At 26.3% G+C, this 144,179-nt stretch overlaps 6 protein-coding genes and 1 pseudogene across 9 annotated transcripts in view; 4 read left to right on the top strand and 3 right to left on the bottom strand.

The window, feature by feature from the left end:
- The window catches only part of LOC145839425 (eukaryotic translation elongation factor 2-like), an 11,898-nt gene extending 8,008 nt beyond the window's left edge, over window positions 1-3,890 (bottom strand). The window contains exon 1 of the mRNA XM_082946998.1: window positions 3,762-3,890. Within this exon, the coding sequence (XP_082803124.1) occupies window positions 3,762-3,764 (3 nt within the window). The 5' untranslated portion in view covers window positions 3,765-3,890. The remainder of the gene's footprint in view (window positions 1-3,761) is intronic.
- Window positions 3,891-10,254: 6,364 nt separating this feature from the next.
- On the bottom strand, window positions 10,255-22,784 carry LOC145838392 (uncharacterized). Of its 3 annotated transcripts, XM_082945973.1 has the most exons (17): window positions 22,667-22,784; window positions 22,170-22,188; window positions 21,414-21,464; window positions 20,506-20,612; window positions 19,959-19,992; window positions 16,661-16,711; window positions 16,270-16,332; window positions 15,861-15,905; window positions 15,733-15,779; window positions 14,351-14,412; window positions 14,027-14,043; window positions 13,678-13,773; window positions 12,440-12,568; window positions 11,695-11,757; window positions 11,452-11,534; window positions 10,913-11,071; window positions 10,255-10,377 (listed from the first exon to the last, which is right to left on the bottom strand). In XM_082945973.1, the coding sequence occupies exons 1-17, from the start codon at window positions 22,766-22,768 to the stop codon at window positions 10,267-10,269; spliced, it is 1,239 nt and encodes a 412-aa protein (XP_082802099.1). In that variant the 5' UTR covers window positions 22,769-22,784; the 3' UTR covers window positions 10,255-10,266. The 3 variants fall into 3 exon arrangements, with proteins under 3 accessions (XP_082802099.1, XP_082802100.1, XP_082802101.1); XM_082945974.1 differs by lacking the exon at window positions 11,695-11,757; XM_082945975.1 differs by lacking the exons at window positions 19,959-19,992; window positions 20,506-20,612; window positions 21,414-21,464; window positions 22,170-22,188; window positions 22,667-22,784 and adding an exon at window positions 17,168-17,405.
- Window positions 22,785-33,074: 10,290 nt separating this feature from the next.
- On the bottom strand, window positions 33,075-63,007 carry LOC145839475 (unconventional myosin-If-like). Of its 2 annotated transcripts, XM_082947048.1 has the most exons (27): window positions 62,937-63,007; window positions 61,872-62,007; window positions 61,223-61,312; window positions 60,079-60,234; window positions 57,468-57,584; window positions 55,399-55,558; window positions 53,899-54,021; window positions 52,697-52,816; window positions 50,327-50,471; window positions 47,735-47,867; window positions 46,369-46,539; window positions 46,004-46,137; window positions 45,640-45,759; window positions 45,164-45,275; window positions 43,522-43,691; window positions 42,373-42,517; window positions 41,798-41,920; window positions 41,130-41,291; window positions 40,524-40,669; window positions 40,056-40,248; window positions 39,342-39,456; window positions 38,590-38,931; window positions 37,629-37,787; window positions 36,082-36,208; window positions 35,395-35,509; window positions 34,916-34,994; window positions 33,075-34,140 (listed from the first exon to the last, which is right to left on the bottom strand). In XM_082947048.1, the coding sequence occupies exons 2-27, from the start codon at window positions 62,004-62,006 to the stop codon at window positions 34,064-34,066; spliced, it is 3,669 nt and encodes a 1,222-aa protein (XP_082803174.1). In that variant the 5' UTR covers window position 62,007; window positions 62,937-63,007; the 3' UTR covers window positions 33,075-34,063. The 2 variants fall into 2 exon arrangements, with proteins under 2 accessions (XP_082803174.1, XP_082803175.1); XM_082947049.1 differs by lacking the exon at window positions 37,629-37,787.
- A 21,497-nt stretch (window positions 63,008-84,504) lies between these two features.
- LOC145838544 (uncharacterized) lies at window positions 84,505-85,998 on the top strand. Its single transcript, XM_082946158.1, has one exon. The coding sequence runs from the start codon at window positions 84,508-84,510 to the stop codon at window positions 85,966-85,968; it is 1,461 nt and encodes a 486-aa protein (XP_082802284.1). The 5' UTR covers window positions 84,505-84,507; the 3' UTR covers window positions 85,969-85,998.
- Window positions 85,999-86,998: 1,000 nt separating this feature from the next.
- On the top strand, window positions 86,999-92,107 carry LOC145839520 (uncharacterized). The gene is made up of 3 exons (XM_082947118.1): window positions 86,999-88,657; window positions 89,410-89,621; window positions 91,156-92,107. Exons 1-3 carry the CDS (start codon window positions 87,029-87,031, stop codon window positions 91,448-91,450), a joined length of 2,136 nt encoding a protein of 711 aa, XP_082803244.1. The 5' UTR covers window positions 86,999-87,028; the 3' UTR covers window positions 91,451-92,107.
- A 5,684-nt stretch (window positions 92,108-97,791) lies between these two features.
- On the top strand, window positions 97,792-99,021 carry LOC145838714 (maleylacetoacetate isomerase pseudogene; annotated as a pseudogene).
- Window positions 99,022-117,583: 18,562 nt separating this feature from the next.
- On the top strand, window positions 117,584-142,196 carry LOC145839579 (uncharacterized). The gene is made up of 11 exons (XM_082947190.1): window positions 117,584-117,953; window positions 118,721-118,921; window positions 119,527-119,718; window positions 127,183-127,310; window positions 127,958-128,082; window positions 132,876-133,011; window positions 133,752-133,904; window positions 136,627-136,776; window positions 136,837-136,928; window positions 137,846-138,037; window positions 141,120-142,196. The coding sequence occupies exons 1-11, from the start codon at window positions 117,661-117,663 to the stop codon at window positions 141,522-141,524; spliced, it is 2,067 nt and encodes a 688-aa protein (XP_082803316.1). The 5' UTR covers window positions 117,584-117,660; the 3' UTR covers window positions 141,525-142,196.
- The last annotated feature ends 1,983 nt before the right edge of the window (window positions 142,197-144,179 follow it).

Genomic DNA, 144,179 nt, shown 5'->3' with positions numbered 1-144,179 from the left:
AAATTGCTTTCTACCGTTTTAAAATATTAAAATGATTTTTTTGAGATATGACAGGTCAAAGTTGGGTGGCATAATAGGTTCCCTATGGGAAAGGAAAACTAAAACAGCAAAAAAAGACTATTCCATCAAAAATCTGTCTCATAAATTCTTCAAGCAATCTTCTTCAAACTTCCAGTCTAATCTTTATGCAATAACAAAAAACGCTACTTAGGACTTGAAAAAAGATATTTGTATTTGTTATTATTTAATAGTTATTAAAATTCATAAGTAACATTTTTTCTTAATATCAAGTCATTTTCTGAAAATTTAAAGATAGCTTAAAAAATGAAGGAATAGATAGACTTTTAGTGATTTTTTAAACTTCAAAGAAAATTGACCTAAAAAAATTTGTGGTCAATGTCTGTATTGCAAATTTTTACAAAAATAAATATTTAGAAAGTCAAATGATATTTGTGATTTCTATAAAAACTGGCTTGTAGTTTGTACTTCAAGCTTTTGTATAAAAGTTTAAGTTTATTTTTAATAATAAAAAAAGTGTTGGACACCCCCATATGGCCTTAATTTAATCAAATATTGATGATAAGTTATTTTAAGTAGTTAAGCAACAAGTATTATCTTTTTATGATATGTACATACATCAAAGTATAACTAGTTATGATTAAGTTATACTTCTGATTTAATCAATTTGAATAACATTATTTAATTTCTTAGTTAACATAAATATATTTAACCATTTAAATTTGATGAAAGTTATAAAAGTATAACCTATTTATTCAACTATTTTTCAAGTAGTTCAAGAATTGATAAAGTGATAATCATAGTTAGAATACCTACTTATTTTCACAATACAGTAAACATCCAACTTCTTTTTATCAGTGTCAGTTTAAAAAGTCCAGTAAAGATAAACAGAATGATTTTGTTTAATATTTTGACAATTATGGATATAAATTGATAAATATTGAAGTTGTTTTAACAATAAATTTTTAAAGAGCTTCACAATTAAACTGGTGGGAAAATGTAGACATTTTACAAAATTTTATTTAAAGTCTAAATTTGCTAGATTTAAGTTTAATCTACCTTTGTTTTCATTATATAGTTTTGTTTTTATCGTTTGATTTTTGTTATGATTGTATTTACGTTAATTATAATTTATCTTGCTGAATATTACTAAAATTCAATTAGTTAACTAATCACCTAATCAACTAATTACTTATCTAAAACTATATAAAATGTTTGTCCGTTGCAACTTATTAGTTTGTTTACTTTTACTTGTGATCATCGCACTAGCGTGAAACAATTGTTAAGTAATAAACTTTTTAACAATTTAACTTTTGTCATAATTGTATAAATTGATAACAATAAAATAAAACTTACATTTTTTTCCTTATTATGTTATGCTTTATCAGGTGAGCCAGACTTATATTAGAGTTGTACTGTCTTTAAACTTAATTTATGTTTTTCATTTCACACTTAATTTGTTTTGATAGTGGACTCAAATTCTATTGATTAGTTTGTGTACTTCCAAGTTAAGTAAGAAGACAATAATTCAAGTACAAGTCAACCAGAACCATTTATATCAATGATAAGTGTTTTTTTTTTCTTCTGTTTATTTGTTTTGAGAAAAACATTGTTCATCACCAAACAATTATACATTAGCACATTTTAGCTTCTGACTTTTAAAAACTATGAAAAGCTTTGAAATGATAGCAATTTTTAAATGATTTACTTGAAATTATCTTTCTATGCTTAATTGAAGTCATTAGATTTTGTGTTAAATAAATCTTTTTGGTTTATTTAAAAAAATTTAAAGTTGTATTCATGTTTTCATAAGGTAAGTATAATTTAAATTGGTTGAACTAAGTTAAGAACATTAAGCATTTGTTTTTTTAGTTTCAGATATTAAGTTAATAATTAAGTTTGCTATCAATGTAATTAAAAATTCCATTGGTTGAAAATTAATCAGATTAATGAGAACTTTTTAAGTATTTAGATTTTGGTTTTATTTTAAGATATATTTTAAGCTATATTCATGTTTTGATAAAGTTAGTATAAAACAAGTCTGTTGATTTAAGTAAGCTCAGAGCATTACATATTTTACTTTATTTCAGTTTTAGATATTTGGTTAATAAGTAGTTTGCTATTATTGTTATTGTTCAATTCAATTAGTTGAAATTTAATCATTTTAAAGAAAACATAATATATATTTTTTATTTCTGAAGGAATATTATATTTATAATACCATAACTAATGTATTATTGTTATATTTTGTTTTTATAACTTATAGTGGCAGCAGTTGTGCAACAAAATTTTAACTTTTCAGAGGAACTTCTTGGTTGTCATATGCCATATGAATATATAATCCACTACTATATTTATTTGCATAAAAAATATGTTACATAATAATTTAAACCATAATTAATGTTCAATAATTAAATCTCATTAATATCACAGGAAATATAGTTGAAATTTAACTTAATTTGCAAAAAAATAACATATATTGAAACTATTTATTTCTTTTATTATAATGATACAAGTGATCCTGAATATTAATTATAGTTATAAATTTAATATTTTTGATTAGTAATCATTAAAAATTATTCATGATTCATTAATATTTAAGTTTTTTAATTTAAATAATCTTTATTTTATGAGCCAAAGAATTAATGAATAAACTTAATTAATTTAATCAGTTTCTTCTATGATATAATTTGTTATTGAGAAAAAAAGCATTTAAATTCATAATTAGTCAAACTTAAGGATGTTTATTTTTTTGTTTAATTTTGAAAATGATATTAATTGCATCATTAAAATTGATATCATTAATATTCAAGAAAATAATTCTTTACTTTGGCATTGGTTGACAAGAAAATAAGTGAGTGAAAAGCTAAAAAGTTCCTATGATAAGTTCAAAACATTTGTTGAACACTTACACTTAAACTACAGTAAGCTCTTATCCTATTGCATACTCATAGTACTATTTCATTTCATAAATGCTAGTTTGGTTTATAAAATCTTGTTTTAAAGTTAGGTTTTCTAACAGAACAAATTTTTAAATAATTGATACATTTATTTATATATATTATGTTAAATTTATTTCTACACTTTTTCTCTATAATTATAAAATTAAGCATGTCCACTAATTATATATATTGTAAAAATCTTAAGCCATAATGTTTTAATTAATAACATATGAAGTATATAACTTTTCTTGCTTTAATGATAGATAATTTAAATCTTTTTTTGTTAAATGGCATCTGGCTTGTTTAGAGTTAATAAATAAGATATAAAACTTAACAACTTATACAGACTAAACTACTTTGGAATTTGATTTTAATATTGTTTTGGATGAAATGTTGTATTATTTACATGTTTTAGTATTTTAGAGAAAAACTTTGCGAATGGGAAGGTAGGTTAAATAGATAATGATTCTGTTAACAGAGATAAATTAACAGAGAAGCAATGAAGCTTAAAAACTAATTAAATTAGTTTAGTTTATTTAATTTGTATAAAAATTAATTATTATTTCAAAAGAAATTATTGGCTTGACAGAGATTTTTTGAGTACACAATTAATTACAATTAGATTAAATAGACTTAGTCTTCTAGAACATGAAATGTAAACAAGAAGTTTTATTTTAAAGTTTTATTCATATCACTTAATTAGAGTAACATAAATTAAATTTCATTAAGAGTCTAATACTATTTTCGATATTAATTTGACATTCAAAATTTTTAATTTATTTATGATAATAAATTACAAACCATGTTTGTTTTTCAGATATTCTTCTATATTCAACAAAACTAGTCTTCTCAGTGGAAAGAGGTAAAAAATGTAATCTAAAATAAGTCCACGAATCTACCCTAAGCGTTAAAATTTATATTTCATTTACATTCAGCTAGCAGGGTTAAGTTCTGTAACAGCCAATTTGTTCACTATAATAATATCGATTTTGGCTGACCAGCATCAAATCTAAAACAAAAACTTATAAATTAAAATTAAACTAAAAACTTATTGTTATTAGTTTATTGAACGACAAAAAAACGCTCAAAATATTTGGTTCTAGACTTGATACACGAAGAACCATTTGGTTACTGAGTCGTACACCACAGATACCTTTTAACGGCTTGTCCAAGACAATTCGGTATATTTTATTCTACACTTTGTACAAACTTAAGAAAATAAGCTAATCCTATTTTTTATATATAAAATCTTTTGAATAACTAAAATATAAGTCAACTTTAAAGTAAACTTAGTACGTAGCAGTAGCATCGCGTGGTATATTTGTAAAAGGATGCGGAGAATTAAGAAGTCCCTATACTAAAAAAAATATTTTAAACTAATAAAGTCCTTTTTATATTAGAACTACATCAATTTTAAAATGTAACAAAGTGTTTTTTTCTATTAAATCAAAGCTACTATTAAGAAAAGTATATAATGCAAAAAAAATAATTTCTTAACAACTAAAACTTATCAAATAAATACCATTCGTGCTAAAGGTGCCCCAGCTCGAGTTGTTTCCTACTCGAGTTGCCTCTGCTCGAGTTGCCCCTGCTCAAGTTGTACTTGCTCGAGTTGTCCTAGCTCGAGTTGCTCCTGCTCGAGTTACTCCTGCTTGAGTTGTCCCTGCTCGAGATCTTGCTTGAGCTCAACTAATCTTTACCTGTCTTATTGCTCTCGCGTTGTAGTGACATTTCAACAACAATCATTATTTTTAGTTAACATGGTGCTCAAAGCTCATGAAGCTCCAGCTTTTAAGATGGTCAACAACTTTTTGTTTTAAAGTTTTGTCTACGTTTAAGATTCAGCTGACACAGTTTGAGCTTGCAGCACCAAATTTACGAAAACTTTGAATAACGAATAAAATGATGAAAATAACTTAGCAGGGAAACTAACGACGGTCATGTATACATTTGACTATATTTTGTACAGTTTCATAACTACACAACTTTCTTAATTTTTAAACTAACACAAGAAATTTTATATCATTTAAAGGCTCTATTCATTAGCTTTACAACTAAATTATTTTGATTTAGTTTAGTACAGTTAAAGCTGAGAACCATTTAAAGCAGTGTCTTTAAAAACTTTATTTCTAAAACTTTTTGTACACTTTCTTTTTTAATCTTTTTTATTATGTGGAGTAATAGTTCTAGCGTTTTACCCCACGCGACGCCCCTGGTATTAAGTTATATCAAAATAAAACTAAAATATGCCCATCTAAGATTTAAAACATTTAAAAACTCTAATAGCCTAGAACATTTCTTTACATTAATTAAAGCTAAAAAATATACTTGCCAGAACGAAATACTTTTAATTTGTTAAAGAATTTTATTCTAGCTAATTTTTAAAGCATGATCTACTCCGGGCTACTGGGGTCTTTAGCATCATGTGAAACCGTCTCTGTAACAGGTTCGGCAGTTTCGACAGGAGCCAGATTATCAGTAGCTTTGGAGCAATCTTTATCTTTAGTTGTTACCTCGGTCTGCGACTGAATGCAAAAGTGTGTAAGAGCTAATACCCTATTCATTTTACTTATAATATAAGTTTTAATATAGACTAACAAGTATCTATATGCTTTATTATACAATACAATCAAATGCACGATAAGAAAAGTTATTACTTGAGAAGGCTTCTTGCAGTTCACAATTCTAGTTGGGCTGTAACAAGTAGTTGCTCGTACAGTTTACAGGTTCAGAAAGTAGGGACTTATACTTCCTCGTTGACACCGGATGTAGAGCGCGCGAGATAAAAAGATACAAAATTCAAATAAAGAAAATTATAAATAAAAGTAATAAGTTTATGCCATCGAATGCGTGGGCTTATGCATGGAGTTCAATGTTCAAATTGATCCAAATTGGAAGACTGTTTGTCTTCTACAGTATGCGTAGGCTTATGAGTATGGCACGTTAAGAACTCAAATCGAGTTGTACGCCCAGTCGACGTTGCCAAAGTAGGTATACAAAATGTATATAGAACAAGATATAAAAACTACAAAGTTATGAATTTTAAGTACAAATTAAATGTTTCAGACAAACAAATAAATACTTTAATAAGAATGTTTTGCCGGGATCATCTAGCTTTTCCAAGATGGCGGCTTACGCTTTGGACTGGAAACTGGCGTAGTGGTGCTTCTTGTTAACGTCGAAATCCAAATGTTCTGCTTTCTCGTTTACTCGGCTGTTTACACACGTCTTTCTTACATAACAATTCCGTCTGGTCAAGGCATGGTTGCATAATGTAACATGCTGATTAAAGCATGAAACCCGACGTGATCGGTAGTTAATTCTACATGGCAAAAGTGCGTCAACTAGCGGTTGTTATTATTTGTTCTGTAATGAAACTAACATTTCATTTTAATATTTTAAAGCTCGTGAATAAATATGTAATTTTTTGTAACAGTAATAACATTTTTCATTATTCTCAAAACAAGCTTTTCCAAATTTATTTAAAAGCGGATGTTGTAAACTGTTTTACGCAGATTTGGTGACGTACTTCCAGTATTGAAAACAAAAACATTTTTTATTGTTAGGAGTTACATTCGTTTCAGTGCTTATAAAACGGAATTTGACTTGCATTTACTTGCAGTAGCAGTTTCGGCAGAGCATTCGGCAAGTGTGCTTTAAGTTAAGATGCATTTTAAGCACGTTAGATTTAAGAACTAATGTTTTCTTGTGTGTTTAACTTTAGTTCTCGTATAGAGTAATGTAATCGTATCTTTGTGTTGTTTAGTTTATGTAAATAAAATATAAGTGTTGTTTTGATTGTTGTACTAATCTACTTAACTAATCCCTATTACCCCCCTTATTAAAATCTCTGTATAGAGACAGTTCAAAACAATGTTTTTAAAAACCAAAGTGTATTTATCATTATAAGAAATATTAATAAAAGAAAAGGATTCAAAATTGAAATTGTTTATAAACTCGACTTTTGGACTATCGAAGCGCGAATAATAAAATTTTCACGTTGATGTCCAACAAGCAGATCTGTTATAAATCAAGTTCTATTAAAAAAAGCTGTTTGAAACTTCAATTTTGTTACTTAATTCGTCTAGTTTAAACGCTTGATGATCGAAATTTAAGAAAATGTAATAATTAAGACCGTTTGATTTACGCCATACTGAATTTTTAACCATTTGACTGACAAATATAACAGTTGATATTTTTTATTTTTTGCTTTATTTGATTAATGAAAAACTTTTGTTGAAAAACATTTAGTATAAAAAGATAATCTTTTTGTTTAGAATAAAAAATGTTCTCCTAGCTTTAACTTTAAAGACTTAAATTATAAAACTTTAATAACGAATATCAAAAACTTTTTAAAGGATATTGGATATCAAATATCGTAAGCAAAAACTATAAGTATAGTTAATATACCAAACTTAAAGTTTTTTATTAGTTTGCAAAATAAATTTTTGAAAGAATAAATATATTACTTCTCCTCCAGCAGTTGAGATCTCTCTATCTGTTTTCTTAAAACCAAAACATATAATACCAAACTTAAATAGTAAAACCAAGAAGTATTGACTGCTAAGTTTTTTTTAATTGTCCTTATCAGGTTTTTTTTTTGAAATAGCTTCCTTTTCAGATTTTTAATAGTGTATTAAATTTTATGTTTATTTAGAAACCTTAAATAGCAAAAAAATTATCAAATTATATATTTTTCATACTTTTTAATAAAAAAAGGTATACGAACATGCTTTAATGTAAAATTACAAGTTAAAGCTCAAGATTTATGATTTAATGTTTTTATTTTCATAATGTTTGCTTATTTATCCTAAATACAAACTAAAATTACAACAAAACTATTTATTTTTAGAAAATAGTCTTATAAAACAGTAGTTTTTAATGAATTAAAGCTTGAAAAGTTTATTTAATTCGTAGTAACAATTAGTAGTATTAAGTATATGAAACCAAGTAAAAAATATATATTTTTTAAACTAAAAATTCCGCTGCAGACCAGGTATCTCTAATCGTTCCAGGTCTGACACGAGGGTCGGGACTTCTGGCTTAAAGTAATGTTTTTGTCTTATTATTGACACTATATATGAAACTAGTAAAAATTGTTTGCAATACTAAAGTTTATTAAACGATAAAAAAATGCTTAATTTATTTGGTTCAGGACCTGGTGCACGAAGAACCTCACGATTATCGAGTCGCACACCACGGATACCTTTTATGTCCAGGATATTTATTTATTTAGAAATTTAATAGTAAATGCTTGTTTAAACTCTGTGTAATATTATTTGGAAAAACTATATAGTAAAAAACTTATGTATAAAAACATAAAGGTTTGATAAAGTACCACTTGAATCGTCAGACCACAAACTTTCGGTAGACTGAAACCCGGGTTTGGTTTTACTTGAACTCGTCAGCCAGCCGCAACGCAACTGAAAAAACGTGCAGTCGTCAACCTTCAAACAGTTTTACACGTTTTACCATGAATATACCATTTGAATTAAACTGAGTTTGTCTCACGGCATAGTGCAGTGCACACGAAAGTCCAGGCTCTGATGACTTTCGCCGGTGCTTTATTTATGTTTAAAAATAATAACTTTGTGGGTAGCAATTATAAGACTGTTTTTTATGAAAACAAATTTTATTTCACTGTTCTAAAAGTTTAAGAGAAAAACACTGTTCATTAGTTTTAAGTGTCTTTTCTTTCTTAAATTTGTTACGAAAAATTTCATTATAAGAAACTTTTAGAATTAATAAGTTTGATTTTTTTATGTTTTTGCAAACCAAAACTTTATAAAACAAATTTTTAAACTTTTTTAAACTTTTTTAAACAAGAAGTCTTTTTTTAAAGACAACTATACAAACAATGATAAGTTTGTTTAAATATTTAAAATAAATCTCAGTTACCATCTAAACATTTGTTTCATATATAAAGTTAAAGCTTTAAACATATATATTTAATATAAAGTTTTTTTAATGTTAAAAATATTAAAGTTCAAACATTCATTAAATTTGTCATTAGTATTAGTCAAAACCGTCAGAAAATAACTTTATTTATTATTTTAGTACAGTGCATCCGCATTTAACCGGCTGTGTTGGGCAAGCTTTTTTTTGTAAATAAGGCCGGTTTAGCCTTTGACCGGATAAAAATAAAATATTGTTTTTTTAATAATCTACCTAATTAGTATTATACAAATTAATTACATGCTAATTTTATTCATTATGTCCCTCTTCAACGAACCAAACAATTAAAATTCTCAGAAAAAAAAATACTTTGTAAATTTAACGAAAATAAATTACATCGTAAACAGTTTAACTAACATCGGAGCTCGGAAGGAAAGAATCGATGTTCTTTTGACATAACTTTTTTGTTTCTTGGCATAAAAATCACTGAACTAGAAAAATTGTGAAACACTTTCAGGTGTGGTTTCTGATTTTTGTTTTATACGGCCGGTTGTGTATTAATGCTAAGGTATGTCCTGGCAAAATTCTTAAATGCAACCCGTTACATCGCAATTGTTAAATTGATATTTGGAGTAGCCCTCGGTTAATATTCTTATACTTGTGTAACGAAAAAAATATAAATTGCAACATAAATTTTATTTTATAAACTATCTTTTTACTTTAAACTGCTTGCTTAGTTATTAAAAAAAAAAAAAACAGACATGTATTTATAATAAAGCAGCGATTTTAGCTGAATTTAATAAATCTACATCTCGACTAAAATTGGTTAGATAAGCAAGGAACCGGATAAGTGAGGACTGGATAAGTGAGGAAGCACTGTACTCGTAAAAATAGATTAATTTTTTTTGTGTTATTTTAATACAAAAAAGACTTTTTATAACTTTAATATTGAAAAGAAATGGTTTTTAGTCATAAAATCGGTAGAAACTTTTAAAAACCATGCTATCTTTTGAACAAAAGTTTTTTTTATTTATGATGTAAAAAAGTTTTTAAAAGTCTTTTAGAGTAAAGTTTAGTAAAAACATATTGTAATATAATTACTCTAAATACGCCCAATGAACATGCCAAAATTAATTTGGCTTTCACAAACCTTTATAAATTTAAAACAAAACTGTTTTTTTTTTAAATATTTTTTAAAGACAACTTTATGAAACACCATAATGAAGTTTAAACGGCAGCTTCAAAAGCCTTTTAACTGTTATAAAAAATAAAAGACAATAAATGAGAAAAAATCGATAGAAAAGACAACTGAATTTTAAACAAAGTTTTAATTTACAAACAACTTGATTTAAGTTAAATTAAACAGCAGAAATGAATTGTTTTTAAAAGTAACAAAAAACAACAGTTTCTTCTAAGAGAGGGGTTTGAGGAAAACTTCGCCGATGTTGTCTGCCAGCTTCAGTTTGTATGAAAAGTGGTGCTCGATCAGGTTTTTCGCCGATTCGTACGTCTGCTCGTTCTCCTGTTGCGTCATAATACGGTTATTGACTGTTTTTATGTTTTATAAAGTTTAGTTTTTTATTTCATGTTATTTAAGAGCGTAAATTTTTTCGTTGAATTTAGCACAACTTTGGTTTGTTTATAAGCTTATATGGAGTTTTCTATGCGCAGCTAACGTTAAAAAACAATAAACTGTTTTAGTTTTTTTTTTGTTGAACAAGTCTGATGTATTAATGAATTAAAATACAGTAGCTTTTTTAAGGTTATATTACTTACAATAGCCAACGCTTTTAGATTGAACTTTCAATTTAAAGGAAAATGTTAGTGTCTACTTCAGCATGAAATAGAGATAAAAAAGTTAATTTATCATTATAAATTAGTTTCTTTTAGGCTAAACATTAACAACTTTTTTCTACAAAAGTGTCGACACTTTTCCTAATCGTTTTTAAAAACGAGTTAGTAAGAGTAGTTTAATAAATTTACCTTTTATTTACTCTAGTTGCAAGTATGTTTTAATTGATTACATTTTAAAGATATGAACGCTTTAACGTAGTTACCTTTATGTAACCCAACGCGTACTTCCCATCTTCCGGCCTCTTCCTGATCTTCAGGTGCGACACCTTAATTGTCATGGCAACCCTGCTCACTATGGAAACGGAGTATGGGTGCTCGCCACTTTGGGTTGTGTTGCCGGGTCTTACTATGAAGTTTCCTATCTGTTAAATTATGTTTGCTTGTCATAATAAATTTTCAACATGATCAGATAGTAGGTTTTAAAATAAACTAGGATACTTATATAAATAATAAAATTGTTTCGGTTTTTATATATGGTTATTGTTTAAACATTTATAGTTAAAATTATTAAGTTAATTAAAGATTAAGTATAAGTTTTTATCGTCAAAATAGTGTTATATTGCACTTTGTTTTTCTCTACTTATAAGCTAAGTATATTAGTTTGAAAAATAAAATAAAAATTAGTAAAGAAAAAGTACCTACAGTTCAAAGTTTATGTCATCAAAAATTTGCTTTTAAAGAATACTGCTTATAAAATGAAAAGTAAAGTTTTCAATAAAAATATTTTTGCCAGAAAGCGTACCTGCGGGCTTTCAAGCCGCTTGAGCATTATTTCAGCTTGCTTTCTATCCATGTTTTTGAAGTATGTTTGCTCTTCCATATTGTCTGGGTAAATTGTTAAACAAAGATTTACATTGGGCTTTTTATGAGTGCATGTGTTTTAAAAGCTGCATACCAAGAACTTTAAAGTCTTTTTATAAAGTTATTACTCTTAATATTTTTAATTATTAAAGTACTTCTAAATTTAATAAAAAATCAATCATACTTTTTCTGATAGGAGAATTAAAAAACGGCTTTTTTGGGCTGGTTGGCTTCGGACTATTGGTAACTGTTTTATTAGCAATAAAGTAATTAAATTACAAAGTTAATTTTACAAGATAAGACTTAACTAATCACATGATAATACATACTTGCTAAGTAGAGATATAACAAAATATTTTTTAAATGTTTAAAAACTATTTTTCAAACTTTATAATAAAAACACACATATGCTATACTGCATTTTTGATTGAACCAATTATATATTCTTAAGATGCATTAAGTAAAATTTTAGTAAAAGCTAAAAATAAAATTTATGTATGATTTTACATTAGTTGTAGAAAAAATTACTTCTTATTCGTTTTCTATAAAAGTTGTTAAATGATTTTACATAATATCTGTCTATAACCGAAAAGTCAGTAGATTGGCTTATGTTGTTGTTAACACCGTTGACTTGTTATAAAAAAATAAAATAAAACTTTGATTTTTTCCAAAATTTTTTTTTTCAGACTTGATATTTTAAACTTTGGTACAATATTTATATCTTATGCTGCACAATGATAAGTTAGGCTAAGTGTTTTATAAGTATACGGAAGACGTCTCAAGTATATAGCTTTTTACAAAACATAGACAACTTGAGTATGTCCTTAGAATTAAAAAAAGCTTTTTTAGTAAAAGTGCATAAAATCTACTCAAACCAAGTGAAAAATTTTCAAAAAAAAAATTATCTAACAATCAACACAGTGAACAACCTTCTTGAGCGTTTTGGTATCTGTCAATATTGTTGAGCTTCGGAGAATTGAACATCAGAGGTGAAGCTTTTCTTTGAAACTTGTTCGCATTTTTATCCTCTGAATTTTGAGAACATGAATGCGAACAGTCTAAGAAAAAAATTGTCGTGTTGTAATTATGCTAGCTTCATAAGTTTAAAGTGTTTCTTAAAGACCAATAAAAATATACATTTTTCAAATTTATGATTCATAAGAATTTAATAGTTATGCTTTATGCTTCCTATCTTTATGTGTTTATGTAAAAAGCATATAACTGTGAAATAAAGTTTATAAGTCGATAATTTGAATAATTTCTTTAAACATTCATAACAAAACTTGGTTTATTAAGCTTTATTTAGTTGAGATAAAAAAAATTGTTGCAAAGTTTTTAAACTATTTTTTACAGTTTTTATCACAATGTTTAAAATGAGCTTTGATGAAAAACAATAAACCAAAATTACAAATTAATAAACTATAAGTTTTAGGTTTATTGAAACTATAAATGTCAAGTTTAAAAACTATTGCTAATATCTTTTTTTAATAAAAATAAAAACACTTTGAATTTTTTTACAGAAAAGCGTTTAGATTCATTATAGATTTTAAAACCTTGGAGAATTGTAGCAATCAAATTTCAGAACAGCATATGCGTCAAAAAATTACAAATAGGTTGTAGAATTCTGGCTGAATAAAACAGTCGTAAACGAAAACATATTACGCGATTCAATGTATGTAAAAAAAGTACCAGCATTTAATCGAGTTTTCTAGTTCAATGGGTTCAGTTAAGTTATTATGTTATGTTATTAACGAATTTAAAATTTTAAAGAGGAAATAAACGCACTAAAATAACTAACATTTAGTTATTTTAGTAAGTTAGGGTTATATAATCAGCACTTTAAAAAAGTTATTACAATTTTTTTTTCAATAAAATATGTACTGTAGGTTTTATTGACAAATTAATGATTATAAACGTTTCTTCAAAAAGAATACTATTCATCAAAATGTCTTCAAAATAAAATTATATCTATAAAAGGAATTTATCTTTTAAATACAACATTACATTTAAAAAAATATTACTAGTAACTAAAAGTTTAGTGTTTGTTTTTATAAACCTACAAAAACTTATACTTTTGTTTTAGAAAAGCTACTAAAGCCGAGTTTTATTTTGCTCTACATTTTCAGTAAATGTTTCAAGTTAATATTGAAGTTCGAACAATTTCAACCTGGACTCATCCAGCGGCTGTCCCCAGTCGACTTGTTGCTTTTCGTGCTGGAATTTCGCGAAGAAGGGGGAGAAAGGTGGACAGCTCCCATCAAAACTGAAATTAGATAAACAAGTTTTTGTGTGCAAATTATTAAGTTGATGAGCGAAAAAAAAGTTGTTCATTACAGCCAAAAAACAAAATTAAATATTTTTTTTTGATTTACTTTGAATATTGATTTTTTTTACTTACTATTTTAACAAACATTTTTGTACAAATTTCTACATGAAAAAAAAAATCATAGCATTTCTGTGAGTACACATAGACGATACAATTAAGTATTTTTTAATATTTTAAAAGTTAAACTCACAATGTCCAGAGTGTCGTCTGCAAAACCAAAATCAATAGTTTATGAAAAGCTAGTTAGTTATAAAAAAAAGTGTTTTAAAGTTGTGATTTTTTTTACAGAAACATTTTAAAATATAAACTCACGAACATAAATACATACCATTAAATGAAGAACGTTTTAAATTGAGTAAATATTCAAGCAGTATTTTTACACAATGTTAAGAGAGTAAATACTATAAACTACATAAAAAACTTATGATTGTAATGAAATTTTGTACATGTTATATATCTACCATGTTACGCAAAACATCAAATAATTTTTTTATAACTCAATTAACAAACGAACTTAGTAGCCGGGTTTGTGGGTGGTACGTATTCTGTAGGTTCCTCGTAAAGTTCCTCGGGTTCCTTGAAAAAGTTGTGTAATTATATAACAAAATAAATTTAGCAGTTATTATCAAGTCTGCTAAATATTAGAATACTTATTTATCGCAACTTATAGTATTAGTTTTAATTCAGTCGCAGTTTAAACAAAAGTAGTTCAGTAACTTAGACCGTAAACTATTTGTTTTCAGTTGCAAAAGTACTCGCACTGTTTTAAAATAAACGCAGAAAAAAAAAAGAGAAGCTTTTGTACGTGTGCAATTTACACAAATTAAAAATGTATACAAAGATAATTTACCACTATACGGAAGACGATGAGATAATAAGTTAAAAATATTATGAATTTTATTACAAGGTATGATTATAAGTTAAAACTAATAAAATAATTTTCATACTTTGTAACAAAGAAAATTTTCAAAGTTAAAAAAAATTCCAAAAATAAAAATTATTCAGAAATGCCATTTTACAATAGAAACTGAAAATCATGAGCAAAAACGATGAGTCATAAGAAAGTATGTTTTTTTTAGAAATTAAGATTCGTATTAAAACTTAATTTTTCTGCAAAATAAATGAAAACTTGTTTGCCGATAATACTTAAAAACGATACACGTGCTAGAAAAAAATACACTAAGTAACTAAAGATTTATACTTAAATTTTTGGAAAAAAATAAGAAGACTTTTTAGAAAATTTTTGTTAAAAATGGCTAGACAGTTCATTCTAAAAGCACATAAACGAACTTGATAAAAAAATTGAAGATAAAAACTTAAATTAACTTGAATATTCTGAAATGTTTTATAAAAATAATAATTTTACTAAATTAGCTTTAGCATAACACCAAACTATCTTCATGAGTCATCATCTATTATGCAACGCATTTGCCATAAAAGTTAAAGCGTTGATTCTTATTTTGAAATCAAACTTTAATTATACATTTAATTTTGTAGAATTATCATTTACGTACCTAACTCTGATTTGAAAACTTGTTAGCATTAATAAAATAATTTGGGCAATAAGCTTTTGAAACTAAAAGTTCACATTCTTACATCGTTCTATCACTTAATTGTTTTTTGTTCAGCAAAAGGTTATTTAGATTTGCGAAAGTTACTTATAGTCAGCGACCTACGACGCAATCAACTTGGTTTTGGATACATGACTGAAAAACAGCCACCGCCTAGCTTAGTAGTAAATCAAATAAAACAAACTTAACATTTTTCATTTATTTTAGGCTAAACTTTAGTAGAAAAAACAAAAAACGTTTTACATATAATTAAAGTTTTTGACAACTGAAAAACAAAATAGACCCCATAAAAATTTTAAATTATTAATTTTGTATTTAAACTCACAGTTGGGTGGTAGGAAAACGTTGGATGTCTACATGGAGGTCTTCTGCCTAGAAAAGTATTTTTAATTTTAACCAAAAGTAGAAAAATTATTAGTGGTAAGAAAAAAATAAGATTAAAAAACTACTTACTTTGATTCGTTTCTTGAGGAAAAACATTCGGCTGAATATAAGTTTCTGTTAAGTTTAAGTGTAAATAAAACTTATTGTTAATTGATATTAAATGTTATAAACAACAACATAATGTATTTTCATAAAACAATTAGTGTAGTTGTTTGTTATAAGTTACTCTAAAAAATATTAATAAACTTTAATTTAAAATAAAATAAGTTTAGAAACGTAAGAAAAACTTTAACTTTATTTGTTTATATAAAACTTTTTTAAAGCTTTGATTTGAAGTTTTTCAGCGTAAAAAAGTTTGCTTACTGATTATAAAGTTTTTTGATAAAAGAGTGAGTACTTTTTACGTGATACAAAAAGGTTTTTAATGCATAATTGTGGATAATAATTTAGCAGGGATAATGAGAAGTTTGCAGCTTACCATCTCCATCTAGTGGTGATCTTTTGAACTCGTTGGGTCGTCCTAAAGGAGGAGGCGGTAAAGCTGTACAAAATTCAAAAATCAAACTATGTTAGGAGACATACATGTTTGTTTTTTATTTAGCATGCTTAGAGCTAAATATTTAAAAAGTAATGTTCTTGTTATAGCTTTTCATGAACGTAGTAAATACGTGGTTTGAACGGACAAAACAAAAACTTAGGTTTACAAAAACTAAAAAAGAAATATTATTTGGATACGACCCAAATAAAATTTCAAATTTTATTAATAAAAGTTAATAACTAAAGATTATATTGAACTATGTTAAAGTTTAAGTTTGATGGCTATAAAACAACACTTAAAATAAGAGTTTAAATTTTTTTTTTGTAAATACCTGCTGGGTGAGAAAGTTTTCTTTGATGTGGAAAAGAGTTGCTGGTCTCAGCTGTTTATAATTTGTTTAAATGAATAACAAAACAAAAATTGTTCTATAGGTTCAGTAAAGATCTGTACCGTATTGAAAGCAACAAATTAGAAAAAAAAAAAACGAAATAAAATAAAAACGAAGCAAGACAAAAATAAACGAAATAGGGAACACACAAACATACAACTTAAGGGTGACGTAAGAAGAGGTCAAAATACTACGTATTTATCTGTTATGATGACAAGAAAGGACAAACAGTTAATAAAAAACTAAATTTTTTGATAAAAAAACGTTTATATTTTATTGATTTGAGGTTAACAGAGATACGAGTTTTAACAAAGCTGACTTTTTATAGAAAACATTTTTTATAGAAAAGTAACAAAAAGTTTTAAATGCCAGACCCAAACATTTATCTTTATTAACTTGGACACAAACTGCTTGCAGGGCTAAAAAATATGAGTAAGCCAACGTTCGTACTTTTTACAAACGGAACAGGGAACTTTCCCCTCGCAGAAACGTTTGAAGCGAGCGAGTGGGGTTTTGGAGGTCTCCTGGGAGGAAGAGCGTTGACGTAATTGTCTTCGCCGTTCATTGCGAGGTAGAAAGATTCACCGTCGTCGTCACAGCTGTCGAAGGTGTCGAAACTCTGCATTTTGTGTGGATGGTTTTGAAATTGTTTTTGGAAAAGTTTTCTTTAGTTTCAAGTTTATAATCACTGTCTGTAGAAATGTTGAAATACTTTCTATCAAAAACTAAATGTCGTAGAAAATTTTGATAAAGCTATTAAAAAACGAGGCTCAAACTAATAGAAAGCTGTGTGAAACTTGGATAAGTTATGAGGAATTTTGTTTTCAATTTAAAAAGTAGGCATAAAAAATAAAAATCTAAATAAAAATATAAATTTCTAAATTTTTTTAAGAGAAAAATATCTTTTACGTACCATAAAAAAAAGACCTCGACTTAAAGTATCTTTTAGATTAGTAGGTTGTCAATCAAAATAAAAACTACCTTTAGATGTAAACAGAACAAAATATTTAAGAAATACTTATCAAAAGACTTAAACAAAACAGTGCCATAATAATAAGTCTTTCTAAAATTAATTTTGGCATGTTTTAAGACGTTAGTAAATTATTATGTCGCAAAAATAATACTTTTTAAAGGATAACTGTATTACAAAAGTTTGAACAGCAAAACTGTTAACGAGAAAATTAAATTACTGAACTTAATAAGTATTTTCTTAGATTTGTATTTAAATCTAAACGTTTTTGAAGTTTTTTTTCAAAAAAATTATAGAATTTAAGTTATAAGTAACTTTTTTGAATTGGTACATATATACTTATTTAACTAGTTGCATAAAAAAACAAATGTAAAAAAACTTTGTTTAATTATACAACTAGATAAATATTCAGCTGAAAATTGTTTTTGAGCACAACTGACCAAAACTTTATAATAAAACTATAAACTAATTAAAATAAAGTAAAGTGTTATTTTAAAATATAATTTGCCTAATTCTTAAATTATGTAAGCGAAAATCAATAAACTTCTGATGAAAGGTAACTAGTACAAACAGATTACAAGACATCCTCAGTATAATCTTTAAAAACAAACATGTTTGCTTTAAACATTTTAACCTTGATCTTTATTATTGTTTGCCAAGTATTAAAAAAAAAGTTTCTGTTTCATAAATGCAAAATTGTACAAGCCTTTGTTAGATTGATAAAATAAAACTTTTTTTTTTCATTTAAACGCTTTTAATTTTTACAAATAAAGTTTAATAAGAAAACTGCCACAACTTTAGTTGTTTACTATAGCAGTACTTTAAACTAGAAAGTGCTTTTTATCATAACATAAAAGTATCAAGAAAAAAAGATTTGGCTTGTATTAGTGTAAGACTTTCGATTCAACAAAAAATATATTTTAAACTAACTAAGTTTTTACAGAATACTAAAGAAAACTTTGAACTCTATATCTTTGATTATCGTAAAAAGAATACGTTTTCAAACAAATTTACTGATGCTAGTAAATCAGAAAAAGTTAATACAAGTTGGATAACACTTTTCTATCAAAAACAAAACTTATGAATTTTAATAAAAGCTTCAATGTAAAATAGTAAAAAAATAAATACAAGGAATCGATAAAAACTAAAACACGTCATTAAAAAGCTTTCGGTTTAACCTTTTTTTAAATTTTGTCATGACATTAATAATCCAGTGCAAACTGATGCGTTTGATTGTTAACTATGAAAACGTTTAATACCAAGAAAAATGATTCTTAAGAATATAAATACTAGTTTATTAAAATTTCAATTTTCTTCTGACTAACTATTCACTTCACAAAGTCTTTAAGTTTTTTAAATAATAACGTTTACTTATTATAACCTGGAGTTGCATAATAGGTTTTTGTTTTTGCCTGTGCAAAAATAATATTACTTTTACTGTTACTATACATAGACTTAATTAAAAAATAAAACAAAGTTTTTTAAAAGAGAAAGCAGTTTAAAAAAGAATAGTTTTTATCAATAGAGAATGTATCATGACGTTACAACAAGGAAGGAAACTAAGAAAATGTTGAAATGAAAATTAATATAAAGTACTTACGATTTTTTGAAAATAAAGCTTTGAATTTAAAAAAATTTAAAACAAGCATTTTGACGTTATAAGACAAAAAAAAAACCTGTTATTTTAATCATGCTATGACTAACTAAACATCTTGCTTAATTATATAACTTGCTTAATCACCTCAGTTAATCATGCACAGAATTATTCACAAATGCTAGTCATAAGTTTAGTTAACTAATTTTGTCTTTGATCAGGTAAAAATTTATCAATCGACTGAGAAATATGAAATTCAATAAACAAATAAAAAATGTTAAATAAGTTAAGACTATCTTGTTATTTTTACAAACTAAAACTTTAGGTGAAAACTTTAGGTGAAAACTTTAGCTTTGTAAAATGAAACTGTTAATTAAAAATACTTAAGTTTTATTTTTGTCCCGTTAAATTTAAGTTATTTTAAAAGTATTTATCTACATTCTACAAAACAATAAATGCAATGTATGGAGTATTACGCTTAGACATGGTGTAAAAAAGGTGATAGTTTACTTTTCATGCTAAAAAATTGTTTTTTACTTCAAAATTAAAACGAGCTTGATAAATGTTACAATAAACACAGAATGATTTTGATTCAAGCATTTAAACTTATTCTAAATTTAAAATAAAGACGTAAAGTACGTGAATTAAAACATAGTATAACCAAAAAAAAAACTTACCTTGATTTATAGATCTAGTATCCCTTGGTAACGTCTAAAAAAGTTTTTTTTTTTGTAAATCAAACTGAACAGAACACAAAAAAGAATAACAAGTTTGCATAAATAACTAAGTTTGTAGTTATTTATAAGTTTTTATAACTAAAAAAAGTCTAATATAAAATCAGAAAAATATTTTTTTTTTGTTTTTTATAAATATGTAACTAAAAATAGAAAATAATATTTTAAACAAATTCTACTTTTTACATCTATGAAATTAAATACGAGAACAAAATCATTTTATTTGTTTTTCTTCTCCCAACGTCATCATTATCGTCTAAGTAATTACCTTGCTTTTACAATTTGGTTTAACTCAGAACTTAATTATCAAGAACAAATTATATATACCGTATAAAGTATTAATCTTTCCTACGATAAAAATTTCATGAACCGGTTGTGTGCGTAATATTAAAAAAACATTACCACTAAATATTTTTTCTATCAAAGTAAGAAGTATGTTCCTTTAAATTTGGTTAGTTTATTAGACAACTTTTAATCTACAAAAACTCACAAAAGAAACTTTCATGTTCAAATTTATTTCTTCGTATAAGCTTGAGTGTTCTTGCTTTACTGAAGATGATTTTCTTTGTTTAATTGGATTCATACCAACATAACTTTCTGTTAAAATTTTTTTGAATATCAAATAGTTTACTAACATAAAGTCTAGATTATTTTGTCTATTATCACCAATACAGTTAACTTATGATTATTTAGTTTTCTACAGTCCTCGACTAATTTTGATGTAGTGAATACTGTCTATACTACTTATATTGACTAAGAAAAATAAAAAAACTTATAAGATTACTAATTTATATACAGTATCAAAACTAATTAAAACATATCTGGCTATTATCAAGAGAACTTTTATATTTAAACTTGAAACACTTATTTTTTTTTTATGAAATTAAATTTTATTAAAGAAAGTGCACAAGTCAGAAATATGGTTTGATAAAACTCAACTAAAGTATTTGAATTTTTATTTGTACTTTTTGGTAGCAAATAGAATTTCTTTACAAATTAAATTCATATAGTACTATATTAAAAATTCATAAAATCCTACAGAAACAAAAAACTTTGATATTTTTTGATATTACTTTAAGGTAAGTACTTCAAAATAAAGTTTTTATTGATTATTTAAAAAAAAAAAATCTTACATTTATGTACTGATAATAAAGTCTATGGCTAGAATTAATACAAAACAATCAATTACGCATGCATTGAAAAGTGAATCTTTTTCTTAAAGTTATGTAATTTATTTAATTCTTACTTTTGTAATTAAATAACAAATGATCGAAAATATTCAAGCATGCTTTACAAATTACTAAGTAAATTTCTTGGTGCAAAATGTGTAAAAGCAAGTGAATAATATTTTACAGATTTATAAAGTTTAAAACGCTGAAAACTAATCAAGTTACTTACTTGCTTTTACATATTGACCAACATCTGCAACTAGATAAGGGTCTTCAGAATCTGCAATAGTACAATAGAAAATATGAAATACATGTATGTTTTTTAAGGATTATTAACACTTCAAATTAAAAAAAAATTGTAAACCTTTCAAATTCTCACTAAAAGTAAACAAAGTTACAAACCTACATATAAAAATAAATAAATATTTTCGTTCAAACTAATAGTGCAAAACCTTTTAATTAAGAATTTTCACAGTTTATTGTATTTAGTGAATTTTTAATGAGCTATGCACATAAGATCGTTAAAAAAGGTAAAAATATACAAAGTTTTAATAATGTGTTTGCTATGAATATGCTATGAATTTTTGTTACACATATTGTTTAAATATGTTAAGTACAACTAAAGTTTAATTCTTTATAAAAAAGTTACTAAAAACTTAAAATTACTAACAACCTGAAAATTTTGCAATAAATGCATTAATATATATAAAGAAAAAAACTTTAGTTGTACCTAACATATTTAAATAATATGTGTTACAAAAATTACTACAAGTTTCTGTGTTTTTCTTAAAACAATTTAATCAATAAAATGTTTAAAGACAAAACAACTTTTCATGCAAGCTTTGTATTGCAAAACAGGTTTCCTAACTAATATTTTTAGCTAAAAGTAATAAGTATATTGTAGTATATGATAACAAAACAAATTTGTTTTATGTAAACTAAGTATGTACAAGAAAACTAGAAAAAATCATCAAACATAACTTACCTGGACTCCACGGTATGTCCTGTAATTAAAAGTTAACTAGTTTTTAAATTTAAATGAAATTTTACTCAAATTAGTTTTGTTTGTAGTTGTAGTTTGTTAAATAAACAGCGTCTTCTTAAAACAATATAATATTTATTTAAAGTCTTAAGATTTTAATTGTAACAATAAAAAAAAGTAGAAAAAAAAAGTTGCCTAAGCTTTTACAGACAAATTTTTCGGAACAAAACTAAAATGGTTTTGTAGATTTATCTGTTATAAATATTCAAATAACATTTAGTGTTTACATTTTAAATGAAAAATACTGCTATAAATGAGTAAGTTATATAGAACGGAATGAAATTAGAAAAAAGGAGGCTATTCTTAAACCACGTTGATACTTACTTGAAACTATATAGTAGTACTAAAATAAAATGTAAAAACAGCCTAACTTCTAAAACATTCAGTAATAAAAAATATGAACTTAAGCTGACCATTGTCATTGTATTAACTAAACTAACCTGATTCAGCTCTAAATCCAAACTTGTTTCACCTTCGGGTAAAATGTCGACGTACAAACCACTTTCAGAAACTTGGTCATCTGACGTGCTAACTTGTGACATTGCCTCGTTAGCTTGTTGTTTTGTTATATAAGCCGGGTTAGTTTGGTGGCGGGGCGACCAAAACTGGACCGATCTTGAAGGAACGTTTTTAGTTCGTGGCCTTGTTTCAGGATTATTCTTATCGCTGAATATTCTAATTTTGTGCAGCCCTTTGAAAAAAAAGCTGTTTGTTTATTTTTTATTTTTGTCATTTTGCTACTTATTTTATTTGGACTCATGTTAACAAAGTAAGTTTACACACTAAAGTAAAGGTATATCTTAAAGTTAAGTTTATATATAAATTAGTTAACACAGCCCAATATCAAATATATTAAACTTGTTTTTATTATTATGTATAAAACAGTTCGATTATTAAATTAAAAAAAAGTAATAAACTGCCCTTTGTATGAATACAAATACACATTTGTATTATGGAACATATCAGCTGAATTTGTTTTTTGTACTTTAATAGTTATTAATAAATAATTAAAATAAAACTGTTGATATAAATTTAAATTAAATTAATGTGGTATAATAATGATTAAATGTTTAATTTTCTTTTAGAAAATACAACAAACATTTCTGAGAATGACGTTTATAGTTTAAAAAAGACAAATCTTTTAAAATAAAAATTTCAAAACTTTTAGAAATTTTAGTGGAATTTAGGATAGTTAAAAATATTTTTGACTTCATAAAAATCAATATTTTTGACGCAAACGGTATACTATCAAAATCCACCCGCGTTCAAAATCCATCCAATTTTTTTACATTTTCTTTATTTACTAATTTATTTTATATGTTTTTTGATTTTTTTAAACTCTATTTTTTTATTTGTCACTATCACTGTTACCCCTAACCCTTACCCTCGTTCGGTAAGCGGTTCTCGAATTTCATTGTGTGGATTTTGAACGCGGGTGAATTTTGATAGTATACCATTTGCGGTACCTTCCAAGTTTTAATATTGACTTTTATGAAGTCAAAAATATTTTTAACTAACACTTATTGTGGATTTTGAACGTGTCCCACCGCAAACTATGTGTGTTGTACTCCGTTAACTTAAAAATTTCCAAAATTAATAAAAAATGCATTTTTTGTCGTTACTGTTTCAAAACTTATGGTAAACAAAACGTATTTTTTCAGTAATTCGGTAAAGCAAGATCTTACAAACATACTTTGTGCGGTTCTGTCAACAGGGTTTGGATCTATGTACACGTCGTGTTCTGTATCTAATGAAATTTTTATTTATTATTTATTTTAATTAATTTTATTAATAGTTTAAGTTTATATAAAAATTTATTACTAAAAAAACTGGTGAAATGTTTTCTTAAAGAATTTAGTAGCGTACAAATAATTTAAAAGCAAGTTTTAAAAGTTTTATTAGCTTTTTATTTGTTAACGTTTAACAATAGCTTACATTTCAACTGGTTTATTTAAACAATTTAAGGAAAAAAAAAGTAACTCTTGAAATTAGGATAACACAATTTTTTTTTTCTCAGTTTGAAAAATCTAATCTAAAAACCTGAAGTAGAAGTGTTTCGATACATGTTTTGATCTTGCACTTGTTTGAGTGGACTCATTTTTGCGTATCCTTCTGTTTAAAATTGAGGTAAATACTAACAATGTTGTTTAACTATAATTTTTTTCTCTGGAAGAAACATGTAACATTTTAAGATACTACTTTAAAATAAAAAAAAGTTTATAAATCTAAAAGCAAAATTAAGACTGTGAGACTAGAAATTAATATAAAAGTTTGACGTAATACGAAATGAAAGGCAAAAGAACAAAAACAGCTGTAGTTTAATTAGGTATCTTTAGCAATATAAAGTACATAGTAATGCTATAAAATATGGACAAAACTTGGTAATTTTTTATTCATTAAAAAAATCCAAATTTGTTATTGAATTGTTAACAATTTATCAAATAAGTTATCAAACTTTTTTTCGAAGATTTTATTAAAAATACTTAAGCTATTTTTACTTATAATGATTAACAAAACTATCTTTGAAATAGGTTGTATTGATTAAGTAAAACTTTTATATCAAGTTAGTTGATCTAGCTTGTTAAAATACCATTTAAGAAATAAGGAACAATTAAAAAAAAAGTTTTTATTCAAGAGCTAGCAAAAGTCTGCTTCTTATTAAAGTATAAAAAACTTGTTACAACAAATGCTACATTTATTGAAACTTTTCAAAACGCTTTTAAGAAGAAAACAAGCATACAAAACTTTATGTTTGTGGGAAAGGTTGTAACACTAGAACAACTTGAACTAAAAAAGTTTAAAGCGTTTATTTGTTCTACTCTTAAATTAAGTATGTTACTTATCTGATACTTTGATTACTTTAAATTCTACTTTTAATGCTTATGTATTAGTTTTAAAATAATATAAGCAAAACTATTTTGTAATTTAAAAGCTCATTTATGTATCTTATATACTTAAAATGTATTTTATATTTTATGTATAAACAAGCTTCAAAAAAAAAGGTGGTTTCGTTACTATATGTAATTTTTATGAATCAAAATTGTTTAACATCATTATAAAGTTGTAAGTAACAAAGTTTTTAAATATTATAAGTATTTAAAAAAAAACTTTAACTTTTTAATAATAAAATCTAAAGCTTTAGAGTTATCATAACCTATCTTTTCAATATTTTTTTTTTCAAATTACTAAACTTAGAACTATAAAAGTGATAAATTTCTAAAAAGTTTTTGAAAGCTTTATTTGTTATCATAAAAAAAACTTATAGTTGCAACTAAAAACATTTAAACAACTTAGTTTCTAAGTTATGGAAATAATTACTCAGTAAATTATTGACAAGAAAATTCTTTGATGATAAATTAATGTATTGTGACAAAATTGCAAGAAAAACAATATGAATAACAAAAAAATTCTAAATGTACCTATAAAATTTTATTATATTGTTTTAACCAAAACTTGCCAAAGTTTCTAAAATAGTTTATTATATAAAATTTTAAAAGTATTGTCTGTAGAAAAAAAAAAAAACCCATAGAAATCAAAACTTAATAAGCAATCAAAAGTAGAAAAGTAAACCTTTTACTATGTATAATTTGTTTTTAACTAAATATTTCTCAAAGAATACTTTTTCAACTTGGAAAAAAAATCTTTATACTATCATTAGTATATGCTATAATCTTATTTATCATGTATCATTTAACTACTTTTTTCTTAAACGAATTTTTGTTTATGTAAACAAAAAAAAATACCTTAAAAAGAATCAACAAAATAAAAATAACAAACTTACTTTGTGAGTCTTTTCTTACTATTCCGAAAATTTCGTCTTCTTCAGGCGAGCTGTGCAAAAATTATAATTAAGACTCAATAATTTTTTTTCTCACTATATGAATATTGCCAATTGAACGATAAAAAACGCTTAAAAAGATTGGTCTAAGGACATGGCGTGCGAAAAACCTTTTGGTTATCCACAGTAAAGTAGTCTGGAAAAAATTGCTATATCAAAATATGGGCTAAAAAACATTATGTAATTACTTTAATGTTCTTTTTAGAAAGCAAAATAGCATTAAAAAAAAAACACTTAACAACTGATAAAAGTTTGAAAACATAGATAAAAAAATCTAGCTAGGTGTGAGTTATAAATAACTTATATTTTTTATAAAGTGACTATAGGTAATTACCTAGGTATATTTTAGAAAATTTTAGATATGTATTAAAAAGAAAAACTTAAATGATTTATATTTTGCTAGATCGATTTTTTGTTTAAGTAAGCTATACTTACTAATAACAGCATTTATTTCTTGTAAAAAAGATTGACGTGAAATTTACTTATTAAAGTAAACTAACTTATTAAAGTAAACTAACTTTGTACTCCACATTTTATTTGACTTTTTAAAATTATCAAACCTGCAAATTTTTTCAGTAAAGACACTAAAAAATACTTTTGTAAAATTTTAGAAAACAATTTTATATATTTACAATATTTGTATACTTTTTAAATAACTTCATAAATTCAAAAAAAATTAAAGCTCAAGTAAAAAAAGTTAAAGTTTTGTTTGGCCACGAGAAACAAAACTTTAGAAAAACTAAAAAACTGGTAATAAAAATTCAAGTTATACCTAAAATAAAAAGACATTCGTTTATGACTGCTATTTATAAAAGTAATAAATTAGTAGCTCTTTAATTTAATGCTGTATAAGGGTAGTTTTTTACGTAAATTAAGATGAATCATCAGCTTTAAATCAGGTAGTTAACGATAAGTTTATTAAAGTCTTAGTTTATCAAAAATAAAATTGTTTAAAAAATAAACACCTGCTACAAAATAAACAAAATATTCTATTTTAAATGACAAATATATCATTTCTTATTACCAGTTTCTTCTCAAAAATTCTTATCAATTTTATTGGACTTGCTTTCCAAGTTACTTCGTTTTTGTTTTTCTAATTTTGTCAAAAATAAACTATTGTTTCTCTTAAGAAAAAGAAATAAAGTTAAATGTTCTATTAACTTTTGTCTATAACTAATAAAACTTGGTGCAAATGACATTTTCCAGCAAAAGTTAAAAAAAAGATCCCTATTGTTTTTAAGTGTTTGTTAGTTTAAAATCATAATAAATTTTTTTTTTGTACTATTTTCATAGCTTTTTTACACGAGCTAAAGTTTTACTAATAGAAAAACTTTTTACGGTTTATAATATTATATTAAAACTACTATAATAAAGGAAAAAACATCTTATTTGTGCACACAGCAATGTGACGTCGATATTTTTTATTTCAACGTAAATGATGGTGTGAAACAATTTTTATATGGTATCAACGCAGTTTATACAAAGACAAAATTAAACATTTGTACTTCTGTACAAAACCTTTTTTATAAAAAAACATAGCTTTTATTAAAGTTTAGGCGTAAAACTGTTTTGCATTTGAATTTATGTGATTTCAGTTGGTTTATTTAGTTTTTTTTAAACTGAAAACTAAGTTATTCTTAAAAGTTTTTCAACTTAAAAAATAATTATTTTAAAAACTTTATAAGAACTAGGAATTGTACAAATAAAATACAAATTCTTAAAAAAAAAAGCCAATAAAGAGAGTTATTATTTTAATGAAACTTATACGCAATGGATAATCAGTTTTAAGATTAACGGTATTCTTCCTTTAAAGTACGCTTTTCTTAGGTATGCACTTTTAGTTAAATAAGCACCTTTTTACATAAAACACGTTGTGTTAAATTTCTATTTTAATTTAAAATTTTCAATAATAAATTTTTTTACCCTAAGTTTAAATGTTTTCGACAAAAATATTTTCCTCAACATATTTTTTATCGAACTTATTTGTTTACACTTATGTCTAAAAACAAAACGGTTATTTGCTTTTTTCCAAAAAGTTCAAATAGATATTAATTTAATTCAAACTGTGGTCTTAATAAATACCAATTGGTAATTTACTTTAAGCTAGTCTATTTGTTAAAAGCTATAGTTTCCTCTGAAACTGCATGGTCAAGTCGCCGGGGAGCAAAAACAGTTTGACTGCGGCTGTTCACTGTTGACCATTTGATGTTATAGGATAAACACTAAGCTAGAGCGGCAATGCGTCGTTGAAAAGGAGTTCATGATCAGCATTGCTGGAAGGTGTCGAGGTGCACTTGCTTCGAAACTTTGCGACACTAAACCTTTTTTGTGCCTCCTTCTTTGCTTATTCTTGCCGTCGAATAGGGCGGTCTTGGCTGCTGATTTTTTTTTTGCAAATTTGAATTAAAAAAAAAACCTTTTGAACTAACTTAAATGTAACAAATAGATTTCGCTTTATTTAAGACACATTACTAATAGTACGCGTAAAGATTACGTAACATAAACTTGAGTGTAGTTACAAACTATATGAGTAACTAACTGTTTTTTAAAGTTTAAATATATTTTAACAAACAGACATAAATAATTATATCAGTATACACAGACTATATAAAATAAGGTGAACTAGTTTTTTTTTCATGTTAACTACTAGCTAGTTACTGTAAACTAGTTGAAATAAGATTTCATAAGAGATTCTTAATATACTTGTAAAAAATATATTCAACCTTAAAGTTTTGTTGACATTTAAACTAGCTATATTGAAAGTTTTAAAATTGCAAAGTTTGCTTATATTTATTGTTTTATTTGAGTTTGTGTTTTTAGTTTAGTATAATCTAAAAAATTGCACAAAATATTTTAAAAATCAAAAATATAGTTTTATGGTTAAAGTAGTACCAAAAACTTAATATAACTTAAACAAATATAAAAGGAAATATAAAAGTTAAAAAATGTAAATTAAACAGTATTTATAAATAGTTTACGTTAGAATGGAACAAGTAGGTTTTATATTTTTGTTTAGTTTTCAATACATTATAGCCTAAAGTAATTTAACTGAAAAATAGTCATTTAAAACCTAGCTAAATATTAACGTAAAATATATACTGCTTTAGAACAATGGGAAAATAATATTTATCTCTATAGTAATTTGTAATTTTTTCTTTTTTTTTTAAGTTTGTTCTAAGCTTTTTACGCTTCTTTTTTAGGTAATAATAGTTTAATAGTTCTTTTGTCTAATTATTTATAAACATTTAAAGTTATTTTTCACTTTAAAGTTAACAGTAATTCTTTTGTCAACAATTTTTGGGCATAGTTTTAATTCTAATGTATTTAATTTTGAATGAGTGTTTATGACAACATGAAAAATTAAACATGTTATCAAACAACAAGCAGGTTAACTAATGTGTACGTTGAAAAATAATGTTCTCCTTAACTTGAACTTTGAGCAGTGATCTGAAGTTCAAGAAGCCAAATTTTCCCAAACAAAGTTCAACAAACCAATGGAGCGAAACATCGTGCACGTTCTGCAACGGCGGGAAACCGACAGCTCGGCTTGCAACAACAAAAACTTTCCCGCCAAAAACTACTTCAACGCGGCAATGATGACGAAAATGGAAATACGGAGGACGCTGCCCATCGGCCACCGCAACTTCGACGACGCGGTGAAGTACCTGAGCTGGAACAGCGCCGGGGAGATCTTGGCGTGCGGGCAGCCCAGCAGGGGGGTGAAGCTGCTGAAGCCGTTCGTGGAGGAGGCGGAGGCGTCGGGAGTGACGCTGGAGGAGAACGAGTTCGTGGCGGACACGGTGTTCATGCCGCGGTTTGAAAACTTGCTGGCGGTGGGCACCACCAAGTACTCGTTCAACTTACTGGCCACCAGCTTCACCGAGATCAGCTTCGCCAGCAAGGTGAAACTGTGGGACGTGAGAAAGGAGATGGCGACGATGACGCATCGGTTCGACGATTTGTTGCAGCAAGTGGTCACCTGCCCCGCGCTGCCCAACAACCTGTGGTTCAACCTGGACTCGGACGTGGTCAGCATCGCCGAGGCCGACGTCAGGACTAAAAGTTACGCGTCGCTGAGGCTCGACAGCTTCGCCAGCCGCGAGCTGACCTTCAAAAACTGCTTCGACGTTAATCCGGTGGACGGTGACACGATGGTGGTGGGCGGAAGGAACAAGGTGTGCTACTACGACCGGAGGATGCTGACCCCCGACCCCTACAAGGTCATCGATCTCAGGCCGCTCAGGGGCGTGGACCTGGTGGTGGCCAAGTTGAAGTACCACCCCGGCGGACGAAAGATCCTGATGACGCTCTCCTTGGGCTTCCAGCACTTGATGTCGGACGTGAGCGACGCGAGTACCGAGAACATGCGGTCCTTCCAACTGCGCGACCCGACCATGCTCGGCACCATACTGCGCAACCCGAGCTTCCTGGGAGCCGAGGGCAGGTACGTGATGTTCGATACTTTCTTCAACGACTTCGTGGTAATTTTCGACAGCCGGGATTTCAGCTACCTGGGCAAGATCAAACTGCAAGCGGGCTCCAACTCGAGCACGCAGAGCTGCCCTCACCCCCACTGTTGCGTCATAGCGCTCGCGCATCAGGCAGTGGTTCATTTCGTCTCGCCTACGTCATCGGCGTCCCAGCAAGTTTGATTTCAAAGACGTTGTGAAAACTGTTTTGAAACAAAAGGAGTTGATGAAATCATTTTACTAACTTTTTTAGTTTGTTAAAATTATGTCTGAGATCCTTTTTATGTTTTTTCAATAAATTTTTTTAAATTATTTATTTTCTTATTATAGTAAGAAAAACTCTGTAATGATAAATAACTTACAACCTGCTGGACGTTTTTTAAGGTTAATGCGCAGAAAATTCATCGTTTTTAAAAATATACTTGTGGTATAGTTTACACACTGTATGAGTTTATAAAATACACGAAATTTAACTACTAGCTCTTAAATATGTTTTTGGTACTTTTGTGTCAAGTGCGATTTAGTTTATTTTTTTCCATTAGCTGGAATTGGAAAAAGTAGTTAAAGTTATGCTTTCTTATAAAGTCAAAAAAATACATTTTTTCTAATTTTAGTTATAACAGAGTTTTTAAAACAATGACTACTGATAATTCGATTTCTTTATATTTAGTATTAAATGTTTTTAACCTTGTTGTTAATTAGATTGCTGTAGGTTTTTAATAAATCACAATTATTTGTTTTATTGTTGATTATATTACATAATCAACTATTCTGAATCATAACATTAAGAATTCTGAGTTTTCAAAAATGACTTTTATTAGAAAAATTAGACAAAAGTGTTTTTTGAACTACATCAAGTCATAAAAAACGATTTTATTCTATATACTTAAAAAAAGTTACAACCGTAGTATGAAAACAATCGCGATACCATGGTGTTATAGATATACTTTATTACTGACTAAATATTTAAAAAAAGAAATGAAAATTGTAAAAAAGACAAAATTATTTTTTTAACAATCAAAAAACAAGCAGCAAGTGTGTTAATTATCCTAGCTTCTTTTTAATTAAAGAAGTTGTTTTAATCTAATCTAAGTGTTTTATACAACTAGTTGTTTAAGTATAGTTTTTATAGTCAAAATATAAATATATTTCATGTTAAAACTTTTTATATAACAAAATTCTAAGTTCTTTAGACTAAATAAGTGTTTTATTGCTTGTTTTTAATCAAACATGACTGCTTCATAAAAGTTATTTTAATTAAAAAATTGTTTAAAAAGTTAAAACAATTATCATTAATAAAGCTTACAACCACATAGTAAAAAAAAGTGTTAAAGTAAAATGAATAATAAAGTATGTGATACCTTTTCAGATGCATGGTTTTTCTAATTGAAGTAAATAAACACAGCTACTGAAATTAAAAAAAAAAAAAAATTTAACATAAGTCTTAAGTTTTACATTTTAAATATGCTGAACTTAAATATTTATCTAAACATGGCTATTTTTAAACTTGTCGAAATTTTTGATACATCATGCGGAGTTGAAAAGACATTACAAAAATATTCAGAAAATTTTGTTAGTTTTCAATTGAAAATACTTTTTACAAGTTTGAGTTTAAGTTGCTTTCAAGCCTTTATTTTTTGTATACAACGAAAAGCTGGTAACAATATTTTAAAATGAGACCTGATTAGTTATTCATTTTCGCTGTAACGGTAGATTATTATTTATCAAACAGTTATACTTTAATAAATATTATTCAATTTAAATACTTTTTTTGCAGCATTTATATCTCCTTGCTGATTCCAGACTTTTAAGATAAGAGTGTATCTTTTTTACAAACATTTATGTTTGTTTAAAAATCAAAGTATTTAATTTAAAACGAAAGTAAATTTTGTAATTTATATTTGATATTGGGTAGAATTTTTATTAAATAAGGGTGCTACCTGATGTGTTTTCAACTTTAAGAACGCAGTAGTGTATAAACCTTTGCCTCGTGTTTTTAGTTTACACTTAAATATGTCTTTATCAGAGTTAATTAATTTTATATGGCATTAATAAGGGTATTTAAGTCAGTTTTTAAACTGTTAATACAACTTAGTCTTTAATTAGGTCAAAAAATTATACTATGTGAACGCATTAATTTGTTTGAGTGTTCAGATATCAATTACAAAAAAAAACAAGAAGTCTATAAAGTTTTTATGTTTTAAAGTTATTTATTTTTGTAACTCAATAGAATAGTTTAACTTCAAGTTGTTGGTTTAATATTTTTGTATTCTAAAAGATTTTTTATGTGTTAATTTTTACAATAATTTTTTAACTTTGACTTAGTCACCTGTCTCTGTAATTTTAACTACACAAACAGATAAGCAAACCTATTAAACAACACTTGGCAACTCGGTTAGATGAGTTAAAAAGACAAAATGTTTATGTTTACAAAGGACCTTTTTTTTACAGTGTGTTTAAATGTAATAAATAAAAAACTTTTGCTGCAGTCTAACTATTTTGATTTTATAGCTTAAATGAAAAAAGTAATATACCTGTATGTAATGTATATATAAAATTGTTTATTAACACTAGAAGTTTAAATAAAGTCATATAGAAAATTAAAATAAGTGTCAATTTACAGTTTGACTTTGAAAGAAGCTTTCACTTAAAAAGGGAATGAACAATAAATATATTTTTTTGTTCTTAATAGCTCTATTAAGGCAGAAATTACAACAGTTAAATACACTTCGTTCGTTTTTGGATGTTAAAAGTTGAAATAGAGCTGCAATATAAACAAGGTGTAAAAACTTTTCAGGATACGATTATACTTTAAAATAAGTTTCAAATAGAAAAAAAAGCTAGAATAAAATACTTTCCTTGACTTAAAGAAAATTATACTCTTGTTTTATCTTTTGCTTAAATACAAGATTTGGCCTTAAAAATTAAAATGGTAAGTCTAGAGGAAACATAATTTTTAAGTAAGCAGTTTTTATCTGAAAAAGATTTAGTTTGAAATTAAAGCCAAACAAAATTTTATGTATTCTTAAAAACTACTGAGATTCTAATAATTAAAATTCGCAGCAATCTTGGTCAAGTAACTAAATGATTGTAACACCGAATTGTTACTAAACTGCACTTAAAAAATAAATTAGTTTTTATAAATTAAAAAAATGTTTGCAAATATATATAAAGCACTTGAAAAAAGAGCAAGTTAGAAAATGGTACCGCAACCACCGAGCTGGTACCCACAGGTTGCATATCAAATATGGTACCCATTTAAAATAAAGAACTGTAAAAACTAAAACAAATTTTTTCATATATTTAAACTGTAACAAAACAACGGTGCGCACTAATATGAAAAATACTAAGAAAAACAACAAATAAAAGCTGTATGCTTTACTTTTACTGTTATCGCGTGTGCACTTAAATATGGTTTTCTTAAAAATGTGCTTTTAGTAAATGCTTCGAGATGAACTTTATAAAAGTCATCTGATTACATAACATTCAGCTTCGAATAGCTTCAAAACAAGGGCTTTATGACGTCACGATCACAGTTTTTCGACGTAGTTTCCGGGGAAAAGTCCTTCCTCCCCGTTCAGTCTTCCCTTCCACCATCCGGAGTCGTCTGTTGAAATATTCAATTTAAATAATTTTGTTTTATTTCGGTTTCCAAATTTTATTTGTTTTCAGTGTTATAAGTATTATGAAAATAATGAACTAATCGATTACTTTTATGCTGCTATATTTTATAAGAAACTAAAAGAAAAATATAGTTCCGTTAAATGTTTAAACATAAAAAGGAGTTAATTATTTTAAAAAGTAATTACAAAGAATAAAGGTCGGTACGAAAGCAATTAAAAATGTTTATTTTTCTACAAGTAGAATCATTTTGGTTAAAAGACTATTTAACTCAATGTTTTTTATTGAAATTAAGTAAAGATAAGGTATATTTTGTAGAAATTCATAGAGCTAACATAAAAGGTACAAGCTTTAATAGCTGAAAAAAAACAATAGTTGAGTAAAAGTTTTTATGACGTTAAAAGACTTCGTCTTCAGAACGAAAAAATACTAGTTTAGAATATGACTAACTAGATGATAGTAGTAATAAGTCCATTAAATAGGCTTATAAGTTAACTAAACAAAAAAAAAATGAACATAAAGATTCCTTAACCATTCTTGTTAGTAATGTTGCTTAAAACTTAGTTTAGTAATTGCAAGCTAAAAGTACTCATAATTACTTATGTATCTTATTGAACATCTTAAGGTTGTGAAACAAAAGTTTTACAGCTTGAAGTTTTCGTATAACCTCAATAACTTTTTCATAAAGCAATATTAGAACAAACTAGTAAAGTAACTAATAAAAATAGCAGTCTTTGTTAAAGTATAAATAAAAATCAAACCTTCTTTTAAAAGTTCAATAATGTCGTCTTCATTAAACGATAGCTCATCAGTATCTTGTTTTTCGTAATTGTAAAGAGCCTGTTAGAAATATGTTATATTTGCAGATGGTAAAAAGAATTTATGTAACAAAAATCTGAAAAGTGTTAAAAACCTTATTACAAAACTGTCTAAACACATATTATTTCTTATTACAACATAGTAAATGTTTAGATTAGATTTTGAAAAGCTAAAAAACTTTTTCAAAGATTTTATAACTATACCCTATGTTAAAAACACTTTTAATTAAATAAAATTAAAACTTATTTCTTCTTAATTTATAATGTAAAACTATTTACAATTTATTTGTTTAAAACTATTGTTTGCTGTTTCAAACTGTTTAAATAACAAATAAACTTTTAACAAGTTATTTTTAGGCATTAGGATACACCGAGAATACAACATAAAATAAATTTTATCAATGATCATATGCAATTTTTACCCTGCATTTTCTCAGGGGCTTGGGTTTCGGTTTGGGCTTTGGTCTGTTGTTGCCAGGCACTGGTCTCGGTCCGGGTCTACTCTGTCCTCGTTGCTGTGACAACTGGCGGTGCAACCTGCCATGACTACGTTTGTACAAAACATCGATGTTAGAAAATTGGATGAAAAGTATTATAAAAACATTTTACAATGATATGGGTTAACAGCTGTAAGAATAAATTTGTTATTAAAAAAACTGAGTCTAAAAGTCAAGGAAAATTTTTTACAAACATTTTTAATAAAAAAGTTTAAACATAACTGACTCATTTTTGAAAAAGGTTTATTTATTAATTTCGTTTAGCTCTCTTCAGAATAACATTGCTATTTAAAAGAGAGCTAAACGAAATTAATAAATAAACCTTTTTCAAAAATGAGTCAGTTATGTTTAAACTTTTTAATTAAAACCAGTACCAAAACCAAACTATTCTAATAAAAAAGTATTAAAAAAAAAAGTGAATATATGTTTTTTTGAATTTTAAGGTAGTACATCTTTTAAACAGATTTTCTAAAGAACGCTAATAATAAATGTAAGCTTTTTAGCAAAAAATTAGCCCTTTTGTTTATCAAACTTATTTTATTAAAAAAATATTGTTTAATTATTTTTTAACGTAATTTTATCGCACAAAATCTGTATATTAAAAAGTCTCACCCCGCCACACCAGCGTCCGGTGTCTTCATGAAGTCCATGTTTTCCAGGGGGGACTTTTGCGACGGGGCTCGGGCCCTTCTGGTCTGTCCGGTCTGCGGCAAAACTGGCGCCGGGCTCAACGGACCGCCTGATGTTAATTAAATTTATAAAGTTTAAACCAACTGTTACATTTCTACCTAATTATGAATAAATCAATTGTTATATTACATATATAAATATATTAATAATTAAAATATAATTATATATATATATATATATATATATATATATAACATTAAACATTCTCAGCAGTTATAGCTTTTACTGATACTTGTTTGCGGTATAACTGTCTAAAAATTAAAATTTTCAAAACTAAATTGTTGGTGGAGTTTATATTTTTAAGAACCTTAGTGTCGCGTCGACTAAAAGCAAACGTTTCAAATTTTTCAAGATAAATCGTTTGTCTCTATACTGTAAGTATACGTTAAAAGCAATTTAAATGTGTAATTTATGTATAGTTTGCACATTACCAATATCAGAAATTTCAAAATACAACTGAATTTACAAGTCAGTAAAAGTAAGAATATATCTCTAAACTTTAATTAGTTAGTTCAAACTTATTAAAAACTTTATTACGTACTTATTGAACAATAGTTATTAAACCTGTGTACAGCTAAAATCAAGCAAAACTTACTATATTAGCATGAAGTAAGTAAATTTAACAGTGTTTTTTGTTAAAGAGATTTCTAGTAACTTGATCAATATCAAAGTAGTTTTATATTTGAAAACTTATTAAAAAGTTGATTACATCATAAGGGAAAGTCTAAATGCAATTACTAAATGTATTGATTTATTAATGCATTGTTTTCCATGTAAAACTTCCTGGCGTCGATGACGAAACTTAATAAATTATTCAAATTTTGTCACAAAATAGGTCAGCCCCACAAATTATGAATCTTGTTTTTCTAGTTTAGTAAAAAACCAGATAAGATTTTTTTCAATTTCATACTGTAAATATATTAATTTTCCTCGGTTTGGTTTAAAATAGATAAGCCCAATAAAAAGCTATAATTTTTTTCTTCAGTAAAAGTGTTTGTTCAGTATACGAATCTAATAATGTTATATAGTAGCAAAAAACAGTTTAAATCACTCAACTACTTGAAAGAAAACTTTTAATTACTAAGCTATCGATTTATTAATCGTTTTCTTTTATAATTCGGTGACTGTTATACACAAATTTTGCTTTTTAAACATTAACGCATCAAAATTCAATAAAAGCTACTAAATTTTCGAATACAAAGATTTTTTTACTCACATGGCAAAAAGCTAAAATGTGTCTAGATTCTTATGTAAAACGTAAAAAATCCAAACCTTCAAAAATTAGTACTAAAAAAAGAGGACTAACGATTTTTTATTTTTAATTTATTTTTTATTAACTTTAAGCAAAAGGATACATGCCTAAAAAGTTACTTAAAGTTTCATGCATAAAACACCCCTTTATCTACCATTTAATAAAAAAAAACACCATTAAAAAAAAACATAATTTTATCAGCACCATTAAAACCAACCTCTACCAGCGAACAAGGGCAGGTTGCTAGGTGGTTGAACGTTACCATAGTAACCACCACCCCCGCTGTTGTTGCCATGGTGCTGGTTGTAAGAGGGGGGAGGGGGCCGCTGTTGGTTGTCAGGACGACGCTGTCCCTGATTGGATGCGACAGAGAAAACTAGCAAATAAAAAGTCATGCTGAGTAATTGCACCAGAATTAAATAAAATTAGGATTTTTATTATCACGTACAACTTGCAAAAAAAATTGCTCTTTTTCAGTTAAAAAAAGTTAAGATACATTGCAATATCCAATTAAATTTTATTTTTTAACCTATTACGAAATTCAAAAACTAAAGCAATGAAATTTGTTTATTGGAAGTATAAAAAAGCTAAAACTCAGTATCAACATTAAGACATCAACATTTTAAAAGGGTTTTTTAATTATTCTGAAAACAAAAATGATAACAATTATAAAATCTCTATTGCAAGCTAAGGACGCATTTGACATATAAATCTTAAGATTCAATGTCCATAATTTACATACTACTACAAACTATCAACCAGAATAATTTTCTTAAAAAAAGTATCGTACTTTTTGAGTCTTTATCAAAAGTCATAACTATAATAACCAACTGGAGATTTAAAAAAATCATTAGCGAACTTTTTTAATAACAAAGAATTTTCAGTTTACAACTGCAGTTTAAGTTGTTTTTACTCCCAAACTTTACATGTCATGAAACTAGATAAATTAGTAAGGCTGTTATAAAATTTATTTTTTTATTATCTTACATTTTTAAAAGAGTTTCCAAAAACGTTTTTTTCACATAAAATAAAAGTATTGTTTTAAATAAGAATATATCACAGATTAAACATATCATATTTAAGTTTAAATCTGAATAAACTAATGCATGAAACTATATCACCTAAAAATAAATACACCTAAACAACACCAAGTTTTTACCATGAACAAATCAACTTACCTCTTGCCCCGTTGTTAGAGTAGCCACTTTGCACTTTGGGGCTTCCCCCGTTTCCAAACTGATTACCCCTCTGCTGCTGGCCGTACATGGGAGGTCGTTGAGCGCCCACTTGCGGCTGAACCCTGCCGACTTGGGGCGCGGGTCTGCTGGGAGCCGATCTCTGCTGACCCATGGACATGTTGTGCATCTGCTGGGTGGGAGGGTTGCTGTGGTGATGGGGCGCAGGGGGCAACTGGCTGTTGGGCGCCCTCCTATCGGGTATTTGTGACGTCATATTGTTGTTGGGTCGCTGCCTGTTGTTGCGGCCCCTGGCAGGCTGCATCACGTTTCTCACTTCCGGTTCTGGTAAAAGTTTTTGGAAATCAGTAAACTTGTAGCTTGGTAAATTTTTTGTAGTATAAGCAAAATTTTTCAAGTTTAATTTTTTAAATAGTTGATCAAAACATACTAATCTAATTTAGTAATAAACAACTTTTTATGATTTTTTTATATCAATATAACTTAATTTATTTATTAAGTTTATTAAAGTTAAAAAATCAAAGCCTTAAAGCAGAAAAGTAGTACAACATGAACAAAAAAACTTTGTTTATGAACAATATTTGTTAGACGAAAAAGAAAATTACGTCAAATAATTAAAGTTAAGGTAATAATTCTATTTAGTATTAATATTAATAACACTTTTATACTTATAACTTTGATCCTTACAAATCGAAAAAACATAGAAATTTATACAAATACAAAAACTATCAAACTTGAGTTTTTAGGTAATCCGGATCCAACACTGATGACCAAAGCTTTTCCTTGAACTTTCATTTCAGGTACATCCCCTTGACCCATCACAAAACTGATCTGTCTGCTTCCAGCGCCCTAAATATTAATTTTTAAATAATTTATTGTTCAAAGTTACTGCAAGATACAAAAAAAGTACTTTTTGTATTGTATACTTATGCTATTTATGTTTATACCTGTATAAAGCATGTTTGAAACAAACACAAACTTATTCTTAGCTACAGAGATACTGAAGCTGTTTTGTTATAATAAATCTTATTAAAGCACTATTTTTGTTCAAATAAAGTTTGTATATTATTTATAAATATGAGCTAAATTCAGATAAATATAAACAGCTTATATACTAAATAAAAATAAACTTACTTAAATATTTGTTTAATAAAATAATTTCCAGTGGGATGATAATTGTTGAAAAGAAAAAGGTTAGAAAAGGCAACGCAAATATTTTATTTTTTTTCTAGTTTATATAAAGCTCAGTATAAAGTATAGAATATATAACAAAATTAAATTAAACTTATGCTAACTCAGCATAAAACTTAACACTTCCAAATATAAAAACAAACATAAACACAACTTTATTTAGCATAAACAAAACTAACAAACGTTATTCATCCTACCTAGCTACAAAACACATTAATGCACTAACTATATAAAAATACGATACTAAAAAAAAATACCTGCATAAATCCCTGTTTCTTCACATTGAATGTTATGCGGTCGCTAAAGTCGATCTGAATGGACTTTTTGGTTATTTTGGACAAGACGTGTAGGAACTCGGTCTTGAACAGGGACTCGAGCACCGAGTCGTAGCTGGTCGTCGGGTCGTTCGAAGGTCGCACGTGGACCACAAACATGTCGTCCTGCATCGTGCTGTTGTGACGTAATAGTTAAGTTATTCTTATGTAAAAGACTTAAATTTATCTGTTATTGTCCTACAAAAGCTAATTGCAGTTTTGAATCAAGCTGACTTTCTAGATATTGTCAGTTTGGTTAATTCTGTTTCTCTGTTAGATAGTTAGACTTAATACTTTAGTAATGGAATATAATTGTTCAGTACTACCTATCACAGTTTTCTGGACTCAAAAGTAGGTAGTTTATACAACAATAAAATAAATATACAAAGTTATAGAGTAAATTTTAATTACCTGACAGATACGCTCTTTATTTTATCAATTTCAATTTTCCTCTTCAAAACTTCCACAATGTTTCCCTTTTCCGGACCCTTTTTGATTAGTTCTCTTCCAATCAAGTATAAGTGTTTCGCTGATAACATCAAATCCAGTTTTGTTTTCTAATAATTTTGGGTTGTTAAAAAATTAAAATTGCAAAATAAATATTTTAAAGTTGTTTATCTTATAAAAACTAGGTTTACATGAAAAATCTTTAAACCAAAGCTTAAATTTATGTTATCATTATTTCTTTTACTTCTGGTATAAAATACCTCATGTGGGCAAAAATCAATGATGTAAAATTGGTAAAACTAATTATTTTTGTAAATTCGTTGTTTCCTAAATTAAAACTAACTGTCAGCTTAATTTGGGAACTACTTTTTAAAATAAATTTCTTTATTGAAAGAGTTTTTTTAAAGCTACCATTTAGCACTAATTTTAACATTAATATATTAACATTAAATGAGTTTTAACATTAATATTTTAAAGACGCACTGAGACTAACAAACAATCAAAAGTAATAAATCTTTATTGTAATAAATACTGAGTAAAAAAAAAGCACAAAGCTGCCAAGACACCAACCTTAAATCTTCTGTCAAATTTGTTAACCGTGTCTGCAAACTCAATCCTCTCTCTTTTTCCGGCGAACCTTCTGAGTTCAGGTCTGTTTTCCAACCCGATGTAGTCTCCAACAAAGTTGCGGTTCAGAGAATTTCTCTTCCTCTCTTTACGGTTGAACACAACCTAACGAAGAAAAGTTAAATGATTTGGTGTAAGTTTTACAAATATGTAAAATGGATTTCCCGCTAACTTAATAGTGAAAAAATTAGTTCAATTATGAGTTTTTTTATTCTTTATATGCTAATATTAAAAGAATATTTAGAATAAGTTTAATTTATTACAAGACTGTTGTTACAGTGCTTGAAATCGTTTTGTTTGTAATACGCTTTATTCTAGACATAAGTATTTTAGAAAATCATTACTTAAAGTACGTTTAATCATTATAAACTAAATTTGTATGAAAATATCAAAAATATCTAAATAATCATACGTAATCTGTTTTTAGAAAACTTCTAAAATTAAATTAAGTTAAAAAACTTTAGATTAAAACTAAGATAACAAAAAATAATTTTAAGGTAATATTTTTCTCTACTTTTGTAACAAATTTTTTTTTTCAAGCGATATAAATTGAAATTTTCTTAGTTTAATTCGAAAAAACAGATTGGAATGATGAATTAAAATATAAATACCTGGCACGCCTCTTCTTTGATTTGTTGGTACTTCTTCCTGGCATTGTACTTTCTGAAACACTTCTGAATCACTCTAGCGAATCCGTCAAATTTCCTGTCTCTTAACTCTTCCAACATGAACAACTGTCAGTAAATTAAAGGTTAAAAAAAGTAAAAACAAGATTAGATAGTTAGATATCCTGAAGTAGTAAAAACTAGGGATAAGTTAAACAGTACAGTTAAAAAACAAAACGAAAATGTTAATTCTTTGTTTCGCTCAAAATTAAACGGAAGGCAGAAATGCAGAGCTCAAAGAAAAGTAGAGCTACGGGACTATGTAACAACATACTAATGTCAGTTTTTTATCTAAAAGTTATAAACTAACAATGTAAAAAAAAAAACTTAAGTTCAGACCAAAACGAAAACCAAAGTGCAGCTAGCTTTGGTGAAGTACTGTTTATTGAATTAAGTACTATTTTGTGCACAAAAACTTTAAACAAGTCAGTATGTTCACAACTTTACAACAAGTGTTAAGCAGCAAACTAGACAACAACTCATCTACCCAATGTACTGAGAAAATTTTAAAACAAACTAACGGATTCGGGGTTTTTGATGAACAGTTTCGTTTTGCCGCACTGCCACTGACCGCGGTCCATGTTGACTTTGGTCATCAGGTGCCGGATGCCCTGCTGCTCCGGACCGTTCCACCTCGGCCACGTCTCCCTCGTCAGTATCGCGTACCTGTAATGGAAAAATGTATTATATATATATATATATACATATATATATATATATGAATTTTTATGATTTAGGATGTGTGAGAGGCAAACTGTAACTTTGTTGGAAAAACTGCTTTAAACTTAAAGTTTTTAAATTTTTCGGAAGTAGTAAATTGCACGACACGAATTTACGTTTTCTTAAATGTATTAATTTTTAAACTGAGAACAAACTTATTGCTACGTTAACTTTGTGACTAGTAAGGAGGAAGTAACAAGTAGTTTAAGCTTTATTTTATTATTTTACAATTCAAACATAAAAAACTTGAGCATTTCCGCATACTGCGGTTAGAAACATTTTAACTGGTGGCAAATATTCTCTAAATTGCAAAATTTTTATTAATGTTAGTTAAGAATAATTTGTATTTCATTACTTTTGAGAAAAAACATTTACTAAGTTTCACCGCAGAGCGTATTTTCAAACTGTAATTCTGTAGTAAAATAATAATGGTAAAAACGACAAATAATTAAAAATTGATTTGAATTAATAAATTATTAATTATCAATCTCCCTTGTAGATAGATTACTATGTCTTATTTTTTGTTTTAAACTCTATAGTTAGTTAAGAATAACTCAGAAATAGTATAAGCCAAAGCAAGTTATAAGAATTCAAAATTGTATATGACAAATAATATTACGACTTTTCATAAAAATGTGTTCTTAGTAATATCCTTATAAGTACGTCACACTTTAAGAATTTGAATGAATCATTGAACATCGTTATAACTAGCTTTAAAACGTCTAATTTACTTTATTAGCTAAAGTTAGTAGACTTTTTCTAAACAAAATAAATTGACACTTAAAATTTAACTTAATTAAATCTAAAATTGCACCTTTTACAACTTAGAGTTATTCCTTGAATCCAAAGTAAATTGATCTATTTTAAAATTTACTTCTCATAATAAAAACATTACAAATTACTAATTATACTTTCACTCATATTTTTTTTCATACAAGGGATACACCCACCTCTGAAGAAACTTCCTGAAGGGCCTCCTGTACGCGAACCCGGCCCTCCTCACCCTCACGTTCTCCTTCAAGCCCAGGTACTCCACCTGATGAAGGACTCTTTTCTCCTCCCAGTCGTGCGGGCGCTTCGTTTCGTTCGGCTTGATGCACCGGATGTAGTGCGGGGTGCACTGAAAATAAAAAAAATATTTAAAAAATTGTAAAGTGAATAACACATTTAAGAAAAAAAAAAGATGTATATCATGTCTGATTGTTAAGAAACACTTATTTGTTTTTGTTCCTATTTTTGTGAGGTGATTACTGCAAAAGTTTATTAAAACTTGAATCGACGATATTTTTATAAGCGTTCGATTAGTTGTAATGCGTGTTAAAAAGCAATTAAAAGTTTAACTTAAAATGATCAATAATATTATATTAATTGTGGCTTTAAATATTTATAAAGAATACTTAAGCAAGACGTGTAAAGAAGAATTATACAACTCTAGGGAATACAAGAAAAATAATTTAGTGTTTAAAAGTTAATTTTATTAAGGTGAAAAAATAACTTTAACAATAGTTAACAAAACTTTGTACAAAATCTTAGACCAATTGAAAAAATAAGGGTTTTAAAAACGCTTTAAAATGAAACAGGTTACATGAAATTTTAAATTCGGACAATTAAAATTCTTAATAAAATGTTTAAAGGGCCACAACTCAAAAAGTTTTACATACTTAAAAAAAGGTTGTAGGTCTAATTAATAAGATCATGGTAGTAAAAAAATATTAAAAGAGAATTTAAAAATTAGTAAAAATAACTATACTTTAAAACTTGTTTAAACCATATCTCAGAAAATAATTATAGTTATGCAAAAAAAGAGTGTTTATAAGTATCAGTTTGACTTATAAACACTTTTTCATCTTTTTCAAATATATATCACTTTTTAAGATGTGGTCCTTTAAATATTTTTTTTAGAAATTTTAATGGTCCGAGTTCGAAAACTCGTGCAGGCAAGGAAACGCAGGCTTATCAAGCCAAAAAATTAAGTGCTTCATAAAAAAAACCTAGTACTTGAAAAACTGGCATACTTAAGTAGAAGTTGTATGGAGTTTGAGTGTCTTTGTCGGCATAAATAATAAAAAGTAACACTTTTAATACTAAAGTTATAAAAGTGTAACACAATGTAGTTATAGTTTTGATTTTAAATGACAGTTGTATACCAATTTATGTTTTTATATTTTTTATTATTTCCGACTAAAACCTACATTTGCAGTTTTGAATCAAGAAATGTGATTTTTGGGGTTTTAAGAATTTTTTTATGTTTGTTTGATCGGCATGACGTTGAATAAAAAGTATAGCTTATGAACTAGGAGCAATACTTTAAATTATAAAGCAAACTGTACAGTATTTGTTTTCAGTAAGCCTATAGCTGCAAGTGTAACACACTTTTCCAAATATTTACTTAACTTATCTCACACACGTACTTAATAGACTTAAAAGTTTCAATCAAAGTTAAGTTTCATGTTATTTATTTTGGTTTGGTTCTATAAGCTTATCCAATTGAAACTTATTTTTTTTTAAGCGTTATAATCAAAACTTTAGTTTTCCATATACTATTTTACAGAGTAAGAAAAGTAAAAAAAAAAAAAAAAAAAAGCAAATTACTTTCATGAGGGTGTTGACAAGTACGTTGCATTGGGTTTTTATTTTAGTCGAGGCTGTAGTTGGCCTTTTCTGTTTCTTGGTGTCCTCTCCAAACATGTTTCTGATGAACTCACTGTTGTCAGGGGTTAATAGTCAGTAATTAAGAAAAACTGTTAAACAAACGTTGTTAAAATTAAAAGCTAAGCTTTCAGAATATTTACTCTTTAAAAAATTGAATTTTTTGGGCATAATTAATATAAATATAAACTAGTATGTCATAAGATGCTTTGAAGTTTGATGTAGAGACAGAACATTTGTTGTATACAGCGGTTAAAATCTAATAAAGTCTTCAATAAAATAAGTTTTAACCAAAACAGCCTCGCAGTTGTACAGATACCAAACTGCATTTATAGTAACATAAAGTTATCAGCTTGAACAAAGTTGATAGCATTTAGAATAAAAAGTTAAAACTATCAAAAAAAGTATATATCACTAACTAGGAAGATTGTTGCATGAGTTCAACGAGATCCTTGTTGAGTTCGTCTCTGTTCTTTTCACAGAACCCTTCTACGTCATAAGTTACTTTTCCCGCGTAATGGTGGATTACAAAGTGTTGGCTGCAAAAATATCGGTTTGAAACAGAAGGTGACTGTGACTTTTAGAGATCGATCTTTTTGTTTAAAATATGCTCTACCAGTAAAAAATACTTTGTATCATTTAGCTACCGGTTAGTATTTTATAGTTTATAACTCACATAACACACTATTAACACATTATAGCAGCTTGAAACCTATCTTTTTCACAAGCGTCAAACGTTAACCAGTATTGAAGTCATATCAACTCTATCAGCTATCAACCAACCTCTTGCACTCGCAGTGATTGTTGCCCCCCACTGCTCCCCCCAACTTCTGCAGGAACTTGATGTCGACCCCTTCGCTAACCGCGTGCATCGTCGCGCAAGTGTCGTCCAGCACGCACATCACGCCCACTGGCGACTGAAATATTATCAGTTCAAAACAAGTTGTGGTTACTTTTTTTGAAAGTGTATTAACAAAGTTGACCAGGTCTGAATTTGAAACTTTTATTAAAGAATAGGCTATTTAGTTGTAAAACATAATTTAATACAAGCAACCTTTTTTCTTCCAAACAGCCTGACGTGGTCAAGCGTTTAGTACAAAAATTGAAAAAGAACATTTTAAGCAATGTGCTAATACGAAAGCAATTACTTTGCTCTCGATGAGGCTGCAGACGACTTTGTTGTCGAAGTACTCGATCGTCTCCCACGTCAGCCCCTCCGCAACGTACTCTTCCTGCTCGGCCTTCAACGTCAGCTCGATGAATATCTGCTGCAGCTTCTCGTTGACGAAGTTTATGCAGAATTGCTCGAAGCCGTTTTTCTGTTGCGTGGTGAAAAAATTTAAAAGGGTTGAAAAAAGTTAAAACCTTAAAGTGCGAAAAAGCTAAAAAAAATTCTTGATTTCAGAATACAAACATTGTACAGTACCAACTTGAAATGACTTAGAAAAACTTGATTGAGTTATCAATAAATTATATTGCATTTAAGTTTAAAAGTGTACATAAATGGTTATACAGTTATAAAACCTTATTTTTGTGCATGGCTTTACTCTGAGGTTGCTATTAAAATTAAAGTTAAGCATAAATTTATAAACTCTATGTTTAACTATAATTTATAACACTTAAGTATTTTATATTTTGTTTTGAAAACAGATTTGGTGTTTGTATACAAGAAATTTTAGTTTTGTCAAACTTATGTCATGAATATATTTATACACTTCTGTATGTTATTTGTTTTATAATTGATATGGTAAAAACTTTTTTGTTTTGTTACAAGCTATGAAATTATTCTTGAGCTCTTAAAGTTTCAAAACCATAAACATAGCTAATTTTAACAGTCTTTTGTTTAAATTTATTTTATTATGAGTTTTAAACAAGAATAAAAAAAATAATGTCGTTAAGCAAAAAGAAGTATTTAGTTGATAATGATAAAGTAAACTATGATCGGTAAAACAAAGTAAAAGTAAAATACAAACTGAAAGAATTTTTGACAATTTAAAAAACTCTTAAAATGAAGATGAACTTTAAAAAATAATTATACCGCTTCTCACAACATTATATTCTTACTCTATTCAAAAAGCCGTACCCTGAGGCAGTGCGTTATTTTGAATCAACTTGAAACTTGGCGAATAAATTTTGAAGTTTTAGGTGTGTTTAATTTAAAACTTAGTAAGTTATACGAACATTTGATGTAATGTAAAAAAGCTACTTTAGGTAAAGTTTTTGGTTTTTTTTACTAATCTAGTTTAACATATAAATACCACTTTGAACACATTTAAGTAGCTTAGTAAATGATTTAAAAGTTAAACTGAGTTGCTAAAACATATTTTAAGTAGGTATATAACTTGTGTAAAGTTTACAGCTTTTTAAGATCACTCGAAATAGCTTAATATTGAAAAAGATCATATGTAGAAAAATCAGTTCTAATCTTTTTTTTCATCTCTTTATCTAAAAGTTGCATGATTTTACCTCAAATGTATGACTTATTTTAGTTTTTGGCATAAACTTGTATCATACCTGGAATATTTCGAAACCGTAAATGTCCAACACTCCGATATTCAGCTCGTTTTTGTCTTTTCTGATCGCTTTGTTGACAGATTGAACCAGAAAATCGAACAATCGCGAGTATAAGGCTTTTGATAAAGCGTCCCTGTTTGAAAATTTTACGTAAATTTATGATCAAACTTTTTAAAATAACACTAACTGCTACGGGATTATTTTCAGAACTAGTAAGATTATCAGTTATTTAACATAAATTATTTAAAACTAGTATTTAGTAATTATTAATTAGCTTTCAAAATTGAGCAAAGCATAAAAACTAGCGGTAGACAGTTTTATTTATTAACTTTTGAAGAAATACTCTTGTTTAACAGTATACTTATATGAATTAAGTTATGTTTTTGAAAAAAATATATGTGTTTAAATGAAAAAAAGATAAATAAAAAGCATTTCAGGTGTAGTGTCGGCAATTTATACTCGCTCAAGCGTGCAGTGACAATGGAAGTTATGACGTCACTAATGAGCTTTAAATTATGACGTATAAATTTGTATATATGTTTGTTAAAATAAAGTGCGTGCAAGGTGAGCATCCTTGTTGATATTTATAAATCAGTTTGTTTATGTTTGTAATCAACTGTTGCGTATTTAAAACAGCTACCACAACTCCCTAAATATACAACAAGACTTACGATATGTGTAAGTCATATGATCAATATAAATAAACTAGCTTATGTACTTTTAAAATAAATTATTTTAATTTAAGCCTCGGGTTAATATAGCCGTTAATATAGGAATAGTATGTTTAAGGTGATAATTTACTTAAATCTATTAAAGTCTAAAACTATTGTTATTAATCGAACTTATAACTTGTTTCAATCTTAATTATTTCATATATACGACTACCGTTAACTTGTAATCATTTAGATTTATGATTTGGTCTTTTCACTACTGTTAAAACTTAAAACTGTACGATAATTCAAAATTTCTAAAAACTTGTAAAACTTTCTAAAATGCTTTGTAAGTTAACTATAAAAACCGTTTATAATAGTTTGCTATACAACTTGTAAATATTTAAGCAAACTTAAAATTACTCTTAATAAAATAGTTTCATGGAACTAAAAATTTTAAAAGTATTTATTTCTTACACGAAAGCAAATTTCTACAAATAAACAATACTTAATTTGTTGCAAAGTTTTTACACTAAACAACTGCTTTATACAAGGAAGTAACTTTTGTTGCAAGGAAGTTTAATTTTAGCACTTAATTTTGTTCTTCAAAGTTACAAAAAAAAAAAGCCAAAGTAATTCAAAATCATTTAAAAAAAATTGTGGTTGTGAAAAATTCAAGTAGCTTATTTAAACTTGACTTTTGTTTAATTTTGATTTTTATTGAAAACTAATTTAATCGGTGTAAAAAAATAAGTATTACTAATAAACATTCAATTGTTCATCTTTTAAGCTTGAAACATAAACAAAATTAAAGTTTAAATAAATCTACAAATTTATTTCTAAATAAGTATAGGAAAAACGTTTATTTTATGTATGTTAACACAGATTTCAATCTGCGGCTGCAAAAAATTCTTGTTTATTCAAGTATGTCTTTACAAGTACTTTCTTAGTATTAAAAGCTATGTTTAAACTAAAAAAAAGTTTTGTTAGCTTTAAAAGTTACAACAAATTTATTATAGTAGTGTAAATATTTTTCAACTGAAAAGTTTCTAACTAATAAGTTTGAAATTGTTTTGTTTCTGAAAAACAACAAATCTAGTTTAGAAAATATATAAAATATCTATAAATAGAAATTTATTTGTTTAGTTTCCTAATATCAAATCGCAGATAAATTGTTTTTACGACCGTAAGTTGACGTAAAAATTTGTCGTGTATATTTTCTCAAAACCGTTTAATTTTATTTCTCCTATATTTTTACCGCCTTAAGTTATTTTAAGATAAAAATATTTAGCGATATGTTTAATATTTAATTTTATTCTTATTCAGGTTACTACTACTAATTTTTAGGCGTTTTAATTTTTAAAGAAATTATATAAAGAGAAAATAGTATAATAAAAAAAACTTATACTGTTAATTTTGTGCTTCTGATACCATCGTAAAATATCTTATTTAGACATATTTTGTGTACTTTTAAAGCAATTTTGTATAAACCCAGACTATTACAAAAAACATAAAAAGAAAACCTAAAAGTTTTAAATTTTGTTTTAAACTAGTCTTTGGAGAATTAGAAATATACTTATGCTTATTATACTTAGCTTTTTAGTATCAATTAAAATGTAAACTAATTTAAACTTTAATCATTGTACGGTTTTAACCTCTAGTTTATCTTTTTTGAATAAGTTCAATTTTAAAAAGCATACTGAATTTTTGTTTTAAACTTTTTCTTACAATTTTCCCTTATTTTTAATCGGACAATAAATCAAAAGAAAACCTTATTTAGTAATAACAAGCGTCTGATGATAACATTTTGTTTACTAATCAAACTATCATTACTACTGAAAAATTAAACAGTTGTACAGCTTTTTATATAAAAAAAGTATGCTTCTATAAAGCTCTTCACATAAACAATACAAGCAGTTGTGCATTGAAATATTCAACTCACCTCACGTATGCCGCCTTTTCGACGTTCAGAAAAACATCCAGGGATTCCGACTTGCCTCCCCACCTGCTTTCCATCTTTTTGCTGATCAGTTTGTGCTCCAACGCCTTCGCGTCGATGCCGAGCAGGTATGCAGGAAACTCCAGGTCTGAGTGATGAAAATATATTTATAAATTAAAGTATGGTTACAATAAAAAATAAGCTAGGCAATTACGGTTCACTTAAAATGAAATGCAATATACACTGCTTACATGTGTACATCTTAACTTATGGTATATAAAAACAGTAATGAAATTTAAATTAAAACATTTTTCAGAAATTTCAAACAGTTGTTTAGATGCACCAACAAAAATAAGTCCTGTATAACTTTTTTGAGGTTAAGAGAAAGTATGAAACATTAATAAACAATTACAACTTAGAGCAAACTAGAAAGTCTTACATACACAGATTGTTTAAAGCTTATGAACACTAAAACTATAAGCAAAGCTCTCTTAATTAGTAAATCAAAATTAATTTTTTAGACTTTGATTTTAACGAAATAATTAAAAGAAACTGTGTTCTTCTTTAACTTTCATACTTGTATTAACTAGATAAACAAGACACCAGATTTCTATGCTTCAATATTAACTTAAAATTAGATAAAGTTTTATTAAAGTTTTTGGTTTTTATCTGAACGGAAGTAAAAAAAAAAATACAAATATAAATTAACATTTTCAATAACATACTCTTTTGTTTACTAAAAATATAAATACACAAAATAGTTTTGTTGATTTTAAGAAGTTAGCTAGTACAATAAAATAACTTTATTAAATGAAATTACTTTTGTATACTAAGGTTTATTATATTTATAAGAAAAAAAAAAATACATAATTAATTCTTATTTAGTGACTTGTTAATTTGTTTGTTGTATTGTTAATAAATTTAATTCTGACGTTATCAGTGTAACTTGAAATTAAATAATGAGCTTACCTCTACTTTTTTAGTAAATCCGTTTGCTATTTCATCAAAGATAAATTCTTTTAAGTGTATAAACCAATAATTTTGGAAAAATTTATAGGAATAAATAACGTGCGAGTATTTTTACCTAACACAACTGTTAGGAGGTGTTTAGTAATACTTCTAAATTAAATAATATCAACAACAATTTTTTTTTGCTACAAGAAAAAAAAAAGAGTCTAAGCATAAATACTGGTAAGGTTTGTTTATTGAATAAGCTTTGTATTCGTTTAAGTTAAACAATAATTTATTAAAGCTGTACAAGCCACAAAATTGGAAGTTCATGTGATTTACAGGCGTTTTTCGCTTTTACTTAAATTCTTTAGAAAACTTCTGTTCTCTTAAGAAAAAAATACAGTACAAAGTACAGTGCATTTAGATATTTTTAAGAAATTTGTTCTCTTGTATGGTGCGATGATTTATTATTGTATTAGAATTGAAGTTCTAAAACCAAATATATTTTTAAGTTAATATGTTGGTAGTGTAAACTTTTGTTTTTAGATTAAAATAAATAGTTTAGAAAACATAAGAAAAAATATATTTTAATTATAAATTTTTAGCTCATGGATTATAAAAATATAGAAAAAAGTATAGAACACATTTTTAAATTTAAAACCTTAACTGTAAACTAAAACGAACTATTTATTTTTTTTTTCTAGCTTAACTAAAAAGTTTAAAAAATGAACGAGAATGTTTTCAAACTAGCTTTTATAAAACATTTGCTCAATTTTGTTTATGCCAAGCTGATAAAAAATATCTAGTGTCAATACTTTTGATAAAAATATAGATTTGCTTCGATAAAAAGGTCAGATGTTTAAAAAATATTTCCCAATTTTTGAAACCTGAATAGTTCTTGCACCAAAACTTGAGCTAGGATAAATCTTTTGATGTTTATTTAGAAGCTATTTTGTAAATTGTAATTTTTATTTTTAATTGATGAAAATTTACACAGGCTAGAAATAAAAAAAAGATTAAACGTTACTTTACATTTGTATTATATATTAAATAAAATTACAACATGAAGTTATTTTGAAGTTTTGATTAAAATAAATAGATCAAATTCAATTTAACTTTTGAAATTTAGACTTTTTTTCACAAACCACTCATTAAAAACTGAGTTTATTAAAAACTAACCAAGTTTACATTAATTAGAAATTTTACGGTCTGATCTTAATAGTGAATAAGAAAAATTGTTTTCTTAAAATACCCTAATTTTAAAATCTATACATGTTATAGTTTCTTGTAGACTTTAAAATGTTTATAAGCTCAACCAAATTTTGTTACTAATGCATTAGTCTATCTAAACAAACAAAAAACTATTACTTTTAAAATTAAAAAACACAAGTCTTCTAAAAATTCCCCTAAAAAGAAACTAACACTCTTGGTTTTCAGGCACGGCTTGTTCGTTCTGGTTGCCTTCCACGAAGCTGATGTTGCCCAGGTGAAGCACCGCAGAGGTTATCTGCAGCACGCTCTGCTGTTCCTCCCCCGACAACCCTGTTTCAATAGACAAATTAAAAACCTGATTTTTTTATAAGGACATAATTTTAATGGACACATTTAATACTTTCTTTTTGAAAATTTGATGTTTCATAATGATGTTATCACGATTATGATTTCTGATATTTACTTGGTATATGCACTACTGTAGAATCGTTAATTTATAATGTTTAGCTTAATTTTGTAAAGCTACTTTATAACACACTAAAAGAAAATTAAACAAGTAATAAATAAGCTGATCAAGTCAAATAAATAACAATAATTTAAATACTTAACTGTATTTTGTCATGATGTTATATCTCAAGTTTTAAAGAAAAGCTAAGTGTAAGTAAGAAAAATTTACAAATATTAATTTAGGTTAGTACTTTTTTATTAGACTTTTATTTTTTACTGGAAATGACACATGACTTTCTAAAAATAAAATGAACAAATATTTTTTTATAAAAACATAGAAAAAACTACAGTATGTTACTTAAGTTTATCATTTTACTATATGACTTTAAAAAAATAAGTTTAAATATAATTTTGTTAAAAAATTTACATATAAGTTAAAGTATCACATGTTATTTGAGTTCACAACTTTATGTTGAGTGAAATGTTCATGTATCGAAAATGAAAATACATACAACACTAATCACTTAAAAAGAAGTTAATTTTACTATAAAATATAATTTCATATATTTTTAAACATTATAGTATTACATGTATTTCAATAAAAATCAGTTATCATACAAAAAATAATTTTGATTAATAAAAAAAGAAAAACTAATAGACCAAAGAATTTTTTTGTGGTTTCAAGTTATAAAGCATTATGTTTATCTAACTTACTTTTTTTTATAAGTTTGGTAAATACTTTATTAAAATAAATTATAAGATAATTACTGTTACAATAATCCCAAACGGCAGTTTATCAAAACCAAACTTTTTGATTTATTTATAATCTTGTTACGCGTTAGACTTTCTTATTGCTTATACAAATACACAATAACGAACATTTGTTTATAACAAACTAAATTAAACAATTAAAAAATGTTTTCAAGGAAACCAACATTAGTTTACAAAAAATTAGTTTAACCAACCGATAACTTGCATGGCTTCTAATGTGTCCTGAAATTCGGCCTGATCATTTGTACCATCGACTGTATAACAACCACTCTGGTTCAGATAGTAGAAGTAATCCGGATTGGTAAGCCCTAGTGAGTCTGCACAAGAACAGTTTTTCAGAGTTATCATTTAGTATAGTACATCCAATAATTTTTTTATTAAAACGATGGTTTTTTTTTATAGATGTTAATTATAATACTCAGTTAAGCTTTGATTATCAATATAATACTTTCCGCTGAAGTTAAGTGGTCATGTTTTATGAACTGCCGTCGACTAGTATTTACAAAAAAAAATCCAAATATAAAAGGTGTAAGTAGAATATAGCCAGTAATTTTTTTTACTAGCCTTTTATCGCCTTAAAAGTTTTATACTTTCGTTTTAAAAGTAAAAAGTTGTGTATGGGACTAGTTTAGTACTTAAGGATTTTAAAATGTTCAACGGTTTATGTCAAGTTTTTAAAATATCATAGAACTTTAATCTATTGAACCTGTTTGATATGAAAACCTGTTTATACAACTTTAAAGTTAATGCAATTATTGTTTTTCTTCATGCACTTTTTACAACTAGTGAGTATATTTTATACTACCTCAAGTTTAAAAGTTGTTTGTCTAACATTGGATTTGAGTTTTAGGGTAAAAAGCGTATTTGTTCCCAGGTTTAAATGCGCACTCAGCTTGATGAGTTTGTATTGATGATGTAATACTTAAAAGTACTTAAGTGAGGTGAAAAGTAAATAAAAAACTATGTTAAAAATAAGCATATAGTTAATGATGTTTTTAAAACTTTAAAAATTGGCGGACTTTGTTGTATATTAATAATCGTTTAATTTTTTTTTTAATTACTTAGAATTTTATTTTCATTTCACAAGAAAATTAAATAACTTAAAGTCTTGTTTTTTTATACCTAAATTGCATTGACTAAAAAAGTTAAACATTTTATCTAGTTTTAAACAAACATTGATTATGTTAACAGAAAACTGTACGAATTTTTTCAAAAGTTAGAAATTTTATTATAAAAGTTGTTACTGAACTTAAAACAAAAATAAAAAACATGAAGTAGTGCTGTTTTTAATCGTAATTTTACATTTTAGGTTAGTCTTTAACTTTTAAAGTAAGAACATTTCTGTACTAGTTTTTGAACTTTTTAAACCTTGGTAACAATCTTTTTGAAAAAAGGACCAACATTTTCTCCTTTTTAGGCTGAGAGTATAACATTTCACAACTTGAATCGAAATATTTCATGACATTTTGTATTTTGTTCAAAAACTTTTTATTTAACTACCCACCTTTGGTCAAAATCCGCCCGATCAAAATCCACCCAATCAAATTTGAGAACCGGTTACCGATCGAGGGTAAGGGGTAACAGTGATAGTGAAAAAAAAGTAAACAGCAGTAATGCAAAAAATAAACAAACAAAAAAAATTGGGTGGATTTTGATCGGGTGGATTTTGATAGTGTAAAAACTTAACTACCCACCTTTGGTCTCCTGATCAGCAGTCATGATCTGGTAGAAGATGTGGAAGTTCCTCTCCTCCATGTTCTGCTGCACCACCCTCGACTTCTCCAGGAGGAAGTTGGAGATCTTCCCCCCGTCCGGCTCGCCTCCCCTGCTGAACTGAATCTCAAAATACTTGCCCTGGAAAAAAAAACTTTGTTGGAAATATTCTAAAATGTTTTGAACAACTTAGTGTAAATGTAACTGTAACAAAAAAATATCATTTTGTTTCAATGTTAAACTTATACTTATAAACTAATCATAATGTTTAAGTTGAAATAAAACTATAACTTAGTTATTGTTTTTTATTCTAATTAAAAGTTTTAAGCAAAATAGAATCTACCACATACACATAATATAACTCTTTTGAGCAAAATCATATGAAACAAAACTACGTACAAGTACTTTGTTACTAGTAAATAAATATTTTTATTTGAAGGATGACACAGTTGTTATAAACTTGATTTGACACATTTGTTTTATGACAAATAGTTTTTTTTTTACGTAGGAAATTTTGTCATCAATACTTGATGAAAGTTTTTATAACATTACTTTATACTTGATAAGCAAACTTATATATTTTTAAAACTCTTGTCGGTGTTACAATTAATAGTACAAGTTAAACACTACTTAATCAAATTTATACACAGTTTTTAAAGTTTAAATTTTTCTTGACTAAAAAACTCAATTTATCTACAAGAATATTTTAAGCAAAACATTAATTTCTAATGTTAAACATTGTTAACAACTTATTTATATTTAAGCATGACTTTATTAAAAAACTTTATAAACATTAAAAATTTTTTTTAAACTTTGTTGGGCGTTTTGAACTAAAAAATACAGATAATTTTGATAGATTATAAAAGTTAGAAAATAATGATTCGTGAATTGTATAAGTTATGTTATTTACATTTTTATGAGAAAACTTTTAGAATAATTGACGATAAATATATAAATACAGTTAACAACTAATATAAAAAGAGTACAATAACAGTTTAAAAGAACATAATTTATGCGAAACATTAGGAAAAGCTGTAGGATATCAGCATAATTGCTTTTGAAATCATTCAGGTGTAACGTTGATGGATCTTATTCAAACAAAATTTGCATTTCCAAATATAATTTTTGCTATTCTGCTAAAGCGGTCTACTTAGGCGGCTTTCAGTTAACACAACAAAAGTTAAGAAGTGTTTCAATGTAAAATAAACTGTTGTCAAGTTATCTTTTTGTTCTAAAGAATGATGATTTATATATAACAGATAATTGTAGGTATACATTTTAGCTCAGTTTGTTATTTAATTTGTTTAATTTGATATAATAATTCTTAAGTTATCTATATCTATTTGGTCTCAAGCCGTTTATGATTTCATTGATTGCGTTTTTTATTTCATTAAACTTTCTAATATGTATTGGTGCTAATTAGCTAATTATTGTCACTCAAATTATGCCAGTAAGACTAAAATACAAATTTAGTTAAGTTTTGAACTCTTATTAACTTAAAAAGTTTTGAAAATCTAGAAACAGAAAATCTGTAAAGTTTTTTTTTTTACCTGTAAGGTAGCGTGTAAAATGTTTGTAAGTTGTTTTTTATTACTTGAAAAACTTGTTAATTGAAAGTACAAGCAATATATGGTATCAAATTAAATTTAATGGATAGTTTTTTTTAATAAAATTCATTTATATATTTTAAAACATACACACGGTTTTTTAACGCCCGTTTACAAAACTTAATTTTTTAAAACAGCTTTAAGGGCTATAAAATTTAATTTTTTGTTTTTGTTCAGTCTTTAGTAATTTAGTAATTTTAAATGACAGTTTAATTCTATTTTTCGAACTAACAAAAAAAAATTATTTAAACAATTTTATTGTCAATATCTAGTATAACTAATACATATTTACATTGAAGTACAACTCAATTTTTCGAAAATAAATTCTGAAAAATCTGTATGTGTACTGTTTGAAATGTTAAGCACATGAATTGCACAAAAGCTTTAGAAAACAAAGCAAAGTTTAAGATCTTTTTTCTAGTTTTTATTGAAACAAAACTCACAAATCTGCTGCTGTTGTTGTTCCTGACCGTCTTGGCATTCCCGAACGCCTCCAGGAGCGGGTTGCTCTTCAGGATGATGTCCTTCACGTGCTGCACTCTGTCTCCCCCTCCTGATACCTGTACAACAAAATTATTTGTTTTAATAGTTATTGAAATTTTCAAAAATCATGATAATAAATGTGTCAAGACCTCCAGCCGTAATTACTGCAAACAAAACAGTCTAAAATTAAAAAATTGAGGTTTTTTTAGAAGTTTTTGTATTATAAAATTGATTAGTGTTAGTATAACAGTATTGGAGTTTGAGTTATTTGTTTGCAGAAAGTGTTTTAGTTATGTGTAAATTATAAACATATAACTTTAAAATATTATTTTTGGAAATGTTAAATTAAATACTTCAAATAGCAAAAAAAATAACTACTGAACTTTTTTTTCTAGAAAACATGTAGAACGATATTATTGGTACTTTTAAATACAATGAGTCGAAAACTTTTTGCTAAAATAAACTTAAAATATTAAATGGTTAAGTTTCGAAACAAATCTTTCATTTTACTTGTGCACATGAAAAAAAAAACTTTTAATAATTAGTAATAAACAGGTTATATATCACTTCAACTAATTTTACAAATACCAACAAGTAATTTTTAGGTTTATTTTTTATGTGACAGTATTGACTAAAACATTTTTAAAACAAAGTTCGCTTTATTTAAAGATATAAGTAGTTGTATAAAAAAACATTCAAGTACAAATATATCCGAATATTTTTTTAAGTTAACCTTTTTAAAGCAAAAAATAGTTATACCACTGAAAATAAAACGTCAATCTATGTTCAACAAATTACGACAGAGCAAATACTAATAAAACGTTTAAGTAAACAGTAGGTCACGATTGGTTTTATTGTTGATAAGTTTGAAAGAATTTTTTTTTTGTTTTTGACTGGGTACTTTATTTAAAAAAAATTAGATAACAATAAAAAATTATTAACAAATACAAAATACAAACTACTAGATTTTTTTTTTCTTATTTTATTGTTTACTAAAATATTATTGTTAATAAACTACTCAGTGAACAAATTTTGATTGGTTCAAAATGTGGTTGTGAGTTTAGAGTTTAACCTGTTTTATCAATAATGAAGAAATTTGATTTTAAAAAATAAAACCTAACAAAAAATGTTTAATAAATTCTAAATCTTACTATTTTACATCAAAATAGAATTCAAAAAAGTACCTTTAAATTAATTGCATTTCTAGTCAGTATAACTGGAAACTATTCCATAAATATGAAAATAATCGTAAACTTCTACTAAATAAGTAAATAGATTTTACTTTAAAAAAAAAAGTAATATTTAATACACATCAAAGTAATAATTAAGGATGTTTTTTAGAAAATAAATCAAAAATATATGAGCAAAAACCAATTATGATAAACTTAAACAATATGCTATAAACAACTTAAAAATAAAAACATTTAAGTGTGCTTTATCAAAAAATTTTAATGAATTTTATAAGAATGTATAAAAAAGATATTGAAGATAAAGTGCTAACTTGAACAAAAACTAAAAAATAAAAGGTGTTTTAATTTTGCACGTTTTATAAACTTGACATTGATGACATTATATCGTATTTATGACCTCACTATGCTCAACAGTTGTAGAGGTCAACAATACTGCTCAAATCGATAAAAATACGTATTTTTCCTTAACTTCCCTAAAAGCTGAGGTCACTTTTAATGCTATATACTGAGGACTAATAGAGTATTCATTAGCTGTATAACTGTTAACAGTTTTAGCTTTACTTACTATAAAGTTTTTACGGTTTTGAAATAAATTTTCTTTTTTTTTTTCGTTACAAAGGCTGTGATTTACACACTTATTTAATATGTTACTAATTATTTTGTTGCTTTTATTTACGGCCTACAGGACTGAAAAAAAGTATTCAATTATAACTTTAAGCTTCCCTTAAAAAGTTAAATTGCTGTTAAAGTATAGTATTAAAAGTTGCTTTTTTTATTGATACAGTGCTTCCTTGCTTATCCGGTCTTTACTTATCCGGACGGTTTCAGTCGAGAACAAGATTTATATAATTCAGCTAAAACCAATGTTTTACAACAAATAAATACCTAATTTAATTTATATAACTAAGACAGTAGCTTATAGTTACGTAATAGTTTTAACTTTTTTTAAACTAAATGTTAAATTAATTTTAAAATTTATGATAGTTTTTTTTGCTAATTTTTTATCTGTTTTACTTGATAGTTTTATTAAGAAAAAATAAAAAATTCGTACGGAAAATTGAGTAGACGTTTTATTGTATTGCAATGCATTAGTATAAAAGAGTTAAATTATTTAAAAAAATTCTCTTTATCCGGCCGTAGTTACAAAAAAGCTTGCTCAACATGGCCAGATAAGTGAGAAAGCACTGTGTATACAAAAAACAACACTTATTCAATTTTCAAAACTTGTTTTATTTATCATAATTTTTTAAAGTTTGTTGTACTTGATTCAATAATGTATACGTCCATCATTACAATACTTCTTCAGTATTGAGGGTTGCATGTTTACTTTTCAAATAATTACAAATATCTAGCATCACACAGTAAAACAATGAAAGCTTACTTTCGAAATGTAGCCCATGATGAACTTGGCAGCCACGGTCTTGCCGGCCCCGCTTTCCCCCGATATTATGACGCAGTGGTTCTCGCTGTCTATCAGCATGTTTCTGTACATGTCGTCGGCGAGCGCGTATATGTGGGGAGGGTTCTCGTACGATGACTGTTTGTATATTTATTAAAGTTTTATAGAAAGCTAAATACAGAATGAACTACACTTTGTAGTTACTTGAAAATAAAAAGTAATATTAGTGTAAGAGTAATATCAAAGATTTAACTTTTTTGTGTTGCAAACTATATTATTTTTAAAGAAGTGTAAAAATAGTAGCAAAATTTACTCTAAATAAACTTTGAAGTGTATTTTAGAAAACAAGCGTGAGTAGAGTAGACAAAACTAATAAACACTTTTACTTTAAATTTTTGTTTAGAGAGATTGCAAAACAAAGTTTAAAACATGAGAGGTTTTGTTGTGTCAAGAAAATTTATTTAGAATAACTCTTGCTGGTTATAGTTTACAAAAGAATTGTTTATCTTGTAAATAACTGGAAAATATAGTTTTTTAGTAATGCTTTAAATAGCAACAAACCAGTTTTTCAAATATTTTTTTATTTACATAAATATCTTAAAACTCACACAGTAGGTCATTATAAAACGAAACAAGTTTTAATAGAAGTAGGTAAATTCTTTAACTTAAGTGTTAGTATATGGTAAAAATCTTTATGATGCAATTTTATTGTGACATATTATTTTAACTTTTGTACTGTATTTATTATTAAAAAAAGGTTTGTTTACATTTATTTAAAACTAGAATTAAGTATTATGACACAATATAAAGAAACAAAAAATTTTTGGAAAACTAATAATTAAAAAATTTAAATTTTTTAAAACTATCTAGTAAATAAATGTTTATGTACATTTATGTCAATATCTATATAAAAAAACTTTTGTTTTGACATATACTACACTAATTACAAACGCTTTAAACACAATAACCAGTAGTAGGAAATTAAAGTTATAAGAAAAAAATAAAATATACGCTAATTTGATGAAAAAATAGCTTTTATTAGTTATTAATATACTTTACTAAATAAAACCATGTTAGTTAGTCGGTAAAACATTCACTATAATTAACTTTTAAAATAAAAACTTACAGCGCCTTGGTACATATCGATTTCCTTGTCTGTGAAATACGTCATCTGCTTGAAAGGATTCACTGAAACCAACACAGGCCCGATGTAAGTCTGTAAAGTGTCAATTACTTAACAAAACAGTTTGTTCATTTTACTTAGTCGTTTGCAAAACTTTCAAAAGTTTTAAAATGCTAGAGTATTGTGTACACTTGACACTTGAGCAAGTTGATTGATTTTACAAAAATATCAAGATGCATTGCACATTTATTGACTTATAACTTAACTTCTGTGCAGTTTTTTTTTTTTGCAAACTCAAAGAAACAATGTCTGAAAGTACCAATTTTTGCAGGTAGTCTTAAAGCAACAATTTTAACTATGAGTGTTTTTAAGAGTACATGTAAAATATTTGACATATGTACTAGCTATACGAGAAGCTCAGTTCGAGTTTTATTTAAGCTTAAGGAGTTTAATTTATCAATAAAACCTTGTTTAAACATTTAGTATACAAGTTATACAAGTATATGATAAAAAGTATTTAATAGAAACAAATAAAGCAAAACTTTTTACCATTTTAGATTTTGGTTTTATAAAAATTAAAAAGTCTGCTATAAAATTCTAACAGTAATAAGTTAGCCTTTGGTTATAAATTATTTTGTAAAGTAAAGCTAACAAAAATTTGGTCGTCCATGTATCTCTTCTTCAAGTTGGACACAATGTCACTGTCGTTAATTTTGGTCAACAGGACCATATCGTCCAGACCCGAAGTCTTGACATTGTTACTCTGCCAATGATGCTTCGACGTCATGCTAGAAAAAATGTTTTAGTGAACTTAAAAAAGTTAACTTGAACTGAATAACAAAAGTGTGGTTTTCTTTATTTTAAATTTTTCGAACAAATTAAATATTAAACAAAATAATCTGTAAGTAAGTTGCAAAAATGCGGTTTTTATAAATCTAATAAAAATTCATAAATAACCTTATGAACAAAAGTATTTATTTATCTACATCTTTGTATAAATTAACTTGTTATTAAATCTATACAGTCCTGAAATAGCGAGTAAAAAAATCTATACATTTAATTATTTTTTACATTATAAGTACTTAACTTCATTAAATTACTTTGTTATTGTTTGTAATATTATAGCTTATAACAAAATCGTTGATTCAATACTAATAAAGTTATGTTAAAACATTATAAACAATTTTTTTTTTAAACTAATATACATAATTAAAACTAGCAATAATTTTACTACATTAAAGTATTTGTCTTGTGGTGTTTATAATAATAAAGTGACATTCAGCCTTTGAAACTACTCTTACCTGTACTTTATTTATTGAATAGTTAATTCGAATAATTGAGAAAAGTGCTACGTTTATATTTTGTTGTGTTTTTATATTTATCAACTTAAAAATATACTATTCTAAAAAATAGAGCTTTGTTAAAGAAGCCAACTACATATTTGTTTCAAATACAAGCCTTAACAGTTTTTGAGTTTTTGGTATTTATGTACCCTTAAAAAAATGCACTGCAATAAAGAATTAATTTTAAACAAAACTCCTTTATTTGTAAACCATAACAAGCTTAAAGTAATCGATAGAGTATTATTTTTATGTAAAATTTAGGTTCGCGATTTTTTTTAAACCTGAAACTCTGAAGTACATCATCTATCAATTAAACACAAACAAAACAAAATTTTAATATTATTTGACTGTTAAGCTTATAACATTTTACTCACTTATTTTAGCAGTTCGTTGAATTGTGCTTATAAACAAGTGTTCTTCTTCTTATTTTATCCCTTAATTTTCTGAGTAGAAAAAAAAGTTATAAACTATTAGTAACTTGATTAATTTAGCTTGATTTAGTTCTTTTTTATTTTAACTTCATTAGTAATTTGTTACACGTTTTATGTATATTTTTATAAAATAAAAAGCTTATTTTTAATTAGTAAAGATAATGTAATTTCTTTGTCTACAGAGGTAAAATAAACACTAATTATTAAATAAAAAATACTTAACAGCAAATTAGTACTACTTGTGACTAGCTTATCTACAAGTTTTATAGTGTAAAGTTTATTTTTATTGTTTTAAAGTTTTAAACACCAAATAATTTAATTTTAAATATTGTGTAATAAATTATTTTTTTAGAGGGTTTACGTACTACTAGTATTAAATTACTTGTAAATTTTGAAATTTTTTATTGTTATATTATTTATAACAAAAATGTTTACTCCAATTAAAAAGTTTAATATAAGTTGTAAAAATAGTTCAACAATGAAACTTATTTGTTTTAAATAAAAAATATGTATAAAAGTAAATAATTTAGAGATTGGTGGCAAACTTTGAAAATCAAAAGTTTTATATAATTTATTTACATGATTGCCACTCGTTTTTTAAAAAAATTTTCCAGGTTTTCCAAATTTCTTCCAGGTTTTAAAAAGTACATATTTTTGGGTCTATTTTTAGTTTACAGTTAAGTTTAAGGTAAGAAACTGTGTTAAATAGTATAAAAACATTAAAACATGTTTTTTGTTAAAAAATTTTTGATGACGACCAAAAAATTTTTTTTTATTATAGATTTTTTGAGTCAAATAAAAACTTTACAACTGAACATGTGAAAATTGTTAAAGTTCCAGGTTTTTTTAGTGATTTTCGTTCAAAATTCTAGGTTTTTATCAAAATTTTTCAAATAACAGATTTTTCCATTTTTTTTGCTTAAACTGTCAAATTTCAGGTTTTTCCAGGTAAAGTGACAACCCTGTCTTTAGCAAATAAATGTTAATCTTAAACAATTTAACTTTTTCGCTCTATTTTAGCTTACTTTATTTGTTTAAATTTTACGATAAAAACTCTTAAAACAACTAAAAAACAATAGTTTTATTTGCTTAAAACCATAACCCACAAAAAATTTTTGTACAAATATACTAAGCAAATTTTATTACTAAATTGCTATTTACTAAAACTTAGTGTTTAAAGTTAAAGCATTCTATTAATTTTGTTTGCTTCACCACTGAGACATATCATTAAGTACAACTAAAGTACTTTAAAGAATTACACATTAATATATTAGTATTGTGACAAAGTAAAGTTGAGCTTGAAAGTTGTTCAACTTAACATAGTCTGAAAGTATTGATTTAATTTGATTTTTAGACTACAATAGTTTTTAGTTTAAGTAACAATTAAAAAAGAAACTATTTTTTTATAAAAAAAGCATCCATGGCTATCCTTATAATAGGAAATATATATGAGGTCGTAATTAAATGAATGATAGCTTTATCAACCATTTTTTTGCAAAGTATTAACTAAAACTCTATTCTTTACAAATATTCTATTTTTATGTTAAGAAAAATACTGTTAGCCTTAATTTACAAGAAATGCAATCAAAATAGTAATGTTGGCAAAAAGTTATAACAAAACATGTTCTCTCAAGAACCTTTCCCACTAAAATATGTTTAGTTATTTAAAAGTTTAAATTTTTTATGCTAATTAAACTTAAAAACAGTAAAAGTGTTCTCTTTTTTTGTACGTTTCCCCTAAGATTTAGAATAAAATAAAAATCAATTAAATGGCAAACTAAAATACGAAGAAATTAAAAATTACCTGCCAAAAGGCTCGATTTAAAAATCAACTTATTTTTTAAATTTTTTATTGAAATATTTTTCCAATTTTGTTGGACTAAGTAAAATTTAGATTACAAATTTGTTTTTATAAACTTATATTTTTACTTAACAGTTTAGTGTGCACAGATATTTTTATTCAATTGTCTATTATGCAGAGAATTTAAAGATTAAAAGAATCAGTGACTTACTACTGTTCATCTTTATCTTTCAATAGTGTTTTTACTTAATATTATGACAGTTTTCTCCTCATTGAATTAAGGTTAATTGTATCAATCAATGTTTGCTTTTAAAATTTTTATGCAGGATATAATATTTAAAAAACAACATAAAATGTATTTGTAATAAACAGTGCAGGAGAGGCACTCTAGTAGATTAATACATTAGTATACAAAAGCCTTCTTAATGATTTAAAAAGACTAAATCTTAACTTTGTTCATACAAAAACTTAAAACTAACAGCTAAAGCTACTGCAGTCTGTTGTAGTTGATAAAAACTAAACACAACAATGAGTTAATGAAAAGTTGTATTTTTAAAAGAACTAATAGAACTACAAAATGTTCTGTTTTTTTTTTTGTATCACTTGATTAAGTTAAATTCAAAAAACAATATAACAATAATTATTTTGTAAAAAAATCTTTGAATTCCTAAAAAAACATATTTGTTAATAACAGGGTTGCCAAATGTTTTTGGCGAATTTATCCAGGTTTTTAAAAGTACACACTTTTGGTTCTGTTTTTAGTTTAAAGTTAGGTTTAAGGTAAGAAACTAAGAAACTGTGTATAAAAATTTGAAAAGATACTGTAAAGCTACACTAAATGTGTTTTTCAATAAAAATATTTTTGATAACAAAAAAAAAATTAATCTATATGATAGATTTTTTGTGTCAAATCGAAATTTTACTACTGAACATGTTAAAATTATTAAAAATTTCAAGTTTTTTAGAGATTTTTTTGCTTTTCCAGTTATTTATCCTAAATTGTCAAATTCCAAGTTTTTTTTGCAACCCTGTAATAAGTTTCTTTGAAAGCTTATAACAATTTCATATTTTCCTAAAAAATCTATTTTACCAGCTACTTCAACAAGGACTAATTACTTAGCCCTTTAAAGGAAGCTTGGTAGTATATTGAACATAAAAAAATACATAATCTTTAAATTTAAATTTTGAGTTCAAAACTCAACTGTTTTACTTTAAAAGAATAAATTTAATGTTAGAGTAATTCTTTAAAATACTATCATAAACAATAATATATGTAATTAGTTACTGGTCTAGCTTTGACCAAAAAATTAAAATTTCTGTTTCTAGTAATTAAAAAAAATATTCAGGAAAAACCTTTTTTTCAATTACTATTGTCTACTGAATGTCAAAGGAAACCTGGGATTGGAACCCTTTATAAATGAAGTTTATGTGGTAAACGACTCAAAAACCGAAAGGTTCATTTGTACACCAGGTCTTCAGACAAAACTTTTCTAGCTAGTTTTTTTATCGTTCAATAAAAAACGTATATGCAAAATTATTACTGGATATTAACAATTTCAATATTTATTTATGTTTATAGAACTAACAAACAATATAACAGAAATAATAATTCCCTATTTAGGACACTTTGCATATAATTTTTTTATAGTTTTTAATTATCAAAAGCAAGTTTAATGTAATGATAACTTTTTTCTTTTTAGTGTACTACTTATAATATTGTACATTATCAAACTAAGTTAATGTAAAAACTTTTTTCAAATATAAAAAAACATATAAACTAAAACATTTAATGTTTCTGTAATAAACATATTGTAAAGTTTATTAAAAATTAACTGTACTTCTTCAACTTCTTGTAACAAAGTTTAAAACTGTTTTTTTATCTAAAACAAATTAAAAAAACACTTTAATGCATTTAAGTATGTTAAATTTTAAACTTACTAATATTGTAACTAAATTTTAAGCAAAAGTTTTTAATAAAAAAGCTTTAAAATATGAAAAAAAAAATCAAAGCAGGGTTGCCATTGACTTTTGACAAATTTTCTCCAGGTTTTCAAAATTTGTTCAAGGTTTTTTAAATTACTTGTGTTTGGGTCTATTTTTAGTTTGAAATTAAGTTTAAGGTAAAAAACTGAATTAAAGAGTATAAAAATATCGACTAGATACTGTAAAGCTGCTTCAAATATGTTGAAAAATAATTTGATGATGACAAAAAAAAATATCTATTTGGTAGATTTTTAGTGTCAAATCAAAATTTTTTTACTTAACATGTGAAAATTGTTTAAAATTCCAAGATTTTCTGGGTTATTTTCAAAATTTCTCAAGTTCCAGGTTTTTTTTTGCCTAAATTGTCAAATTCAAAGTTTTTAACCAGGTTTCAGGTTTCCAGGTAAAGTGGCACCCCTGTCTAAGATAATAACTTCATATCTAATAAATTTAAAATGTTGTAAATCTAAAAACAATTATTTATACAATAAGATGGTCGACCTCAAACTTAAGAAATGTTAGTTTTGCTATAATGCTATTGCATCAGTATGTTGTACTTCACTACAAAAACTACATTATAAGATGAAAACCAACAAAAATAAATTTCTTAAATTGTTAAAAGCGATTATTATTAAAACAAAACATAAAACAATAAGCTTTAAAGCAAAATATTTCAATTTAAACTTGTTTCAATATGAGCATCTAAAACAAAGAAATAAAAACTTTCAATGCAAACATGCTGAGTGTAAAGAAGGTGTTTCCTCATTGAGCTTCTCTCACATTTTCATAACAAATGCTTGCTTTCCTTTGCAACAAAATGGCTTTTTTGAGTTTGTGTTTTATAGCCTGGGGCAATTTTTATTTTTTCAATCAAAGAAACATAAATATGTATACATTTATAAAATATGAATTAAAAATACTCTAAACTGTACATTATTATACTTTAAATAATAAACAACTTTATTTAGATACGTACCGTACAATATTAAAATGAAAGTAAAGAAGTTTTAGTTTTTTTAAATTGATTAATATGACTTAACCTAAGTCACTTAAGTTAAAGCTTTAGAAGAGGTACAAAGAATTAAAAATAAAATTATAATTGGCAATATAATATAGAAAGTAATTGATGCTTAATATACAAACAAGAAATTACATCTTAAAATATATATCTATCAAGTAAAGTTCCAAAGCTTACGATTTTTTTTTGATTTCTAGTACATATTTTTATATATATTCTCAATTTTATACCTTTATAGAAAAACCATCTATACCTTTATTGAAACTTCAGTGCAATTTTTATAATAGCATACATTTAACAGTTTGGCTCCTTAGTTTGTGTGTTTATGAAATTTCTACATACTGACTGTAGTATTTCACAAGAAAAAATCATCAAGGGATTCTTTCTACTGTCAGGTAAGGTAATTATCCAGGTTCAACATTTTTAGAAGCTGTACAAACTAGATCACTAGAAAATAAACTCTGTGCACACCATGAAAATTGCTGATCTAAGTCACCATCATATAGCATAGTTACCACATTTTTATGAGAAAGTAGCAGCTCAAATACTCGAGTATTAAATTTTAATTTTTAAGAAACAATTGTTTATTCAGCTGTCGAGATTTTATCAAAACAAATTCTGGAGTTTTCTCAACTTTGCCACAAACAAATCTGTTACAGCTTTAACATTTCTTGTTGGACAGTATTCAAAAAAGTTAAAATCAAAAAAATACAATTTATACTCTTGTAAACAAAATTAAAGTTATTGATGTTATTTTATCAACTTGTGTGTTTTGAATTTAGATTGTCCTACCTCTATCACAGTAGTTTAAGAGCAAAAATATAAGCATGGTTCTTATACTTTGAGATTAGAAAAACTTGTGTTGTAAATGCAATGGTTCATTTTACTTATAATGTCATGAGTCTAATCTTGAAGAATTACAAAAAAAGTACAACTTTAGTACCTATAGATTTAACGAAGTTTTGTTCATAGTGCCCCTGATTTGAAAAAAACTTTACATTTGGCTACTAAGTGGTAGGAAAAAATTTGTTTCGAAATATTCTATATAAAAAATTTGCTTAAAAAAAATATCGAAATTTTTGCCAGTTGAAAAAATAAACACAAAAGACTTTAAGAGCCATTAGTTTAACATTTAATATAAGTTTTTATCTGTTATGTACTACATAAAACAGCATTATACCAAGTTGAGTCGTAAAAAAATTAGCAATCCTACAACTATTAATTATCAGTTCAAACATACATGACTGACACTATAAAACTAGTTAAGCAGATAAAACATCACAATGATTTTTTGTACATAAAACAAAATCAGCTAACTTGGTTGTAGGTGAAAACCTAAGGCTGAGCTTCCGCCTTATTAGGAATGCATATTAGTTGTGTAACTGACACTTTTTTATAGCAGAGATTAAGAACTTGTTTTATAAAAAAAATATTTATATCATTTATTTTTGGAATCTATATAGTTTAAACATCTTAAAGCAAAAAAACTTGAAATCTTGAATTTTGTAGTTTGTAAGCAAAAAATAATAATTCCTTAAGTTCTATTACCATACCTTACTGTCTACTTATTATTTTTTCTGATTTTTTATATTTTAACAAATTACAACAAACAGGGTCCGCGATGTAATTTAATAGAAAAATAAAATTACTCAAAGAGGGTAATAGTGACAACAAAAAAGATAAAAATTAAAATTAACAATAAGAAAAAAAATCAACTCGTGTAAAAGTGTTTCGTTCAAAAGTGACCCTTTTTGCAAAAGTGTCTTTGTGTAAAAGTGACCCCTCGTGCAAAATTGACGTCGTGCCAAAGTGTCGTCACGCAAAAGTGTTCCTTTGTGCATATTAGACTCCTACCTACAATTTACACTTATGCTGTTTTTTTTAAAGCTTAATAGAAAATATTTAATTTCAACCTTAGTTTAATACTTATTGCAAGTTTATCGTTTCAGTTCATTTTTGAATTACTTGTTAATAAAACATATAATACTTGTTAGTAATGTAAACTCAATTTTTTTTTCTCCAAATAACTATCAAGTTATTAGCAATAATGACAGTTTACCTCTAGATGAAGATATTTTAAGTACATTTTATTATAAAGAAAACAAAATTAATGATGTTTGGTTGAACTTCCTAATTAAACTAGCTAAGTTAAAATATATTTGTTTGCTACAAAACTTATACTTATACTAGTCTTTTGGGTTTTACAGAAGTAATTGTTTAAGTTTTTGTAGATATTGGATCCAGATATTATTTACCCAATATATTATAACAGATCTGAACATGTTTTTGATACATAAGAAATCTTCCTTTGATCTTAATAAAGTCATAATTAAAACTTCAAATTTATTAAAAATTTATTTCGTAGAAAAAATATTTGTGCAGTTATTTATTTTTATCGGATTAAAAATAACTTTAAATTTATGAGTTTTTTAGTAAAATCAATTTACTGTTAGCTCTCATATATTGTTTATTGAACGATAAAAAAAGCGCTCAAAAAGTTTGGTCTAAGGACCTGGTGTACGAAAAAACCTTTTGGTTATCAAGTCATACACCACATGCTTGAACAGTTTCTTACAAGCTAAAAACTAAGAGTCTTTAAATCAAATTATTAAACCTGAAAAAAAAGCAATCAATAAAATGAACGAATAGAAATAAAAATTTAACCAAAATTAACTAAGTTATGTGTTTACTTTAAAAAGTTTTATTCATAATGTACTAAAAAATTTGTTTAAAAAGATAAAACTGAAAGAGCAGTCTAATCTTAAAACTCAAAACAATAAACATAGAAGTAAATAAAATTTCTAGATTTATAAAATAACTAAAACTTAACTTATTCAAGGAGATAAACAATACTAATAGCAGACATGAAAATACTTGAAAAATAGATCATTTATTTTTATATTTAATTAAATATTTTTAAATAAGGTAAAATTGTAAAAAATTGAATTACTTATTTTATTTTATAAAATTATTTTATGTTAAAATTTTAACTTTTTCTTTTAAAATGTTTGAAGTACTCAAAGAAGTTAATATTTGAATAATAAAAAATAATAATATGTAGTACAAAATTTTTGTTATTTTATAAAGAAGTGAAGTTGACCTAAACTCAATCTAAGTTTTATAAATAATAATATAAAAATAATACTGTAACATATATACACTATGCACTTAGTGAGAAAAAAATTAAAAAATGAAGCAATAGCAATGAATAATAATAACAACAAATTTTTTCTTCTATTAAGAGTTTTTTATTAAGTTTTCTTCTGATCACTTTTCTAAGTCCAAAAATGTAACTATAAAGAAGAAAATAACCTTTGCAAACATAAAAAAAGAGATCTTTTTAGGTTTTATCAGAAAAAAAAGATTAATTGATTATAAGTTGAGTTGAGATAGTAATCTCAGCTTACCATTTATTTATATACTTATCTCTCTGTTTAAAAGTACACCTATCACTTAATTTTTATATTGGCATACTAGAGAAATAAATAAATATATAAAAAGAAATTTGTAAAAAAAGTAGTCTTAATAAATATTCTAGAGAATAGCCAGATAAAAAATGCTGTGATTTAGACTAAGCCACTGTTACTGTAACCAAACAAATCTATTTTTGAACTAATTTTTTTGTAATAGACGATAATTATTTTTAACTCCCTAAACAAAAGTAAATAAACAAGTAGCAATGATCACTTACGACCTTGATAATCACTAATTAATTATTAGTTTTTAAGTTCATCCTGGAACTTTCCAAAATGACTTTGATTTTTATACATAATGGTAGCTCAGTCCATAATTTATTACCCTGGTAAGCTAGCAATTTGTGACCACTCATGTTGTTGAATCTAGGTAGTAAATAATTTGTTTCTGAAGACCTCGTATGATAATTATGATTATTTTTAACACTTTTAAAGTAATAACTAAAGCTAGCTGGTAACAAATTGTTGTTAAACTTAAACATAAAAAGACCTTATTCATATAAATACAGATTTTCAAGTTTTTTTTTCGGTTTTTAATTTTTAAACACTATCATCATATTTCTTATAATGTATGCATCTAAGTGCTCTGTTTATACGAACATTCTTATCATTTGTACATTTTTTATTTGATTTTCCCCAACACAACAAACTATACCTTACATTGCTCATAAACAATGAATTAAAGATTAAATATAATGTTTTTTCATTTGAGAAATGTCTTGTGTCTTGATTTACATATATATATATCGTAAGTGTAAAGGGTAATAATTTATATAATACACCTAGTGTTTTTTATAATTTTGTTTTTATAGTTTCTACATGTTCTCACCAATTTAAATTTCTGTCTATAAACAATTTCAAATATTTATAACTATTTTCTTTTATAATTGTTTAACCTATTTATAGTTGTTTTAAAGCATTTTATTAAATTGTCCTGTCCTGGACAAGATGCTAAACGGTATCCATGATGTGCGACTCGATAACCAAAAATTTTTTCGTGCACAAAATCTTAGGACCAAATATTTTGGGCGTATTTTTTGTCGTTCAACAAACTACATAATTTTCACCAAACTTTATATAAGTTGTAAATAGGCTCAGCTTTAAAATAAAACTTGGAGTTTTTACTAACGTTAAAAAAAGTTGTTATTTTCGTTTAGACTTTTTTTTAATTAGAAAAAGGTATGCATAAAGCTATATTGTTTTTTTGTTAAAATGTATAAAAAAATTTTAAGGATAATGTTTAGTTACATATTATTTACGAATTTTGATATAAAGAAAAAAAACTACCTTTTATCATTTTAACAGCAGTAACTTTTTTTAGTAAAAGCCCTGATAGTCTAAAAGAATTGAAATACTTTCGTGTCTGTAAATAAAAACTCTGTTTTTTAGTCGGTTTAAATAAACAGCTTAATCTGGTTTTAATTTTAATTATAGAACACTAGAATATAATTTACTTTAAAGTTTTTACTATCTTAATTTAACAGAACTCTTAAAACTTAACACTTAATTTTAAACTTCAAACTTAAAGTAAAAAATTAAGAAAAAGTACTTTTGATTTACTTTTATTACATTTGGTTTTATTAAAGGTTTAAAGAAAAATATTCTACCCAGTTATAAGTTTCAAACCAATTTTTGTCCTGGACGAGACTTTAAACTGTATACGTGGTAGGTGAACCAATAACCAATAAGTATTTATACACCAGGTTCTTAGTTTAAATTTTGGAACGAGTTTTTGTCGTTTTTAAATTAAAACCATGTTTAATATCCTTAATTTATCTAAAATTAAAGAAATTATTCAGTAGAATGTACAGTACAGCTAAACGATTAACATGGTATTTAACCAGTAATAGTATATATTTTTATTGTTATTGCAGGTTTGTTGTCCATATGATAGACCTAGGCATCAAAACCTATGCCACTGAAACAGAAAGACACATAACGAAATAAAATCGCACGAAAAGTTCATTTTGTTTAAAACAAATATAAAAACTAATATTAATTTAATATACTTGGGCAAAAGTTTTGATAATTCTTAAAATAATAATATTTTTCTAGCAGTTTAACAAGTGACTGGATAAGGCCTAATACATCTTTCTCATATTTTCTAAAAAAATTTAAACTAAAATCTTCCACCCAACACTACTGTGTCAGTTTACGCACTTGTTTAAAATATACTTTTATTAGTACTAAGCTAAATATTGATGAAATTCTATAGTTTACTGCCTAAATTAAAACCAAGAAGTCAAAAATACTAGATGTTAAAATAAATGTATACATTTAAAAATAGAAAAAAGGTTAAATAAAAATTAAATAAGAACTTTTTAAATCTTAACTTTATTTGTTTCAAAAATAACAAATGATTAAAAATGAATTTTAAACTTTATGATTAATTTTTTTTTATAAGACCTACAGACTATATTAAAATAAATTGATTAGTACCTTATGAAATTCAATAACACTTTTTAAGTAAGATTATTTTTTATCTATTATTTATCTGAAATAAATTTACCTATAGTGCTTTAAATTTCTAAATATAATAATATATCAAAACATTACTTAAAAAAAAATTATTATAAATAAAGTAGTAAATGAAATTTAAATAAAGCTAGTTATTGATTTTTTTAATGTATTTTAATTGTTTCAACAAACTAATGCTTTTATTAAGATTAATATTTTTAAATTACAGACTAGCTTACTTGTTAATGGAAAAAAAAATATAAGAAAACTTTAAATAAAACATTTATTTTAACTTTGTCTAATTTAATTTGTTAAATTAAGTTTCAAATTAAAGAAAATCAATAACTTCTGTGTTTAATTTATTTTGTGTTTACTATGTTTACTAACTAAAGCATTTTACATTTACAGTATGTTAGGTATTCACAAAAATAATTGGTTTATTTCGAAAGCTTATTTCATAGTTTGCTAAGCTAAGAAACTTTTACAAGCATGATACTGTTATTATAATTATTAAGTAAATTTTGAAAACTTACGTAAAACTAATAATTTTTAAATAATTAGTTTTTCTTGGGTTTTGTAGTATTTTAGATGTTAAAACAATTTAGCTGTTTAAAGGTTATTAAACTTTAATGAATATTGATTTTCTTTTAATATCAGCGCCAGCCTACTAAACGTTGAAAACATCTCTAAAATATTTGTTATAATAATTTAGAAAATTGAATATTATATGCTGAATTTCTATACAAAACTTAATTATGTAAGTTTAAAACTATAACATATTGAATAAATAAAAATACAACAAAAAGTATACACACGTTATTATTTTTCAACAGAATACACACTCAGCAATAAATAGCACTAAAAACAACACAAAAAAAAAAGAATGATTGATGATTTTAAACTTTATATTATTGAAAGTGTTTCGAGTTTTCTGTGGTGTAGATATGAAAAACATTATAATGAATTTAACATAAGTGTCTTTTTTTACGTTTGAAACCCAAAGCAACTAAAAACGCGATACTTTTAGAAATAAACTTGAATAAAAAACCAAGAAAGTATACTAAAGTAGCACCTAGGTAAAAAACATTTATTGTTAGGCTAATCAAATTCCAAAACAAAAGAAAGACATTTGAAAAAAAGTTTACAGCTGCAAATAAAAAGTTTTTAACCAATTGCATTTTTTATTTGTTTAAGACAAAACTTGCTTAACATAAAAATAAGATACCTTTTTATTTAAAGATGTTAGTATTTCTGTCAAAAATAAAAAAATAAAAATCTTCAATTATAAAGTAGCCTTGTATAAAAGTTGTATTTAAAAAAAAAAAATTACTATTTTTCTTTTAATGTAAAATATTTGTCTATCTTTAAAATTATAAAAGTTTACGAATAACTTGTTGATAAAATTTAGTAAATCATCTATTTAAAAAACGTGCTGTTTCAGTATAATGAACTGTATAAAACACCAACAAATGATAAAAACGATCAATAACACACAGCTATTGAAACAGCACAAAACTAGCTTGTCTTGAAACACTGAATATCGCTGTAGTACAAATGCTTTGTGTAAATAAGTTTTTTGTGAGTAAACAAAAGGAACCGAAACGTTTAATACATGTTCTCTCGATTTTAAAGCTTCTCTCGTTTTAAAGCTTACTATACGATCTGTTTTGTTTTAAGCTTTATTTCTAATAATATATGTGGCAGGTTTTTAAAAGCTCGTAATTCCACATAAATTAAACTTGTCGCTAGTTTTCTATGTTCAAAACTCTAAACATTTAAATGTAAAAAAAAGTAAAACAAAACTTCAGCAACAGCGAAATTAAACCTAGTTCGTTTGTTTATTCGATGTTTCTTAACGACTTAAATTAAGGTATAAATTGATCATATTTATACTTGCAGGCTTTACTAGAAATATTTTTTTAATGTTGTGTAGAGTTTATTTAACAGACATTTTTTTAAATTTTTAAATAAGCTCCTTTGCAAACTGTTCATAAATGAAGCTTATATGTAATTATTTAGTTAATATATTATTTAATTTGTTTTAAATCAAAAGACAAAAATAAGTTTAAAAGACAACGAAGTTACAGACAAATTTTTATACGTTTTAAAATCGAACTAAAGCTTAATTTCATTATTTTTTAGGATAAAGTTGCTTATGATATTTATTTCTTATGATGCTTTCCTTGGAAATTAAAATAGCTTAAAAGCTATTAAAGCTTAAAGTTTATAGTATTAAAATGATGTGACGTATTTTTTTTTTCATTATTCTTTGAAATAAATAGCGCAGTATATTTTACTTATTCAAACAAAATAAAATTATATCAAAATATTATAAAAAATAAAATTATTTAATACTTTTAAAGGTAACAAACTTTGCTTAAAATATTTTAATCAATGGACAAACTTTCAAAAACAGTTTATTTATTTAAAAGATACTACCCTAAAGGTTACTAGCGCGCATTTTACCTTTAAAATAAATACTACGATTTAAAAGACCAGAAATTTTCATTTATAGCAACTGAAATAAATTAAGTTTTACTTAAATAGAAACTTAACAAGTTTAAATACTAATATGTTACTAAAGTATACTTTTGGAATAATAGTTTAGCTTAAACCTCGCGTATGATTTAAAAATTAATGATTTTTAAGAAAATTTAAAATATTGTTTTTGTTACCGTTGAACATACTAGTTTAAAAAACATTTTTTTCACCAGTAATCTCTTATAAATCTTTAACAATATACTTACTAATCTTTATAATTTTTTCATTTTTAAATCTAAATTTTTAATAAATGTATTAAATTTAAGTAAAATTGATTAGGGTGTCCAAATGCTGTGAACTATGATTCAGAAATTTTTCCACTCATGCTTACATTGCTGACTTTCTTAGCAATTTAGTCAGTAATTTAAAGATCCATTAATTTGATTTTATCTTATTGTTTTATACTTTTTAACTTATCTTAAGAGTAACAATCAATGTTCTCAAATTGAATCCAAGGACAAGAATTACAACTTTACTGATTTGTGAAATTTGTCAAATAAAATAGTATTTGGCTCATTTCATAACTAATATTAATAATAACTTGTCTTTCAGGTGGAATTTTGTTTTATTGAAATGGATCAAAATCCAAAACTTATTCAAATAAAAATGCTTCTACTCGAATAAGATATTTATCACAACTTGGGATTTTCGATTGTTTTTTTATTGACTTTAAACTAGATTTCTGTTTGAGGCTAAGTGAGATCCGAATTTAAACTTTAAAGTGTAGTCATTTCATAACTCTTACTTTTGCCGTTGTCAAAAATAATTCTGTGCATTGAAAATTCTACCACTAATAATTATACATTCAGTTGTTAAGTTGAAAAGCTCAACTAGATCAGCAAAACTAAAGCGGTTCTCTATTTGAATTTTCACAATACTTTTATATTTTAAATTAAAATTTATACTTTATAGTACGCCTTTCATACATTAAACAAACCTAAAGTAAGTTGACAAAACAAATCCATCAAAAAATTTAATATTCATTTCAATGTATATCTGCTTGAAACATATATTATACTATTGACAACTAATAAAAATGCAACAAACAGCTTTCAGTATTTAGTTTGATGACTGAAAAATAATCTCCATACCAATCAACTGGTTATAAATGCGAGCGTTCACCTTTTTATTGTTGTTGCTTAAAATTGTTAGCATTGTCTTATATCTCACATTTTATCTTAAATTCTTAAATATCATTAATAAGTCTCTGGTGCGAGGCAGCAATTCCAAGGAACTCGAGAATCGAGATGGCTTTGAAATTTTGTTAGATAAATAAGGAAGTTTTTCTTTAACATTGGTGACTGTAAGCCAACATTTCTTTTACCTAACAAAATATTACTACCGAATACCGATGTTTAAAGCTAGCAAGCAACTCATATCATATAGAATATTTTTTATTTTTATAGTTAGGTCACACTCTAGTTATTTAAATTTTACTAAGTTTCTAAACTCAATACTAATTTAGTTGTTGATTTGATTTTTACAAGTTTTAATTTTAGACTAATGAGAGTGTATAGCTTTTAGTTGAAAATTCCATATATTAAACATTGTTTATATAGTACACTATCAAAAAATGATATATACAAGTCCTCATCGTTCTTTTTAAAATTATTTTCAAATAAATCATCGCATGTACTGCAAGGGCTGCAGGAACAAATTAAAAAAACTTAGGGGTGCGGCGAGGTATAAAAAAGGCTTGGAACCACTGCTATAAGGTAAGAGCTACATAATTACTCGTGCATTACATTTTTAATTAAAACAAACAAGCGTATATACAGTAATTAGAGTTTCTAGAGTATTGGATTTTGGAAACCGTGCTTTCAAGCAATAAAAACTTATATTTAACTTTTTTTGTTTTATTTAAACACGTAAAAAAAAGTATTTTCAATGTCATCTAAAGTTCGGATTTAGTTTTGATTCAATGTGAAAATGTTATATTGTCTATAAGTTTTAAATTCTTGAAAAAAAATGTAAGAATGAACTTAAAGTATATTAAAAGTTTGTATATCTTGTGCTTGTTTATGTTTGCAAATTTATTTATGAATAGTTATTATATTAAAAGTAGCTGTCACGTGACCACTATAAGGGTCTAATTGACAAAATCCAGTTTATTGGTTTGTTTATAAATTTCAATTGCCAAGCACCTCAGTGTTTAAATTTAAATCTTATTCTAAATTTTTATATCCTTTTTTATTATTTTTTTATTAATGCTTTAAATCACTATATTGTTATAATTCTAGGCTAGATGCATCATCTTAGCAACCTTTTTGCCTATTTGTTATTTGAAGAATAATCTGTGTTTTGTTGTTTACTTTATTTATAAATAATTAAATGATCTTTATTGATAATAGTAGAATAATCTTGAAGAATAATCTGTGTTTTGTTGTTTACTTTATTTATAAATAATTAAATGATCTTTACTGATAATAGTAGATAAAAGATACAAAATATTGAGCTGTATAACTCTTCAAATAATGATTAAGTTTTTGTGCACAATAATTTTTGTTCAGTAATTTTTTTTTCATATTTACTATAAAATAATAAATAAAATACAACTGGTGATGTATCTCTAGCAATGTATTCTATTCTTTATTTAGATTTCTATTCTTAAGACAAGTGATTCAATATTAGTTAACTTATATTGATAATTAAATTTATCAAACCCTTATTTTTTCTATTATATTGATTTTAGCAGGGCCAAAATAAGTATTACTAACATATATGTCATTTTAACAATTAACTAATGTTCTTAAATTGTTATCAGAGTTGCCACACACTCAGGCTATTTAAGCTGGCAAAGTTACACAGATGATAAACCTGTTAGGTTACACATGATGTAGCACATTCACTCTTCTCCAGAAAATAATTATCATTGCAAAGGGCACAGTTAAAGACTGATGTTTAAAATTAAAAATGTTAGTTTTTAATTTATTAAAAATCTCAGACCAACTCAAGCTAGTTTGAGATTAAAAAACTCAGGTTAGTTTTTGTAACTTTTCAAAAAAGTTTGAATTAAATTACTTTTTATATTTATATTATTATAAAATTATTATAATTATTTTTTTAAATAAAAGTTATGGATATTTTATAGACTTTTATTGTTCAGTATTAGTTCTCTTAATGTTACAGTTAGAGTTTACAATTCTTCTGCTGTTAGTGGTTAAGAAAATATTTATCAGCAAATACTTTACAAAAGCACTGGGTTTCAACATCCAGGGTTGCCACACAGTCAGGGAATTTTCAAGTTATAGAAAATCTCAGGGAAACTAAAGGAATTTTGATTCTTTTTTTTTTAACTCTGGCATACTCTGGATAGTTTTGGTTTTTTCTCAAAGTTTCAGGGAAATTTAAAGAATTTTCTAAAAACACCTCAGGGAATTTTTTTTTCTAAATCTAGAATGAAGTTTAATTAATCCAGTTTCAATATTTTGTTCTAAATAGCTAGTTTTATTTATTTCTAAGTGCTCATTTAGAAATTTTTTAGCCTTGCGGCTAGTTCTTCATTATTCTTTGAATTAAAATAGTAATTTTTTAATAAAGAATAACATTTTAAGGATTTGAAAATAAAACTCAGGGAAGTTTCTGGTCACTCAGGGAAGATTTTTTGACTCAAAGAGTGGCAACCCTGAACATCTGAAAAATTTGTGCACTGTTAAAAATAGATTAAACATTTTTAAAGATGGAAAATACTTTTATAAGACTTGATTATTTAATGGATGTCATCACAAGTTTTTTAAAAACTTTAAAAAGTAGAAGAATCTGATTTTGCACATATTTAAACAAAGTTGGAAAAAGTCAGACTAAGTGATTTTTTTGGGGTCAAATAACTAAAGTCAGTTTTTTAGGTCAAAATGTCAAATTTTGTTAATTCCAATTTACAAAATTCTTTAATTTTCAAAGCCTTAAAATGGTAAAAAGTTAACAAAAAATCCTTTAAAGTCAGACTATAATTGCAAAATTTTCCTAGAAATATGTTGAAATATTACTTTTTTTGAACAAGTAGTTGTTGTATGTAATCTTTTTAGAATTGATGATCTGTGGCAAGGACACTTTCAACTATGACAGTGCTTCACAGAGACTATATAATTTTTCTTTAGTAACCTAAATGTTGAAAAGTTTGAGACTCTTTATATTCTTATAAAATGTGTCCTGCTTTTATTTCATAGCCAAAGTGAAGTTGAACGTGGCTTTAGTTCTAACAAGAGTCTAATTCTAATTTTTTTTTTATATGTGGCCAATTATCACAAAAACTTGTTGTGCACAATTTAAAATGATTTAAAGAAAGTTTTATGGTGGCACTTCTTGTTTAAAAAAAAAACTGGAAATTTAAGAAAACTTACAAATATGGATAAAAAATTACAAAAAATCAAGAATTGCCTCAATTAAACTTTCTATAAATGTTCTTGAATTGTGCACAATCTGTTTTTGTGATAACTGGCCACATGTAAAATAAATTAGGTAGCTTTCATAAAACCTAAAATAGCCTCTATCTGTATTCAATACTTTAAATCAGCTGAAAAATTCATAGGGTTTTTGGGATAATTCACAAGGTGGAAAACATATCTAGCTGAAAATTCAAAGGTTGCCAATTTTATAAGCACCCTTATGCATATACAATGTTCCTCATTTGGTTATTAAGACAAATAACAAAAATGAAGTATAAGTAGTTTTGGCCAGAGGTGAATTTTTTAATGTATATAAAACAACTCAGAATTACTCAGGACATGTTTTTGACTGAAAGAGTCTCACCCTACAAAAGCCAGTAATTACTACTTGAAAGCTTAAGTAGAAAATTGATAGAAGTAATATAGACTAAAGACAAAAAACAAATAAAAATTTCAGAAATAGTATATTTTACATAGCAGTAGAGTTTTTATTATCAATACAAATTTGTATACAATATAATAAATATAAACAGGAATATACATCTGTTGATACAAAAAACATCTAATATAAATTAAGTATTTAAATTTTTTGTGATTATAATATTATTGTTCCAGTTTTATTATTTGAGCATTTTATTTAACAACATAAGAAAAATTCTGATTAAAATCTTGTATAGTTTCTAATAATTAATGCAGTATGGGATTTTAACATTTTTTTACTAAAATAATCATTGACCCTTAGATGAAAGCTAAGTTTATATACTATTAGATACTTTTCACAAACTAAACAAAAGCTTTTGAAATATTGTAAGTTGTGGAAAAATTTTCGGATACAAATGTGTGATAGAGAAAGTTTTCAACACTAATTATCTCAGAATTTAGAAAAAGTTATTATAAATCTATCTTCTCTGTTACATTTAAGTCAAATAACATAAAATTTTTAGGAATTCTTTCTTACATTAATAGAAAATTTCTATTGTAACAGTTTAAAAGATAACCATTTTATGACAAAAATTATTGAAAAGATAAAAAATTTCCTACTATAGCATTGTTTACTAACAGTTTGAGATTAAAATGAAAAAGTTTCAGAAAATTTCCTTTAAAAACTGTAAAAGAAGGTAGATTTTAACAAAAATAGTATTTTATTCCTTAGTCAATTCAAAATGAAACTGTTGAACTCTCTAACTTTGTAATCTCATACTTCAAAAAACTATCAGAGTTTAACAAAATGGTAAATAAACACTGCTAGCTAAGTTAAAAATCTTAAAGCAATATTAAAGTGTAAAAAAGTGCTTAACCCCATATGTCCTTAATCAATGTACATTAGATTGAATTTTGGTTGTTTACATCAGAATAGTAGTTTTAGATAATTTATATTATACATGAGTGAATCTGAAAAACAGTTGAGTTGAAAATTCAGAAACATCTGAAGCAAATTTTAAATATTTTATTTTTTAAATATTTACTTCATAAAACATTTCATTAAAACTACCTTCAAGTGCTTTTTATAAGTCAGTTGTTTATTTTAACAAAATATTAAGTTATATCAAAGAGTATTCCTGTACACTTTTTAACTCTATATTTTATATTTTGTTTTTTGCAGTTTCAAGTTTTTGTTCTTACATGTTTTATAAAGTCTTATGATGTTATACAAATTGTTATGATTTTTAAAAACTACAACTGTTTTAATGTTTTGTGAAAAGTAATCAACCTAAGTAATAATTTTTATCCTATCATTTAAAAAGCTTTTAAAACACTATCATAAATAATTTTGAAAAATTATTTAATTTCTATGCAAAATTACTTTTAAAACATTGAAATATCACTTTAGTTCTATAGTGGTTGATAAACATTAATAGTTGAAATGGTGTCACCAGTTTCCTCTAAATATGATAAACAAAAACAAAATTCTAAATTGTTATTAAAAAAGTGCATAAATCTGCTTAATAGTAGTTGAAACTTTTCTTAATAGTTATTCCTTTTGCAAGTCCAGTTTTAAACCTAACAAAGAATTTAAAGACAAAAAAATTAAGTTTTAAATACAATGTAAAAAAGTAAAATAATAGAAAAAAACATTGTAGTAAAATAGATTTTGGCAGTGTTTAGCCTTTTAATAAATATCTCAGGCTTGTCATTATTTTTTTTGCTTAAAAAATCTAGTGCAATAAAATTGAAATTTTTAAAATCAAATTTTAGAGGTGAGTGCTTTGATTTTTTTTTACCCTTGTTTTATTGCTTTTTAAATGATTATTTAATTGTAAATTTACATTTTGAAATTTTTTGAGTTTTATTGAATAATTTTCAAAATTATGATAACCATGACTCTTTTTAAAAAGTCTGGCTTGCAAATAATTTTAATTTCAGATTGATAAAATTAGCTGACTGACTAAAAAAGTTGCCTGACCCTATATTGAATGCTAAATAATGTTTTAATGGCATGGGGGGTTAACACCTTTTTTTGAAATTTGATCTTATTTTATATAGTTTTTACTAAGCTATAAAATGCTTTTTACAGATTTAAAAATTCAAAATAATTTTTGAGATATAGCAGGTCAAAGTTGGAGGCAACAATAGGTTCCTTATGGGAGGCGCAAAATAAAACAACAAAAATAGACTATTTCACTAAAAATCTATCTTCTCCTACGTTTTTCGAGATAACTACCTTAAACTTTCAGGAAATGTTCCTTGATATAATTAGAAAATTATGTTGCAAATAATTTTTTTTAAATTAAAAAATAAAAGTTTTATATAAAAAATAAACAAAAAATACAGTTTTTTTATTTTTTTATTATAATAGATTTTTTAATTTTTTTAAATTTTGTTACAATAGAATTTTTTAAATATTGCAAGGAACTTTTCCTAAAAGTTTAAGGTAGTTATCTCAAAACGTAAGAGGAGATAAATTTTTAGTGATTTCTAGTTATTTGCTGTTTTAATTTGCGCCTGCCATAAGGAACCTATTGTTGCCTCCAACTTTGACCAACTTCATCTCAAAAATTATTTTGAATTTTTTAAATTTGTAAAAAAGCATCCTGTAGCTTAGTAAAAACTATATAAAATAAGATTAAATTTCAAAAAAAAAAGGGTGTTTACCCCCCTATGCCCTTAAATTAATATATTTTACTGGTTGCCAAAAGAATAATATATAAAACAAGTTTAATCTATAATAAAAAAAATTAAAATTTAAAATAATGAATAAATGCTTGATTATAAACAACAACTTCAAAAATGAAATCAAGTCTTAAATAATTATTTAAGTAAAAATATATTAAAAAACCTACTGGCTACTAATACCCTTTCTTAAAAATTTATTTGACTTATGGTATTTAAGTAATCAAAGAGTTTCATAGCTGCCCAATGGAAGACCCTCTTTAAAAAGGTGAAAAAAGACTATTTCACTAAAAATCTATCTCTTACAACTTTTAAGCAATATATTTTTAGAACTATAGTCTAGTATTTAATTTTTTCAAAGATAAACAAAAAATAGACTTATTTTTATTGGTTCTTAAAATTATAGTTTAATTTTAATTTTTTTAAGGATTTTTAGTGAAATTCCAAGAAAACTGACAGCAAAATAATGTGGTTAATAAGCAAAAAAGAAAAGCTTGGCCCTTGTTCTGCTTTCAACTTAAATATTATTTAATGATTGCTATAGAATAAATTATTTTGATTGAAAAAAAAATCTATATTGTAAGCTTGTTATGTAAATTCTAATTTTTGAAACATTTATATCTCTTCTAATGTTATATATTATTGTAGAATATAATATTTGGAATAGTACTTTAATATTAACCTAAACTTAAAGGCATTACTAAAAATTTCAATTTGTTTACAGTTTGAATTACTAAAAAGTTATATGGAAAATAAAGTAGAATCAAAAGATTACAAATCTGATGATGAAAAAATATTAAGAAATATGTTGGTGTGCATTCAAACTGATTTAGGTAATTTGCAAGTTAGCAGAAATACAAATGAAGCTTCCAAGTCTAAGACTATTCTAAATGTAATCAAGATGTGTGATGATTTTGCTAAAGGAGACGAATCCTGCAAAGTTAAGTTGAATTTTTTTATAGAAACTATTGAAGAAATTAAAAAAGACTACTCCATACAGTATCATAAGTACAAACTTCATAGGTTAGGTCATGTATTTATTAAAAGTCAATTGACTGAGTTACTTAAAGACTGGACTCCGATCAATTCCACTATTGAATATGGAATACTAGAGTTTAAGCGTCTAAAGGCAATGTTAATTTCTGCAAGTTTTAACCAAAACACAGTTAATGACATGTGCACTTACAATGAAATAGTATCTAATGTGTTACTCCCAAAATTTGTATGCCACATTGAAAACTGGGACCCACACTTTCCTTTTGACTTGCTAGACTTGTTGTTGAAATGGAAAGAAGTATTTTCTACAACCTCTTTTTCTAAGTTGATGCAAAGTGTGGGGTTTAAATTAGAAGTTTTAGTTAAAAGTTGGGAGATTAGTGAAAAACATGTATCATTTTACCCCTTTATAGCACCATGGGTCACACATTTAAAAGAACATTTATCTTCATTATTTCAAGTCATACAGGAAAAGCTGATTGGTTTTCTTTTTGGATGTGAAATAACAGATTCTTTTGCTCTTGACTTGATCCAAACTTGGGTACAAGTTTTACCAAGTAAAGTTTTCGATACTATAATGGAAAAATCTATCATAACTAAAATACAATTAATAGTTGATGATGTTCAAATAAGTCCTTCAACAGATAATTTTGAAAATGTAAAAAGTATTTTTGTATGGAATGAATTTTTATCAAGCAGAACGTTGATAAGAATATTAGACAGCTTGTTCTTTGAAAAGTGGTTGAATTTTCTCAACGATTGGTTAAAGTCATCTCCAAATCCCTTAGAAATAAAAAAATGGTATATTGAAAGTAAAAACATTTTTCCATCAGAAATTCAAGAAAATAAAGTTTTTAAGATTTGTTTTATTAAGGCTGTTAGAATGATAATGAATCATTTTGGATATAACCTTCATTATTCAAAAACTAAAACATTTAAAAGATCTCCTAAATCTCATAAATTTTCAAATGCAGATTTTGATATCAATTCTCAGACTAAATATCCAGACAAGCAAAAAACCAAATACAGTTTAGAGGAGTTAGTAGAAAAGAAGGCATCATTGTTAGGTTTGCTTTTTGACACAAAATCATTTCTAAAATATCAAGTTTACACAATTGGAATGAAAACTATTAAGGTTGAAGATGGTGTAGTCTTTTGTAAAACTAAAGTTAGTTATGAACCTGTTTCTGTACAAACTATATTCAACTAATTGGGACTATAAGCCTTTAATAACACTTCATTTTAATAACTATGCAAAGTATTATATATATCCTAAATAAATTTGATTTGTTAGTTCCTTGCAAATAAGAAGTATATAAATTTGTTAGCAGTTGTATATTTTGTTTCTATATATTTATTTATAAGTTATGTAAGAGTATTTTATAAATAGCACCTGAGGTTCAAATTTAAGCTTGTTCTCAGCGTATGACATCAACTAGTTAAAAAAAAGTACACTCAATTTAAAGTTTCGAATTATTTCAATAAGTTTATTGATCATAAATTGATATCTTTAGAAACTTAAAAAATATTATATAAGATAAAAAATGAAATTGTATGATTGTGTTAAAATATTAAAAAAAAAAAAGTTTAATCGTTTTGTACAATTTTTTTTTAACATCATGACTACTACAATCATATGTTTTACATGAGTATTTTGCATTTCTTACATTTTGTCTACTTGTGATGAAAAATATGTACTACAATTAATAATGATTATGAAATTAATAAAAGTAGACTACATTCATTTTAAATAATACTAAAAAGTTTATTTTTTAATTTTACTAGTTTATTTAAATGAACTACTCTTTATGTCAAAAACAGTTCTAAAACAATATGTAGATGATTTGGCAAGTTTTATGACGTTTTGAATAAAAAATCCATACCCATACTTTTTATTATCAACCTATAATTTTAATACTTTAGGCAATTATTATAGTTTAAAAGTTAATAGTTAGTAATTTTTACTAAAATTTAAATTAAAGCCTAAAAATAAATATTTTATATTGTGTTTATACTCTTCAAATAGTAAAAGAACTTGAATTTTTGTGCAGTAGAATAAGGTTTACAAATAATTCTTAACTTTAACATTGTTAATTCTAAAAATAATATATACTAAGTCGTTATATACCGAACTAGTTACAAAAACTTTAATAAAAAAAATTTAAAAATTTGCTATCTTATAATTTACAGAGATTTTTTAGTATAATTTTATAATAATTATACTTATTTTTTCAGAAATTTTATTTAAGTAGCCAAAAATTACAACCACGATGGAAGATTCAGGAAACCTGAGTAAGAAAATACTCAACTCAATCAAGGCAAAATTGAATGAACTGGATGCTTTCACAGATGACGAGTTGCCAGACTACATCATGATCATGATAGCCAACAAAAAATCAAAAGAAGCCATGACAAGTTCTCTTGAACTTTTTCTGGAGACAAACACACAAGAGTTCACAGACTGGCTGTTTGCTCTCCTTGAAGAAATGAAAGAGCAGCAAAAGAAGCCTGCTGTGGAAAAAGAACCTGCCAAGAAAAAGGCTGAGAACAAAACTAAAAAGGAGGTTGAGAAAGTTGAAAGTGAAGAAAACGATTGTTTTGATGATGATGTGATTGACATCATGTATGAGGATGAAATCACGCCCAAAGAAGTCAAGTCGAAGAGCTCCAGAGTTAAAGAGTCTTCATCGAAAACTTCAAGCAGCAGAAGTTCCAGGAACACAGAAAATAAAGCCTCAAAAAACAAAACAAAAAGCAAAAATGTTGATCATTATGAAACTGAACCAAAAAGGACTAAGAAAAGAAGTTTAGAACGTAAACCATCTAAAACTAAAGTATTAGACACAAAATCAAAAGAAATCAAACAACCAGAAGCTAAGCGTTCTAAAGTTGAAGTAAAAGCGCCAAAACCAAAGCCTAGTAGAATTGAGTACAGTCCAAAGGCTGATGACAGAAAAAACAGAAGAGAAGACAGAGAAAGGTATCAGCCAAGTAGTAGGAGAGAAAAGAGTAATAGAAAAATCAAGGTGATTGAAAAAGAAAGCAGAAAACAGAGGTCAAGAAAAACTTCTACACCACCAAGAGCAAAGAGAGTGAAAGTGACACCAGAAGAAGAGAAAGCTAATGAAGTGAAAAGAAAGAAATCTCAGGCGGTTTCCTCATCAGTTAAAATGGTGAAAACAAAAGAGAGGTATGTTAGTGATGATGATGAAGAACAACAGCCAAGCAAATCTATGGTCAGCACTGTTTCTGTGCCGGTTAGAAAAAAGCCCAAGCTTTCAAAAAAGCAAGCTCCAAACCCTAGTCTGCTTTTGAGAGCAATCAGAGATGCAACAACTTCAAGCTTGAAGAACAGGAAGCAAAAAGAAGCTAAAGTATCAGTTGAGGCCACTTCTACAAATAAGAAAGTGGACTCAAGTGACACTGAAGCCCCTAAATATGTCCAGAAAGTTAATTTTGCCAGGGACAGGAGAAGAGTCCAGAAACGAAGTGATTCTGATGACGAAAAAGACTCTAAACCAGCAATGCCTCAGCGCCGCATCACAAGGAGAAAAGAGGTGTCACAAGAAAACGTGCAGCCAAAGGTGGAATACAAGCCAAAAGTTGAAACCAAGTTCTTTGTCACCCTTGACAAGCCTTTCACCAGGAAAAAGAACCAAATTGAAGATTCAGTTTCGGTGTTCAAAACGCTGGGCACCAAGAAAAAAATTGTTCCAATCGAGGCTCCTGACTCTACTACAACAGACATCAAACCTAAGGTTGTGAAAGCCGCGCCAGAAGGACCAACTGATGCTATGAAAAGCACTAAAGTGACTGTGAAGAAAGAGATCAACAAGAAAGAAGTTTTGAGGAGGAAACAATTGCAGGAAAAATTGCAGCTTGAAAGAAAACTAGCTAGGGTAAGATTTATTTATTCTTGAAATTGTTTATAATTTGTCAATAGAATTTACTTATGGAAAATGATTTTTATTTATGGTTTTGAACTTTTGAAATTTGGGAAGTACTTAATGTTTTAGTAATAGGGTAAAGTTTATTTTTTTATTTCAAAATATAAACCTTATATTATTTAAAGTAGTAGTAAAACAGTGAATGATTTATTTGAAAGTAATATACATACTGTAATATATTTAAATAGTTTAAAAAAAAGTTTAGATCGATAGCGCTCGATAAGTTAACTTTAGCTTTACTGAGGATTATATGGGGTAATTTATCTCTTATATGTAGCGGTCGTATAAATCTATTGTTTGTTTTATAAACAAATAAATACTGTAATATATATATATATATATATTTGTTTAGTTTGGTTTGTTCTATTATAGTAGCTATTTGTAGTGCTAGTTTCAAACAACTTTACATGAATAAATGTTGATTTAATTTTTTTTTTTTTTAACAAATATGATTATAAATTTAAAGTGTTAATAAGTTTGTGGTTATTAATTGATTAAAATAGTTAGTAGGATTTTTATTTTCAAAAAAAAAAAAATTGAAAAAATAAATATTCAAAGCTTACTAGCTAATAGTTTGTTAAAACAGATCCTAAGGATACAAATTTTTGTTTAGCTTATTTAGCGCAGAGAAACATATGTTAGTTGAATAAAGAAAAGTACTGTGCGAATTGTTATTACCATTAATTTAAACAATGTTCATACAGGTGATACAAGATACAAAGATGTTGATGGAACGAACAGAAAAGCTTCATAAGCAGAAAGCAAATGGTGTCTCGAGTGAGGACAGCAGATCAATATTCATCAACAATGTCAACTTCACTGCAACCGAGCCTCAATTGGCTGATTTTTTCAGTGTTTGTGGCAAGGTGACCAGAACCACCATCATCAAGAACCACATCTCTGGTAAACCTAAAGGGTCAGTATTTAATATATTTACTAATTTGAATTTATAGTTAACTGTTAAGAAGTTATTAGCTCTTGGGTAGAAAGTGAATAGTATGTAACTATTTTGTTTATTTTTTAAATTAGATATTTTTGTAAGTATATGCAAAGTTTATTATAGTGTACAACTTAAAGTGACAAAATAATTAAACTAATTAAAAGGATTAGTCATAACAAAGTTTTTGGTTTTAAATTTTATCATTGTCACATAGAGAGCCATCCTTGTAATTTTCAGTTGGTCTTATTTTGTAGAGTTATATAATATATCATACACTTCTAACTATAAATTCAAAGTAATATTTGACACATAAGGGATTAAAGTTGGTCGCATCAAATTTTTTCTAATGAAAGGTAAAGATAAAAAAGGTGAAAGTAGGGACATTTAGCTAAAATTATATAAACTCGTTCAGTTTACGGTCAATGTATTTTTAATTTTTACTATTAAACTGTTGCTATCTTTAAATCTATTCATCTAAAAAGCGTTGTATTAGTAAAAGGTATTAAAAAACCTTGTTTTTTTTGCCTTTATACTAAAATATAATTTTTTAATGTTTTTACAAATATCAACTTATAAATTTTTAAACTGTTTAATGAACATTTCTTAATAATTTGTGATCTCTAGCGTAAAAAAAGTTATAAGCTTTTTCTAAATTAAATTAAAACAAAATGTTTTTATAATAAATACTTTTAGTTTATGTTTGTTATTTTGTGCTTTGTAAAAAAAAACCTTTTAGTTATATAAGTTACGAAAAAAAAGTATCTTTCATTGATACGAGCATTTGATTTAGCAATAGAATTGTTTTTGTTTGTTGGTCTGTTTGAAATATTTATTTTTATGATTAGTATAAGTTACTTTTAAAACATTTTCAGAAGTTATTACTTATAATGTAGTAATGTGCTTTTTTTTCAAAGGATAATTTGATGTAACTGTTTTTTTTTTGCTTACAGTTTTATCAGGGTGACAAGGCAACTAAACCTGGAAAAATCTGGAATTTGACAATCTAGGCTAAAAAATCTCGAAAAATGTGGAATTTTAAGGGATTTTTACATGTTGAGTAGTAAAACTTTGATTTGGCACAAATAATCTATCATATAAATGAAAATTTATTGTCATCATCAAATTTTTTTATATTAGCAAACGCATTTAAAGTAGCTTTACTTTTTTTTTCTCTTTTTAATTTTAATTTCGCTATACTATTTAACACGGTTTTTTGTTTTAAACTTAGTTTTGAACTGAAAATAGACCCAAAAACATGTGAATTTAAAAACCTGTAAAAAAATCAGAAAACCTGTAAGAAATTCTCAAAAACCTGTTTTACAAAGCTATGATACTTATTTAATACATTTTATCTGATTGAACAACTTTAAACTTCATACTTCAGTATTTTTAATTATTTATTTTACGATTATCCAACTGATTTAAACATACTTGGTAACTTAATTCAAATTGATATGTGTCAATATATATGATAAATTATATTTTTAAAAAGTTTGATAACCCAACGCAGATACGCGTACCTGCAGTTCGAAGACGAGCAGTCGGTAGAATCGGCCATGTCCTTCAACAACACGGAGTTCTGCTCGAGAAAAATACTGGTGACAAGAAAGAAGGACGCCAAAATACCCCAGCCCAAGAAAATCCCCCCGTTCGCAACCAGACCTCCCGCGAAGAGGTTCCCACCAGCCGCCAGGAACAATATTTACAAGAAGGTCAACGTGGCCCCGGTGGTGAGGAAGGCGGCCCCGGTCGTTAAGAAGGCCAACAGCAACAAAACTTGGGTCAGACCCGGGTTGAAGCTGTAGAAGTCGCCGGGTTGTTGAACAACTTTTTAGTTTAAACAGTTGGAACTTTTTATGAATAAATATAATAACTGATAGGTTGACTGTGTATTATTTACACACTCTTCGAAAAAAAGTAGTATTATTTTTATTGCTTCAGTAATTTTGTTTGAAAAAATTTTTCGGGCAAACTTTTACAATACATAATAAAAGGATATATTTTTTAGAGCAATTAGTTGAACACGGAATTTCACGTTGTTAAAAAACTTTTTACTACAACTTATTTTCATTTGGAAAAGTTTAAGTTGATAATTTATGTGTTATATAATACTTCTTTCTTAACAAAGCTTCTTGGAATTCACATACAAATAGTTATTATGTCTTGTTTCTTTGAAAAATAAACTACACATATACTTTGTTAACTGATAATATTTATTAACGTTTAAGTTAAAATATATTCAGTACAAGAAAGTCCTTTGTTGTTGAAAGATTCTATTCAGACTTTTACTTGTGTGGTGTTAACAGAAATAAATTTCTAAACATTAAAGGTGCAGGTTATGCTGCTTTATGCAGATATTTTATATTTCTAAGTTAAATAGTTCACTAACTACAAAGTTTTAAGTTATTAATTGCCATTTATAATTCAAAATTTGACTTTTTAGATGCTTTGAGTTCAATTTTTACGACTAAATAAATTTTACAAGTAAAAATATACTTTTCTGAAGTATTGTCTTAACACTTGTTTATATATGTTTATTTATATAGAAAGAATTGTGGCTTATTTGGTTTGCAAATTATTTTAAATGATTGTTTTTAAAACTTCTGATTTGTAAATTTGTTTTGAAAATACGTTGTATATATAGTTTTGGAATAGATATTTTAAGTTAGTTTTATTCCATTAAAAATTATTACTTTTTGTAAAAGTTTACAAAATTAATTGTCGAAAAATAATAGTATATAGCTTGAATAGTTAATTATTCTTGAAATTTTCCATTTTTGTTCTGTAATGAGCTGCTATAATAGTTCTTTAACATTAAAGCATTTTGAATATTTTAGTTTCAAGTATGTTTTAAGCGACTACTTAAGGTATTTTATTTTTAGTTTTTGCAAAGATGGCTAACTTGTGAATTAATAATTTCCGATAAATGACCAAAGTGTCTTTGGAATAGAGTAAAAATGTTTTAATAATTGTAACAAGCTATTTGTAGATTTGTTTTTTTCTCAAAATATATTTTACTGCTTATTTTTTTACGTTCTTGTAGATTCATACATCACTTTGTTGCAATTTCTTTTAAAAGTTGTTTAGAGTTCTTTAATCACATAAATATACTTTTATAGGTTTCCAAAAAACATATACACCCAAACTGACTAACGTAACTTATTTAAATTTATAAAAATTAAATACTACGGAGTCTGCAAAGAAAAAATTGTTCCTTATTTACTTGTACCTTGGGTAAGAAAATAGACGAAAATATATGCTAAGAAATTTATTTTTTAATATGATGTACTGTTACAAAAACTTCTTACTTAGTTTGAAACAATTTTGTATTTAGATAATTTTATTGAATCTTAAAGGTATAGGAATATTTGTGGAATTTTAACAAAATAAAATACAAATAGAATCAATAGTCTAAATGAAACAAAACTAAAAACAAAGTTATTTAATTTGAAGTTTTATAATTATCAGTCTAAGACATGTTTCGGAATCCTATATTATCTTAGAAGAGTTTTTCAAGGGATGCAGCTGTTTAAAATCATTTATGTTTGCAGTATAGTACATCTAAAAGTAAAACTATAAGCCGTAATAAAGCACCAGAAATAATTAAACATAGATTCTAAATATAAATTTTTTATTCAACTTTTTTTAAAGTAAGTTTTTACGTTGAAAAAAAACCTCCAACAATTCTCAAGGAAAAAGTTGTTCGGATGCGTCACTGTATAGAAAGGTTTACTGTCAAAATCCACCCGGTTTTTTAAATATATTCTTTATTTATTAATTTTATATGTTTTTTTTTTTTGAATTTTTTCACTGTTACCCCTTACCCTCAATCGGTAAGCGGTTCTCAAATTTGACTGGGTAGATTTTGATCGGGCGGATTTTGAACGTGTCTCGTATAGAAAATAGTTTTTTACATGCCATACTTATTAAAAATAAATATAGATACCAATATTAAAACACTGTTATAAACTAATATATGTGAATAAGAAAGCTTTTGATTTTTTTTTTAATTAGAGCCTAACCTTAAGTTTTTATTTTTGAAAAAAAATATTTTTGTGAAAAATACCTTGTGGGCCGCTGTTTGCCGACACCTGACCTAGCTAAAGTATGTAATCGAAAAAGCAAACAGTCAGACACTTTTCGGTGGACAAATTTTACTTTTGATAAGGAACTAAGTATAACTTAAAAACATTCAAGTATAAAATAAATTTATTAAAATCAAAAATGTATAAATTATACTTTACAAATGTTATTGGAATACAACAAAATCCCTTCCGATAATAGGACTAATGATTTATTTGAATTTTAAGTACTTTAGCTGCTAAGAAAATTTGAAAAATAATATTAAGACGCAACATTTTATTGTGATTTATAATATGAAACAAAATATGTTATTCGGGAAACTGTGCTGCAAATATAAAAAACTAAAACGAAGTTTTATTTTAAAAATGATCATTTATTTTTCAAATAAAAAAAGTCTTCAGTTCCAAGTAGCTCCCTACTTGCGCTACATTTGCTATCTGTTCCTCGGGTACGCGTTTAAAATCCACCCAGTCAACTTTTTTTTACCGATCGAGGGCTAGGGGTAACAGTGATAGTGAGAAATACATTAAAAAAATTAATAAAAAAAAGAAATCGGGTGGGTTTTGATAGTATACCGTTCCTCGTTGCATCTTTACTTGCGCCAACTGTTATTTCTTTTATGTTAAAAACCTAACAACGCCCCATTTACGTTGGGGCCGAACAACTTTTCTGGTGTGCAGGCAATACTTACCATGAAAAATCCTTTACGGGACAAAACTGTTACAAATTTCATTGCGGCTGCATAACATTATAAAGCTGTATTATAAAAGAAAGTTCGACGGAATAATCTGTAAATAAGCACGACTTTTTATTGAAGATTGTACTAAGAGCTCACTTCGAATACTTTTTATTGAAACTTTTGATTTGATTTCAACAAATTGTTTTCATACTAAAAAATTGTTGCAGTTCAGAGATTTCTTTTTAACGGGCCGTATCCGGACCGTTCGTTGCAGACCTATAGTTCACGGTTTTTTTTTTATACCTACAAAACATTAAAATTTAAAAAAACAAACTCACTCGAGTACGTTTTTTTGTCGAAGCACTTTAAAAGTTTGTGAGTTTTTTTATCAAGTTACTATGCTGTAAGACAAAAAAAGTCTTGAGGAGTATTTTAATACATACGTTTACACTTTTTAATTTGCAAATTAATTTATTTCAACTTATCAATAAAAAGGTTTGTTTTTAAAAGGTTAACTTTTTACTTGAAACATTAGAAAGTGTAAAAAATAAACTTTTTTACTGTATGTTGTTCAAAATGATTTACCTTCTAAGAACTTTGGTGTTTTAAATCTTAAGTTGTAATAAGGTATTAGGTAGCAGTTGATATAAAATTAGTTAAACATTTCTTTATAATATACTTTTTTATTTAAATAGAGCGTTTGGTTACAGTACTCTAACGATAAAAATTATTTTCACTTAAAAAAAGCAATGTTTATATGTTTTATGTAAATTATTTAGTTTGTTGTTCAAGCTAACATGCAGCAAATTTTATTAATCAAAAAAGTTTTCTAAAAAGTAAACAAATATTTGTAGCAAAATAAAGTTTTTTTCGAGGTCTTTTATACTTGTGTGCATAAGTTTTTTCTCGAGTTCTAATTTAAACATTTTGGAAAAATCTAAGTTTTAAAAAGTAAACAATTTTTATATTTATCTGTAATTTACTTCGCTATGTTATGAACAATATAATAGTAAGTAATTTACTTAGGTTGCATTAATTTTTTAAACTCTGTCTTTGACAAAACTGTCTTGGAAAAGTTCAAAACTGACCTGATCAAGGCGTTAAACTATATCCAAGTTGGATATGACTCGATTATCAAAAGGTTTTTTCGTACATTATGGCTTTAAATCTACTTATTAACGCTTTTTTTCGTAGTTCAAAAAACTATATTGTAAATAAAGAGTAGTTTTATAAATTTTTAAATTAAATTAACTAATAAATTATTATATTTATTCTTTCAAAAGTTTATTTTGCAAACTAAGTTTCGGTCAAAGACCTCGTCAGTGCTTAAATAAATCTTATTCAAATAGAATTCTATTTGAATAAGATTTATTTAAACACTGACGAGGTCTTTGACCGAAACTTAGTTTGCAAAATAAATTTTTGAAAGAATAAATATATTACTTCTCCTCCAGCAGTTGAGATCTCTCTATTTGTTTTCTTAAAACCAAAACATCTAATAATAAATTACTATAATAAATTTTATGTACTTTTAAATTTTCCTTTTTTTTTTGATAAAGTATAACGTTTTTTCATCAAATAAAATTTTTACTTAACCAAACTATAGATTAAGTTATTTTAATCTTAATAATTTTTGTTTTTGAATTTTTAGATTTTGTTGGTTGTTAAACGGTATATCATTAGGTATATTTTTTAGATTTGATAACATAGAACTGTTGGTAAATTTAGAAGAATTGATATTCACTTCGGGTAAAAGAAAATTTCCAAGTTTATTAAAGAATCTTTTTAAAGTTCAAAGATTGATTTATGTCTAATGCTTAGTAGTTATTCGAATTATACTTTAGTTTGTTTAAACATTTCGTCAACAAAAACCATTACTATTTGATAAAACATCTTTTGATAACCTGCGAAGATACTTTGTTCTAGTTTAGAATAAAAAGGTCTTACAAAGCTTACTTTTATTGAATTAAGTAAAGCGTTATGTATATATTTACTTAAAATTAAATAAAAACTATCTAAACAATTTCGTATTACTTTAAAGTTAACTACTCATTTTAAGAAAATGCTAGTATTTTATTTAAGCTGAACAACTAGAAGCAAAAAACTTCTTATTATCTAGAAAAAATAGTTATAGCTCCTAAGAGTTTATAAACTAGATTATTTAAAATTGATAATTTACTGTGTAAAGAACTTTTTTAATTAAAATGCAATGTTTTAATGTTTGATACACTTGCTAAGCAAATACTATCTAAAAACTATTTTTAAACTAAACTATTATGTGAATTTAAAGTACACAAAATTTGTTCTAAAGGCTATTAGTATTACTAATATATCTAATCAAAGAACAATATATGTTAGTTTACTTATATAAAGATGAATACGTCCTAGACAAGACGTTAAAAGGTATCCGTGGTGTACGACCCGATAACCGAAAGGTTCTTCGTGCACCAGGTCCTAGGACCAAAAATTTTGAGCTTGTTTTTGTCGTGTAAGAAGCTAATAATAGTTTAAGTTTATAAAAATATTTAAATACTATCATTTTAGAAAAATGTTTTAAATTAAAGATTTAATGATCTTTAACGTAGTATATTTTTAAAGCTATATATTGAAAAAATACAAAATCTTTCTTTCAGTTTCTAGATTGCAGATAAAAAATAGAGTAATTTAAAAAGAAGTATAACGTACTTATTACTAACTTAAAACTTAAAAAATAAGTAAAAAAAAGCTAAAGAGTTAAAAAAAAACTTAATGAAATATTGATTTTACTTTTAGTTGAATAGCTTTTTTGGAACTTGTTGACTTAGTTGTTTGCTAAGCAAACATTTTGTGCTAAAATTAAGCGCTTTTAGTTTTTTACTTCAAAAACAAGATTTTTTTGTTCTAGTAGTAGAACTTTGTATACGGTGTGTATGTTTGTTTTAGAATAAAACTTTTATAAAGACGGTTTTTGATTTTCCTTAGCAAGTTTGAATTTATTACTAAACAAAAATGTTTACAAATATGTACACTTAAGAGTAGAACTTTTATCATTTTAGTTATACATTTTTTTCTTTTAGTTAGTATAGCTTAAGCATATAGTATATGTTTAAATGTTACGAATGTTTAAACTTTAATGAAAAAATTTAAGGTGTCACTTTACGGTTCAAAAGCCTCTAAAATCAAGTGTCTGAAATGAACGAAAAAAAATACTTGTAGGTATATTTATATAAAAGGCACAATTGAAAGCAAATAGAAACTACTAGCTGAAAGTTTGCAGAGTTTTTTTTTTGTAATACTAAACATTCAATTTAGTTGACTTTTCATTTAATATATGATAAAAATATTTATATATATATACCTAGCTTGTCTTAAAAAAACTTCGAAACTAATATTTTGCAGTACACAATGGCAATAAAACTGTACTCGTTTTGCACAAGCTCGTGCAGCTACAGAGTGAGGATTTGTCTTTCGGCGAAGAACGTTGACTACGAAACAATAGCGGTGAACCTGTTGAAAAAATGCGGGGAACAGTATGGGGATGATTACGTGAAAGTGAACCCCATCGCTCAAGTGCCAACTCTGGTGGATGGAAGTTTTGCGCTCACCCAGTCAATGGCCATCATGGAGTACTTGGACGAGAGGTACCCTGACTCTGGAGAAAAACTTTTTCCAGGTATTTTTTGAGATTTTTGGTATTTAGTTTAGTGTTGAATGATTTTTGTTAGTTACAGTAAAGCTTTTATAATTTTTAATGGAAAAATGTATTTAAAATCTAGTAAAAATCTTAAAAGTTGTTAAAAATAATAGTTCTATAAAGAAAAAAATAGTTTAAATTTTTAATTAATTATCAAGCATTTTCTACTTAAAATGCATTTTAAAACAATCCTTAGATAGATCTTAAAGAATTAATAATTAAATAAAAATCACAGCAACAATAAGTTTTAGTTTTATATGTTTGCTTGTTAGATGAAAACCTAAAAACAATTTTAACCGATTGATAGATGTTCAGTATACTTTATTAGTATTTAAAAAAAAAATTATTATTAAATATTTTTTTATTAAAATACCACAAAAACATTTGTGGTAACTTTTCTTGGAAGTGCCTTATATTATACGATTTCTACTTCAGTAAGAAGATTCCCAAAAATTTTGAATGTTTATCCTTTTTCTTCGTTTCAAGTCAGTAAAAAAGCCTTAAACAACTTTACTTTAAAAAAGTTAAAAACATAATTTGTTTTGAACAAAAAAGGTGACCTGGAGAACAGAGCGAAAGTGAGGCAAATTTGCGAGATCATCAACAGCGGAATCCAGCCCCTTCAAAACCTGAAAACCAGGCAAAAAGTCGGCGTGGAATCTGCCCTTGACGACTCGGCCGTTGAATGGTCCAAGCACTTCATCGATTACGGGTTCAAAGCCCTCGAGAAGACTCTTCTAGCCACAAGCGGTCGCTACTGCGTCGGAGACGATTTTACTGCGGCCGACGCGTGTCTGGTGCCGCAGGTTGCTAACGCCTTCCTGTATGGTGTCGACATGACTCAGTACCCGGTAATAAGCAGGATCGAGAAGAACTCACAGCTCCACCACGCGGTTAAGAAAGCTCATCCTGAAAATCAGCCGGATTACAAAAAAGTGTAACGGTATGATGAACGTAACAGTAAGCTTTTTTAATCGCCTTTTTAAGTTTATTTTAGTTAGAACGCTTTGTAACTTTATGAACTTATATATAACATTGAGAACTTTTAACGCAAAATAAAACAAATTTAAAAAATATAAATCATAATATTTGTAAAATATAAAAATTTGTTTGCTTTTGTTCAAGTTTTTAACAATAAAAATCTTATATCTAATAAATCTTATATATAACTAGAAAAAACTTCCGATTTTTAACTTTAAACTAATATTTGAATAATAATTTTTCAATCGTTTTGCAATAAAAACAAACAGCACTTAAAAAGTTTTGTCTAAGTAAGTTAAGTGTTAAGTGAAAACCTTTCGGTTATCGAGTCATAATCCTCGGATACAGTTTAATGTCTTGTTAAGGGAAACATAATAACTTGTTATAAACTGCAAAAACTTATAGCTGATGTTTGTAAAGTACAAAAACAAATTAGTTTGACCTTAACGTTTGATATAACATTATTATGAATAAAACTTTACATTAAAGGTTAAACAAAACATGCATATAGACTGTTAGGCTTTATTTTATTTTATCTATGTTTCAAAACTGCTTTAATCACATTGAATAAAAAATTTGAGCAACAAACGGTTCTAGGGTCGCATTCAGCTCAACAAGCAGTCTTTATTTGAACACTATTTGTTTTTTAGTAATGGAATCTTGCACAAAATAACCTAAAACAATATTACTAAGAACATACATTTTTATGATATGTTTTGTGTTGAGGTGCTAAATCCTATGCTCATTTTATAACTTTTTGGTTGAACAAATTGTATCAAATATGCAAAAATATGGTGGCCTGCGTTAATATATGTCAGAACACAAAAGCTCCATTGTTCCATATATAGCCCGCCGAATAGCTAAGTTGCAAACCCAAGTGTCTGCATAATTTATAAAGAAATACTCAAGCACTTTCACATACTTAAAACCTTTAACATCAGTTGAAAGTGTTGTTTTGAAAGCGGAGCCCTATAGAGGGTGTAGGTTGCCAAGTTCTTAAACCTATATAATTATAGTAGATTATAAATCCCAACTATTAACTATAAATAAAAAACACTAGCTTAACTATATAAAAAACTAAAGATATTCTGTATAAACTAGGCATAACAAGTCAATTGAATTTACTGTATTTTAAAGAACCATGCTAAATTACAAAATACAATGGCTTTACTTTTTAAGCTTAGTTCTGGAACTGCTTCTAGAAGGTTTTGACTCGTATCTCTCTGCCGCTGGTTTATATAAACATGTTACGAATTTAAACTAACATTGTATCAGACAACTTGCGTTCTGTTGACTAACTTTTTACAATTTGATATTTAACTAATTGGAACAGCAAGTGTAAGTGGTATTCTATTAAAACAGCAAAAAATTGATTGCTTAAATAAAAGTAAGTTTTAGTTATTTTTGTTTGATTGTAAATTAAAACTTTTGTTCTTTTAATATTTTTATTAACAGAAGTTTTAGAAAAATTATTAAAACTTGTTTAAGGTAAGAATATCAATATAATAAAACATTTTTCTTCAGTAAGAAACTTTTAGCTCTTCGTTAAAAGGTAAACTATACAGTTGTAGAATGTAGATGTTAAACTTACAAACTTAAAATTTTTACTGAGACTAATTAATGTAGAATTTTTTAGCACCTTAAATTCTACAACAACTTATTAATTTTTTTTATTTTAAATTTAGTAAAGCGTAGCATTTTCAAGTTATAAACTTTAAAATATTTTTTTTTACAGTTTTAATGTTGTACGTAGATAAAATGGCAGATTTAGCATTTAAATTATAAAAATATGTATATATTTCATTAAAGTATAGCTAAAACTTTTATAAAAAAAAGCAGATTTTACTTTTAAAATAATGTGAAAAAGTTTATGTTATTGGTTTATTGATCTACATCAGGGTTTCCCAAAGTGGGCGATATCGCCCCCCTGGGGGCGATTTTAGTAATTCGGGGGGCGATAATTAGTAAGGGGGCGAAAGGGTGGGCGATAACTAGTAAGGGGGCGAAAAGGGGGCGATTTTAAAACTTTGGGTTGTCATAAAATTTTTACTTTATATCTTGCTATTTTACTAATTTTAACTTGCTATTAAATATTTGACCCTGAGGTAAAACTTAAACAAAAAAGCTTATTGTGTTTATGTGAAATATAGAGAAAAAAATCAAGTACTTATGGCTCCTACTTTCATGTTAATTACATATATTTTCTTATTTAACAATTACATAGATCATAGACGATCGGAATTCCTCTCCCTATTTTTTAATCTGAAATACATGTTATTTAGGATCATAAATGCTTTGTAAAAATCTATGTTTTCTATATTAATTAAACCTCATAATACTTCCAATTGTTTTTTGAAAAGTTATTAAGTTAGACTAAGAAATAAAGCTATACAGGGTTGCCAATTTACCTAGAAACCTGGAATTTGACAATTTACGCAAAAAAAATCTAAGATCTGGAACTTTTAACAATTTCAACATATTAAGTAGTAAAATTTCAATTTGACACAAAAAAGCTATCATGTAGATAAAAATATAGATCCTTTTCGTGACAGATCTTTTTGAATAAAACGACTCACAGGAAATCTTCTCAGACTTACAAGCTGGCCTTGAACTTAAAGTAATTTTTTCCAAAGAACGATATGAAAGCTTTTGGACTCAACAAAAACTAAGGCAAAAGTATCCAATCATTTGAGAGGAATTTAGATTGTTGTGTATAGTTTTTTTTTCTAGTTATGTTGTTGAGAAAGCTTTTAGTTTAGTTATCAACATCTTGAGCAAAATATCTAATCTAGATATTTGTAAAGGAGGTGACTTGAGGCTTTATTTGACTGATTTAGAATCAGATTAGAAAAATTTGCAAGCATTCATGAACCTCATCCTTCGCATTATATTAGAATTCAGTAGCAGACATTATTTTATGAAAGTTTTATTTATTTATTTGATCTTTTAAAATACTTCTTATTTAACCTAGTTTGTATTGTATTTAAGTAGTCTTTTTATATTAAAAATTGTTCTAAGTTATTTATTCTATAACAGGTTTGCATAATTCCTAATATATATTAATTACGGTAGACTTCCTCTTGAGTTCGCACTTTTTAACCAAAAAAAAAGTTCAAATTTATATTTTCTTAAATTTAACTTAAATAAAGTCTATTACTAACTAAGTATTAATAAAACAAAAAATACATAATATTTAATAGCTTATATAGATCTCTTTTTTTTATGAATGTTTGTTTTATGTTTTAATTGATTTCATGTTTATTCATAACGTTATTGCATATAACATATTTAAATTTATCATTTTGTATAAAAAAATGGTAACAATTTTTGAGTTTAAACTTTTTGATTTTGTTCAAAATGCGAACTGAAGAGGAAGTCTACTTTATTTATAAAATGGTTTATGTTTTAAATATGTTAATAGCTTTGTTTTGACCTGGTTAATTTTGTAATTTATATTTGTCGATTTACATTACACTAAAAGTTTTTATAGCATAGTGGTTAAAGTATTTGTTTGAAAGAAATTTATTTAACATATTTTTGTGATTACTCGTTTAATCTGTATAAAAAAAAAATAACCATTAAAGTTTTTATTTCAAAAATTATTTTTTGGTTTTAAAAGAGTATAGATTTGATGTCTCTATTTGAAATGACTTCAAATTTTTTATTTAAAAAATTGTTAAACTCAAATTTATTTTCTAAGTTGATTTATTATTGTAAGAAAATCTATATATTAAATAATTTTAAACTATTAATACAACTGTTTTTGTTTTATCTTTTTTTTAAATATATTAGCTATTAGAATATGTTGTTTAATTTAATAATTCAACAATAGCTTTTAGTTTTTCACTATTTTCTTCTGGTAAACTATTATAGGCTAATAACTAGAGAAAAAATAAAATTAAACAGTTTTAAATAAGCCATCAAAAAGACTGCTACAGTGACAAAACAAAGTTTTAACATAATTTAAAGAATTTTTTAATTGATTACTTTCTGTTCCCAGAACTAACTGTAAAACATTTGATTTTTTTGGAATTTAAATTAAGAAAAAAAAATTTGAAATTATGGTTTAGTTTCTTAAAGGTTATTCCAAGTCAAATACTATTTAATGGTTAACTACTACAAAAAATATTGTTTAAAATGTTTAAAATTATATTTTTAATTTTACAACTAACTTGCTTATTATATATCTTAGCATTGAAATAAATAATTTTACTGCATTAACAGAAGCTATTGATAAAACCACTTTTCATGAGATAATGAGCCAGTCGGTCAAACTTCCTAAAACTAGATCAGCAATGGTGGTTTAATATTTATTTTACTATGTGTAAAATAATCTGTTCATTCTTTTATAGTTTTTTAATCTCTGGTATTTAATTTTAGAACATGCCTACTTATAAAATAATTTAAGTATTTTGTGCGGCTTAAATAAGTTACTTAGTATTCACTTCTAAATGTCCGAATTTCGTTAAATGAGAGATAGTTATAATGTCAGGTTTCATGTAAGATTTCAGATGGGTAGCGTACGGTCCAGATCCAATCAAATTTCGATCCGCTAAGTAACTTGAAAACTACTTGTGCAAAATAAACAAAATTTAGTTTTTTGATGCTTATGATTTTGAAATAGAATTTCAATTTGGTTTTCAGTTACTTTAGTATTTCCTAGATCACAATAATAGTAAATCATTATATTACAATTATGCTCGAGCTTTTTAATTTTCTCTGTGTTATTTTTTAAATTATGCAGCCTGCAATCACATTATTTTAACGAGTTGAAACAAGAAAAGATTTTTTAGTAAACATGAATTGCTGACTACAAAAGTTGTCCACCACAACCCTAAAAGTTTTATTAATTTCAAAACAGTTCATATTTAATCAGGATTGATTACTGATTAAACAAGGCTTTTTAAAATTTAAGTAATTTAAGACACTTTACTGGGCTTATAAGAAAACAACTGTAACTTAATATCCCAAGCCCTTTAAACTACTTTAAACACAGCCCAAAAGTGCGTGCATAAGAAATACCAGACTAGATTACATATCGAACACAAATTTTTAGGCTCAAAAGTTTGTACTCAAGAGAAAAACTACTTTTTAAAATCGTGGGGGGCGATTATTTTTCAAATTTCTGAAAAGGGGGCGATATAGTAATTGAGTTTGGGAAACCCTGATCTACATAGATGAAATGTGTGATACTTTTATATCTATAATGGTACTCAAACAAGAAGGATGCTGAGCTGTTTATCTTTATGAAACTATTCAAATACATATTTTAATCAACTTAAATTATAAGTTTTACAGTATACGTTTTTTTAAGTGTAATTATTTTTTTTTTTTACTTTAAGTTACTAGTGTAAAGTTATATTTTTTTTATAAAACATCAAAACGAATAATAATTAAACTTGTTTGTATATGTTTAAATTTAGTTATTTACATTTAACTGTGTAATATTTTTTGTGACGCGTTGGTTAAAAAATACCTATTAGACTTAGTTTGCATGATTAAAGTTTATTACTAAATCAATTATTGTAATGTGAAAAAGCATCGAAAAACAGAAAAAGTTTGAATCTACTGTTGATCTATCTAAGTGTTTTCCATTCAATTGTGTATTTTTCGTCTTTTTCATTTAATTTCCATATGTAGTTGGCGAGTTGTGTGCAGTTGGTGGGCTTCTTCTTGTTGGGTTTAGGAAATGATGCTCTATAATCTGTTCTTGAAAGGTCTTCGAGTGAATCCAATATGTGACATCTTTTCATTTTTCTCAGATGAGACAATTGCTTTATAGATTACATTTTCGGATTTACATTTGTTCATAACTAGACATTGTTTTTTGTTTTTGCAGTTACAAAGTTCTGACTCTGTTGGTGCTTTTATGTTTGAGGAACAACTATATGATATTTGATGGAACTTCTGTTAAAGATTTTTTAGAGTTCAGTCTAATTCAGGAAATGTTTGACCAGCAGTTTTAGAAATAGACTTCTGAATTTGGTTTTCACTGATTTGCAAAAAGGTAGGTTGTAAAATGTGCATTTTCTCTTTCTGTTTTTTTCAGTTTGGTGTTATCAATTGTCCGATTATATTCCAGCTTAAAATTAAATTTGCTTTTGTTTAAAGCGTTTTGATAAATGTGTTTTACGTTATCAAATGAGACCTTACTTTTTGGTAGTTTTGAAATTATTTTTTCAATTATTTTTGGAATATTTTCCCTAATCTTTCTAGGGTGGTTTGAGTCTTTATTAATATAAATAGTTTTTGCATTTGACTTGATGTATGAATCGGTTAGAAGGTTTAATTTGATGTCCAAGAAGTTAGTAGAGGTTTAACCTGCGTTGTTTATAATATTGAATCCAAAGTCTGATAGTTTTCTTGTGATTTGTTTTTTTATTTTGCAAGTATTATATTTACTTGTTTGTTTAATGATGACAAGTCCATCATCTCTATAGAGTTAAGTTGATTTTCGTAGACAAATGGTGCAAGAGGTATAAACCTACGAGGTTGATGTACTCCGAACTACTGAGGTCTCTAGCTTCATGTGAAACCGCCTCTGTAACAGGTTCGGCAGTTTCGACAGGAGCCAGATTAGCAGTAGCTTCGAGGCCATCTTTATCTTTAATTGCTACCTCGGTCTGCGACCGAGTGAAAGAGTGTTTAAGAGCTAATACCCTATTTATTTTACTTATAATGTAAATTCAAATATAGACTAACAAGTATCTATATGCTTTATTTTACAATAAAATCAAAGACACAATCAGAAAAGTTTATTACTTAAGAAGGCTGTTTTTTGCAATTCACTATTCTAGTTGTGCTGTAACAAATGGTTGCTCGTGCAGTTTACTGGTTCAGAACGTATGGACTTATACTTCCTCGTTGACACCGGATGTAGAGCGCGCGAGATAAAAAGATACAATAACAGAAAAAAGAAATGAAAGATACAAGTAATAAGCTTATGCCACAGAATGCATGGGCTTATTCGTGGAGTTCAATGTTCAAATTGATCCAAACTGAAAGTTGTTACTGGAGGTTGTCTGCTACAGTATGCGTAGGCTTATGAATGTGGCACATTAAGAACTCAAATCGAGTTGTACGCCCCTTCAAAGTTGCTAAAATAGGTATACAAAATGTATATAGAACAAGATATAAAAACTACTAAGTTATGAAGTTAAGTACAAAATAAATGTTTCAGATAAACAAACAAATACTTGAATACGAATGTTTTTCCGGAGATTATCTAGCTTTTCCAAGATGGCGACTTACACTCAGAGCACCAAGAGAAGGTTTTCCCGGAAATCAGCTAGCTTTTCCAAGATGGCGGCTTACGCTTCTGACTGGAAACTGGCGTAGTGGTGCTTCTTGTCAACGTCGAAATCCAAATGTTCTGCTTTCTCGTTTGCTCGGCTGTTTACATACGTCTTTCTTACATAACTTTCACCTGGTCAAGGCATGGTTGCATAATGTAACATGCTGATTAAAGCATGAAACCCGGCGTGATCGGTAGTTAATTCTACATGGCAAAAATGCGTCAACTAGCTTTGTTATTATTTGTTCAAAACAATGTTTTTAAAAACCAAAGTGTTTTTATCATTTAAAGAATTACTAATAAAAGAAAAAAGTTTAAAAATTAAATTATTTATAAACTCGACTTTTGGAATATCGAAGCGAAAATAATAAAACTTTCACTTCGATGTCCAACAAGGTCACATACTTCAACGATGTAGAATTAGCCCATTGGGACGTCGAAGTTGTCATTGCTGTTGGTTTTTTTTTCCACATAGCTTTATTATAGAATATAATTGATTTGCATGTGTGGTGCATAATTGTATCTATTTCGAGTTCTAGAAACTTTGAATAAGAATTGGAGAAGTTTATGGCATCTAATAGATGCTTTTTTTTCAATGGTTGCGTAGAATTTCTTTATGTCAAAGTTCACATAGAATTTGTGATTTTCGATGTTGAATTTTTGAATCTTAAATATATGTCTAATAACGTTTACATGTTCAGTACACATCCTAACAAGTTTTTCTATCTTTTAGTATTATAGAAGTCTCCTACTTTTAATTGTAAAATATCATGAACTACTCTAAGCTTTTAACTTCAGATGAAAACATAAGTTTGTAAATAAATAGCCCTTTTTATTGGAACAGTCCTAAAATTCTTATACTTATACTATTTTAAACAAATTTTACAATAAATTATATAGAAATTTTCGTCCTTCTTTTTGTTAAGTTGTTTTTTCTGCATTGTTTTATATATTAAGACTAGAGAAATTCAGAAAAACACATCTTAACAGTTTTTATTATTATTAAAGGTATTATTTCGTAAGCACGAAACATTAGTATGTAATATCAAGAGTAAAAAACATAAGGTTTTTTTAGTAATTCAACTTTAAAGGTTTAGTTTAATGCTTTAGTACTAGAAAGTTTTTTTGTTGTTTTTACTCTTATTAAAATTTTCAGTAAGAAGTTTATGTAACAAGTCTATTTTTAAAGCTTTTGATACTTTATTCTGATAGGTTAAATAACACCTGTTTGTTTTAAATATAATCTAATTTTATTTTTAGTCGATTTGCGCAATTTTTTAGAAGTTTCAAAAATATAAATTGAATTTTTTTTTATATATTTGAAATATGCCGTGTAATTTGCCCTGAAATTTTTACAGAGCACATACTAGGTTAAATTTACATATCTGAATCTTATAAAGTTTTTGAACATTATTTAAACTAGTTGAAAAACTACAATGTCTTGAAAACATACTTTAAAAAAAACTAAGGAATACTGTTTATCCTAACTACTTGAGACAGTTTTAATCAACCAAACTAAATGATACTTATTTTTGCATCCAAAAATTATTTAATTAAAATATGTAAAAGTATTATTTATCAGTACAGTAACGATTTTGTCTGTAGTTTTATTATAACCAAGCTTAATTTAAGTTAGTTTTGTAAAAAAATATTTATTTTTGTTTCCTTTAAAAAAATTGTGTAATAAAAACTCATATCAACAATAGCGGGTTTAAATTTGAGTTTTAATATAATTTAAACTTAAATTTGTTAAGCGGGAGAATTTTTGCTGTTGATATGTGGCTTGAAAAAGAAAACATTTCACGCTTGAATGACTATCAAAAACCAAAATTTATACGCCTACCTTTCTTTAATTGGTTAGGCCTTACTACTTTATGAATACTCAATGGAAAATTACAGTAAATATCTTTAAAATTTAAAAAGTCAATTGCCTCCTAAAAATATCACAGATTTTTGGGTACAAGCTTTTTAAATATTTATATAAATAATTAAATCAAACAAACTGTAACTTGATACTTTAATGAATTATTTATTTTTATTTATGATTAATTAGCAGCATACCAAATAACCTTTTCAAACATAATATAGTCTTTAGTTTTTATAGTCTTCAATTAAACTTTTAAATTAACTTTTAAAGTTAGCTGTTTTAAATTTATTTTTGATATAGCTTAATTAAGTTAAATGTAGTTAAATGGAGTCTTAAGTTTTTATAGTCTTTAATTAAACTTTTAAATTTATGTTTGATATAGTTTAATTAAGTTTAATAGAGTTATTGATAAGTAATTTAGTTTTACTGTAGTTAAATGAATTTAATGAATTAATTAAGTTAGTGATAATTTGTTAATACATGTATCAGTTGGTTTTATAAACATAAGGTAATAATATTACTCAGTCAATTAGAATAAACACTAAACTTTTCAAACTTAGTTATGATATTTTTGTGAAAATGATATTAAAACTTAGTTTTGTTGTAACTAGCTGATCAATAAGTCTCTTAAGCCTTTCTTAACTCTTATTTTTATTTGAGTTTATGATTTTTTACTTAAAGGCATAGGGAAAGGGTCCAACTTTTTTTACAAAAGATAACATTGGGTCTTATATGAAAGCTTTTAACATTAACTACAAGCCAGTTTTTATACAAATGACAGGGTTGCCACTTTACCTGGAAACCTGGAATTTGACAATTAAGGTAAAAAAACCTGGAATTTTAACAATTTTCACATTTTCATTAATAAAGTTTTGATTTGACTGAAAAAATCTATCATATAAATATATTGTTTTTTAATCATCTAAGTTTTTTTTATTAAAAAACATATATAAAGTAGCTTAACAGTATCTTTTAATTTTTTTTGTACTTTTTAACACAGTTCTTACCTTTAACTTAACTCTAAACTATAAATAGACCAAAAAATGTGTACTTTTAAAAAGCTGGAAGAAATTTGGAAAACCTGGAAAGTTTTTTGAAAAAACGAGTGGCAACCCTGATATGATAACTTAATCTAACTTTTGAGATATTGTAATTTTTGATACAAACTAGTTTTTACAGATCATGTTTTGAACATTTTTTTTATACAAACATAAACATGGAATATTATAGTTTAGTTTATTGAACAACAAAAAAAAGACGCTCAAAATATTTGGTCTTAGAACCTAATGCACAAAGAACCTTTTGGTTTACAAGTTGCACACCACTGATACCTTTTAATGTCTTGTCCAGGACTTTAACAGGAATACAAACCCAAAAACATGGTATCCAGAAAAAACATGGAATTTGACAATTAAAAAAAAACCTGGGATTTAAAACAAACATCACTAACAAAAATGTTGGATTTAAGTAATTTAGAAAATTTTTTACATGTAATGTAACAAAATATAAATTAGATACAAAAAGTCTATCATAAAGACAAACATTTTTTGTATTATTTAAAAGTGTTTTTTTTTAAACACATTTAAATTAAAATAGCTTTAATGTATCTTTTCTATATTGTTTTACAATAGTATTTTAAGTCTACATTTATTTTTTTCCAAAAATGGACCAAAAAACCTGTTTTTAAAAACCTGGAAGAAATCAAATAAAATTGTCTATGTTTATAAACCTCAATTTTTTTAGTCAATTTTCTTGGAACTTAAAATAAAATTACTAAAAATCTATCTTGTTTTTTATTTTTTGAGCTAGAGACCTTAAATGTTTTGGAAACATTTCTTATATAGTTAAAAAGATTTAAAATGTTGCAATTTGAAAAATAATCAAAAATGAAAGTTTTAGATTAAAAAAATATAAGATGTATTTGTAACGTTAAAAGGCGTTAAATCCTAAAGATCCTGATAAGCTAAGCTTATCAGAATATGTACCACAGATGTTTTTGTGTTAAAACTTTATCGCTAAAGGCGTTTCTCTGCTCTAAAATAAATTTAAGAACAGATCTACAGAGTCTCAATAAAGTTTTAAGTTGCTTATTCTTAGAACTTTTTTGAGACTCCGTAGATCCGTTCTTAAATTATTTGAGAACAGTGAAACGCCGTTAGTCGGAATACAGTTTAAACACAAAAACATCTGTGGATTAAAAAAAATATTTAATTTTTGAAATTTGTTATTTTTCAAAGTCTAAAAAAATTTGGCATTAAAAACACTTATTAGTATTATTTTTTTTTTATGGTAAAAAAACATCAGTCTCAAACTCTACCCCATGCAACGATAAACGTTTTCTGGGGAATTATTAGTAATGAAATTACTGTAAAAATTTGAAAAAGATTAGTTAAATAATGAAATAAGATAGATTTTTAATGATAAAATCTTTTTTTTCAATTTTTTGGTTTGGGCCTTTCATTAAGAACCTATCAATCTCACCAACTTTGATCGATTATATCTTAAAAGTTAAATTAAGTTTTCTTAAGTGGTTAAAAATGTCTGGAATCCTATATAAAACTTTACAAAATAAGATTTAGTTGTAAAAAACAAGGTGGAACTCCCTATGCCCTTAAGGGCATAAGGGGGGGGGGGTAAACACCCTTTTTTGGTTTTTGATCTTATTTTATATAGTTTTTACTAAGCTACAAGATGCTTTTTACAGATTTAAAAAAATCAAAATAGTTTTTGAGATATAGCAGTTCAAAGTCAAAGGCGACAATAGGATCCTTATTGGAGGCGCAAACTAAAACGGCGAAAATAGACTATTTCACTAAAAATCTATCTTCTCCTACGTTTTTTGAGATAACTGCCTCAAACTTTCAGGAAATGTTCCTTGATATATTTAGAAAATTCTGTCAAAAGGAATTTTTTAAAAAATAAAAAATAAAAATTTTAAATAAAAAATAAACAAAAAAACATTTTTTTTTTGTTTTTTTGTTATAAGATTTTTATTTTTTAATTTTTTTAAATTCTGTTCCGACAGAATTTTCTAAATACTGCAAGGAACATATCCAGAAAATTTGAGGTAGTTATCTTAAAAAAACGTAGTAGGAGATAGATTTTTAGTGATTTCTAGTTATTTGACGTTTTAGTTTGCGCCTTCCATAAGGATCCTATTGTTGCCTCTGACTTTGACCGGCTATATCTCAAAAATTATTTTGAATTTTTTAAATCTGTAAAAAGCATCTTGTAGCTTAGTAAAAATTTTATAAAATAAGATCAAAAACTAAAAAAAGGGTGTTTACCCCTTCCCCCCCCCCTATGCCTTTAATTAGAATTTGTAACTTTTAAAACATTAAAAGTTTCAGTTAAATTACTCAGTTAAAGGATAATCAATTTTTTCCTAATTTAAAATGTTAGGGTACTAACAATTTTTTTCATAAATACTGTGTAGGACTTGGTGTTTTTTAAGAATTTATTTTATACTAAAGGTAAGAAGTAAAAAAATATAAATGTTAAAAATAAATCATTCTCTTCTAGATTTTTTTTGTTCTTAACTACAAAACAATTGTACTAATATATACATTAAGACACCTGGTTACCAAATTGTCAAGTATATATTTTTATTAATAATATTTAAATGTTAGCATTTTATAACTTTTATAGTATATTAAAATAGTGAACAGGGTTTGTGCGCGTCAGGCTAAATCAGGCTAAGTCAGTCTAAATCAGTTTTTTTGAAAAAAGTTTAAAAACGTCAGGCTAAATCAGTTTTTTTATTTAAAAATTTGAGAATCTCAGCTTTTCTCAGTTCAAATGCTTGAAATTTTTTGATAAAAAAAAAAAGAAATCTTTTTAAGATCAAATTGAGATGTAAATTTATTTCTAAATAAAGATTTTGTTTTTAAGAACAAAATCAGTCAGTATATATATAGAATGCTTAAAACATTTTATTGAGTCTCTAAAACATTTTTAAGAATATTCGTTATTTTGTTTTGAGTACATTATATACGTCATAATTATGAAAATTCATTAAAAAAATACAACTTAAACATTACTGTTTAGTTCAAAAAATTAGCTGTTTGTTTGAATTTTAATACTTATGTAAGCAATTAATTTTGAATTTTAATAAAACACGACAATGCACGTTGTTTTATTATAAATCTTCTTGTTATAATGTTTTTTTTTGTGCTTAATTAAATTGAACAATTGTGTTTAGTAATATATATTAATTTTTACACTAGAAATAGATTAGATATAACACTTCTTTCAAAACTTATCACTGAATTTGTTATGTTAAGGGCATAGGGGGGTTAATCACCTTTTTCACAATACAGTTTTATTTTATTGAGTTTTAACTAAGCTATGAGTTGGTTTTTGCATATTTTTAAAGCTCAAAATATTTATGGGTTAAAGCTTGTTGAAGTCGGAGACTACAATAGTACTAATCAAGACCCCCAATACCAAAAATGACTTCCAAAGGGGATTTTCTTTATTTTTTAAAAATGTCAGGCTAAATTGGTCTCAGTCAGTCTAAATGAAAAAAATTTCGCGCACGAACCCTGAGTGAAGCTAGACATTTTGATATTTGGTATGTACCTGATGTTTGTTAAGTAATTAGTAAGTTCATATTATATTATGGTAAAAAAGTTTGTTCATCAAGCCTTATTAAAAAACGAACAATTTAATATTAAGTGTATAAATACTATTTCAGATTATTTTGTTTTAAATACTTGTCATTAATACTAACTCTATCTTACTTGACTTTCTTTAGTATGTATATATAATGAAATCTATTAGATGCTAGGTCTTTTTTTTAAGGCAGTAGGGAGGGGGTGCACAACTATTCAAACTGGGACAATTCAAATTCCAACAATTAAATTCTTAAAAAAGATTTGAAAAGGGCCGCAACTAAAAATTTAATGTGTATTTGTCAAATATAAAAAATATATATGTTGTTCCTAATAATATCTACGAGCCAGTTTTTTCTTTTTGCAAAACATTAAATATTTTTTGAGATATGGCTTTAATAAAGTAAAAAAACTTGGTTATTTTTAGTAATTTTGAAATATCTTTGAATATGTTTAAGATTTTGCAAAAAAATAAAAAGTGGCTTGTAGATATTACTAAGATCTGCATATGCATTTTTTATTTTTTTAAATTTATACAACTTTCTGGGATATAATCTTTTAACTATTTTTTTAAGAATTTGAATCGTTGGAATTTGAGTTGTCAGAATTTGAATTGCCATTTAATTGTAGGGAGGAGGTTAATAACTTATTTTACAACTTTATCTTATCATGTAGAGTCCAAACTAAGTTCAAAACTTTAGCTTATGATTTTTTAGATTTTAAATGTGCAAACAAGTTTTTGAGAAATAGCCTGTTTAAGTCAGAGACTAGAATATAATATAGGAAGAAAAAAATCAAGTATGGTAGGAGAAGCCACTTGAAATCTATCTCCTCCTGCCATACTTAAGATAAATACTGCATATTTCAGAAAATGTTCCTTGCATTATTTGAAAAATCTGCTTTAAAGATTTTTTTTGTATTTTTAATGTATATTTTTTAAGGTATATTTTTGACAAAATTTTTTTTCACAAAAAACAATATTTTGGTCATAAAACTTTATTTATAAATATTTAAAAGTTTGATGTTTCATTAATTTGGTCTTATTTTAAGACATTAAATGTTGTTAATAAGTTGCTTTTTACTGGTTTTTAAAATTGTAAGTAACTTTTGAGATATAAACAATGAAAGTAGTTGATTTCAATTTGTTCCTAATGTGAGTATAGTTTATTGAACAACATAAAAAGACGCACAGAATATTTGGTCCTAGGACCTGGTGCACAAAGAACCTTTTGGTTACCAAGTCGCACACCACGGATACCTTTCAACGTCTTGTCCAGGACCAGGTTTTGTGAGGTGCAAACTAAGAAAGTAAAAAAAAAACTATCTCCTTTATCAGTTTTTAGTAATCATTTTAAAACTGTTCTAGATATGAAAAAATTGTATTAAAAAGTTTTTTAAACTACAGCAAGATACCTTATATTTCAATATACAAAATAAATGTTTATTCTTTTGTCATGAAATTTTTGTTATTTTAGAAAAAATATACTTATTGTTTCTCATATTGCAATGAAGATTTCTGTAAATTGCTTCAAAAAACAAGCAATATTTTTTGTAATTTTTGAGAATTTAAAGAAAACAATCTATTAAAATTTTATCATCTATATTAAAAACTTTCTATTAAACTGACTATTTATTAATTTGTATTTTATATTAAGCAGGTATGCCATACACGGAGGATAAGTAAGGCTAACTCAGGCTAGTTTATTTTTGTGAGATTTTAAATGAGCTTCAGTTGATTCAGTTTTTAATATTTAAAAGTTAACTTACATATTCTACTATTTAATTTTTGTTAATTTAGTTATAAGGTAAAATATTTTGCCTTGTTACAGGGTTGCCACTTTACCTGGAATCCTGGAAAAACCTGGAATTTGACAATTTAGGCAAAAATAACATGGAAAAACCTGGAATTTAAGAAATTTTGATAAAAACTTGGAAAAACCTTGAACTTTGAACAAAAAACCTGGAATTTTTAAGAATTTTAACATGTTCAGTAGTAAAATTTTGGTTTGACTCAAAAAATTTATCATATTGATAAAAAATTTTTGTCATCACCAAAAATTTTTTATTAAAAAACACATTTTAAGTAGCTTTTCAGTATCTTTTCAATATTTTTATACTGTTTAACACTGTTTCTTACTTTAAATTTGACTTTAAACTAAAAATAAACCCAAAAATGTGTACGTTTAAAAACCTGGAAAAAAATTTGAAAAAACAAGTGGCAACCCTGTTGTTACTTAGCTCTACTTAAATATAACAAATGTATTTTAATATGCTTTTGTAAACATAAGTTTTGAAAGCAGATACTTTCACTCTTGCTCTTAGTTATAGAAATATAAAGTATAAGTGTTTACAATATAATAAATCACCAAAAATACTGTCCACAGTAAGTAACTGATAAAAATTGTTTTCACAGCAGCTAATTTGAATTAAAAATAAATTCTTTTATGAGATTTACTTGTTTCTATAGTTGTGTGGCATATAAAATTATTGATAACTATTAAAAATTGGTTGAAGACTAGAAAAAGACTGGTGATGCACGTACTTATTTGTTTTTCAATTAAGATTTGTTGTACTTATTAAAAAAATTTATACACAAGCTAAAGTGCACAATTTACAATGGCTCAAAGATTATAGTGCAAGTCGCACACAAAAGTATAAAAAACTTAAGCTGACTCAAGGTAGTTTATATTCACACAGGCTAGGTTTTTTACCTCAAAAAGTGGAAAGCCTTTGTTATATTATTGTTATTCAAAAAAAAAAAATTTTTACCTTTTAAATTAAAGCAAATATTAAAAAAAAGTTTGGACCCACTGTTGACTGGTTGACTGTAATTTAATGTATATAGTTTTTTAGTAGTGTAAAAATCAAATAGTTTTACTCCGATATTTAAATGTTAAATTAAATATATATTTTAAGGATAGATCTTTTAAATTTGAGTAATTGATTAAAACAAAATTATTTTAAGTATTAGTTTTATTCATGTAATCTTAGTACTTATTTATTTTTAAAGTTTAATTTAAAACAGTAATCACTTTACCATTGTTTGACTACTTAAGTTGCCAGTTAATTAATTTTTGAATCTTTTTTATTGATTTGTTGTAATATATTCTGCTAACTGTATTAAATAAAGATCATAAATTAAGCTTATAATAATGGAGTACTTTTGCATCAAATTTAAAAGTGTTTGCAAACTTTGTGTAATTTGTTTTAATTACAGTACTTAATTTTTTCTAACTTTTTTAAAATGGAGCTTAATTATCTCTAGTTATACTCTAATTATTACTTCAGTATATATATGTTGGTAAAATTTAGATTTAGATTTAAATGAAAAATACATAAGTATATTGATAGTTTTGAAAAATAATTCTTTTATTAAGAATTGTCTTGATTTAGTTGAGCTGGCTACTTCAGCTTGTTTTGCGCAAAAATAATGAAAAAACAAATATCAGACAATGTCTATTGTTGTTTTATAATTTAATTTTTTAGTTTTACATTGTTGTGGTTGTACTATAAAGTTTTAAGTTGTAAGACCGAAAAATTTTTTGTCAAACATAGACATAAAAGTCACTTTAGAAGTTTCAAAACAATATAAATTGTACATTTGGTTGCAGTTTGGACACTTAAGTCAGAAGATTTTAGGAAAAGTGTTTATCTTAAAACAATTAATAAAAATCTAGAAATTTTGTCTTTTTAGTGAAACGTCAGGTATAGTTTGTTTTTAGTTGGTATACTTGATTTTAGATTTAAATGTTAAGTATCTTGTTTACTTTTAAAGCTAACTGCTTTTATATATTGCTTTTTTAGCTTCTTTTTGTAAATTATTGCCACCTAAAAAAGAATATTTTTTTGTGTATAAGTCAAATAAAAAAGTCAGAAAAGGTTGGTGTGTGGATAGGTCTAAGCGTTTTAACTTGTCTTGAAATTTTTATTTTATTTTTTGTCAAGTTGAAATACTAATGAAAAATGATTAAAAGTTTGTACATGTTTTATTTTATAACTTTGATATATCATCTCTGAAACAATTCTCTTCAATATATTATTATTGGTTGCTTTCAATGGCAAGAGGTTGGTCCTAGTCAATTATCAGCTATTATGTTCATTAATCTTTCTAATACTTATACAGCATCAAACAGGTATTTTACTTGTTAGCAGAACACCATAGAATTTTTGTAACACTAAGCCTGCAGTGAATTTATAATCACTTAAGTGATTTCTTCTTGTTTCAGATAAAAAATGTTTCCACAAGTAAATTTAAAAACAAAAACAAAACTAAGGAAAACACAGACATTTGAAATTCCAAAATGAAAGATTTAAAAAAAATTGAAATAAATTTTAGTTTTATTTAATAAAGTTTTATTTTGAATTTCATTTGGTCATTCCAGGGGTTGGCAAACTCATTCAGGGGCAATATAATTTTATATACATATTGATTCACTCTTTTTTTATAATTTGATTTAACTAACCTATTCCACAATTTTTTCAATTAAAAGCTTGACCCAAACTAAGTAACTATTCAAATAAATGTTGGAATGTCAACTTTAGAGGCTGCTAATCCCTGATTTATTCACATGGTTTGTAGTACTTTCTATAAAATTTTGGAGTTTTGTTCATGATTATTAATTCGTTTTAGGTCTACAGTGATAATGTGTGTATATATAAAGTTATTATTCTTACTATTATCCATATAAACAAGTAATGAAACAAAATAAAATACAAATTATAAAAGAGTTCTTGTCTTTGCAGTTTTTATATAGTTATTAGGTAGCACTTACTAAGAAAATTGTAGACAATCATTTGAAGTTGTCGTTACAAACAAGCTAAGGAGATGAACACAGCAACACCTCCACCGCAAAATTCTTTTCATCAGGCTGAAAAGCCATCACATTACACATATTTGAAAGAGTTCAGAGTGAACCAGTGCCCACTGTTCTTGCAGCACAAATGCACTCAGCACAGACCTTTCACTTGCTTCTACTGGCACTTTTCAAATCAGAGACGCAGGCGACCTGTTAGAAAGAGAGATGGAACTTTCACTTACTCTGCTGATCAGTATTGTTCCAAGTATGATGAGACAACTGGAATTTGTCCGAATGGAGATGACTGCCCTTTTATACACAGGTATTTAGTTTGGAATTGTTTAAAATTTAATAGTATATTTTAATTTGCTAGCAGCATTGGCTATTTTTTTTTATTCTTCTTGCTTTTCAAAACATTCTTAGTATGATAATTTTATAATTTGTGCCCTATTATACAAGTACTATGATCTTTTTTTCAAGGAAATGCAACCTATTTGAATAAAGAAAATAAAAATAAAAACTAGAAGACATTCTACACTTTATGAATTTAAATTTTAAAATTAAAGTTTTTATGTTATCTAAAAAAGTAGCTTAAGAAAGACCAACTGTTTAACAGTTATTTTAAGTAAATATTAATTTTGAATTTTTTTTGTGAAATCATCTTATGACCAAGTAGTTTCATACATGCTTGTGTTTAAGCCTGTATAAGTAGTTTTAATTAATAGCAAAAAATTCACAAATCATTAAAGTTGCTTATTGTAATAAAAAAAAAATATGTGTAATTTTTTAGTACTAATTATACAAAATTAAGTATACTTAGCTGGCCAAACAATATTGTAGATTTATCCTATACAAATGTTTATATGCAGTAGTTTAAACTAATTTATACTATGTTTTTTTGCACTTGTATAATATTCAATTTAAAATTGCAAAATCTTAACAAAGTTTGAACAAAGAAATATTAGCTTTATAGAAAAATTTAAAGTAAATTCGTAATTACTCAAAGAAAGAACATTGTAACTGATTATTCTTTCTTGTTTGTGATTTTACAAAACCTCATTACAATCTAAAGCATGTTTTTTAACACAGAAACACTGGAGACACAGAGCGCCGGTACCACTTGAGGTACTACAAGACGGGAACGTGCATACACGAGACTGACTCGCGGGGAAACTGTGTGAAGAACGGGCCTCACTGCGCGTTCGCTCACGGCAGCGAAGATTTGCGCCCTCCAGTGTACGACATGAGGGAGCAGGGACACGAACTGATGGTCAACGGCGACCTTAGCAGGTTTTTTGTTGGATAGTTGTTGTTTAATGATCTCAGTTGGTTGTGCGTTAATTTTTTAGTAGATTTCAGTAAAGTATTGTGGCCATATTTGCTAGTTCATACTGTTTTTTTAAACTTGTTCTGCCATTTTCTCCTATCTTTTTTTAAAGCAGAGCTGTAATAAATGAGATTCAATTAAATTTATTTTTTTATAACTTCTACTTTTTTGAGTTTAGAATGTCAAGAGCATTACCGTCAAAGTTTTAGAAACCATAGTATTTACTAAACTCACATCATACTCAAGCTCCAGCAACTATGATTGTGGTTGTTTTATTATGTTAATTTTTTAGCATAGTAAATTTTAGTTAATTGTAGTGTGTTATTGTTTTTTGACACAATTATTTTAGACAATTTGAAAATAAAATACGTTTTAGAAAAGTTAACCATATAAATTAAAAAAGTTGTTATTGGTTATTGAGTCACCTATATTTTAAAGATTAAAAATACTAATAAAACTAGGCATACATTATACATTTTATTAGCCCATTTGCTCTGAATAAACGTCATTGTATTTTAAATATACATTTATAGTCATTACTTCATTACAAATAAACTAAAAATTTCAGGTCAGACATGGTGAATTTGCAGGAGAAGATAGTGAATGAGGACCCCAAGTGGCTGGACCCCAACTTTGTTTTGGCCAATTACAAGACGGAAGTTTGCAAAAGACCGCCGAGGTTGTGCAGGCAGGGATACGCTTGCCCGCAATATCACAACCCCAAGGACAGGAGAAGAAACCCAAAGAAGTTTAAATACAGGTGAGTTTATGATTATATTTTAGTAAGGTATTTTTAAATAAAAACATTGGTTACAATGTAGCGTAGTAAACACAGTGGAATACACCTGTTTTGAACAAGTGAGAAGCTGTGATTTAGGGAAACACTAGGTTATTTAATATTAACAATGTTTATGGTAGTTGGCCGACACTATATTTATTATCAAAGTAAGTAACTTTAAAGCAATGATTAATCTTAAAACTAGTGATGTACCGGACTCACTATCCGGGTCCGGGTCCGGCCGGATATTGCCATTTTTGTCTGATATCCGGATCCGGCCGGACTCTAATTTGAAAAAAAAGTCCGGATCTGGTTCCGGCCGGATTCTAATTTGAAAAAAAAGTCCGGGTCCGGTTCCGGCCGGATTTTAATTTGAAAATAAAGTCCGGATCCGGGTCCGGCCGGATCTCTGTTAGGATCCGGCCGGACCCGGATCTAGTTAGTAAAAAAGAGCATACTGAAAAGTATTTTTTCAAAAAAAAACCCTGTGAAAATTAATAAGATTCATTTTCGTCAGTTAGAATTAAACACCTACCGTGATTGGCTCATTTTGTACACGTGACTAATTTACATTTGTTTACATTTAAACTATAAATACACATTTCATGAAATGCAACTCTTTACATATGTTGTAAAATTGAAAACTTTGGAATGAATACTTGCATTATTTATTGTTTAAAGTCGAGCTCAGAGAATATTTAAAGTTAATACGGTTGAATGTACGAGCCAATGAGAATCATATGACGAAATGTTTCAAACTAAATATTGATGCAACAAAACATCAGAACATGACAGGCAGTTTATATGTAAGCAGTTAGTTAGTTTGGTGTGTAGCTTGAAGCAACAAAATATCTTGAACGTTTTTGTGAATGCTTATTGTAAGTAGTGTTTTATTTTATAAGTGAATATTTCAACAGGTGTTTAATTGTACAAATATTTAAGCCAGGAATAAAGTTTAATAGTTTATTAAAAATTTTACAGTTTCTTGTTTACTAAAAGTTTTATTTAATTTTTAGTTTTTTGTTTTAAGTCTTTTGATATAGATTTAAGTAGCTTCCAGTTTTTTAAAGTGTTACCAAAGTAATTAATAATTTTGTATATGCTAGTATTTCTTGTTGTGCTTTATATAAAAGATTTATAACTCAAAACTGTCGTGTCTGATTATAGAAAGTAGTCTCAGTTAGAATTTAGTATTTGTTAGATATTAATTAAATAAGGTAGGATTGATGGATAGTACTAATAAGTTAAGTGTACCAGAATTAGTGCACAACTTTACTACCAAATTGTCAACCTTTGCTAGCTGTTCTACTGATTATTAGATCAAAGTAATTTTTTTTCAGTTTTTTAAAACCTTATTCTGACTCAGGCTTGTTTATACTCACTTTAGCTAGTTTTATTGACTTAACAGTGGCAACCCTGCTAGTTTGAAAATTTTTGGGAATTTTAGAAAATCTTTGACTGCCTCAGGCTAGTTTAGTTTTTTTATAAAAACTCAGGCTAGTTTTCTTTTAGATTTTGAATGAGTTTGAGATGATCCAGTTTTCAATATTTTGTAATTTTCTAGTGTATTTTGTTCAAGAACTTGATTTCAGATTTTTAATTGTAAATAACATCTAAATTTGTAACCCTTGTAGCTAGCTGTTCTACTTATTATTAGATTAAAGTTCTTTTTTTCAGTTTTTAAAAACCTCATTCTGACTCAGGCTAGTTTATTTTAGTAATTTACCGGACTCACTATCCGGGTCCGGCCGGATATTGCCATTTTTGTCTGATATCCGGATCCGGCCGGATTCTAATTTGAAAAAAAAGTCCGGATCCGGTTCCGGCCGGACTCTAATTTGAAAAAAAAGTCCGGGTCCGGTTCCGGCCGGATTCTAATTTGAAAAAAAAGTCCGGATCCGGTTCCGGCCGGATTCTAGCTTGAAAAAAAAGTCCGGATCCGGGTCCGGCCGGACCCGAAATTGTGGGTCCGGTACATCACTACTTAAAACACTTGTAGATGTCTATGAAAAAATATACTGTCATTATATAGTTGTAGTTTGTACTCAACTCTAATTTATGTAGTGCTAGATATTAAAATAATCTGCTGAACAAATATAAACTAAATATAGGTTCAATAAATATAAAATATTAAATATAAAATTAATAACGTTCAAAAATAGGTTCAAAGAACCTGGTATACAAAAACACTTTTTCGTTAGCATTAAAAACATTTATGTTTTTATTTAAAGTTTAATAAGATGGTTAAAAAAGGGAGAATACTACTTAAGTTTAAATAAATCACTTTAGAAAAACTCAAACACATTTAATTTTTAATAGCATTAAAAAGTAAATTTTTAAATATGAGTGTGGTTTAGTAATTATTAAACTATGATATAAATCAAAATGAAAAGCTGACACCACATAATCATAACTTTATGAAGTTGTTATTTAAAACAGATATATAATACTCAAATTGTCAGTATAATGTCAGTAAAGTTTAGTATGAGTAGGCAAGCGTCAAACTGAAAACTGTATATTTTTTTTAATTATTATTTTTATTTATATATTCATAATTATAGTGTGTTTGTTTCACCAAATGTTCCATATTTAGAATCAAAAAATCTACCTAAGCCATGATAATTATTTTTTATCATACAGGTTCTTCACATTTAAAAAAATTAATTCTTTATGGTAAAAAATCAAGCAGTTTTTTAAGCAATAAAATAAATCGCAGAATTCTCTTATGTTTTGAATGTTGATCTGAAAGACATACAATGATTTGCTAAGTTTGCATTTAAAAAGTACTTGTGGTGTTTAAAGTTGCTAAAGCATAAAAAAGAACCGAACAATTTTTAAAATCCGCAAACCATTCATCAGTATAATGGGTACAAAATCCATGTCAGTTTTATTCCAAAACCTTACAGTTCATATTAAACTGTCTTAGTATTTATATTGTCTTATACTTTTATTAAAAAATATTTAGTAGTTATTTTATAGCTTAACAAACTGTACAAAAATAAGAAAATTATTATGAAGTAATTATATGAATTTATGATGGTTACAAAACATGTTTAATGAAAAAAACAGTGTTTTTCAAACAATTATGCCAAAATTTTAAATATTCTTAAAAAGACTATTCAAAAATTATTAAACTGATTTTTTAAGCTTCTTAAAATTTAAGCATGTTATTTTTGATATCTCTACTATTAGGTATTAATTATTTTTCTTTGTCTAGTCTAGACAGACCTTTTTATCTAACACATAGTAGCTTCTTTTATTCCCAGTCTACACACCATGTTGTTATCATTGACTGTAGGCTGCGCTTTTTTTTATCACTTCCCAAGTGGTTCTATATGTTTGTATTGCTCATGTTTTTCAAACGAAAGTTATAACTTTAAACAACTTTTATGTATCAGTAAATTTTTTAAAGCGAAGTATTCTTAGCTATGGCTGTTAAAAATGTGCTTGAAAATAGAATATGTTATCGTTTATATTTAAAATTTCTGTCTACAATTAAGAAGCGAAACCTCATTGGCATGGCATTGAAAACTGCACTTTTGAAGTTTTATTTATTTACTATCTAAATTTAAAGCTCGATAATATTTGATTAAAAGCTTTAAATTTGTAGAATGTTAAGTTTTTTGATAAAATCGGAATACCACTATTGATAAAATAAAACTACGATTTATCTTGGCATTCAAATGCATTAAATTTGAAATATTGATTAACAATTACAACCCATTTGGTTTTAGTTTTGCAATTTATTTTCAACTTAGTTAAGTTTAATGGTTTGTGTAGATGAGAATCCTACATTTTGTAGCTTACTTCTAATTAACCTCCATTTGAGTTAAATTTACTTTTTCAAAACAGAGTAAACATTTAAGTAAAACCTTGTTATGCTTATGGTAAAATGTTATTTAAATAAAAGACACCAACACTTTTATTACACTTTAAATTACAGTTTAATAAAACTATATAAGTTCTATACGTACTTTGTTCCCCAAAATATATAAAAAATCGAAAATAAGTGGTTTATAATTTGATAAATTTCACCATGGTCTAGATATAAATGTAGTTTGTTTTCTGCAAATAAAAAACCATCATTAAAAAAGTTAAACAATATATTATATGGTTTAATTCGTAACTTTTATTATGTTTTTTTTTCTAAACTTCTTCACTAAAAAAAGTTTTTTTTTAGTGACTCTATTTGACTTGACCTTAGTTCGTTTTAGTAATCAAAAATATATTTTTTATTTATAGCAGTTTTTAATTTTATACTTCCTGTCAAAACAAAAATGGTATAAGTGGGAATTTTCGTAAACGCGTCAATTGATGTTTTTTTCTTCCTACTTTTATTTATGTAAAATTATCAAAATTTAATTGAACAAATCTAAAAAAAGCTTACATTGATAGTAAAAAGAATAAAACAGTTTGTAGTAGTTATTTTTTTAAACAAAAAACTGTCTAATATGTGCAGTAATTCTTAATTTCAAAACTATAAATGAAAAGAGTATTTTCAACCAACAAAGTAAATTTACTAGTTTTAATATTTTATTTATTTATTTAAATTAAAATTAGTTTTTTGATTTAATATAAAATGATTTTAAAGAGGGTTATTCTATTTGAAACAAATCATTATTTGTTACTCGAAAAAGCTGTAAAGAATCAGAATTTTAAATCCACGTTCATTAAGTAAGATCAAATTTATCTCAAGTAAGACTAGGCTTATTTTTTTTATTCTACTTAAGTTCTTAATACAACACTGGTTTAAACTGTGTTAAAGTTTAAACTTCACTGCAGTCTTTGTTTGTCATTGTATAATCTGATAACAGACACATTTGGTTTTTATTTGTCTTTGTTTTTTGATTATGCATATTGTTCTGATTACTAAATTTGTAGAAAAGTCTAAAAAAAAATGATTTTTTAAAATGTTTTACAAACATACTGTAAAACTAATTGTATTAAATTAAAAATATTTTTTTTTTATCAAATCATAGTAAGTTTTTTTTTAACAACTCTAAAGTTTACTACATACGTATTTTTTACCAAGTTAGAATACGGTGGACAAATCTCATTTTTGTGCTACTCAACAATGTTTGTTTTGAAAGTAAACATTAAACTTTGGAAACGCAGTTTATACATATTTAATGAGAGTTTGGTATGATAGCAAACTCAGTCAAGCATTAACGAAGTTAGGAAAGTGTGAAAACTCTCACTTCATTATTGAATGGAAGTTTGCCAAACTATAATTTACTCTCTTGCTTTTATTATATTTATTCCGATTGATCTACCTAATTAAGCTTTTATTAGAACAGTTAAAACCTATGTGTATTAATTAACTATTATAATTTTTATTTGTTAAAAAATAGTTTTGTTTAAACAAGCATAAATTAGAGCTAACTTCTAACGATTTTTAGTAAAAATGTTTACTACTATAAGGCAACTGTATACTTTATAAATTTTAGATTTATACATTTTTAATATTCCAATATAGTGCGCCTTAAAGAGTTTGAACTTAAAGTATTATTTAAAAATCTATATTTCATTTAAAAGTTTAAAACTTAAGGTATAAACTTATTTAAGGTCTAACATACACGTAGATTATTTTTTATTTATACAAATTTAATAAAAAATTGTTGAGGAATATTTTTAAAACTAAGGTCTTTTAACATCTGATTATTCAAAAAATAATAATCATATAAGCCGCGGGTTAACACATGCTAATGTCTTGTGGTACAAAAACTACAATGAAACTCATGTTATTAGTAGTTTGGTACTTATGTGCCCTCACAGCATTACATTTAAATAGAACTATTACGTCACACGGCCTTTGGCTAACATGTGAACTCATGTTAGAAATATCAATTTTGACATAGGATTTTCCTAAAATATTGAAGTTAAAAAATAGTCAGGCATTTATTTCGGTCTGTTTTTTTTATGTTTAGTAATAAAAATGTTCAGAATATTTTAGACACACCTAGTTGCTGATAGAGTAATTTCTTGTTGCAATTATCTTTGCTAAACAAAATGACTGTGATTTCAAAAAATCTTAAAGTCTTATTATTACATTTTTGATATTTAAAATTTTGTATACGTTGGATTTAATTTTTCAAGCTAGAAAAATCCATTATTATACATCTTAAGCTAAGTAATGTTCAAATATTTTTTGTTTAAACTAGCTTCATAGGAAATATTACATATTAAACTCATGTAATATTTTCACTGACGGTTTTATTAAAACCTAGGATGCATGGTTAGATTCATGCTTTCGAATAGATTTGTGATATGGTATGAGGTAACTATGTAGCATTTTTTTCTTAGTGTACGAATGTACTGCAAACTGTTTTTCACAAAAAAGGCAAACTTTTAACCTTTATCGCAATGTAATGTATTTTTAGTATATATTTTCTCTTAAGGTACTGTCTATATCATGCTTTTAGTACAACCTAATATAATAACTGTTGCATTTTTAAACTTTAATTTAAGTAAGTGCATTCTATGGTACAACGTTAAGCTATTTGTTTAAAGTTTAATGCTAAAAAATGCTTATAATGAATATAAAACCAGGTACTTACAGTAATGTTTGTTTAAAGATCATTTTATGCTCACCAAAAGTCAATGTTTAAAAAATATTTTACTCATTACTGAATGATATTTTAAGTTATATTTAGCTATATCTATAATAAAATCCAAACATAAATTAAAGATTACAATATGCTAAGAACTGTTATAAGTTTCGAACAAACCAAATATAACTTTTTTTAAAAACTTATTTAGAAATATTAAAATAAATTTTTACTATTAAACTTATACTGTACAAAGTTTTATTGGAATTAGTTCACCTAGGGAATTAAAGTGTTTATAAAAAAACACTTACTTTGTTATGAAACGCTTTATAACCCGACAAATAGTTTATATTTAAAAGTAATACAGGAAACTCTTAAAGCTAAATAACGGAGGTATAACAAAACTAATATGTTAATATATAGCTTATTTAACCCAAACATTTGTTTACTTATTTTTCTTGATGTTTTGCATTAAATTATGAGAGACCTTGCTGAATAAAAGCAGCTAAAAAATCTTTAATTTATTAATTATTATGAAAATAGTTCACACATTTAAAATCAATTTTTAGTTTATACAAAAGCAAAAAGACAAAAATTTTAGACCAAACAGTAAACATCGTAACATTAACGCTTATAAAACAAAATAAATCTTAAATATCTGTCCACTTGTTAAAATAAAACTTAGATAATTTATCAACAGATGTCATGATATTTCATATATCAGCAACGTTTAAAACTTATGAGTTTATGCTGAACATATATTATATTTATGATTATTATATACTGAACATTTTTCATATTAATGATTATTATATACTGAAAATTTTTCATATTAATGATTATTATATACTGAACATTTTTCAGTATATAATAATCATACATTTTTCATATTATTCAGATCAACGCCTTGCCCGAATGTGAAGCAGGGAGACGACTGGAAGGACCCGAGCTGCTGCGAGAAAGGTGACGGGTGCCAATTCTGCCACACCAGGACCGAACAGCAGTTTCATCCCGAAATATACAAGAGTGAGTTGAATATTATTTTTGTAATTTAGTGAAAATGAGTATTTTAAAATAATTTTACCCTTAGAAATAGATTGAAAATATTATGTGTCGATAATATCGTCGAAAATTAAACTTTTGACGAATTTAGTTCGGAGCACTAAAAAGAGATTAGTATATCAATAAAGATGTTTAAGGTTTTATATTCGATTCCATAAAAATATAATAAAGTTTTTCATACTTTCAATCTTCTGAGCTGTCCTAATTTTAAGTTTATTGTAACTTGCATTAAATAATGACACTTTTTAAATGTCTACAATCAAGAAGGCTAATATAAAATATTTCTTTATATACGACATAGAGAGTATAGGGGTTGAACTATTGCAACAAAAATGAAAATTTTTCAAAAATCTATGTTTTTTCAAGTTTTTAAATCAAAGTTATCTTTCTTTTGATAGAACAATCCCTATTTTTGTTTTCTAAACCTTAAAAGCACCTGGAAGTAATGACCAAATTCTACAAAGGAAATAGTGAAGTTTATGGTTTTACAACCTTACTTTAGCAACTAGTACGCAAGCAGAGTCTTGGAAGCTTTCGAAAGCACTTTAACATTTAAGAAGACTTTGAAATCATTTTAGTTTACTATACATAAAACACTGTACGTTAAACAGGTACAAAGTGCCACGACATGTCGCAGTCAGGGTACTGCCCGAGAGGTGCCTTCTGCGCTTTCGCCCATGTTGAGCAGGAAATTAGAGTTTGCGATGATGAGTTCGGTGGAAACGGCGAAAATGAAGTAAGTTTGTCGTGATACTAAGAGTAATATTACGATTATTAGAATGAGTAAAATTTAGATTTAATAGTAATTTGAGATCGCATAGTTATCCAATCCATAAAATTAATTCATGATCAGTTTTGATGAGTAAAACAAAAAAATATTTTAGGTAAAAATAAAACCTTTGTAGCTGTGAAACATTATTTAACTCCAATCAGTATGCTGATTTATAGTAATTTTGCTGTGACTATCAAAAATCATTATTTAGTAATAGTAGTTTTCAATATCAATAAAGCAATTTTGTTGTACTAGATTTTAGTTAAATCCAAACTTATTTGGTAGAATAGAATTGGTTAGTAGATAAGTTTGTTAGTAATTTAAATCTAAATAATTTAAGGTTAAATAACTAATTTAAAGTTGACAATATATAAAAACAACAATTGATAAAGTTTTGTAAGGACGCGTAACAAATAAAATGTCAATAGTTAGCGTAAGTAACAATGTAAAAAATTAATTTGTGAAAATACTTGAAATTTTTGATTGGTCACAAACTAGTAAAATAAATTTACATGTTTATTGTACAAACTTCACCAGGTTGATTAAAAAAAAGAATATTATTTTACTTTACTGCATAGTTTTATTGAAAATTAGTACTAGTAAAGTTTTATTTATTTAAGCTACACTAAAAACAAACATTCCTTTACAATATCCTTTGTTGTGATGTTTGTTTATGTAATTGTAACTTTTGTTGTTATTTGTTTTACTTGAATAAAATAAAAGCTTATGATGTAGTTATTGTAGTTTTTTATCTTTGTACTATTATTTCAGTTTAAATATCAAACATATATTTAAAACTTTTATCGTTAAGGATAGCAATTAAAGATTTAAACTTATAGATAAGGATAGTAATATAACTTCAAATATTGTAAGATTTCATTTTCAAAACAATGTTAAACTCAAAAGAAGAGATCATCAGTTAATAATAAAATCTTATTCAGATATATTTAAATATAGTTGATATTTTTGAAATTATTTTCTACAGAAATATGATACCATCAACTACATTTTGCTTAGTATAATCACATACTACTAATAAACATTCCTCGAAATATATAATATTTAAAACAGTTTTTAAATAAAATAGTTGGAAATTATTTTAAATAAAAAAAATAATTTAAGATTAATCACTATTTATGAGATTTAGAGACTGTAAGAATAATATTTATATTAATAAAACCTTCTGTCAAAAAAAACGTTGAATTATTTAAGACTTATAATAAAAAATACTTAGTAGGTAAAGTTTTTTCGCTACTCAGTAAACTCTAAATGAAGTTGACTGTCAACATTTTTAAACAATTTTTTATATTTTTTCTTTCTGATTAAATATAAAAAACTTAAACTAACTAAAGACTATTTTCGTAGTATAGCAGCAAGCGACCTTTTGAGTATTTATCGTACATGAAATGTTAGTCACAAAGTAGATTTCTTTAAAAAACTACCAACTGAAAGATAAACTTTTATTAAAATGCTGATTGCCCTCATTAATACTTATTAAGTGGTTTATCATATATAAATTTAATTTTAAGTTGGAAAATTTCAAAAGCTGGTGTACTCAGTTCATTGTGTTCTTTATGTTTTACAAAGAGATTAAGTTAATCTTATCTATAGAATCGTGGTATTAGTTTTGTGTGCAAAGAATTTTAACTTCCTTTGTAGTTTCCTGTTAACAACACAATTAATTATTCAAGTAAATTCGTCTGCGATAACAATCACATTAATTCATGAATTCAGTTGAAATAAAACTCCTGTTTTCTTTGCCAAATGCAAAAAGTAAATGAAATTAATTTTAAGCTAACATACATAGCTATGTTTTTTAAATTGTGCTTGATTAAAATTATTTCAAAATAAAATAGTTTTATAATGTACTTTGAATTCATATTTTATTTATAAAATGTATTATGACTTGTTTGCTTGGATAAAGTTTGATATACTTATGTTGATGCTTTAAGTTCGTACTTGAAACTAAAACTAAAACTACTGAAAAGTTTTAATAATTAAAACTCACATAGTTTAAAGTTTACTATTGCTTTAAGTATACAAAAGTCACTTTAGCTCAAAACCATGTTTTTCCCACGTGATGCTTCGTTTGTTTTGAACAACCCACAATATATCTCCATAAGTAAGCTTTACAATCAACTAAAAACTTGTTTTAAAATGTATTTTGTTGTTTCGTCTCATTTTAGTGTAATATAATAGTGGTAAATAGTACTGATAAACTCAATTAAAATTATTATTATTGTTAAATAAGAAGTATTGTATATTTGGTTTTAGTTTTTAAATTGTATAAGTAAACACGTTTTAATAACCAGAAATATGTTAAATTAAATGTTTTAAAGACTGTTCGATAAAGTTCCGAAAACAAGAAAAACAAACATTTAATATTTTATGATTAAAGCTTTGTTATATAAAAGCAAGTATGTTATAGTTTTTCTTATTTATAAATCTTTATTAAAACCTTAATCATAAGTAAATATTAGAAAACTACATATCTTAAATACTTTTATAATAAAAATAAGCTTTGTCAAGTGATTATTTAACATTTGAAAGAGTATGTTGCAAGGTTATAATCTGCGCTTTTCAAACTAAAAATTACAAACAGCTGTTGTTAGTTTTGTTAAAAATATATGCAACGCTACATTTATTTTGTGTTGACAAGTGATAAAGACTTGGTTTTGATAAAAAAAAGAAGTGATTTTGTTGATTAGTAAAAGTATGACAATAGATTTAGCTTTCTAAACTGTACAAATTTTCATTAAGTATGCTTTACAAGTTCTTAATATCTTCCAACATACACTAGTTTCACTACAATACATACAATACAATACTAATTTCAATACATATATAGTTTTTCCCATACAAAAGTGTTGAATTGATTGAAATATTCAGTCATACAAATTTATAAACACTTGAACACATCTCCTTGCAAAACTGCATTTTTTAAGCGTAAAAAGCTTCTATGGTTTTTGTTTCCGTATACAAGAGCCCATTCAGTGGTTATTTATAGCAGCAAGTGTAATATTTCATAATTTTAAGTTGTAAGTGTTTTTCAATTTTATTTGTGTATGAAAAACGCCTGAAGCTGTTCAAGTTGTTTACTTTTTTATAACTTATATTTAGTTTTAAAATTTAAATTCTCAAAAGATATTTAAAATTTTAGTTTGTTTCAAAACATTTAAGTGCATATTTAAATTAATTAAGTCATATGTTTTATATGCATGAAGTATTTTTCATAACATAAGAGTTACCTTATAAAGTCACAACACATTTATTTAGTTATTTTTTATGAAAAACGCTTAAAGCAAAATAAGCATTTTGTAGAAATTTAATTATGGTAAAGTTTTAGTAAACTTATCATTTTTTCACGTTTTGAGAACGCATCAAAAATACTTTGCTGACACTGTAATTTAATTTCTTAAAACTATACATGTTTTTGATAAATAATAAGTTATAATTAGCTAACTAAGTACAAAATAATAAAAGTTTATATTTTTTTGATAAGCCCTGTTAATTAAATTATAAAAAAATCTTTAATGAATTTTAACTATAAATCGTTGATTAAGGTTTATGCAAAAAAAATTGTCACAAAAATTTTATGAAAGGTTTTATCTGTAATGTTTCATAACAAATTTATTTACACTATTCCTTGAAATAATTTATCTTCCATATAAAGACTTAACCCTGTTTGAAGGTATCTGTTTAAATGGAGATTACAATTTTATAGTATTTAAAAAGTGGATCGTATAAATCGATTTGCATAGATTGACATGGCGTTTATTTATGCGTCGCATACTTTATAATCAGCTTAGTTTTTTTTTCAAACAAAAAAAATGTCTTATACTTCGTCGTAAATCTTGTGTCATAAATCAAATTATGATGTCACAATTCCTCGTAATCTCACTGAAATTTTGAGTTTGCAAGCCACTTTGACTGTGTTTTTTGCAAACACTCAGCGACTTGCTTCTTATGCCAGAAAAGTAGTAAAAAATTATTTGCAGCAAAATATTTTAAAAACTTTTCTAAAGACAAGTCTGGTTTATTTATGAACTCGTAAAGTAAAATAATTAAAATTACAAATTATTTTTGAAAAAAGTTTTTGTTTTTTATTTATTTAAAAGTATTTAAACAAAAACTAATGAATATTAAAAAGTTTTAGTCCTAATTATTTTCTCAATTTAGTCAATGTTATATTTCAATCTTTTACCATTTGTGTTTTTTTTTAGACTTACGGATTAAGTTTGAATATTAATAGACAAGTCTATTTTTTGCCAACGATTCTATTTTGTAAATAACAAATTAATTGTCATTGTTGGTTCAAGCTAACAAACTGCAAGCTGTAAAATATTTTGATTGTGTTTCTTAGCAAAAGAAGAGTATAAACAATCAACTTGTATTAAAAATTAAACAATGTTACATAATGTTAAATGTTAAATAAAATTGAACAATGTTACAGGTGAAAACGTACAACTTATATTATAAATCAAATAATTATCCAGGTGAAAACGTACAAACTTATAAAAAAATAAAATAATTATCCAGGTGAAAATGTACAAATTTGTATTAAAAACTCAATAATTATCCAGGTGAAAATTTACAAACTTATATTAAAAATTTAAAAATTATCCAGGTGAAAACATACAACTTGCGTTAAAAATCAAATAATTATCCAGGTGAAAATCATACAACTTGCATTAAAAATCAAATAATCATCCAGGTGAAAACATACAACTTATATTAAAAATCAAATAACTATCCAGGTGAAAATGAGCGTGCAGGAGGATGGGGACAAGGGGTTCGGAAAATACAGCAACAATCTGATCGCCAGCACCAACAACCTGAACGACAAGAGCGACAACTGGCCGCCCAAGCAGCAAGACGTGTTCAACATGGCCGGTTTGTTATTAAATAAAAAGTAGTATTAAACATTAATTCTATATTTGAAGTTGATTTGAGTTTACAAATATGAAGTTAGATGGTTATCAAAGGTATTTTAAAAATTTTGTTTGTTTTTGAATAAAAAACACTTGAAGTATTAAAAATTAAACATTAATTCTATATTTGTAGTTGATTTGAGTTTACAAATATGAAATAAATAATTATTAAAGGTGTACAGCTTTCTCAAACTTAAAAACCACAGATGTCCGTGTTAAATATCTGTCACTGCACTAATACCAAGCATAATTTAATTTGATTATTAAATAAAAATAAAATTTTAGTTTAAAGAAACAGCGTTGATTTTGCATTTTTTGTTTTAAAAAGTGAAGTTTCAAAAAGGTAAAAGTACAAAGTAGCACATAAGTGAAACTAGCTGTTTTAACGTGTCACAAATAAACTCATGTTATTTGAAAGCGTGGTAATTTCTGCTGTTTAGTTTGTGGGCGTCTAGACTGCAAAAACTATTCTCTTCAACGGGTATTAAATTAGTGAGACGTGCTAATATATATACGGTATAACACTTTAAAAACGTGTTGTTAAACAAAATCTGTATAACATATTTTAACTATTTATTATAAGTTTTGTAATAGTTCAAAAAAATTGCCTAGGTTTTGATTTGTGATTAAAGCAAGAAACTTATACTTTTAAAGTTGCATTTTTCACGACTCTGATTAAAACACCTGAACTCAATTTCCCAGGGGACCGCCAGCACATGTTTAACAGTTTCCGGAATTCCCCGGCAGCGGGAAACCAGCAGCACGGCAGGCACGTGTTCAAGCAGCAGGACTTCACGAAAAATCAGGAGCTGAGCTTTAGCGCGCCCAAGGCAATCGGAAGCGAGAGATACGCAGGTGACTGTGACGTCATATTTGAATTTGAAAACTTGTTTTATTGTTAACCCACTGCGAAAATTACAGTTACCAGATTTTAAGTAATGCATGTCCATTGAAGTATTTATTTGCTTGTTTACCGAAAATTATATAGTAGTGGATATTTAGTTTAAGCTTTTAGTACGCATATAATAATTTTTAGATTATATTCAACCCCACATTCTGTTGGAAACTTGTTAAGATGTTGCGAAATTAACTTTGGTTAGAAATGCAAATAAACTAGTTTATTATCCGGTAAACATGTAGCTGGAAATTTAAATTTTATTTAATAACTGTTAATTAAAGTTTATAACTAAAATTTTAGTTTTTAAATACAGTATATTGATTAATTTTATGAAAACTTAAAGTAAGCACTCAAGAAGATGTAACTGCAGTTTGATTAATTTGAATTGTAGAAGTTATTCTACAAAATAAAATTTGTTAAAAGTATTCTACCTAAACCATATTAACTAGTTTTTTAACATTGTGTTTTGTTTTTCTAACTTTTATTTTTGTACAAAGCTTTTATAGATTTTTTCATGGTAATTTAATTCTAGTTGCTACGTTTATAATAGTTATTGAAATTTATAAGCATATCTTCTATTCCTTAATTTAAAGTATATTTAGTTTAACATCGTAGTATAATTACTTTTAGTTGTTTAGTTAAAGTTTGTTTGAATTTATGAGAAATGAATGTTGTTAATGATTGCAACGAGTTGCATTCAAGTTAGTGCTAATGTAAACAACCACTTGAAAGGTTATTTGATTGCACATTGAATAAAGGCAGGTACAAAAAGGTTACTCATGTGCAAATCAAAAAGTAAAGCAACTTTTTCTTTCTAAACTTTCCCAACACATGATATGTTCTATTTTCGTCCTTACGTCAGTACATAACATTTTTATGTAACCTATTGGTTTTTACTTAAAAAAAAACAAATTTGAATTTTTTAAACATGCGTTAAAAGACTGTGTACTTTTTTGTTCTGTGTTTTTTGTTGAATGTCAAACGATGTATTTTTAATTAACAAAAGTGCACTTGTGTTTACTTGATTTATACACAAGGGACAAGTTTACAAACAGTATTTTGAAAATGTGTTAAACTAGTTGGAACAAGCATTTACATTAACTAGTTAATACGACCTGGTCCAACAAAAATAATTTTATGTTAATCATCAAAAAAAAAAAAAACCCAAAATGTTTGAAAAAACTCAATATTTTTTTCTAAACTCATGCTAATTCATCACATTTATTGTGTTTTAGTTTTGTTTTTGATTAAAAACAAAGAATTAAGTTTTTGACAGACATTATTATTTCTGGTATTTTTTAACAAGTATAAACATGATATTTAAACTTTATTTTAATGGATATTTTTAAAACACTTAGTGCTGAATTAGAATAGATTTTACCTTGTAGCTGAAGACATTACATCTTTAAATCAATATTTTTCATTATAATTGCTTGTTATAACTAATTTTAATATTTATTGCTAATCCATTAAACTAAGTAAGTTACCAATAATAGCTATTTAAAGATATTATTTGCTACAAACTTTTATTAACCATACTACGAAACACAGAAATTAAGTATAGCTTACAATCTTACAACAACTGTACATATAGTTTTTGTTTTTAGATGCACAAGTAGTTGAGTCCAGTTTTACGCAGTTTACAACTAAGCATAAACAACAACATTTATATAGGAATTGAAATCCAAGTTACAAATAATTTGTTTTCATTAGAGAATATGATATAATCTTCCAGCAACAGTATATGGTGGGTGCATGACGATTCAAATTGAAAAAAAATTCAAGGGATACAACTTAAAAAGTAGTACATATTTGAAAAAAATAAAAAATATTTATGTAGGTCTTATTAATATCTACTAGCAATTTTTTTCTTTTTGTAAAGTATTTTTTTCCATATGGCTAAAATTAGTTTAAAAGTATACTCATTTTTATTATGTTTTTGTTATCTTAAGAAATGTTTAATATTTTACAAAAGAAAAAAATGGCTTGTAGATATTGGTAAGACCAACATTCATCTTTTCAAATGTATATACTACTTTTTAAGTTGAGGCCCTTTAAATTTTTTTTTGAATTTGAGTTGTCGGAATTTAAATTGTCCGAATTTGAATTGTTATGTAACAGTTTGTAGTATACAGTATTGTAGTATCGTACCCAAGTTCATAAATAGATGCAATTTAATCTATAATTGAGCCCCTGGTCTTACGCAGCTTTCAGCAAAATCAATAACAATTATGAATGCTGCAAACGACTCGCTTGACAGTTTATTTTCACAGGAGACAACAACAATGTTTTATTTTCACAGGAGACAACAACAATGTTTTATTTTCACAGGAGACAACAACAATGTTTTATTTTCACAGGAGACAACAACAATGTTTTGTTTTCACAGGAGACAACAACAATGTTTTATTTTCGCAGGAGACAACAACAATGTTTTGTTTTCACAGGAGACAACAACAATGTTTTATTTTCGCAGGAGACAACAACAATGTTTTATTTTCGCAGGAGACAACAACAATGTTTTGTTTTCACAGGAGACAACAACAATGTTTTATTTTCGCAGGAGACAACAACAATGTTTTATTTTCGCAGGGGACAACAACAATGTTTTATTTTCGCAGGAGACAACAACAATGTTTTATTTTCGCAGGAGACAACAACAATGTTTTATTTTCGCAGGAGACAACAACAGCATGGTGGGAAGTTTCGGGAACACCGGGAACAGCCTGTGGTCGAGGAACGCGCTGATGGACCCGCCCATGTTCCACGACAACAAGGGATTCCCCCAGGACCCCTTCTTCACCCCCAAGTCGTCGTCAGGTGGTAACGGTAACGGTTTCTAGGGTGACGGTCGTTTGACGTTGAGTAACTGTCGATTGTTTCTAACAGGTGCGTTCGCTTCGAGCATCGTGGACAACGCTCTCGACGATCAGATTAAGAGTATCGAGAACATCTGGAGCTCGGAACCGGCTAAAAGCAAGGTTTGTTCTGGTTTATGATAAGGAACTTTTGTGTGAATTTTTACAACACTTAGTTTGTTCTCTAAAATTACCTTTTAGTTTTGAAAGTTATATCTAAAGTTAAGCTATAGGTATTTAGGATTGATTTTTTTTAGATTTATATGTTTATGCAAGTGTTAAAAACTGTTTATAAAAAAAATTTGTTTCTCATATTTTTACAATATTTTAAGCCGCAAATTTCAGAGACCAAAGTTTCGAATATTTTTTTATCTACATTTATTTGTAACCCGTATTAACCGCACATTTTTGTACTACCGGTATATTTAGAATGACGTTGTAAGCAAAGATCCAAAAAGAATTGAGAAAGTGGGCAAAAAACTCAGATTCAACTTGGATGAAAACAGATACATCGTGCTTCCGGTCTAACTTCTTGTTATATAAATTAACTTAATTTTTTCACAATCTTCAAGTTTGTTTGTCTTCGGGATTTGGATCTTATTTATTTTACGATTCATCTTCTCATTTGGATGATATGATATAAAACTAAGAAAAAATAACTCTAAACATGGTTGCCAAAAAACCTGAAATTTGACAGTTTAGAAAAAAAAAACAGGAAAAGCCTGTAATTTTAAACTACCTTTACATGTAACGAAATTTCGATTAGATATGAAAAATCTATTATAAGAATAAAAGTTTTTTTGTATAAAAAAAAATATTAAATAACACATTTAAAGTAGCTTTACAGTATGTATTCAGACAGTTTTTTTTTAAATTTAAGTTTAATTTTATACTTAAAATGGATAAAAAAACTTGTTTTTTTTTAATCTGGAAGAAAATTACCAAAAACCTTTGGCAACCCTGTCTTAATGAATAACCATTAGAAAGCAAATAAAAAAGTTGAAAGTAATTTTATTGATTTCATCGAATATTCGCAACAGGAGTCGCACTTGGCCAAGTCGATGCCGCTCAACGTGCCTCCCTACCAACAGTTGCCGGGCAACAACAGGTACCACCACAACAACCAGCATGAGTTCGCAAGTGGGGAAATTCCCGCAGGTGGAAGCGCTTCCAACTTGTTCCCAATGCCGAGCTCGAGCGTGGCGCCACTCAGCGGAAGAAATAATCATCAGGTAATAAAGTTTTAGAATGATAAAAAATAAGTTAAGTTTTATATAACACATTTCAAAAATGTTTTTAACTCGAATTTGTGGTCCGTGCAAAGTATCTGTCTCAAAAAGCAGTATTTTTAATGAACTATAAAATTTAAAAAGTATATAAAATTGACTTTAAATTAATTTTTTAAATAAATCTTAAATACAATTTTAAGTCTCAATAGAGACATGTTTAACAATTTTCAACCTCATTTTTAGCAGCAAAATAACCACAATCAAAATATGAAAAATGGTAGGCAAAATAGAAACATGAATGCCTACAAAGTCAGTTTACTGTAATAAAATTGTTTAACAAATAATTGCTTATATTTTAGGATAAATCAAACTAACAGCTTAAATTTTTTTTTTGGCAACTAGCGTTTAAAGTTTATTTATATGTAATAACTAAATATTTTATTAAGCACTATATAGTCAGCGTACAGATTGAGATTTTCGGATTTTTTATTGCAAAAATTAAATGCACGATATACTATAATATTATTAAACGTTCCCCAACTAATAACCACAGTGTAAATATTTAGATAACTTTATTTTAGTTCAAATAAAGTTTAGTTTTTGATATTCTTTACACTAAAGAGATCAACACAATTATTATTTTAGTTGAGCATCTAAACTGTCTTGTACTGAACAAGGTTAATAAATCTCTTACCCTAACTTAGACAATAATATTATGAATTAAGGTAACCTTTGGGGGTTGATTAGGTAGTCTATATTTAGCTTAAAGGGGTGAATTTTGCAGCCTTTTCTGAACGTTTTTTACTTCCAGTGCTGATTTTATTTGTAGTATGCAGGGCTGCCACAAGGTCAGGAAATTCAGGAACAGTCAGAAATTAACAAAATTTGAAAAAACGTTAGATTTTGTCAGTTCAAATTTACAAATTTCCTTATTTTTCAAAGCCTTCAAATGGTAATAAATATACTCAAAACCCTTTAAAGTCAGACTAAAATTGCAAAATTTTTCTATTAATTTACAAAATTACTTTGTTGCTAATGCCTTTATTTGGTAAAAGTTAATAAAATATCCTATATAAAACTGCAACATTTTTCTATAAACATATTGAATAACTACCCTACTTGAACAAATAGTTATTGTATGCTTTTTAGTATTGATAATCTGTGGCAAGGACACTTCCATAGTGTAACTGTGATATATACTCAAAATTTTATCTTGCAGAATTTTAGAATCAAAGTGTTTTTTGTTTAAGTAAATAGTTAACCACTAAGTTTAGTATTTTATGTAACAAGTTTATGTGTATACTTTACCTCGTTATAACTTTTTCACTTTTTCAAAGTTGTTTAATTTTGAAAAATAAGTAAAAGCAGATTATGTTATTAACTTGTAATGAATGTAATGGAAGTTAGATGATTGAATTAAGCATAAAAAAAAACTGTTGTTTTTACCTGTATAAAAATAAGATTGAAAGCTTTATATAGTTTTAAGTGTTTGATTATGTTTTTTAGAATAAGTTTAAATTAAGAGTTTGATTTGGGAAAGTCAGAAACATTTTAGTAAAATGTCAAGAAAATTCAGTAATTTTTTCTCAGCTTGGTCTGTGGCAACCCTGAGTATGCTACAAGCTAAATGGATATTTTTATATTTTGAAGTTTTGTAATTTACTTACCACAAAACAAACATATTGTATAGTAACATACTGTTTACTTTTTTAAAAAGAAAATTAGTATTAGATAAAATGTATGTGTGAGATAATATAACACCCACTAAATTAGTATAGAAACATTCAAATAACTATTAATAGATTTTTTTCAAACCTTAGTAACTAAAATATAAGTAATAATTATTTAATATGAGTAGTTTTGTCAGATATAAAGCTGGATATCAAATATCTGTTTCTTACAAATTGTCTTTAAACTTTGCCCATTAGGAATTCAATATCTGTTTTATATCGATCCCAAAAAAGTTGTTCCTGTTTTAATTGTGACAGTTTATCTTAACAATAACTAAGAAAACTTACAACTTTTTTAACAATTAAAAGTAAATTTTTGTTGTATATGATATTGAAATTTTATTGAAATAAAAGTAATAAAAGTATGTTTGTAAGTATCTGATAGATAAATAATTAAACGATTCTTTGAAAATATAAAACTTTTATTACACATTAGAGTTTAACTCTGTTTGTGAATAAACTTTGTTGACTAAATGAGTAAAACTTTTTAAACTTTAATGTGCAAAAAAGAACCATTCGACTGTTTATCTGTTTGATGCCGGTGAAAAAAAAACTAACAACGTTGAATGTATCCTGGACAGATTTGAGTGTTGTTTTCTATGTATAAAGATTATCTTAATGTATCTAAAGTAATATCAAAAAGTTCGTAAACTGTTAACCTTTATAGTTGATAACTTAAATACAATTAGTTTATCCCTAGGTTGAATTGAATCCTTAAATCTAACTTAATATATATAAAATAAAGGTTTTAGCCTAATAAGTTTCAAGATCTATGACATTTTCGGCTTTTATTTTATAAACGCTCTATTGTAAACTTGTTATATTTATGTGATAAAATTTTGTATTAACTTGTTGAAACCCCAAGTTTAAGTAACATCATAGTTTTGTGTACTTTTCACAGTAATTAATTTCATAAGACAATTTTCACATGTTCATTTGTCACAAAGAGTTTTCTAACTTTTGCCAATAAAATTGTGCATGTTATAGGTTTAAAGCAAACTGAATAGTTCTGTATATGTTTTATTAATAATTTTAAAAGTATAATTTTATATTTATTAAGCACACAATTTTGCGATTCTATTAATCTTTATTTCTAATTAAAACATCAGCCGGTGACATTATTTATTTGGCAGCTATATATTAAAGACATGTTGTAAGTATGATAAATATGTTCATACTTTTTCACTAAGATTTGATCTGTTCATTTGTTACAATGAGACAAACTTTTGAATGTTTTGTGCTTAAGGCAGGTCAAATGAAGCATTGAAATTTTAATCAATACTTGAATTTTTTTTCAAGCATTTAAATTCACCATTCAAAACCAAAATATTTAAAAACTTTTCAAACGGAAACAGCAGCAGCAGCAGGTGACGCGGGAGGAGTGCGAGATGCTGCAGGAGAAGTGCCGCCAGTGGAACAACTCGTTCCAGCAGGCCAGGCGGGCGGTGGAGGCGTGGCGCGGGCAGGCGCGCAAGAACGACGAGCTGAAGCGCGAGGCGGAGAGAAGGGAGCAGGCGCTGGCGGAGCAGCTGAGGAGGGCGAAGGGGGAGGGAGGGAGCAGCAGGGGAAGCCCCGAGGACGAGAAGGAGCGGGTGCTGGAGTTCGTGAGGAGGCAGCAGGGCGCGCTGAAGCAGGGCAGGGTGCCGTTCGACGAGATGCGGACGTTCCTGGAGGCGTACAAGGCCAACTGCGACATCATCGAGAAGTGCCTGTTCTCCGTCTACAAGAAAATGGAGGGCGACGTGCAGGCCGAGGAGTGAGGCGAGAGTTTCCCGCGAAAATTTCCCGCGAAAATTCCCCGCGCTCGTTGGCGGACGCTTGGCGGGAGGTTTTCAGAAAAAATACTTGACAATTACTAAGAATACAATAAACAATTTTGACTAATTTTTCTTATTCACATACACTTTTTGTTTTTGGTAAAAAACGTAGGACTCCTTGTACATAGATTAAGAGTTTTTTTCTAGATTTCGCGTTTTTATAGATGTTGTAAAAAAATTTTTTAAGTTTTACTTATAGCTGGTAGCCTAACCGTAAATTGTAGATTATTTGTTGTATATATTTCTTTTATTTAGTTGTGTGACTAATAGGGGTATTTATTACTAGTATTAAAAGTATTGGTAGGTTAAAATTGTTAAAACTAAGTTTGTTTCAGTTCTATAATTTGTTTGGTTTTAAATTTATAAGGTAATATTATTTCAAAAATTAAATATTTAAATAAATATTTAAATATTTCAACTTGTATAACCTTATATATTCTACTTATATAAAATATGTTTTTAGATGTTAGTTTAAAGTGGATATGTAATATTTTATACTAGTTCTAAAACAGCTTTACTTTGAAACACAAACTTTTGTAATAATCAATATTTGAAAAAAACTACGAATGATTGAACGCAAATTTTTGAAACAGTAGGTTGATTGATGAAAAATAACTTTTTTATTAGAAAACATTTTAAAGTTAAGGCTGTTGTATATACTGCAAAAGTTTTTCGAACTTTTTAGTTTTAAACTATTTTGTTAGCTAACGTTAAAAACTTAAAAAAAAAGGCTTTCATGTATAACATAGATTGATTTTAATGTTTAACTAACTTAAATGTAAGTTATGTACGATAATTATATATTATCTAAATTATTTAATGTAAAGAAGAATACGCCTAAACTATTTTAAAGCTATAATACTGTATTAATATTTATATATGCTGAAAACTAACAAGTACATTTTCTTATATTTATACATAACATATTTAAATAAGTAGGTTGTATAATATTTTCTACTAAGTTTTATGAAACAGGTTGTAATTAAAGTAAAAATTTCATTTAGGTCTAAAATTGATACAAGAATTTTATTTTAAGGAAACCAATTAGAAGTTTTTTTTGTCATTAAATTCGAACAGTAAATTTGTTCTTAGTAAAATTTTATTCTAGACTTATTATTTTTTAATTCAAGAAATAATTAGGATTTATTATGAAGCTTTCTTGTTAAAATGTATATAAAAAAGACCATCTGATATTAAAAAAAAATTTTGCTATAAAATAATTCTTAAGTCATGTTGTACAATTTTATATATTTCTTGTAGTTTATTTTTGATAAATTTCATAACTAAACCGAGTTTAAAGTTTTAATATCAACTTTAGTAATAGAAAGTTTTGTAAACATTTTAGAACACACGTAGTTTTATTAGTTTGAAATGATTAATTTTATAACATTTTATAATTTCCAGTTCTACACACTTAATATTTTGAAAGTTAAAAATATATTAAATCTGTTTAACTAGTGATAGCAAAAGTTAAACAATTAATAGGCATTGATAATTGTTTTCTGATTAGAAGAAATTTTAGATTTTCAAATTATAGGACACTTTATAAATAATTAAAAAATATATTTGTTATAAATATCAGTAAATGTAGTTTGTAAATAAAATTTGATATGAATGTGTTGTGGTTTTTAAATGTTGTATAGTATTACTAATAGTTCTTTTTTATGTTGTAATTTAGCTAAACTTTTTTTTTCTCATTTGTAAAAAGTATAGCTTTGTGCTGAATAGTTTTCAATATACTATTTAAATTTCGAGTTAATTTATTTGTTATTAACCAGTTTTTAAGTTTTCTTAAATCAAAAGTAGTTAAAGCACGTTTTAACAGTTCAGTATTAATTTTTCTCAAATAGATACTAATTTCTACAAAACTCTATCTTGAAATAACTTCCAAACTTATTTTTTACTTGCTTTGATTTCATAACTCTATCTTAAAAGGTTTTGAAGATTTTAATTATGAGAAAAATTATGATAAAAGAGTTTTATACAAACACATTACATTGTAGTTTTCTCATTTCTAGAGTTTCATTTAAGTATTATAATTTCTGCACAAAATCTTTTCATAACATGTTGTAATACAATGTTCACATAAATAATTAAACATATTCTATGTAGTAATTTGAATGCTTATCTAGTATATTATTTTATGTTTAAGTTTTGTGTTTTTCTTATACTTTATATATAATAAATTTATCTTAGTTTTATTTTGTGTTGTGTTATTTACTGTCACTAAAACAGCTTGTATAAGTTGAATATTATAATTAAGCTTTTTAAGTTAAATTTCACTTTTAGGGTTTTATATGTTACTTCAAAATTTAAGCTACAAATATGGGTAATCAAAAATGTTTTTATGCATTTTTATTGTGAAAACTAGATAGTTCATTAATTATTTAGATTAAAGGTCTCTTACACAATAACTTTATTATATTTATTTTATATTTATTTTTAAAATCTATTGCTTACTACATTGTAAAAAAACATCAGGTAAAGTTAAATTTGTGCTTGTAATTTGAACGTTTATAAAGCAAATTTATACTTAAAAATTTATGTTCAATGTTTAAATGTATTAATAGGTTAAAATCTTACACCCCAATATTTTAA

Source organism: Thalia democratica, chromosome 6 (genome assembly GCF_965202585.1).
Source record: "Thalia democratica chromosome 6, ktThaDemo2.hap1.1, whole genome shotgun sequence".
Classification (NCBI taxonomy): domain Eukaryota; kingdom Metazoa; phylum Chordata; class Thaliacea; order Salpida; family Salpidae; genus Thalia; species Thalia democratica.
Note: the sequence above shows the minus strand (reverse complement) of the source record. Positions and strands in the feature narration are given on the sequence as shown.

Excerpts from the sequence above, each read along its gene's own strand:
- LOC145838392 (XM_082945973.1), bottom strand. The coding sequence starts at position 22,768 with ATGTCACAAGTTAGCACGTCAGATGACCAAGTTTCTGAAAGTGGTTTG. Across the intron at positions 16,333-16,660 it reads AAAACTTTCTCACCCAGCAG|CTTTACCGCCTCCTCCTTTA; the intron begins GTATTTACAAAA and ends AATTTTGTACAG. Across the intron at positions 14,413-15,732 it reads CGTTTTCCTACCACCCAACT|GAACCCGAGGAACTTTACGA; the intron begins GTGAGTTTAAAT and ends AACTTTTTCAAG.
- LOC145839475 (XM_082947048.1), bottom strand. The coding sequence starts at position 62,006 with ATGACGTCGAAGCATCATTGGCAGAGTAACAATGTCAAGACTTCGGGT. Across the intron at positions 61,313-61,871 it reads ACATGGACGACCAAATTTTT|ACTTACATCGGGCCTGTGTT; the intron begins GTTAGCTTTACT and ends GACACTTTACAG. Across the intron at positions 46,138-46,368 it reads GCAGCCTCATCGAGAGCAAA|TCGCCAGTGGGCGTGATGTG; the intron begins GTAATTGCTTTC and ends ATAATATTTCAG.
- LOC145838544 (XM_082946158.1), top strand. The coding sequence starts at position 84,508 with ATGGAAAATAAAGTAGAATCAAAAGATTACAAATCTGATGATGAAAAA.
- LOC145839520 (XM_082947118.1), top strand. The coding sequence starts at position 87,029 with ATGGAAGATTCAGGAAACCTGAGTAAGAAAATACTCAACTCAATCAAG. Across the intron at positions 88,658-89,409 it reads TTGAAAGAAAACTAGCTAGG|GTGATACAAGATACAAAGAT; the intron begins GTAAGATTTATT and ends ATGTTCATACAG. Across the intron at positions 89,622-91,155 it reads ATCTCTGGTAAACCTAAAGG|ATACGCGTACCTGCAGTTCG; the intron begins GTCAGTATTTAA and ends AACCCAACGCAG.
- LOC145839579 (XM_082947190.1), top strand. The coding sequence starts at position 117,661 with ATGAACACAGCAACACCTCCACCGCAAAATTCTTTTCATCAGGCTGAA. Across the intron at positions 117,954-118,720 it reads GACTGCCCTTTTATACACAG|AAACACTGGAGACACAGAGC; the intron begins GTATTTAGTTTG and ends TTTTTAACACAG. Across the intron at positions 136,777-136,836 it reads GTCGTCGTCAGGTGGTAACG|GTGCGTTCGCTTCGAGCATC; the intron begins GTAACGGTTTCT and ends TGTTTCTAACAG.